At 45.0% G+C, this 144,179-nt stretch overlaps 3 protein-coding genes and 1 pseudogene across 6 annotated transcripts; 3 read left to right on the top strand and 1 right to left on the bottom strand.

Moving 5' to 3' along the window:
- The first annotated feature begins 49,622 nt into the window (after positions 1-49,622).
- LOC308564935 (U3 small nucleolar RNA-associated protein 4 homolog pseudogene) lies at positions 49,623-51,577 on the top strand (annotated as a pseudogene). The gene has a single exon. The product of its transcript is annotated as a U3 small nucleolar RNA-associated protein 4 homolog pseudogene (transcript).
- Positions 51,578-64,000: 12,423 nt separating this feature from the next.
- On the bottom strand, positions 64,001-81,072 carry BTG4 (BTG anti-proliferation factor 4; the record flags this gene model as incomplete). The annotated part of the gene is made up of 5 exons (XM_081153656.1): positions 81,028-81,072; positions 67,346-67,547; positions 66,814-66,948; positions 66,029-66,227; positions 64,001-64,237 (listed from the first exon to the last, which is right to left on the bottom strand). Exons 2-5 carry the CDS (start codon positions 67,516-67,518, stop codon positions 64,001-64,003), a joined length of 744 nt encoding a protein of 247 aa, XP_081009782.1. The 5' UTR covers positions 67,519-67,547; positions 81,028-81,072.
- A 2,068-nt stretch (positions 81,073-83,140) lies between these two features.
- Positions 83,141-117,271, top strand: HOATZ (HOATZ cilia and flagella associated protein). The gene is made up of 7 exons (XM_081153832.1): positions 83,141-83,291; positions 83,511-83,673; positions 84,601-84,639; positions 85,146-85,207; positions 114,021-114,080; positions 114,676-114,728; positions 116,799-117,271. The coding sequence occupies exons 1-7, from the start codon at positions 83,151-83,153 to the stop codon at positions 116,854-116,856; spliced, it is 576 nt and encodes a 191-aa protein (XP_081009958.1). The 5' UTR covers positions 83,141-83,150; the 3' UTR covers positions 116,857-117,271.
- A 4,950-nt stretch (positions 117,272-122,221) lies between these two features.
- Positions 122,222-141,495, top strand: LAYN (layilin; the record flags this gene model as incomplete). Of its 3 annotated transcripts, XM_081153215.1 has the most annotated exons (7): positions 122,322-122,406; positions 123,015-123,038; positions 125,295-125,592; positions 130,782-130,939; positions 134,929-135,012; positions 137,251-137,353; positions 139,167-141,495. In XM_081153215.1, 7 exons carry the CDS (start codon positions 122,322-122,324, stop codon positions 139,528-139,530), a joined length of 1,116 nt encoding a protein of 371 aa, XP_081009341.1. In that variant the 3' UTR covers positions 139,531-141,495. The 3 variants fall into 3 exon arrangements, with proteins under 3 accessions (XP_081009343.1, XP_081009341.1, XP_081009342.1); XM_081153217.1 differs by lacking the exons at positions 123,015-123,038; positions 134,929-135,012 and having other exon boundaries at positions 122,222-122,406; positions 139,167-139,479; positions 139,885-141,495; XM_081153216.1 differs by lacking the exon at positions 134,929-135,012.
- Positions 141,496-144,179: the final 2,684 nt, after the last annotated feature.

Raw genomic sequence — 144,179 nt, 5'->3', positions numbered from 1 at the left:
GATGGTCGGTGGTGGGCAAGGAGATCACCACCACGCCGGGCACTGCCCGCAGCCCAGATATCAGCCTCTGCTCACAGCTCGCCCAGTGCTCATACCTCACCCGGGCGATACATGACTGACTCCACATAAAAGGACAGAGGAATAAAAAAGGATTTTTTCTAATAAATATTCTTTTGCAGCTAATCCACCTTTTGTAACTGTCGGGCTTCATGGAGCTGGCAACGAGCCCATCAGATAACAATGCAGCTGTGACCTGAGAAACGTGAGAAGAAGAACAGATTAATAAAGATGAAAAACATGTTTGGAAACTGTGTCTGGGGGGAGGTCCAAAGGGAGCCCTCAGAGGGATACCCTGGCAGCTCAAGGACCCCCAAACCAATGCCACCCAGAAGCAGTGGCTACCGCACAGGGTGGGGGTCAGATGTGTGGGCACTGAAAGCAGGTAGCTGGTTTCCCTTACTTTTCACACAGGCGTTTGCTCCCTGAGCCTTCCTGAGTTGGCTCAGTGGAAAATAGCAACAAAATGACAGAGTTGTCACATCACAAACTATGCATACTTTTGGGGTTCCCTCGCCCCCAGCATTAGGCCGGGAACACACGCTGTGCAGGGAGGCTGCCCAAGGCCGTAGCTCCCCGCGGCTCCCTGACAGTTCCCCCGAAAGCAGCCCCATCTAAAGATGAAGCTGTAGGGAGAGGGATCTGAGTAATGACCACACCTCCCTCGCCAGGACTGAGGACACGTGGCCCGACGAATGCGTGGCTGAAAGGAAGGTTCCAGGACAGAAAACTTCTGGGTTAGGGCTGTCCGGAAAGCCCTGGGCTCTGTGTGAAGGACAGAGTATAGAATGGAAATACTGGATTCTAGACTAAGTGATATGACAAGGACTGTTACATCCGTGAAGGAAGAAGAAAAATATGAAGGAATTGAGTTTCTTGTTTATCTCTCTACAGTCTTCTCAAGCTTCCCTCCCTCCATCATCGTTTATGATTGTATCTTAAAGAAAGATCTCCCCAAACCAGGCCCCTGGATTTCTTCAAACCCTACCACGGGTTTCTTCAAACCCTGCTTTTCTTTGCAGCCGGTCCTGTGAGCCTCTGCAGGCCCTGCTGACCTACAGAGCTGCTCAGAGCCTCCGACTGGAGAGCCTCCTGCTCCCCCCAGAAGGAACTGGAAACTGCCGGCTTGGGCTCCACGGTGACTGCATGGGGACAACAATGGAGAGACCTGGGAGAATCTTCAGGCATCAACAGTGCTGCTCATTATTCAGTTAAACTTTGGCCCAGGGGCCCAGAGCCCTGGGACACAAAGCCCAACCTTAAATCTTTTTTTTTTTAAATCCCCTCTGCTATCCAGCTATTCTTTCCTATGCAGAGTTACTCCTACCCCTGGTCGTCAGCTGTTGGGCCAACTCAGGAGAGGTGAGAGTACAGGCATTCACTCAGCTCCCTGAGGACCCAGCCTGAGAGGCACCAGCAGGAGAGAGGAGGAGCTCCAGGGCAGCCAGGCTCTGCTAACAGCAAGACAGTGTGAGCGTCTTGGTAGGTCGAGGCACAATAGGTCCAGGGATAGACCACTAAATAATTAAGCAAAATTATAATCACTGTATTATTAGACTACTTGCTATGCAAGCACTGTTCTAAGATTTTCCATTCACAACTTCATCCCATCTTCACAACAACCTATTTTTTTTTATTGAGGTGACATTACATAAAATTTATCATTTCATTGTATTTTAATATTCAAGTATAATTGGTATACATTATATTAGTTATATTAGTTTCAGGTGCACAGTATAGTGATTCAACAATTTTTCACCTTACAATGTGACCACCCCACTAATTCTGGTAATCATCTGTCACCATGGAAGCATCACAGTATTATTGACTATGTTCCCCTGACCTTTTTCACTCACCCCCCATCCCTTTCCCCTCTGGCAACCACCCCTTTGGTCTCTGTTTCTATGAGTCCACTTCTGTTTTGTTTATTCATTTGTTTGCTTATTTTAGATTCCACATATAAGTGAAACCATATGATATTTGTCATTCTCTGTTTGATTTATTTCACTTATATAATACCTTCTAGGTTCATCCATGTTGTCACAAATGGCAAGATGTGGTTCTTTTTCATTGCTGCGTAATATTCTTGTGTGTGTGTGTGTGTGTGTGTGTGTGTGTGTGTGTGTGTGTGTGTGTTCCCTCGCTCGTGCACACCACTTCTTCTTTATCCATTCATCTATCAATGGACTCTTAGGTTGCTTTCATATCTTGGTTACTGTAAATAATGCTGCAATAAAAATAGGAGTGCATATATCTTTTCAAAATAGTGTTATTTTCTTCAGATAAATACCCAGAGCTGAAACTTCTGGTTTGTATGGCAGATCTGTTTATAGTTTCTTGAGGAATCTCCATACTATTTCCACAGTGACTGCACTAATTTGCTGTCCCACCAACAGTACACAAGTGTTCCCTTTCTCCACATCCTCGCCAACACATTATTTATTGACTTTTTGATAGTAGCCATTCTGACTAATGTGAGATGGTGTCTTATTGTAATTTTGATTTGAATCTCCCTGATGATCAGTGATGTTGAGTATCTTTTTATATGTCTGTTGGCCATCTGTATGTCTTCTGTGGAGGAATGTATTTTCATGCCCACAGCTTAATTTTTTATTGAATTACTTTTTTGTTATTGAGTTGTGTGGTTTCCTTATATATTTTGAATATTAACTCCTTATAGAATATATCCTTTGTGAATATATTTTCCCAATAAGTATGTTGCCTTTTTGTTTTGTCAAAGGTTTCCCTTGCTGTGCAGGAGATTTTCATTTGATGAAGCCCATTTGTTTATTTTCATTTTTATTTCCCTTGCCCTGGGGGCCATATCCAAAAAGATACTATTCAGACTGATGTCAAATAGTTTACTACCTATGTTTTCTTCTAGAGGTTTTATGTTTTCAGGCCTTACATGTCAGTCTATAATCCATTTTGAGTTTATTTTTGTATATGGTGTAAGAGAGTGGTCTAGTTTCATTTTTTTGCATGTATCTATCCAGTTTTCCCATCACCATGTATTGAGCAGACATTGTATATTCCTGCCTCCTTTCTCATAGATTAGCTGGCCATATAAGCTTAGGTTTATTTCTGGGCTCTCTACTCTGTTCTATTATTCTGTATGTCTGTTTTTATGCTGGTGCCATGCTGTTTTGATTACTATAGCCTTGTAGTATAGTTTGAAATCAGGGAATGTGAAACCTCAAACTCTGCTTTCCTTTCCCAAGATGGTTTTGGCTATCTGGAGTCTTTTGCGATTCAATATGAATTTTAGGATCATTTGTTCTAGTTCTGAGAAGAATGTCATTGGCATTTTGATAGGAATTGCATTGAATCTATAGATTGCTTTGGGTAGTATGGTCATTTTAATAATTAAAAAATCACCATTTTAAACATAAGTGTACAATTTTGTAACTTCCAGGACATTCATGATGTTGTGCAACCATTACCCTATTTAATTCCAGAACATTTTTATCAGCCCCCAAAACAAACCCATGCCTTTAGGCAGTTGCAAGAACCTGCTTTTGGGGTAACACCCCCTCGTGACAAAGCTTAACATTATGTTTGCTAGAGGGAGAAATGCTTCGAGACCAGTCAGTGTTTCAGAGCAGCTACTGGAAGGTGAACTTGGAGCTAAAGGCACTAAATGGATAACTGGCATGTTACTCTAATTTTGCACATGAGGAAATAGAACATGGGAGATTAAATAACTTGCTCCAGGTCATAAGGTAACTGGTGCAGTCAGTCTGTCTGACTCCAGAAAGGGGCAGATACTTCTGTCTGGAAGATAAAGGCTAGGAAAAAAGATGCTTTCTATCTTAATGATAAACAGTACAGATAAGGTTTCCATGAATTTTCTGACCAAATCTGAAGATCTTAGGGGAAAATGCCCACTTATGGAGCTTTGGACCATATAGTTTTAGGAAACCATTGTGTTAAAGGGCTTCTCCACTGATCTGGCCATCACAGTGTAGCCCTTCATCACATGGAGGGAGAACTGATTCTTGTACCTTGATCCGGAGAATGAAGGACTATCATTTCAGTAATGTACTCGTTAAGAGATTAGGTTCTGGAATCACAAAGACCAGATTTTAATCTTGCTTCTGTCACTAGTGCTTATGTGACTTTAAGTAAGTTTTTTCGACCTCTCTAGGTCTCAGTTTCCTCATCTGGTTTCTTTTTTGAGAATTAAATGAGGTCATGCACTGAAAAGTGCTTAGCACAGTGCTCGACACATAGCAAAGGCTCCCTGAGTGTTAACTACTATATTATTATGTGTTTTCTGAATTCAGAAAAAAGAGCTCACTGAGGCCTGAGCTAATCAGAAGGGATAGGATTTAGATAAATGAAGAAGAGGAGAGAATGCACTGAAGATGGGAAACAAACAAGAGTGTAGAGCCAAGAAATGTTTAATGATAGTAGGCTGTATATCAGCACCTAAATAGGGAGCAATCTGGGAATAGGAGAAATTAAGTGAGAGCAGCTGAAGGAGAAGTGAAGTGGGGGTGGGTAAGTGCAGCACAAGAGCTACACATTGCTTTGTGGCTAGCCCAGGCCTCCAGGTTCAGGATTAATGTCAACCTAATAATAATAATAACTCCCATTTTTCAAGCCCCTGATATGTGGTAGGCCCTGTACTAAGTACTGAATTTACATACCTCATGAGTCCACATACCAAACCTACAAGGTAGTTACTGCTATTATCACTGCTTTATGGGTGAGGAAATCAAGACTCAGAGAAGTAAGTTTCCTAAAAGTTCCTAGCTACAAAATAGTAGTGTTAGAATTTGAACTCAGGGCTTTCAGATTCCAAAATCAAAGAGGGGGGAAAGACCCCCAAAACCTATTTAGGAAACAGCCAAGTTTAAATATTAAATATCTTCATATTATCAAATATTTACTACTTAGAAAAAGATGTTAATTGATTCATTTAAGATATGGCCACTGTTGTCAAGAGGCTTACAATTTAAGTAAGAGGACAGATGAAGGGCAAGAGGCAGAATGCAGACCAACCACCAGGGCTGGACAACAACGAAACAGGCTGCTTTGTGAGAGAGCTGATCAGAGTAGAGTAAAAGCACGGGAAGTTTAGGGGATCTAATTAAATGACTTCTAAGTTTCCTCCCAACGCTAATATTCTGTAATTTCGTTGATTGCCCAACAGTGAACAAGAGATATAAAAGTTAGTTCTAGCAAAGTTCAGAGCTGAGGACACATACTCATAGCCATCAGCGCGAAAGCAATAGATGCTGTCACAGAGTGGCTGGGTTCCCCATGGAGGACACAGAAAGGGACTGGAGCAGAAGCCAGAGGCCTGAATATCAAGGTCATGGAGAGTGGAGCCAACGAGGCTTGGTCAGAGGGTGGCAGCAAATCAGTGAGCACTCAGGAATCTTACTCTTCATGCCTTTGACATTCTAGTCATTCAACGAATTCACTGAGTATTACTCTGTGCCGGGCTCTGTTACCTGGAGCCAGAGAGAGAGACAGATCGGTGAACACACAGGTAAAGCTCTCAGGGCACTGACACTCTTAGGGAATGCTTATGCGCAAGACATTTCATTGTGGGGTGACATAAAGAATGTAGACCATGATCCCTACGCCCAAATCACTCAGCTCTGAGCTATGGATACTAAACAAACACATGGCAAGCTAAATAGCAATCCAATATTTAAGTAAGATGTAAAGAAAAATAACAGGAGAGAATAAAGTTTTGTCCTGCCAGGTGGAAGAGATACAAACATTTTTGAAGGCAGGAAGAGCACTAGCCAAATTTAATTATAGACTACCTTACGGTGTTTAAAAAATTAAACTTTCATATTCCCCAGAGACTGAATTTCATCAAGTAATAGATCTGTCCCTCCTAGGAGTTGTTCTAGCAGCCCTGTCATTTCAGCTGGGCCAAGCCAGGCAGACTTCCCGGGAGGTGAGGCAAGAAGGAGATGGTGCCCAGAATTCATTCACAAACCAGAATTTATTGTTTGCGCTGGGCCAGGGATATAAAATGGTCATAAAATGTACACCAAAGATAGAAGGCAACTTAAAGACGACCCAGTCTGATTTCTTTATATTACAAATGATGAAAGTTAGGCACGGGATATTAAATAGACTCCAATCCAAATATCCTAGCAATCCCTTTTCCTCTAGCTAGAAACAAGACCATCGATCCACGAGGGGTTAGGGAGGCAAGGAATAGTTGAGGTCCTCTCAGCCCAAGTCCTGGACAATATCTTTAGTGACCTCTTGCTCTCCCTGCCTAATTCTTATTCCATCAGCCCTTCTGATTCTGGCTGCAGAATAAGAAATCTCACCTGGTCCTGGGAGTCTCCAGAGAGACGCAACTGAGAAAGGCTGGTGCTGGCTTCCCCAGGCTGCCTAGTTCTGACCGGAACTCTGAAGTGTAGCCGTACATGCCCTGGAGGATCCAAAACCTGTCTCAAGTTCTCAAAGCAAACAGAAGCGAGGGCACCAGGCCACAGGCAATGGCAAAAGACCTCTTTGGTGGTTCTCTCGGCTGGAATGCACCAGCACCAGCACCAGCACCACCCAGGGCTGGGACAGAAACCCAGCCACCCAGGCCCTGTCTCCACTGGGCCAAGGGAAGCTCCAAGGCCTACTCTGTTCTCAAAGGCTGAGTCTTGGGATGAGGGAAATATTCTCGGGTCATGTTGGAGAACATTGGGCCTCTTGGGCATGGGTAGGGACTGGAGGAGACCCCACTGCCACCCCACAAATGGGCTCTTGTTTCCCTGGAGCCTGCACCCTGCCCTGGGGAGAGCAGCTCCCCAGAAATGGCACTTGAGGACCTGGCTTGGGGCCATGGGAGCATATATCTCAGGGTTTAATTTCCTCTTCATAAATGGAGGCAAGCGAGGAAAGGAATTTTGGGGCTGAGTAACACAATACCTCTAGGTCCAGCCCACCAGGCTTGGCCCTGGGAAGAGCAAACAAGCTGCCCTGTCCCAACAGGTTTGTGGACACTGGCCGCCAACTGTCACTCACTGCTGAGGTGTGGATGTGGGGAAAGGGGTAGGAAGCCAGTCCCCAGAGAGCAGCAAGCACGGATGCTGGGGAAGATCTCTAGTCCAGCCTCAATCCCCAGAGCAAGGCTATCAGATGTAATTCTGTACCCTGCCCACATCCCACACCATCTCAGTTCCCACTTTCCTCACTGACCCAGGCCCCAGAACCAGCTAGAGTCCAGGATTTCCCCCCCCCCCCCCCCGCAAACCCCATGCAGCCACAGAGGGTGGGCCTCCCCCACTGATGTGTTCTGTATGTCGCAAGCTAGGAGCAAGCACCTGCGACCCAAATGGTCACCCACAGAAGTAAAATGCTAATAACCAGCACTCCTGCAGTATTCTGCAATTTACAAAGTACTTTTGTAAATTTTCCATCCTCTTAACAACCTTCTAAGTTAGGCATTAACACCTCCCCATTTTACAAATACAAAACGAGAGACTTAAAGAGGCAAAGTCAGGTCTTGACTCCGAGCTACCTAGCTGTACATCTCACACTGGATCCTGGTTGCAAACCCAGCTGATGCGCAGAGGGAGTTGGAACTCTGGCTTTGCTACCCTGGGCTTTCCAAACCTGGCAGTGAGTGAATGAGAGGCTCTCACCGGGGAGCCTGAGGGGGCCAGCGGACGTGGATACAGACCTCACTGAGCCCTGCAGCCCAGGCCACTGAGTACAGCAGAGTCCCTGCCCCCTGCAGGCCCTCACCTCTCCCTGGGCCTGCCGGGCCAGCCGCTCTCAGGGCCTGCGCCCTCCCCTCTGCGCTGTTTGTTTTGCTGAGAGTTTCCGTTGGCTCGCGTGTGGGTGTTTGTTGTATTTCTCCTGCAGATGGCAGACAGCTTGCCCTCCCCGCCATCTCCCCTCCCCAGGGCTGTGTGGAAAGCAGTCGCTGGAGGGCAGAACAAAGGCCTAGCAGGTGAACAGCCCCATCTGCCAGCGTCTTTAATCCAACCCAAGCCCAGACAATATCTTTACAAAATTCCTTTCAACTCCCCCATCATCTGGGGCTCTTCCTGCCTGGCTCTCACCCCACTGGATCCCCCAACATTCCCCAACCCTCACAGAAACATCTGCTCCTCACACTGGGCAAAGGACACGCAGTTCCAAAGAGCAAAGTGGTTTGTTTGGGGGGGAGGGGTGTTTTGGTTTGGTTTTTGGCTTTCATCTATTACAGCCCCTCAGAACTCAGAGACCCCATGTTCACAGAAACTTCCCGCAAAAAGAGAGGAGTGCATTGATCTGTGGAAGGTAGAAGATAATCGTCCTTCATGCTCAGAGCTCCCCCAGCAGCAGGGTCCACAGTGCCCCTCCACTTTCTACTGCCCCTAAAGGACCCCAGGTGCTCCTCTAGGGCCAAGGCTGGAGGAGTGGTGGGGAAGGATGAATTTTCTCTGTTGTTAAAGCAAATGTTATTCTTTCCCAAATCTCAGTGCTCCCATCTGGCCCTAAGAGCTGTGCTTAACTTGAGGACTGGTGTCTCTCCCCCTGGAAATACGTTGGGCCAACCCCAGAGACCCACCTACGGTGGTGTACCCATGCCTGGGCAGGAGGTTGAATGGAGAACTCTGTGACCCACCCCCTGCACCCACCGCTATCAGGTGATCAGGAAACAGGGCTACACAGCCCAGTTTCACCCTGTACTCTCTTACCTGCTTCTACCACTCTGCCCAGTTTCTCAGCTTGATGGCATGGCTACCAAGCCCTCCTGGGGTTTCCTTTCAGCCTGGTCAAGTCTGCGGCGACCTCCATCAGCAATACCTCTTATAAGCCAAAGGCCCCTCTCATTCCACCCTCATGCTCAGCTCAGATCTGGTAGGACCCCAGACTGGCCCAGAGTCTCCCAGGAGGGGGAACTGATGGCTGTGGATCTTGACCCCTGCTGGACAATATTGTAGGCCTCCGTGGAAGTAGGGCCAAGCTGACTCTTAGAAGCAGCTGAAGATCCTGTTCAGGGGAAGCACGCCAGGGCACCCACAGAACCGTTGGCAGGCAGGACACTGAGGTCTCCGGGGCCACCCTTGACACCCCTGGCAGTTAAGCACATGCTGACCCAGGGCCCCGGACTCCCTAGGTTATACTCCCTAGTTCCTGGGTTCAACTGCTCACTCCAATTTGTGCAGGCCAAATTCAAGCACAGAAAGTAAACTTGGGCCCTGGTCTGCAGAAGCTATTTTTCCCAGTCCCCAGAGACACAGTGTGACCCAGTGTGACCCAGTGCACATGGCCAGCCTGCACCCTGTGTTTTCCACCATGAACCCCTGGGTTCATGCAGTCCCCACCCCTCGCCTATTCTGGCCTCTGGACCTTCAAGGCTCAGCCCCTTCCTAATTGAGGCCAAGCGCCCTCTCAAGGCATTTCTTCCATTGTTTACCAAATTCCACTGGATATTTTACTTATCTGGGTACACATCTTATCTGTAAAGGCCTGAACAACAGAGCTAACTCATTCATCTCTGTTCTCACTGCTGACCTCCCGCTGCCCCCCTCCCCCTCCAGTACCTAGCACTGTACCTTCCAAAGAGTAGACATTAAACATTTTCTGGATCAATAAATCCAGGATAATCCCCCAGGTCCCTTCTGATTGGCCACTAGGGATCCTGGCTAATGGTTGAGGGGGGAGGGGGGTGGACCAAGAAAACCAAAACATGTCCTTATTTCCTTGGCAACCACATATATTACTCAAAGTTTCAAAAGAGAGAATGCTGGAGAATGTCTTGGGTGGTGTGCGCAGAGTCCTTGGATGTAGGAACCTTTCTCATCCTCACTGGACCCTGTCCTGAATTCCCAGTTGTGCTTCCCTGTGGCACTTCTGTCCCCACACTTCTACTGGTCCATCAGAAACCTCTGTTTAACGTAGTCAACACTTTTTTAAACCCCAGTTTCCTGAACTTGAGAAAACACAGGCTTCCCTCACCTGGGGCGCTGGGTGCTGCTTGGCCAGAGCAGGCGGCTGCCCCTCTCCCAAGCACCCACCCCAGCAGGCAGCTAAGCCTCTGTGATCAGGACCCAGGGAGGCCCCCGGTGATTTGCATATAATCACGTACAATGCTGGGCACAACAAAGCCACTGCACACAGCAGAGCCTTCTCAGCTGAGTTTAAGGTTTAATCTCCTTAATACAAAAGTTTCTGCTTTGCTTTGGACCGGCTCTGGGATTCTTGCTAATGATGCTAAACAAATATTCGCCCTTTATCCGCTCCAGGATCTTTGCCCCTCACATTGTGGCCACACAGGCTGGGGTTGTTGTGGTTTACGGGCCAGGCCTGCACCTGCACTGTTTGTGTGACATCACCCGGCACCCACAGAGCTCTTTAAAGGGAGCTAAGCACAGTGGCGGAGGGGAGAGGCGGAAGGGAGAAGGCACCAGCCCAGGGGCTGCTTGAGCCAGATCAGCCAGACATCAACTCTAGGCTTCCCGCACCCCCACACCCTTCTGTTCTCCCCCCACCACCCACCATCCCACGTCACTTGCCCCCAAACCCTCCCCAAAAACGCAGCTCCTTCTTTACTGGCCTTCCAAGCTGAGCCTCTTTCTCTTCCAGACAGCTTTCAGCCCCTCCTGCTTCCCCTCCCAGACTCACTCAGCCTCTCCACTTAGGCATCGCATAGGTCAGTTTTTCTGTCTACTTTAGCACTTCACCCCAGCACCCATAAGGTTTGCCCAAGCAGAGAGCCTCTAGGATACAATTTCAAAGACATGCTTTAGCCTGGTCTCCAGCCCTCTGCCAGGTCATTTTGAGAATGCACCATGATCCCCTGTCTTATATTGATACAGGATATGGAAGTTGATCATCAGACAAGTGGCTTAGTCATGAGGGTACCCCGGCTGTCTCAGTTATCTATTGCTGTGTAACAAACAAGCCCAAAACCTAGAAGTATAAAACGACAATCATTTTACTATATCTCACAATGCTATCCTGCAGAGATTTTTCCCCAGCAGCTCTCTGTGTGGCATCAGTGGGCGTGACTCTGTGGTATTCAGCTGGTAAATGGGCTGATCTGGGGGTCTAAGGTGGTTTCACTTTCAAGTTTTATGCCTTGGTAGGTATGGCTGGAAGGCTTGCCTCATCTGGGACTGTTGACCAAGGGGTCTACATGCAGTCGCACCAGCTTGGCAGTCTCAGGATAATGAGATTCCTTACACAGCAGAACAAGGCTGCCAGATAGAATGTTCCAAAAACTACTGGGCAGGAGTCTCAAGGCTTCTTACAACGGAAGCTCAGAAATCCCAGAATCCCACTTTTGCAGGCTCAAGAGGAATGAATTTGCAGACATCTTTATCTACCACAACAGCTAAATGGTCTCGTCAGGAGCCACCAGCCCTTATAACCTGTACAGGAGCAACGTCCTGGGCCCAAGGGCTGAATATTCCAGCTTTACAAACAGAACATTACAGTCACCAGCCTGCATCACTAGGTGATGGCATCACTCTCACTCTGTCCCCCAGATTCAAACAAACATTCTACCCTGCCCTAGGGCAGCATTCCTAGTTGACCCACTGCTTGGCCTGAGGGCAGGATCTTTGGGTTTTTTTCATCTGCTGCCAGAGCTAGAGCCGCCCTTTTCAAGTTTTTGTCCGCAGATGGCTTTAGATGGGAGATAAGGAAGGTTGAGTCCATTTTTGCAGAGGCAAAGATGCTGCCACAAGATAGGGGAGTTAATGCTCCAACTCTAAATCTCATCCCAGCCCTTTCAGAATTGTTCCAGCAATATGTCCCTGTTAAGGGAAAAGTTTGTCACTATGTCATGTTCTAAGGCCCTCTGGGAGTCAGAAGTGTGCCTTGAGGACAAGGGGGGCAAGGAAAACAGGGGTGGGGTATAAGTTTCTATCTCCTACACCACTTAGGTATTGAGTAACAACCATACCAAGCAATGCTGGTCAGACAGGCTCCAGCAGACCCATCTGGCCCAAACCAGCTGCATTTTTCCTGGCTCCAGGCTGGGAGCGGCAGGCCTTCTTCTCTCCAGTAGCAAGGCTGCAGGGTCATGTAAGTCAGGGCAATGTACAGGTCTTTTTTACTTTCTTCATTAATATGTCTCAAATTTTATTATGAAATATTTAAGCCATAGGAAAAGGAATGATGGATGCAAAAGCAAACATCCACACACCTGCCCTGTAACTTTAGAAATAAACTGTAAGCAACACTGTTGAAGTTCCCTGTGCCACATGTCTTTGCAGGGCCCTAGAGAGATGGGGAGAAAGGGGGGTCTGCTCATTTCCACCCAGGAGGGGAAGAATATTGATGGGAAGAGGGAAGCTAACCTCAGCATCAGCAATCGCTGCTCCATCCGGAGAGGGACCGCTTATAAGAGTGGGAACAGACTATAAGAAATGTGGAACATTCCTTCCTTCAACTCCCAGCTCAGAGACTTCCCAGACCCCACAGTCTGAATTAATCGCTAGTTCCTTAGGGATTCCTTAGAGATTAACTTTTAGGTTTCCATGTCCATCTATCCCCCACACTTGGCCATAAACTTTATGATGGTGCATTATCCATGTTTGATCTCTTGCCAAGTTCTTGTGCAGAGTCAGGACTCTTTGTTGCTGGTTTGAATGTGTGATTAATTTTTGGGAAACCCCCATGGTCAATGGGCAAGGAACAGGAAACTTTACATAAAGGGAAAGAAACAGTGGGTTGAAAAATAAGTGACCAGAGCACAGTTAGCACCCAGAACTTGGTTTCTAATACCATTCTCACTTTAAAGGAACCAGGACTCCTTGGAGAAATGACGTATTCTAAGACTGGGGCAGGAAATATACAAGTTGAGCATAGGGCATCTTCTAGTGCCAGAAAGTAAGGAAATGCTAAAAATAATTTTTTTTAAGCCCACAATGATGGGTTATGTCAAAGGACCATGAGCCAACTGAAAGCTCCCAGTGGATCTTTTTTTTTTTTTTTTTAATATATCTTTATTGATTTCAGAGAGAGGAAAGGAGAGGGAGAGAGAGAGATAGAAACATTAATGATAAGAGAGTCATTGATCTGCTGCCTCCTGCACGCCCCCAATGGGGATCAAGCCCGCAACCCGGGCATGTGCCCTGACCGGGAATCGAATCCCTGGATCCTAGGTCGACGCTCAACTGCTGAGCCACGCCCGGCCGGGCTCCCAGTGTATCATTTTGAGAGAAAAAAAAAAAGGAAAGAAAAGAGAAAGAAAGAAAGGCAACCCAAAGTATGAAACCAATATTTATGAGTTCATAATATATAAATAAATAACCGAATAAATAGGGAAAAGAGACAAATCTCTCATGCAGAAGAATTCCATGGACTCGGTGTAGGTCCTCTGTCCTCAGGGAGGTGGCGCTATGCACTCCCCTTCTTAAGCGCGGGCTGTACATAGTGACTTTCTTCTAAGGAGTAGGAAAGGAGAGAAAAGGAGAGAAATAAAAGATTAATGCCAGGGGGGAAATCTGACAAACACCATCTCAGCCAGGTGGTCAAGGTCAGCGTCAGCAGCGATACCTCATGGACCCTTGATGCCAAGCGATGAAAACAACACTTTCTCTGTGGTCTCCCTCCCCAAAACCCACAATTCTAGCCTAATCATTAGAAAAACATCAGACAAATCCCAGTGGAGGGATATACCTCACCAGTACTCCTCAAAACTGCCAGGGTCATCAAAAACAAGAGACATCTGAAAAAATGCCACAAACAAGAGGAGCCTAAGGAGACATAATAACTCTATGTAATACGGGATCCTGGCCCAGAAAAGGACACTACCGGGTAAAAACTAAAGCAATCTGAACAAAGTATGGACTTGAGTTAATAATAATGTATTGATTCCTTAATTACAACAAGCGCACCATATTAATATAAGATGTTACTTTTAGGGGAAGTCGGGTGTGAGGTATATGGGAACTCTGTATTGTCTTTGCAATTTTTTCTCAATCTAAAACTATTTTTTGTAAAGGTTTATCCAAGATAAAAATCAGCTTGTTCCAGGAAAAACTTAAATAGAACTAAAAACAGAGAGAAAAAAATAAGAGACTGAGGGGACTTCAGAGTCATGGAAGTTAAGAAGTCCCCAGCCTGTCAGAACCAGTTGAAATCAGAGCTGGAAGATCTAAACCAGCCAGCGGGCACCACCAGGGCCTTGGAGAGGGCACCGCCAGGGCCTTGGTGAATGCGGAAGGCAGAGAGCTAGGGGAGACAGCGCAATAACTGGAAGCAACAAATGCAGACAGACCCGGAGGAAGTGTCATCTTTAGGGGTAGGGGATGAAGCAGCCAGCCTCGGTGAGAAGCCTCGAACTAGATGCTGCTGAGCGGCGGGTGAGTCTTTCTCACAGTGCCGAGGGAAGGGTCAGAAGCAAGATGAGGCCCCCAACAACCTTTGCATACACTGTAAAGTGCCTGTGCGTAAACAATACTCAGTTTGCAACAACACTCACAAACGCATTAAATGCATTACAATGATTGTCTATGGGGATATGGAAATGAGAAAAAATGGGAAAAATAAATGGATCCAATCAGAAAGGGTTCCTGCCCAGAACAGCAATGAAAATGTGCCATTGAGCTGAGTGTGAGTAAATCAAACCTCTACAGGTGGGGGGGGGGGGTAGGGGGGAGAGGGGAGGGAGTTAGGAGAGCCTTGTTTTCAAGGAGTAACAGAATCAGATTTTCTTCAAAACTGGAGGAAAGGCAGGAGAGGAGGAAACAGTGGAAAGGGAGAGGCTGTTGATGCCAGAGGCTGAAGGCAGGAGAGCAGAGCGTGGAAAGCCAAGTGGGGATTTCTTTGTGGGGGCGTTGAGGGGGGAGGGGGACATACCAAAGTAAACCGTCAACCCAGGAAGAGTGTTTTGAAAGCACAACCTTCCCTGTCAAGCAGGGCATTCTGGTACAAGCTTTAAGGAACAGAAAAATAAATAAATATGGTGCTGGGGAAAAGAGGAGAGACTGAGAGCTCCAAGGGAAACCTAAGGTTCCAATCATGGTATTGTGAGAAAACCACCGGCAGGAGTTCGGGCGCCCCATTCCACCATCACCCAGCTATGTGTGGGGCCTGGTGAAAATCCCTCACCTCTCTCAGCCTCAGTTTCCTCATCTTTAAAACGAGGGGTTGGAGCCAATGCCTACGCTCCCTTCTCCGATTCCACCAGTTAATGCACTTTGCGAGTTGACGCAGGAAGGAAGCGCAGGAAGGGTGGCTGGTGTCTCAGCAGGGCCTTTGTCATTTACTCTCCTGCTCCCGTCACTTATTATGCCAACGAAGTCCAGGACCGCCCTCTCCCTGCGTCCTTTCAGCAGGTAAAGTCATTCCCGCGCCGGAGCACCTTCCCCGTCTTTCACAGGGCCTGGGGGGCAGCTCCTGTTCACTTCTTGCGCTCAGTCTATATTCCCAATAAATAACAATTAGAACTAGATTTTTCCCCCCAACTTTGATCCGAAGAGCAACCTGAACTCCTTTTTTTCTCTTCTCCAGTTTGTTCTTTCTAGAAATCCAATCCAGTGCCTGACCTTACGGGAATTTTCCATCTTGTCCTGTGTTGACCTGAGACAAGGCCTCAGATGCCTCATCTGCAAAATAAGGAGGTTGAACGGCATAACCCCGAGGGTCCCTTTCAGCTGGAATATTCTGTACCCACCGGAGTCATCAGATTCTGTTCAGACCCTCAGGGCTCTCCTGGCGGCCAATAGGGCCTCACAGTCCCTTTCACTAGGAAGAACTGATGGCCGAGGATGAGGAGGGTTCCCGCCGTAACTGCGAGAAGCGCGAGAGGGAAGCGCGCAAAAGGCCACAGAGCTTCCCTTAAGGTCTCGGAGCAAGAAGCTCACGCACAGCCCTGGCCGGGGGGCTCTGTGTGTTGGAGCGTCGTCCTGCACACCAAAAGGTTGTGGGTTCGATTCCCAGTCAGGGCTTCTACCTGGGTTGCAGGTTCGATCCCTGATCAGGGCATGTATGGGAGGCAACTGATCGATGTTTCTCTCTCACATCAATGTTTCTCTCTCTCCCTTCCTCTCTCTCTAAAAATATCAATAAAAACATATCCTAGGATGAAGATTAAAGTGGAAAAAAAAGTTCACCTATCTTCTCACAGAGGAAGGATGGTTGATGGGATAGAGCCACATTATACCACCTGGGAAATTTATGTAATTGATGCGGAAAGGACGTGCTTGGGAGCCAGAATACCTGGGTCTATCCCTGACCTCACTTCCTATTAGCAGTATGATCTTAGGCAAGTAACTCGGCCTCACTGAGCCTCTATTTCTTACCTGATAAGATGGGGTCAACTGCAATGTCTGTCACACAAGATCATTGTATCAAAAAGGATGGTGCAGAACTTCGCTACATAAAATATGGTGATCAAGGCTTTATCTGAGAGCTTGTTAGAAAAGTAGAATCTCGGACCCCACCCTAAATTACCTTTAGTACTGAATCAGAATCTCCCTTTTAGGAACTCAAGCATCAATAGCAAGAAAACAGATAACCCAATTTTAAAACAGGCAAAGGGCTTGAATAGACAATTCTCAAAAGAAGACATACAAATTGCCAACAAATATATGAAAAGATGCTCAATATCACTAATCATCGAGGAAGTGCAAATCAAAACCACAGTGAGCTATCATCTCATACCTGTCAGAATAGGTATCATTAAAAAGACAAAAGGTGACAAGTGTTGGCAAGGATGTGGAGAAAAGGGAACCCTTGTGCACTCTTGGTGGAAATTGGCACAGGCATTATGGAAAACAGTATGGAAGATCCTCAAAAAATTAAAAATAGAACTATCATGGGTATTTATCAAAAGGAAATGGAATCAATATGTTAAAGAGACATCTGCAAGGCTGATCGTGGCTCAGAGGTTGAGCATCCACCTAGGATCCAGGAGATCATGGTTTGATTCCCGGTCAGGGCACATGCCCGGGTTGTGGGCTCCATCCCCAGTAGGGGGCATGCAGGAGGCAGCCAATCAATGACTCTCTCATCATTGATGTTTCTCTCTTTCTCTTTCCCTCTTCCTTCCTCTCTCTGAGATCAATAAAGATATATTTTTTAAAAAGAGAGAGAGCCCAGCTGGGCTTGGCTCAGCTGTTGAGCATCGACCTAGGATCCAGGCGATCGGGGTTCGATTCCTGGTCAGGGCACATGCCTGGGTTGCAGGCTAGCTGATCAGTGACTCTCATCATTGATGTTTCTATCTCTGTCTCTCCCTCTCCTTTCCTCTCTCTGAAATCAATAAAGATATATTTAAAAATAAAATAAAATAAAATAAAAAGAGAGAGACATCTATACTCCCATGTTCATTGCAGCATCATTCACAATAGCCAACTTATAGAAACAACCCAAATGTCCATCAACAGATGAATGAATAAAAGAAGATATAGGATATATATGATGGAATATTATTCAGCCATGAGAAAGAATGAAATCCTGCCATTTGTGACAACATGGATGAAACTGGAGGACATTAAGCTAAGTGAAATAAACCAGACAGCTAAGACAAATACTGTATCACTTACATGTGGAACCCAAAAAGAAAAAAAAAGGGAGTCAAACTTATAGAAGCTGAGAGTAGAATGATGTTTATCAGTGTCTGCGGGGCTGGGAAAAATAGGGAGATGTTTGTCAAAAGGAACAAAGTTTCAGTTATGCAGGATGAATAAGTCTAGAGAGCTAATGTACAGCATGATTAAATACTGGAAATACGCTAAGAGTACATTTCAGGCACTCTCATCACCAAAAAAAGGTAACTGCAGAAATATGTCAATTAGCTTGACTATAGTAATCATTTCACTGTAATGTGCATACCAAATCATCATGCTCTACACCCTAAATATACACAATTTTATCTTTAAAAATACATAAATAAAAAAGAAAACATAAAATTTAAATTAAAAAATGAAAGATCTTCAGGTGATTGGTAGGGACAGTACATTTTTAGGAGAACTGTTATAAAACATTACACAGATGTTAACCTTAATTTTCACCCAAATAATTAAGGTCATGATACTAACTTACATCACACATACACAGGCACACACACTCCCCCTTGCAACTACATTTCCCCCTCTCCCTCCATCAGAACCACCCCCACCACCATTTCCTGCAAGCTCACAGTGCCACCTTCTGGAAAGACAAGAGCTGGACAACCAAGCCACTCAGCAAAGCAGACAACAGAGGGATGTGTGGGGCAGGGGGGCACTCACAGGCCTAGAGGAGCCTGCAGAGAAGTGACTTTGCTGGAAGCTGACACTGTGCTGTGCAACATGGTAATCACTAGCCACATAGGGCTGCTGAGCACTGGAAATGTGGCTAGTCCGAACTGAGATGAGTTGTAAGTATAAAATGGATTTCAAAGACTTGAGATTAAAAAAGAATGTCAAATATCATTTAATTCATTTTTATATTGATAACATGTTGAAGTAATATTTTAGATACATTGGGTTAAATAAAAAATTATTAAAATTAATTCCACTTGTTTCTTTTTACATTTATAATGTAGCTACTAGAAAATTTTAAATTACAAGTGACTCACATTGCATTTGTATTGGACAGCACGGATGCAAGCTTCATTTTTTCAGAGTAAAGGTTCCCAAGGACCTTAATTTCTTCCCCCTCAAAAATGTCCCTACAGGGAGCCCTTACTTCTGCACCCCAATAATTCTCCTTCCAGATTCAGCTTCACAAACAGCTTCCAACAACCCTGCAGGGCTTGTGGCACATTCTTGTAGGTCTCGCCTGTCCCAGAAGAGAGCTTCATGCATAGTAAGTGCACAATAAATATCTGTAGAGTGAATGAATGAGTGAGTGAATGAAGTGCTCTCAAGTAGAAGGGCATCTTGTGAATGGGTGAGTCTCCTTTTAAAAGCAACCAAGTCTAAGTCATTCAGAGGAGAAAAATTTGGAGAATGACATGGGACCAATCAAATCAGATACACCGTTTACTATTTTCAAAACCGAGGCCTGAGTATAGTCATACAACCCAGTACTATTCAAACTTGGAGCCAGAGGCCTCATTAACAAGTTCATAGTTTGCTTACAAGCTGAGTGGCCCTGAAAGTCCCAGTGCCTCAGGTCCTTTCCTTTGCAGCCACACCTCATTGATTAGCACTTACTTCTGTTAGCACACTATGGCTTTCCAAGTACTATCTCACCCCTTGATGGATTTTTACAACTGCTGTGAAGAAAGCCAAGTAGTATTATTTATTATCACCTTTTTACAAGTGATAAGTCAACTGATTAATCAGTTTCCAAAAACAAATTAACAAGGCCAAGGACACACCCTTTCCTCTCCACCTGCTGCAGGCTTTACCATCGCATCACGTGGCTCTTCCAAGGGCCCACTGGCTGTGCTACCAGGCATTCCAGGTGTGCATATTCATTTTGCTTTTTGTTTTAAAAAATATCCACACTTGAGGATATTTTTTCCACTGATTTTTTTAAGAGAGGGTGGAAAGGAGGAAGTGAGTGGGGGAGAGAGAGAGAGAGAAGCATCGATGTGAGAGACACATCAATTGTCACCTCCCGCATGGGCCCCAGGGCAATTTTTTTTAAGAAATTTTTTTTTATCTTCACCCAACAACATGATTTTATTGATTTTTAGAGAGAGAGGATGGGGCGAGGGGGAGAGAGAGAGAAGAAACATTGATGTGAAAGAGAAATATGGATTGGTCGCCTCCTATACACGCCTAGACTGGGGATCGAGCTCAGGACCTAGATATGTGCCCTAACCCGGGACCAAGCCCACAGCCTATTGGTGTACAGGATGACACTCCAACCAACCGAGCCACCCGGCCAGGGCTCATGTGTGCATTTGACTGATTATGTGACTTTGTAAAACTTTCCATCATTCTGGTCTCAGTGTTCTTGTCTATAAATTGGGAAGATAGAACTAAATGACCTCTAAGGTTCTTTCTAATGCTGAAATCATACAGGTCTCAGAAACTTGGCTGAATGTGCTCCAAAGCCAGAAGCCTATGTTTCAATTCCTTTGCACCTCTCTTGCAGGATTCTGCACATGCAGGGTGCTTAAATGAGGTTGACTGGCTTTGCCTTGCAAAGGAGGGAGCTGGAACGTCCCTTGCCACCAGAGTCCAGTCCTGCGCTGCACACACACACACACACACACACACAAACACACCCCGCAGGTGCTCTAAGAAAGAAAAGGTGTATGGAGAGAGAAAAGGGTAGGTGGGAGGGCAATATTTAAGTAGTGTGAGCCAAAGCGGCCCAGAGGATCCATATCTCAGATTTCATCTTCATGCAATATTCATTGAGTGTTTCCTGGAGCTCCTGTGAGTGGCAGAGGCCAGCCTACCTGGGCATTCCTCTCTGCACACAGACCTCCGGCTCAGACCTCCCTGCACCTCTCCCATCCCGATCTTGTCTCCCCCTGGTGTTGCTCTGTCACTGTGTCTTTTGTCTTCCTCTCCTCTCCCTCCATCTGCGCCCCATAGGTGCCCAGAGGTCTTTCTCGGTGTCTCCTCCCCCCAGCTTCATGTCTGCCTCTCTCCCTTCCACTGTCGCCTCTGCCCAGAAGGTGAGGATTTTCCCCTTTGGGACATGGGCCTGTGTAGCTATCTTCTGCTTTGCCCTCCAGAGCTCCACGTGCCTGAACAGGGGGAATCCTCGGGTCTGTGGGGATGAGATGCCCTGTGCAGAAGAAGAGTTGGACCAGCAGGGGTGTCCAGAGGGTAAGGGCTAGGCTGAATTTGCCCTAAAGGAGTTGGGGGTAAACTTGAGGAGTGGGGAGAGAAAAACAGCTTTGAGGGGAGATGCTGAGGAGACAGCAGGGCTGTCAGAAGGCTCTAGTGGGGGAAGAGAGCAGGCAGGGATCCACTTAGGAATGATCTGGGGACCCACAGCTCCCGGGAGCTTAGCGTTAGACCTAATTACTCTGCACTGTCACTCCACAGGTAGGCTCTGTCCTGGTCCACCACCTGTTCCCTGTCCCCCTGGAACTTTCCTCTCCAGAGTGAGTCCCCACAACACCTCCCTCTGCCACCTCTGCCCCCGGGGATTCTTCAACCCCTGGCCTGGCCAGGATGCCTGTTTTCCCTGTGGCTCCGAAGCCACCCAGCCAGAAGAGGGCAAGGACACATGCATCTGCTCAGGGCCTGGCCGAGTGTTCCAGGTATGTCCTCTGGCAGTGGGACCCAAGGACAGGCTGCATTTCCAAGACTGTTTTGGTCTCTAGTCATGTTCAGCTCAGGTTGAACTTGACCAGGACTGGCTCAGGTTTCCAAGTGATTTGGGGGTAAGGTTGCCATATAAAAGAGTGTACCCAGCTAAACGTGAACTTCAGATAAATTATGGATAAGTTGTTAGTATAAGTATGTCTCAAATATTGAATGGGACATACTTATACTAAGAAATTATTCATTACTTATCTGAAATTCAATTTAACTGTATTTTTACTTGCTAAATCTGGCAACCTTGCTCGGAGGAAAGGGCAGAATTTCATTGTTCTCTTCTGTGACCACTCCCAAAACACATGCTGGCCCAATGCCTTCCAACTAACTTTTCCTATAAGCCAACATAGACGCCTGTGAATCCCTCTTTTCCTGTAATCCCCAAGGCTTTTCTGACTGAAATGGACCTTAACCAGCATGTGCCAGGAACCCTCCCCTCTGGTTTGACTCCTGTCCAGCTCTGTGGATCTCTCACTTCCCTTCCCCTGCCCTATCTTCTGTCCCATCTTAGGCAGGGTCACAGCCAAGGGATTGTGTGTGGTTCCCTGCAACCATCCGAATCTGCATTTCCTTCCTCCCCAACCCTAGCCCAGTGATGGGCAATGCCCCTGTCTCCCGGGCTACCATGATGCTGGAGGGCCAAGGGGCTGTGTCCAGCGGGAACACAAGAACTGCAAGGCTGGAGCCACCTGGAACCAGGAGGGGCTATGTTTGACCAAGGATCAATGGAATGACCACTGCACCCACGAGGTAGGAGGCAGCTGGTATATTGCACCCCTTGTGGAGGGAGCCCACTAACCCTCTCTGGAAATGCAGAGACCTGCTCTCTACACTCTGAAGCTGGGGAGAACTGGGGGGAACCTCCTCTAGGGAGGTGTACCCAAGAAGCCAGAGTCTTTGTGCAGGTATGTGTTACCCCAGGAGATGCCCGTGGCTATGACCCAGGCTTGGGGCTCTGTTTGTGTTGGGGGCAACACTCAAGTGCGATGTGTGGCCCCCTGTGCCCAGAGGAACAGAGACATGTCCTACAGCTCAGCTGCTCTGAAGGTGTTCCACAGATTTCCACTCTTGAAGACGCCAAGAGCCAGGTACAGTGTGCCCTGAGGTCCAGCCCCTGCTGAGCTGGGCCATTGCTGACAGCGCAGACCCAGCACCTTCTGCCTCTGCCTCCTAAGGGGAGCGTGTGGGAGACTCATGAGCAATGGGCCCAGGTCCTGCTCACTGACCCACATCATTGGCACAATCTCTGGTACCAGAGAAGCAGCCCCATTGTCAGTTTAATTCCATCCTATAGAACTCCCTGAAAAGGTAATTGTGATCATTAGAGGGGGGAACTGTCATGGAAATCTTCCCACATGAGCAAAAGACATACCCAGAGTCGTGACTGCAGATTGCCCCTGCGCCATGGAGCTCTCAGACCTATTCCCCAGCACCTCCCTCCAACAGGACACTCAGGGCTGGAGGAAGCCCTGTGCTCTCCTCACTCCCTGCTGACCAGTGTGTTCCTCAAAGTGTCCTAAGGGAAAGGCTGACGCTGGACTTCCCTGTTTCCAGGAATTTTACCTTCTGGACAAGCCTTCCTCACCACGTGCGGTGGGCCATCCCTGCAACTTGGACCAAAGGCAGAAGCCTGTCCCTCTGTATGTGGTCAAGATGGATGGTGAGAGAGCTGGACAAAGGGAAGCCCCAGGGAGGCCCATGGCTCAGGCCCAGTGTGGGCAAGCCTAGTCAATGCCTGGTGTAAACGTTGCCCTTCCAAGCAGATGCTGGGGTGATGGGTGACACCTCCCCCAAGAGAGGTCCAGGAAGTCCATGTGGATTCTCACCCCTTAGTGCTTTAGAAAGTTGAATCCTTCCATGTGCAGATCAGGGATGGACAGTGTCAGCTGTATCCAGGCAACAGGAAAACTCTCTGCTAAGGCCCTGCAGGTTCAGAAGAGCCCTGTCTTGTTCTAGGGACTGGTTTTCTGGGCCTGACCAGAGCAGGTCGTAAACTGCTGCTCGCCCTCGGCCTGCCCCTCAGGGAGCCCAGGCCCCCAGGCCAGGATGCAGGTGAGCATCCCCCAAGACACTTGCTGCCTCTCCTCTCCCTCTCCACCCCTCCCAGGTCCCGCATGAACCCATCTGAAGAGCGGCTGCTCTTCCTCATGTTCTGAATCTTGCCCAGGAAAGTCAGGGGAAGGACACCTGAGCCCTCCTTCGTCCCTGAGCCTCAACTCCACACGCCTTGATGATCTGTCGCCCCCAGAGTCGGGCATCCAAAACCCCACAGTCTGCCTCAAAATCAATGATACACTGGCCTTCCTGGTGACCCGTGAGCATTACCCCGAGTATGACCTGTGAGTGTCCAGAGGACCTGCCGAGCCACCATCGAGGCCTTGGAGGGAAGTGTTCTCGCAGCCACCTCCGGGAAACAACACAGTCTCCTCTCTCTGTCCCCAGGGGCCACTTCTATAACACTGTGGGGGAGTTTGACTGGGGGCGCTTCCGGGCCCTGGCGGAGGGGGCCCGGCTCCGTGATCAAGGCCCCTTCCTCTTCCTTCAGCAGTTCCTGCAGCCCGGAGTCTATGTCTTTCGTCTGAGCAGCAACTGGCACCGCAAGATGGTCTGTCTATGGTGGTTTGCTTCATTTAAGACATTATCCCACCACCTCTTCTCTCTTTAAAAAATACTGCCTCGTAACCATCCCAGACAGATCTCCAGAGAAGGAGATGCCCCCCCAAGTTTCAACCCTAACAGATAATTCTGGGGATGCCAAGAGGTGGAGCCACAGCAGCCCAACCTGTGATGCATGAGGGGGCGAGTGTGAGGCTAAAAATACACTGCGCACCTGCGCAGATCAGAAAGCCTGTCCCTCTCTCGCAGCCCTCCGCCTCATTTCCTGTCCCCACCCTCTTTCATCCTGAAGGCGTAAACCCCAGGCCCATCTGCACAGGCTTTCACCGAGTGACCTGCTCACAATGCCACCACCGATCCAGGTGCTCTGTCCTGGTCACACACAAGATTTAGTATCTCAACCTGTCAACACAACTTCCAGAGGTTGTGCTGACCAGCCTGGGGCCATGCAGACAGCTCTCCAGACAGACAGTTATCTGACATGAATTCGTTTCCCAGGGAAAATACAGCTCCTGCTTCCCCCAGGTTTGCACAAGGACCTGGACCATTCAGCTAGTGTTGACAGGCCAGGGCGCCCACTTTGTCCCCTGGCCAGTCTCTGGCAGACATGGGACAAAGGCTGAACAGACCTCTTTCCACACAGTACCTCCGTACCCTCCCACCAGGGGGCCAGTGCTTTGGGGAAGGGCCCTTTGCCTCCACGACCCCCAGTTATCTCTCCCAAACTGGCATCGCCAGGATCCCTGGGCCCCTGAAGAGGTCTGACTGGCCAGGAGTCCTGGGAGAGATCGCCCTGCTCTTGGGGCTCTGCCTGCTCCTGTTGGTGAGTAGATCTGGACACGTGCCCCTCCCATCCCGTGTAAATGGCTCTTCTGGTGCCCTTTTGCAGTAGGCACTGTAATAGTTGCTAAAATGCCAAAGTTAGGAAGGTGTAGCCTCCAAGGGCAAAGTTTAGTAGTGAGCATTAGACAAGAAAACAAACAGGTCAGCAAGTGTCACGGAGCAATGGTGACAGTGTGTCCAGAGCAACCCGGCTGCACAAAGGAGGGAGTTGACTGTTCTCCCTGGGGGGTCAGGACAGACTTTTCCAAAGAGGTGATCCCTGAAGGAGGCTTGAAATACGAGACTGTAAGAATGCAGTCCCTGCACTAACAGGCGCTGGTGAGTGGGAGGTGGGGGGTAGTGCACTTGGGAGCCAGAAGCGTGACTCAGCAGTCACCTGCTCCGGGAACCAAACGTGGTCCCCAGACTGCGGCTTAGGGCGCTAGGACTGGCATGGGGTTGGAACTGGGAGAGAGACCCAGTTGTGGATGGTCTCGTGGGCAAGGCTAAGAAGTTTGGACTTTGGCCTCTAGGCTAGAGTCTAGGCACTGAGCATCCATTAAGAATTTTGAGCAATGAAAAAACCCTGGTAAGACTTTTATTTTTACTCTAGCAATAAAATGACTCAGATAAATTAGAGAGGAGAAAGCCACAAGGAGATGTATTGGTTGTTAGAATGATCCAAACAAGAGAAGGTGAGGCGCTCCCTAACCGCAGCTGAGCGGGGATCTTCCTCTTCTCAGAGTCTTCAAAAGGATGCTTCTCCCTCACTCCCCGTTTCCTTCACGTTGCCCCATTATATGCCCTGTAGATTCAGTGTCACAGCCTGAGCTGGGCCCGAAAGGCCGCTCCCCACCCCACCTTCAGGATGCATCAGCAAGGCTACAACCTGGATGCCTACGCTTCTCCAAGAACTGGGGTGGTATCAGTGAGGAGAGGCCAACCACACCGAGACGCTGATACCCCCAGGGTTGAGAGAGGTCACGGTGAGTGAGAAACCTGGGCTAGAGTGCCAGAGGGACCTCCAAATCCAAAGCCAGCTCCTGCTTCCTTTGTTCACCCTCCTAGATTACTTACTGCTCCATTCCTCTCGGGAAAGGACCTGTGCTAAAGGAGCGAATTGCGGAAGGCATTATGTGTCGTGCTGAGGTGTTTCACCCGTTACCCTTGCTGCTCAAAGTATGGTCCTTAGACAGCAGCCCTGAAATTCATTTGTTTGTCTCAAACTTCAGAGCGATTATGAATTCCCCGGGGATCTTCTGCTGCAATAGGTCTGGATGGGGCCTGGAATTCTGCATTCTAAGGAGTTCCACAGCAAAGTCAAAGCTGCTCATCCAAGGACGGCTTTTAGTAGCAAGACTCTGTCTAGACCACTGAGGACCTGTAGGGAAGTTCATATTTGCCTTTCAGGAGGATAACCCTGCTTCCCATCCCTGCATAGGTGGGAGCTGGGAGGCCGAGGAGCAGGTGGACCTGGAGTGGTTTGACACAGAAACCTTTTTTGGGATCCTGCTCAGGCAGTCGCTGTCAGTGACAACCAAACTCAGCCAGACCAAGGAAGAGGTAAGTGCAGAAGCTCGACAAGCAGGTGCCACTGGAAACAGATTCACCTCTGGGAATCTGGGACACAGAACCTAAAGAAATCCTCTATCAACAAGGAATCAGAAAAAAAGGGAGAATATACGAGAAGGGAGATAGAAGACTTCAGGTTAAATTTAAGATGGAGCTTATGAGACTTAGGGCCTCAGATCAATCCTGCTTCTGGAGTCTCTTTTAGATGCCCATTCCTGGTCCTCAGTAACCCATCTGGGTGAACAAATTCAGGCAGTAGGTGATAGACGTTGGGAACAAAAAGAACACACTGGAAGTTTAAGTATGGAAATTGGGCCAGGGGTTCCCCAGGCAGAATGTGCAAGCTGGAACTTGCGGGGACCTGCCTCAGCTAGCTGTTCTCCAGCCAGGCCTTCCAAGTGTCTTATGCATTCTGTCCTCTGGAGTCCCTCCACGGACTGCCAGCAGGGGGCGGTGCAACCACAGCAGCGAACGTGGCTGGGTGGCTGCAGGAGTTCACAGGATACTCCACCCTCTCACAGCTCAAACTCCTCTGCCTCAGACTTGTGAGTGAAGCCCGTTCCCTCCAGCAGCTGTGGGGTGCTGAGCGCAGCATCCCAGTCTCCACTGACCAGCTTCTGGGGAGCCCTGAGAGAAAACATCAACAGGTTGGGCTGTGTTCACGCCTTCCCAACTGGTCCCTGCGCCCAAACGTGACTCTCCCCTTTCACTGAGGCCCAGGCTTTCCCCTGAGCACCTCTCCTACCAGTTTCAGTTCCCAGGCCCCAGGGTTTTTAGCTCCATGCCCACCCCTGGGGGTTTCTCTCCCCCTTTCCATTGCTGCCATGCCTACTCAGAATGCTCTGGAATTCCCAGGAGAAGCTGGGTGTCCAGTCCCCATGGCTGCTGTCTCTGGCAGCTGTAGCCCCTACAGATAAGCCTATTGGTTGTCCCTGACCCCAGGCTGCTGAAGCAGCTGCCAGGGCTGCAGAGGAGGAGGCCAGGCGAAGGAGGCACTTGGCAGGAGAGTATGCAGCAAGCCTTAGTCACCAACTGAAGCTCCTGCGCCAAGACCTCCGTGCCAGGCAGGAGCAGTGGGCTTCTTTCTGCTCAGCACTGCTGGCGGCTCAGCGGCTGCTGAAGGCACAGACAGACTCTTGGCCCGAGAGGTCCTCCCGTGCTGGGCAGAACCCAGAAGGGTGTGTACCTGGTGAATGTGAGTCAGACTTAGTGAGACTTGCACCAGGGGAGGAAAGAGTGTGGTTTTACAGGGTCCTGGAACTGACCACACCAGAGTGTCCTTACGCATGAGGAATTGCCCCTCCCCCTGATCAGCCCTTCCCCATTTCACTGCAGGGAAATCCCCCAGTTGGACGCTGTGCTGGGCCACTTGTCCTGGGCCCTGCTGCAAGAGGGCCACCGCCTGAAGGCCTGGGGTGTCCTGGGCACAGGCACAGGGGCCGAGCTGCTGCGGCCAGGTGAGCCTGCTCAGCCTCAGGCAGGGCCCCCAGGAAACCTGGCCCTGCCTTCAGGGTGACAAGCCCTGCAAAACTCCAGTCCCACACCCGACGCACTGCAGGGGAGGAAGGGAGGAGGAAACCCCCAGTGTCGGGAGGGGCTTCCTGAGCAGCCCTGGGGCCAGTGTCTGTGCTGCAGAGGAGGGAGCCTCAGAAATGGGAGGAACGTAGAAGGAAACAAACAAAACCACCACGAAGCATAGCTTTGCGTATAAGGTAACACTTCCAGGGAGCAAAAGCCTGAAGGATGAGTGTAAAGGGCCACATCTGGAAAATGCTGGATGTGCCTGGAAAGGAAAAGAGGGAGAAGGACCCCTTTGGGAGCCTATGGGCATGCTGAGTTCAGGCAGTCCTCCAATCCTGTCTGTCACCACCATCTTCCAGGGCTTTTCCAGCTACTGCCAGCCTACAGTATGATGTCACAGGGTCACGTTTTGAATGTGGAGTCCCTAAGACGAGGTCTCCTGCCCTCAGGGAGCACCTGCTGTGGGGGTTGTGGTGGGCTTCCTGCCAGCTCCTCCCAGTCGCCAGCCACGGGAGCCTCTGGCCTGCTTCACTGGCCTCAGACTGAGGCTGAGCAGGCCTTTGCTTTCCTGCAGCTTCAGCAGGCCCTGAACAGGGCGCTGATGACATCAGTGCGAATCCCATCACCAACCTGATGGTCCCTGGCCCCAGCTGCGCAATGCTTCCAGCCAGTGGCCACGCAGGGCCCATACCCCATGACTACTTCATCCACCCTGGCACGGGGCGGGTACTGCCCCAGGCTGGAAATCTGGGATACGATCTGCAGGCAGCCACGCTGGTGCCCACCACTGACTTCAGTTCTGGTGAGCCCCTGACGGTTAAGTAGCCCCAGCGCAGCAGCCTTGGGCTCCCTGGGACCCTCCGGAATGAATCCCTAGGCGCCCAGCACAGGAAACGGGGCTCTCCTTGCACAGTGGGACGCCGTGACCAACAGAGCAGCAAACGCCTTCTCCCCTTCTTTACTTTAACGTCCTTCCTGCAGAGGGCTCCATGTTAGGGGAGCTGCTAGATGACAGAACGCGGGTGCCTAAGGCCACTCTCTGCCCCTACTCTGCAAGGGAGGCAAGGGAGGAAGGCTGGCATGTGACAGGTATCAAGCCTCCCTGTCTCCCTGTCTCCCTGTCTCCCTGTCTCCCTGTCTCCCTGTCTCCCTGTCTCCCTGTCTCCCTGTCTCCCTGTCTCCCTGTCCAGGTGGCGTCCGAAGGTCAGAAGCTCCCGTCCTCCCCTATGTGCCCTATCCAACTTGTCCAGCCACAGGCTCCCCTCCAGCCACCCGCCTGCCTGTCCTGCAGCCCAGAAGGACCTCTCAGCTGGGTGCCCTGATGACAGACCCCGTTACTGGCATCGAGGTGCCCGTGCTGGCTGTGACTCTGCACCCCCAAACAAGGCAGTGGCTCACTCTTGGGGGGACATACTGCAACCCCCTCACCAAGACCTTGGCCCCTCTAGAGTTGGGGGGCCCCATGGAGGACCCAGTCACAGGAGGCATCTCACCAATCCTAGGAGTCGGGCTGGATGAAAACACAGGTCTCCCGGCAGCCTTCGGTGCTGCCCTCCCACCCTCCTCCCTGCCTGGCCTGGCTTCCCAGGCCTCTCCTCTCAGCCTCCTCGACCAGGGCTGCAGACTCCATCCCTGGCCCCAACTTTCCACCCGCCATGCTCTCTCTGCCTCTTACCCCCACCTTCTCTCTCTCTCTCCCGGCTCTGCTCACCCCTTCCCCATCTCAGGCACAGTGCCCGAGGGAAGAAAAAGAGAACTGAGCTGGCTCTGCAGTAAAAGTAAATGGATGCTTTTAACCAAGGAGGGGCCTCATCCCCCCTCCTGCCACCACCCTGCACTCTCTCTGCTCTCTCTCCCCGCCTTACTCTCCCCATCTCTGTTGCTCACTCTGCCCTCGGCCCTGGTCTTCCTTCATGCCTCATTTGCCTGCATCTGTTGCACCCCCTTCCCACCTCAACTTCCTGGGTTCCCACTTTCAGGTCAGGTGCTGGCACTGGGAGGGCTGCGAGATGCCTCGGGGAACCTCATGATGCCTGGTGACAGCTTTGTGGAGCCACTAAGCAAGAAGACAGTCCGGCTCCAGGGGGCTTCCCGACAAGAAGGCTTGACACTGCCCCACGTGGGAGGGTCGCAGGCCCTGCTGGACGCCAATGTGCTGGTGGCCCAGAAGCTAGTGATTGCAGTGCTCCGGCAGTGCCAACAGAGGCCAGTATCGAGGGGACAGGGGCTTCTGGAGGCTGCCATCAAGGACATGAGACAGGCACTGGCCTTGAGTCTGCATCACATCCTGCAGCAGGCTCGGAGGCTGGAGAGACAGCTGGAGGCAGCACATGGCATCGAGGCCAGTGGCGGCAAAATAGGTACAGGTTGACCTTGGCCAAACGCTCTAGGGCCCTGAAATCCCAGGCCCAGAATTACCTGGTGATTCAGTGACCCTCAGCCTGTAAGCTCAGGGACAGGACTGCAGCCCTGCACACCCCGACCCACACAAGGGAAGAGAGAGGAATTCAATGACTTCATGCCCTGACCCCATGAGTGCTTGTCTATGTCCCTGTCATTTAATCTCTTGCCAGTCCCACTGGGTCTTGCACTTTATGTTTGTAAAGTGTATACATTCTCTTTTTTCGTAGGCTCCCCAAACACACAGGTGCTATGTTACTCATTTTACACTGAGGAATCTGAACTTTAAGGAGTTCGTGAGAGTTGCCCAATCATATTTAGTTGGCAGCAGAGCCAGGCCTGAATCCTGAGTCTCCTAAGTCCTCAACTCTCTCACTTTTATTCCTGCAACAGCCTTCAACTTCCCATCAACAAACTCAGGAAAGGAGCACACCCAGCTCCTCCAGCTCTGACACAGCACTAATGCAAGGAAGGCTAGGGAGTGAAAGTAGGAGTGGCATCTTCCCAGAGCTTATTTCACTCACTCTTTCTCGAAGCTCCCTTTTGCCCAGGGTGTGTCAGAAGTAACTTGAGTTTGAAGACCTGCCCCACTATCTATTAACTCTGACCTTGGGCACGTTACTAAACCTCATTCTGCCTCTAGTCTACCATCTTTAAAATGAGGATTAAAATAGTACATACTCCAGACATTTAGTTGTGGGACCAAAGAAAATATAATTTATAAGGAGTTCTTGGCTGAGGTGCTGGCACAGGGTAGGTACTCATGAATGTTTGCCCTCTTCTCTTCCACCTTTTCAGTGTGGCCTATAAATTGTTCTCAGCTTCCCCCAAATCCTGATGCCACTCAGTTCTTCCCTTCTGCATTTAAATTGCTAAGCTGAGCCCCCAAAGAAACAAATGCCATCTTTCCAGGAAGCCTTTCTGGTCAGGGATGTGGCTCTTTGAGCATGGACAGACCCTCCATGTGGCACTTAACCCTCAACTTCTCCTCCCCGTGTCCCTGCCCCCTGTGTTAGGAATGATGTGCTATCCCGGGACAGAGCTGTGGGTCCCAGTCCTGTATGGGATGGAGATTCCAGATCCTGAGGGCTCAGGGCTCATGGTTCCTGTCCTGGGCATGGAACGTGATGGAAATGCTACTGATGCCACACCCTTGGCAGGTTCAATGGAAGATGCCAACGGCAAAGGTAGGAGGAAACTTGAGGCCTCTGAAAGCCCTAGGAATATGACTTAGCCCTGGGAGAGAAAGCCCAGTAAACCTCGGGAGGGGTACATCCAGTCTATTCTCTCATGAGCCAGGGAATGGGGTCATTCTGATGCTTCTGCTAGGGCTGCTAAAACCCTAAATAAAGGTGCTCAGAAATTCCAGAACCCCAGAACCCCAGGACCCCAGGTCATTAATCCCCCACTGAGAAATTTGGTCCTTTTAAAGGCTTCAGAAACTTACCACCCACCTCCACCCTCAGGGTCTGCGACCACCAGGAAGCCCTCCCACCCAGCCCCTCAAAGGGTAGGGGGTTTTAAGAGCCTCTTTAACTCCCTTCCAGTCATGTCTCTTTCTTCCCATGACTGCCCCTTCCTCCTTTGCCCATCACTGTTACTGAAACCAGTGGTGGACTTGGCATCCACAGGTCTTGTCCCAATCTCGATTGGGGCCCAAGCCATAGACCCTTTGACTGGGGAACCTGGTCCTGTCATTGGTGCTCGAACGGACCCCTCTGCCAGAGTGGTGGTGCCAATCGTCCAGGTGCTGGAGGCCCTGCCCCGTGGAGCGAGAGACCCTGGATTGGTACGTAAGAGGAGTTTGTTCTAGTCACTTAGCAGCTACATACGGAGAACCTTCTATGTTCTGGCACTGTGTTAGGTGCTGAGGTGTAAAAACAGCTAGTCAGGGTTCAGACTGGCTGTTGGTTCCTTCTGTGATTGCGGCTTCCAGCAGTGTTAAGGTAGCGCAGATGAGGGCTATTTCGATCACGTGGAGGGGCATTCAAGGAAGGTGCCCTAAGGAGGCCACACCTGGGCTGACACTTGAAGAAGGCATCAGAGAAAGGCCTCAGGGGCCAGCAAGTGCCAAGGTCCAGGTGTGAGACCACAGGTTTCCGGGAGAATGAGGAAGGTATGGGGCAAAGGCAGCAGGTGGGCCAGTGAGGAGGCAGGAAACAAATCAGAAACAGCCTCGTGGCCTTGCCTGAGGCCAAGAGATATGACTCTTATCGTGAAAGCCATGGGGAGCTATTGAAGGATTCTAAGTAGACATGGGATATGATCAGATATGAATATTTCTAAGGCCTTTAAATTCAGAAAATATGAACAACACATAAAGAAAATAAATTACTCATAACCCTGCTACATTTTTTAAGTATGTAAATGGAGAAGCAAAAGCTCCCTCCTTGCCATTGCACACTCCCTCTGCCATCAGCTCCGCACATAGTGCTCCTGTCAGAACACTGCTCACCTCTCCTCATCTCTCCCACCAAATGCAGCCTCTATTAAAGGGCTGGAACACCTCCTCTCAGACTGACAGGTTCATGCTTATGCATGTGCATAAATAATAAACATTCTGGAAAGTTCCCTCTGGCAGCAGTGCAGAGGAGGGTGGGAGCAGGGCCAGACTGGAGCAGGAAGCCCCGTCAGGAGGTTGCTGCAGTAATTCGGCCCTTGGCAGATCTTCAGGAAATGAAATGGTTTAGGGTCCTCCCAGACACTCTCAGTCTGGTTGCAGCTTCAGAAGCAAAGATGAATATGTTGTAAAAGGCCTCATTAGAAGCCAAGAAATTCCAATTCTAGCCCCTGCTCAGTCTCGCAGATGAATATGAAGGGGTCATGTGAGGAGGCGAGAATAATTTCCCAGGCCCACGTGCTCATCTCCCCTGGCCTCCCAAGAAGAAGGTGGGAAGAGAGCAGGGGGACAGGGGACTCTGCAGAGTCCAGGTGTTAGAATGAAGGAGGAGGGGGGATTAGGAGCTTGAAGAAGGAGCATGGTTATTATTTTCCTATTTACAAACAAGTCCACTGCCTCACTAAGCTTAGTCATGGAGCCCAGGGGTGGGGAGGCCCACGTCTTGAGCAGCTTTGGGCGTCTTCAGCCAGACCACATGGGGCTGTGAGAAGGGGCTTACAGGCACTAAACAAGCTGCATGTGCTAGCTGGACACCCTGGAGAGGGAGCTGAGAGCCCGGGAGCAGTACTGGCGCCACCAGGAACACGAAGAGCTACAGCTAGCGGAACACCTGGGGGACCTGAGCCAGGAGCTTCTCTCTGCTCCAGGCAAAGATGCCCAGCAGCAGGTGAGGCCCAGAAGCACCACCTCAGGGTCCCCACCCACCTGTCAGCCCAGACTGCCCACGTTTCCCTTGGAGGAGTCCTGACCACAGGAATGGAACCCATCTCAGGACAGACAAGGCCCAAGGTTCCCCAGCTCCAGGTCTTAGATTTCAGTCACCTAAGTCTCTCAGCAGGATGGAGGAGCGGGGAGGGGCCAACCTGAGATGACCCAGCCAACCCAGGGTTCCTGCTTTCGCTCCCATGGCCCCTTCCTTTGCGCTTCCTGTCCTGTGCAGCTGAGGGCTGTCGAGAACGCCTGCGTAGCCCTGGAGTCCCACTGCCTGCAGGAGACCGAGAGGAGAGCCAGAGCCCTGAGCACGCAGAACAGCCCAGAGCGGGGCCTCCTCTCCCAAGGTGCCAAAGCTTCCCCTGAGCCCAGATCCCCAAAGCAGAAAGCTTCTGGGAGGGGTGCTGGCATCCACAGCTGCCCAGTGAGGAGTCCTTCCTACCCTCCGAGTGTGCGCATCTCCCCGGCTCCCAGCCAGGCCCTGGCTCTGACCTGGCAGGTTCCCCCGGCTCCAATAAACTACTGTCTTCTCTTCTCCTCCCTACCCCCCAAGGTGGCTGCTACCATGCAGCCCTTTTTTCTGTCCCTTGCAGCAGACAGAGAGGAGTGGGAACAGGAGGCACAGGTGGCTCTGGGCCTGCAGAAAGTCCTTCAGAGTTTAGGACAGGCAGCGGAAAAGCTCAGACAAGCCGCTGGCCGGCTGCAGGGCCAGGAGAAGGAAATGTGGCTACAGCAGAGCCCACAGATCTGGAACCGTCCCAGGAAGGTGCGCTCAGAGGCTAACAAGAGCACCCATGTGGGAAGAGCACATCCTCCCGCGTCATCGGGGTGGCTCTCAGGGGCAATGTAATACTCAGGGATAGGTGGGCCCAAGGAGCGGTGGGTGGGCTGGGAGGGGAACAGGAGGGAAGAGAAAGAGGCTCCGCTGTCATTTGGGCATGTTTCCTGAGTCCTAGGTGGTTCGGCGGCTCTCTGATGAGTTCCAGGCGGCGGTGAGGGAGAGGCAGAGCTTCCTGGACAGGGCTCTCGGTCAGCTGCAGTACCAGCGGGAGCTGAGCCGCCTCCAGCTCTTGCACACCCAGGTACTGACCTCTGCACACGCTAAGGAGATCCGTGCATTCCTCTCTCACGGGGGCATCAGAGAGACGTTCCTAAAGAAGCCACTTGGGACAGGTCAAACCCAGCACAGAACTAGATCCTATTTCATCCTAGATTGTGGCCTCAGGAGCCCCTGTGTGTTTGGAGAATTACCCTGGAAACAGATTTTATGGAACAGTCACCACCACTTCTCTCAGGGACCAGGCTGTTTCCTGCCCGCTGTTGATCCCGTTCCTGAAGAGCCTCACCGCAGCACTAGCGGGAGCTCAAGGCCCAGGGCTAGGACTGGAGGATCGGGGGCCAGGGCCAGGTAAGGCTGCTCACTCGTCCCTCGTTCCCTTCTGCTGCCAATCTTGGTCATGTTTTGATAAGTTCTAATACTACAGTTAGGGCTTCAGGCGCTGTAGGAGTGTGGCCAAGGTAGGTTCTCTAGGAGGAACAGAGAGAAACCCAATGTATTAGTTACACATTGCTGCATAACAAATTAATCCAAAATTCTGTGGCTTAAAACAGCCAACATTTATTACCTCTCAGTTTCCAAGAATCTGGGTGCAGCTTAGCAGTGACCTCTGGCTCAGGGTCTCACACAGGCTACATCAAGGTGTTGGCCAGGGCTGCAATCATCTCCAGGTTTAACTGGGGAGTCCAACTTCACTCTTTTGGCTGTTGGCAGGCCTCAAGTCCTCACTGGCTGCTGGCCAGAGACTTCAATTTCTTGCCATGTGGACTTCACAGGGCAGCTCCCAACATGGCAGCTGGCTGCTTTCGGAGCAAGTGAGAGAGGGTGAAGGAAAAAAAAACAGAAGCCGCAGTCTTGTAGCATACTGATCTTATCACCTTTACTCTGTTCATTAGAAATGGATCACTAGATCCGACCCACACTCAAGGGGAAGGGATCACACAGGGGCGTGGATGCACATGGGGGCTTCAGGGGCTATCTTAGAGGCTGTCACACCCGATGCTCCGCTGGCACTTTTTGACTTTGGCCACAGTTCTATGCCCTTACTTCAACAATTACTTCTTCCCCTCTGTTCAGATGCAGATGAAGTTGACATGTGGACCTTACCACTGTTTTCCATCCTGAAGAAACTAGGCATCCAGCCCCAAGCCTACAAGAAGGGAGCTGAACTGCAAGGACAATCACATCACAAACGGGGTAACCACCTTTCCCTGGTCGCCCCTGTTTGGAGGTATCATGGTGCACTGAAGGTATTCAATGGTGTAGCCCCAGGGACTAGGAATGTCAGAATCCTGCCTTGCCAATAATCCCTTCTCCCCATGCCACCCTCAGCTTCCCAAGGGATTTTCCATATAAAGAATAAAAAATAGGAATCCAAGTCCCACTGTAATAATATCTTGGACAATTCCCCAAGGGAATTCCCAAAGGCCCTTTACAGCCCACTAAACACTGAATCTGAATCTTGGGATTTTATCCTATATGAGCTAGCCACATGTCATAAGGAATTAATGTAAAAAAAATGTGAGACACAGGAAGACAGACAGAGGAGACAAAGAGAGAAGGCCTTGCCTCCCAAAAGGGACCCCAGATCACATTACCAATAGTACTGCTTAGAAGTGAGTCAAAACAGAAGGTGGCTGGCCTGCCCTGAAGAGTGAGGTCTGTTTCAACTTACCCATCCCCCAAGTGAAAGAGGGGTAATGAAAGTAAGCACAGCTCCGTGGATGTCTTTGAACTTGGCCAGTGGTCAGCAAACTGACCCACAGGCCACTTCCAGATTGCTATCTGTTTTTGTATGACCCATAAGCCAAAACTGGTTTTACATTTGTAAATAGTTGCAAAAAGAAACTGTCAGAATAACATCTCTGTGGAGTGCTGTACAGTATGCCATGTGCTAATCTAAATCTTTAGATATGTTAGCACATGTAATCTTTACAACAATCTGGTGAACTAGGTACTATTACCCATTTTATAGATCAGGAAAATGAAGCTTCTGAATAGGTCGAGTAAGTAGTCAAAATTGTATTGCTAATGAGAACTTCAGCTGGAATTCAATCCCCGGGAGTCTTACCCCAGGGCCTGTGCTCCCAGCCTGCTTCCCCATATGAAGAATTATCCAACCCCATAAAGGCAGTGCCAACAGGGAGATGTGGGCACCATATGCTGGTGAGTTCCCAGGAGGGCAGGTCACTGTGTATGAGAAGCAAGGAAAGGTTTTGTAAGGGAATGAGGTCACATGATGACCGGGAGAAATAAAGTTAAACCCTGACTTTGCCTCTTGGCTGGCACAGCCTAATATATTTACTCTCTGGCCCATTACAGGAAAAGTTTGCTGACCTCAGAACTTGACCAGTCTTAGTATTAATTCTGCCTACCTTTAGGGGAAAACTAAGCAGAGGATGGGCAGAGAGGTAGACCCTCCTTTGAGAGCTCCCACCACTACTTCAACCTTCTTTGTCTTACAATGACATTGACTTTATAATGTTGAAAACAATTTTAAATGCACTGTCTTGTTTACACTCTGAAGCCTTGTAAGACAGTGGAAGAATATTAACATATTTTTATATAGATGAGAGAGCTGATGCTCAAAGAAGTTAAGTGGCTTTCCTGGGGTCTTACAGAACCTGGACCAAAACTCAAGCCTTCTGACTGTTCATCATTCTTTCCTACACCATGCTACCCAAGCCTTTTGTCATTGCCCTCTCAAGAACAAAACGACATTAGAAAATGTTTAAAGAGTCAAGGCCCATTAGTGACAATTTTGTGGGGCAGACTGCCAATACAGCTGACATTTACTGAGTGCTTACTGTGCACCAAACACTGTTCTGAACACAATACATGTAATGCCCCAAACCGCCCAATGAAATAGAAGAAAACCTGTTGCCATTTTTTTGGGACCCTCCTTCTATTGTTCTGGCTCCTCTTTTCCTGTTGACTGGGACTCAACCCCTTTTCCATGAAGATGGGCAGGCGAGCCTGGGGCACAGTGCATATATAGCACAGGGTGATGGATGGGTGGGTAGATGGATGGATGGATATACACTTTTTCCAAGCTGAATTGTATTGTTTTTAATATGTGATTACTGCATAAAAAAGTCAGTGAAATCTTTACTGGTTTCTCTTCATCTCTGTAGCCCCAAAAAGCCCTTCTCAGGATCTCCCCAAACCTCAGATAATGCAGAAGGAAGAGCTAATAACTGTGCAACCCACAGAGCTTTCTGCCAGAGAGTTTGTGGTTTACCAGTATGGTCTCTCCATCCTGCACCTCCTCACCCCCCAGCTTCAAGTAAGTGTGCTTTCTGGCTTCTCTGTGGAGCAGTCATCCTTGAAGTCAACAAGGTCAGGTGATCAGGAAGGAGGCTTTGAGGTGGTGGCTCTTCCTTAGGTTTATGCCCGGAGAGTGGGGAACTTTCTATCCCTCCTTTAAGGAGACTGACAGGAATCATCTTACCAATCTTAAGTCTGCTCTCTCAAATGATATTCATAATAGATAGAATGCATTAAGCACTTTGAACATGCCAGAAAATGCTCTAATGATTTGCATGAATTACCTCTTTTAATCTTCACAACTCCTTTGTATAGATACTGTTTGGGGGGGGTTTTTTGTTTGTTTTTTTCATTTTAAAACTGAGGGGGAAAGACACAGAGTGGTTGAGTAAACCTCCCTAAGATCACACAACCAAAAGGTTAGAGCCACATTGGAATCCAAGGCATCCTGGTTTGGGAGCCCTGGTGCCGCTCCAACCCACCTCTATTTAGAAAAGTTGTGAATTAATTCTCGTAGTTAGCATAAATGTCAACATAGCTAAATATTCTTCCCACTTCCCTATAGAGTGTACTGAATCTCCACCCTGTTACAATTTAAATTGATGTTCCAGTGCATTTACGTCCCACTAATTTGTTGGTGTTATATAGTTGGGTGGCAAGAGAAGTTTTTAGCAAAAGGATGGATTTTATTTTTGTTTCGTCTTTTATTCTTTCCAGGCTCCAGCAATCGCCCTGCAGATTGCTTCCTGTCTTCCTGCCATGGAAGCCTCAGGCAATGCCTTCCAAGGTTCCTTCTTCTATCAGGTGCTGCAAATTGAGTCCCAGATGTGGGGTTACAGAATCCTAGGGTATAGTAAAGATCAAAGCAAAAAACAAAACATTTTTCCCTCTCAAGTCCTGACATATTACATTCCCCCTCAGTCATTTGGCTGAGGTATAATAAATGTCGCCATGTAAGAGCTTTCTCTAATCAGGGAAATGAATATGTCCTGGCTTATGCCCAGTGAATCCTAATGGCTTCATGCCTAATAATAAATCTCTGTCATTGTCAAAGCTGGTGGTTCCAGACTCGTGTTTCTCCTAAGAGTCATGGTTCCAGCTTCAGGAAATCCTATGCAATCAGCATCTTTCTACAGAAAAGGATCTAAGTTGTTCCCATTCTGGTAGATCCTCAAATATGTAGACTGGTGGTTCCTTGGTGGAAACTCTAAGCCAGTGTATATAGACTTTAACACTGATGACAGTACTTTGGTAGACAAGGATTGTGAGAGAGGAACTGCTAATCAATGTTAGAAGACTAGGAAATGATTTATACTTGACTAGTAGGTTGGTAGGAGACTTAGTAAGACCAAAAATTATTCATATATGGTCCTCTCCAGGCACTATTTCACGTGATCCTCAAAGCAATCTATGAAGTGGGCAAGGCTTTAATCCCATTTTACTGATGGGATTCACTGAGTGCCGGGTGCCATGCACTTGGCCACGTGCCTGCATGCATTACCTCATTTACAACTTACAGCAACCCTAAGGGGTGGGTACTCTTGTTATCTACATTTTATGAATTAGGAAACTGAGACCCAGAACTTGTCCAAGATCACAGTGTCGACAAGAGTTGAAACTTAAGTCCAGGCGTATTTGACCCAAACTCGTTTTTTAACCACTAGCCTGTGCTGCCACCCACAGCTGATTCCAGGGACAGATCTCAGACTGATTCCAAATCACCTAAGGCTTTTCCACGCCAACCCACTGCCTCTTAAGAGAATGAATTATTTCAAATCAATTAGGCAAGACTGGAGATCTGAGGACCTGATGGCGATGGGGGCATGAAAGACAAAGAGAGACTGAGAGCCCTCTAAGACAGTGGTTCTCAAACTCTGGTCCTTGCACCTCCTGCATCAACCACTTGGGGACCTTGGTGAAATGGAAATGCTGAGACCTACCTAGCACAGAACCAGAAATACTGGGATGGGCCCAAGAAATAGATTCCTAGTCACACTGAAGTTTGGGAACCACTGCATAAGGAGACAGTGACTAGAGGACACTGACAAAAGAACAGATACTTGAGTAATTTTGCTCTGAATTTCCAATAGTTTGTTTTCTGTAAGGTGGGGTTAAGTAGCAGAAAATTTAGGAGACAGTGAAGAAAATGATTCATTCAGAGAGTTGAACTCACAGAATCATTTTCCCTTTGTCTTCTCAATTTTCAATTCAGTAAATTTCCATTAAGCCCAGGGAATCTCTGCCTTTATGATTTCAAAAGTTATTTTAGACTCTATAAAACTAGAAAAACATCAAGGTAATGGAACTGCTCCCTGAGCTCTCCGTGTCTGGGTATTTTCTCCACTCAGAGTGCTGAAAACACACTGTTTATTGGGAGAGAGTGTTTGGCATCTGTGGGGAGCTTCATTCTGCTGTTGATCCACTGCCTGGCCCACATCACTGCCCAGGACTTCCACCAGGACTCCAGCCCCGCCTTTCTGAGGTCATTTTACAAGGTATTTACAACATGCACAGGGCTGTTTGCTTCTCTCTGTGACTCAGACCCCATTTCCCAGGGTCATAAATGCTATAAGCTTTGCAACATTTCAAGTCAACTGAAGTCCTATTGGTAGCCTTTGGTTCCTACTGCCAGGCCAGAAAGAAGACTGTCCTGATCAAATTTCCTGTGGCAGCGAATGACAAAACGCACGCACCTCTCTGTAAGAATTCTGGAGAGAAGTGGTCTTCCTATGAGAACTGCTTCCCGTGGCCATTTCTTTGTCAACACATAAGCCTCACCATAATTGCAAATGACAGTAGTAACCCATGGTGAGGACAAGTAAAGATGATAAATTGCAAGCCCCATTTTTCTTTCAACTATTATTTTAAAGCTCGAATAGCAATGGCCTAGAAGTGGTACTGAACTGCCCCTCACCATTTCCTTGACCAGGGGTTGGAGGCCTATTTCAGGGAAGCATTCTCTATCACACTACAAATGTCAGCAGTTTCCCAGGGTGGCAAGCTGGACCAAAGCCTAAGTGCTCTCCTGCTGGGAGAGCAGCCCATCTCTGAAAGAGGAAGAGATATTCTCTCTAAACTCATCGAAAGGAAGCTGGAGTCTCACCTGGAGCCAGAGGCATCAGAGGAGGTAACTAACTTTAACTTGTGTAGCACATGGTCTTGATTAAAGTTGACTTCATCACAGAGAAAATGCCTCGGTGCATGACCTTTTCACATATTTCAGGCCTCCCCAGGTGGTACACTGTTTGACACTCAGCCTGCTTCTCAAACCACAGCTGACAATATTTTTTAAATTCTATATTCTACACAGAAGACTGTGAGTATCTGGCTCTTTGAATCACGTATAGGGATTCATGGCAAATGTGGCTCCAGTTACTTAACTCCATGTCCCACTAACACATTATCAATAAGTAAGCAGAATTCCACCTGTTCAACTCACTGTGACTCAGACTAAATTCAAATGCCCAAGTGTAGCCTTTCACCCAAACTTACAGCGTGCTGTTTCCTCTGCAAGCTAGACAATGGTATTCTTAATACTGCATTATTTAAAGGACTTTCATGACAATATTATCATCTCCCCTCAGCTTTTTAGCTATTAAAAATAAAATATCATAAAATTTAAATCTATGATCTTAAAAAAGGTCATCTTCCATTAAAGGTCAATTCACTCTTGACTTATGAACAAGAGCACATCTTTATTCATTATTTATATAAAACTTTACAAATTCAAGGCACTTTTACATATATTGTCTCATTTGATCCAACCAGCATTCCCAGAAAATAGGTCACATACTTATTTTTAGTCACATTTTGTGACTAAAGCAGAGAGCAAGCAATTTGCCCCAAATCATGAAGCTGGTAGATGGAAGACTGAATTCTAGGTTTCCTGACTCCGGAGCAAATGTTCAATATACATTTCTCTGTAGCCAAGTCTCCATTAGTTACTGAGTCAGAGATCTGTTTCGTGGTGGATGATGACGGCGACGTTGATCCGGATCGCAGAATTCTGTTACCCTAACTCCCACAGCCAGAGAGCCGTCCGTCTCTGTCCCCATCTGACAACAGCACTTGGCCCATCTGATCCCTTTGTCCTGCTACAGTTTCCTCACCGGGCGGCCTCTGGTTTCCTCCTACTTCTCTGGCTGTCCCTCCTCCTCTCCTCCCTGACGTCTCAATGTTGAAGGGCCAGGACTAAGCCCCGTCCTCTCCTCTTCTCTGTCTATATTCACTCCTCTTGGGGATCTCATCCAGCCTTCCACTTTAAATCCCATCCATAGGTCAATGACTCTTGAATTTTTATTTCCAGTCCAATCAGCTCTCTCACTCCACTCATGTATCCAAATGATTACTAGCCATCTGCACGTGGATGGCTATAAATATCTCAAACCCAGCACACCCCTAATTTATTTCTAAACCTGCTCCACACAAAACCTGCCTCATCTGTTAACAGCAACTCTTTTCTTCTGTTTTTTCAGGCCAAAATCTTCCTTAAAACCTCTCTCTGTGTTACATACACCCCACAACCAATCCATCAGGAGGCCCTGTTGCTCTGCCTTCAGAGTACATCCAGAATCCGACCACTTCTCATCACTTACACTGTTACCAGCCTGGTGCAGGCCACCATCATCTCTTGCCTGGATTACGATAATACTACCTGGTGTCCCTGAGTCCAACTTTGCCTCTTCTGTCTATTCTTAACACAGTAGTCAGAGTTATTCTTTTAAAATGAGAATCAGGCCCTGGCCAGGTAGCTCAGTTGCTTGGAGCATTGTCCTGTACACCAGAAAGGTTGCAGGTCCAATTCCTAGTCAAGGTGCATGCAGGACGGGGGGACAACTGATCAATGTTTCTCTCTCACATCGATGTTTCTCTCTCTCTGCCCCTTCTGTCTCTGTCTCTCTCTTAAAATTTAAAAAACATATCTTTGGGTGAGAATTTAAAAAAAAGAAAATCAGGTTTACTCAAAATCCTGCAGTCGCTCCCCATTTCACTTAAAGCCAACAAAAAGCCCAGTCCCCTTGTCTCCCACCCTCACCTACTGCTCTTCCTTCATTCACTCAACTGCAATCGCACTTTCTCCTTGTTGTTCTTCAGACACACCAGGCACGCTCAGTTTCCTCTTAAGGGTTTTCTCTGCCTGCAGCACTCTTTCCTTTCAGGTGGTTGTCCTCAACCAGCAACAATGCTTTCCCCACAGGACATCTGGCAATGTCTGGAGACACCTGGATTGTCCTAACTCAGGAGAGGGAGCTGCTACTGTCAACTAGTGGGTAGAGGTCCTGGATACTGCTGCAATGCAGGGGATAGCCCCCCCAACAAAAAATCATCCATCGCAAAATGTCAACAGTGTTAAGGTCAAGAAACCCTGGTCTAAGGCATTGAAGCATGCCAGAGCCCCTTACCTCCGTCACATCTTTGTTCAAGTGTCACCTCCTCCATGAGGCCTGCCTTAATTTGAAACCCCCTTTATCCCTTGTCCACCAGCTCTCCCTTACTCCGCTCTACTTTCCTTTTCTATATCACTTCCTAACATGCTACATAATTTACTTACTTATGCTTGTGGTTTATTACTTTTCTTCCCCTGCTAGAATGTAAGTTCCGTAAGGGCAGAGATGTTTGCTCTGTCTCCTGATACAGCCCCTGATACCAGGCGCAGAGTAGGCTTTTTATATATTTATAATGTTAGTGAATAAATAGGTTTATTGGGATCCTGATGCTAAATATTCAAAAATTCCAATCTACCAGAGCTAACTCCAACCAACTGAGCCACTGGCAACGGCCCTGGTTTATTTTGAAAGCAGAATTATGTATAGTGCTCTGAGACCCACATTCTGGCTAAGAAGCTCCAAAAGTACTTAAAAGAAATAGGAGCAAAGGTATCAGCTCTGTCCCCCCCACTCTCTACAGTATATTAAGAAAAACCAAGATCTTCTCCTCTTCACCAATATGGAACATTTTCTGAGAAGCATCCTTGCTGCACAGCAACAAACCCCAAGAAAACCAAGAGATCAATTTGGGGGTGAAGACAAGGTAAGGTGCCCTACGATTTATAGTATTAAGAGTGTACTCTGCTACGTACATTGAAACTTTTTATTGTGTTTGGGGCCATCTTTATAATTGAACATGTAAGCAGAGCAGAGGATTGGAAATTCATGGTGGCGTGAATAAGTTGGATCACCAGCACTCTAGTTAAGAGCTTTCCGAGTACCAACAGATGGTGCATCTTAGATCTAGGAGTTAGAAAGGACCCAAGCAATCACAGAATGTATCCCTCTGCCCTCAGGCAGGTGCGGTATTGATCCCAGAGAACAGAACTGAGACTCACACTTGCCCCAGTTCACCCAGCTGGAAGGGGACAGAAGTAATTAGAACTTGGGCCCACCATCCTGTTCTTCAGGGTTTCTTCTGTTTACCATAATGATGCCTACTGCTGTTTTACAAAAGGTGGTTTGCTTTTAATCATAAACGTTTAAAATGTAATATCTTTAAAGAACAACAAATATTGGAGATGTTCAACTTTAGCAGATACTACAGATCAGACTTCCAAAGTAACTGTATAAATTTATACTGCCACCAGCAATGGATAGGAGTCCTGGTCATTCTCATCTTTACCAGCACTTAGTATTTTCCATCTTTTTAAGTTTTACCCATTCTTCTGGGTATGTGATTTTAATTTGCACTTTCCTGCTGGCCAGTGAAACTGAGCATCTTTCATAAGTTTGTACACCATTTAAATATCCTCTATTGAGAAATGCCTATTTAAGTATTTTGCCCATTTTCCATTGGATCACCTATTTAATTGATTTGTAGGAATTCTTTATTCTGAAACAATATTTCTTCATTTTGTGGATTGCTTTTTTATAAAAATAACTCCATGTTTCTTTTTGTTTTATTTTTTAGATCTAGAAAGAAAATGGTGATCTCATTTCAGTCTGCATGATTGAAAGTATTAAATATGTCAATACAACATCCGATGAAGCTGATAAAAGAATTGTTTTAAAATATCTATAACATTCATGTATGAATCACATAAATGTATATTATAATCATGGGGGATATATAGCATAACAGGGGCTAATATTTGGCACAGAAGATAAAGAACATACTGACACTTTCACTATTACTAAAAGATCATTAGATCACATATCTTATTAAAATATTCATTAATTAAAAATACTGACTGGGCCTGCTGCACATGGCTCAGTGGTGAAGCATCGACCTATGATCCAGGGGCTTGAGGTTCAATTCCCGGTCAGGGCACATGCCCGGGTTGCAGGCTCTATCCCCGGTAGGGGGTGTGCAGGAGGCAGCCGATCAATGACTCTCATCATTGATGTTTCTATCTCTCTCTCTCCCTCTCCCTTCCTCTCTCTGAAATTAATAAAGATATATTTAAAATATATATATATTGACTGAACTTCTTTCTATGTAAAAGTTATATATTATCATTTGTCCGAATGACTAACTTATCTAAAATTGTCAGTTACCAAGTCACACAAAGTAGTTAGGTATAGTTGCACAATATTTGGTGATCAGAAATAAGAATACATAAAATATAGTCCATGAGGCATACACAAAATTCACTTTGGAGCCCTAGTTGGAACACCTCAAAGAGATGAGCAGTCATTTGCAATTATAGTTTCAGGGTGGATTTGAGTGCTGATCAAGAGACACACAACCATCACATGAAGCAATGGAAGCCAAAAAAGTTTTCAAACACACAGCCCAAATCAGAAGCTGCTCAAATTACAGATCCAATGCCAGCAATTCAAGCTGCTCCTCACAAGGATAATTCTCTTTATTGTGCTCCGAGATGATTCTCATTCAGGATTTTATATTATTTTAAAAGGATTTTTTTTTTTTTACTAATATAACAATTGTTGTTGAGTCTCTTGAGCAATGCAAGGAAGACAGGCTAGTAAAGAAACACCCTGTGGGTAGATAATGAATAGTAACTAATTAGTGACTGCTGTATCCAGTTCATACCCAACAGTATTCAGCCCTGCAGGTCTTGTCATAATTAAGAAATGTCCACACATGGCTGAAGATTTAACTCCAAATCCAACCAAAATGAGTTAAAATAGAAAACACTATGAGACAACATAACAAGAAGACTTGCAATTAAGTTTATCAAAAAGTTTTACATCAAGCCACAGGAATATCTGCTCAGAATCAACTCACTACATCTAATTCCTCCATTTCTACCATGTTACACTGACCTTCAGTTCTCATTTCTTTGCTATTAGAGGTTGCTCACTAGTCATCTTAAGTAGCCATTCAGGTTAAATTATTAGATTCTTACATGAGCACACCCCTGCAATCAGTGCATAACTTTATAATATTAAAGACTTCTCTAGCACTTTGAGATGACGTGATAAATATTGCAAGTGTACACTCAAGAACCTTATTGAGCTATTTACATAAATTATTAAATGAATTTCCCAGCGAGTAAAGTGAAGATTAATTATGCCAGACATAAAAGGCTACTTAGGATAGTTAGGCCAAAAGTCCAGGGCCTCTAAGAGAGATGGCAAAGAAGATGCCATGCAGGAATTAAAGATTTTTCTTTTTATTCTTGGCTCGGCAAGGCACCTACCAAAACATGATCCGCCTTCCTGGTTTCTTGGGCCCTCTACCAGGTTCCGTTAACACGTTAACAGCTGTAAGCTTTTAATAAGCACGTGCTTTTTAATGGAGATGTCACCGATTACAAGGCAGGGGCCATGTTCTCCTTCCCGTGTATTTATTGCTGAATCAAATCAATAGCAATTTCTTTTTTAAAGTTTTGAGATTCGAGTTCTTTAAGGAATTAGTTTGCATGCACACAAACATTCACACACAATAATAGCCCACTGACGAGAAAAAGGGTAAAAAAAACTTAATAGCTATAGGAGACATATTTCAGCAACTATTAACAAAAAGAATCCTTTCCCAAAAATATGAAACTTAATTGTTCTAAGAAGATTTGGTTTTCAGTTTCAAAAGTGGTAAATAGACTTGTTTCCAGGAAGATGGAATAGGTATACTTTTCCCTACTCCTCCCACCAAATACAACTAAAATTCCTGGAAATTATGTATAAAAACAAACAAAAAGATTCTGAAAGATATAGAAAAGAAAACAGAAGAGCCAGGGACGTCAGAATCCAAGGCAGGATATGCTGGTAAACTCTGATTCTCTTTTTCCCTCATGTATTCCAGACTTAGAAACTAAAAAACCCCAGCAACCCATAAACACCAATGAGCACAGACCAAAAGAGCTCCTCAAAAGCCTGCTCTCTCCAGCCAGAAAACAGAAAGGGGCAGCCTAGCAAGACAGAAAACTTTCAGACAATGACCGCTTTACTCCAGCCAAACATCAGAGCCAAAAACAGAAAACAAAACCTGTCTCCACCCACACCAGCAAATGTTGGGTGGGGAGTCTACACTTTCCCCGTTGTCAGCCCAACCCCCTCCTGTGGTGATGCCAGAAAAGACCAAGCGGAGAGCGGGACATCATCTTTCATCTCCACAGAGAAGTTACAAGCCCCCCTCCACCCCATGATGTCAGTGGAGGCCACATGGGAAATCTAGATGTCGCCCAGCATATGGTAGTAAAGAGTCCCCTCACCGCCGCCTTCCTGCTGGAGCGGCATCAGTAGAGGCCAAGTGAAGAGCCAGAGCTCTTAGCATTGCCCACTGGAAACAGGGCCACCCTCACCACAGGATTAGCGGAAGCCACGTGGGGAGCTGGACCCCCCACACTGTCCAGCAGGTATGAGGAATCCCTTCCGAAGGTGTTAGTGGAGGCCAAGTGGGGGACCGGGACTTTCATCTCCCACTAGGCAATAACGAGGCAGCACGCTCTGGTCCCCCCAAGTGCCGCACTGGAATGGTGTCGAAGGAAATCAGCTAACACTAAGCTTAAATAAGATTTATAACATAGAATCAAAAATGTAGATATTTCAATCAAAACTTCTTATCATACTAAGAACCAGAAAGAAAATGTGTGAAAAAAGACACAGATGCCCACACAAAGATGACAAAGATATTAGAATTATATGACAAGAAGCTATCATAAGAATGCTTCAACAAATGATTACGAACATGCTCAAAACAAATGGAAAAAAAAATAGAAAGTCTCAGCAAGAAACTATAAAACCACAAGCACAGTCCTGACTGAGGTGGCTCAGCCGGTAGGAGTGCCGTCCTGTGCACTCAGAGGTCCTGGGTTCAAATCCGGGTCAGGGCACATGCCTAGGTTGTGGGTTCGATCCCCCACCCCAGCTGGGGTGAGTGCGGGAGGCAACCAATTGATGTTTCTTTCTCTCTCCCCCTTCTGCTCTCTCTAAAAATCAATGAAAAATGTCCTCAGGTGAGGATTTAAAAAAACAACAAAAACCCCCAAGCAAAGAAAAAGAAGACAAGAAGGATCAAGTGGAAATTTTAAATTTGAAAGATACAGAAACCAAACTGAAAGACTTACTGGATAAGCTTTGCAGTAAAATGGAAGCATCAGCGGGGAAGCCAGAGGAGCTTTAGGAGAACAGGAGAAACTGCCCAGCAGAGCAAGAGAGAGAGAAGGCTGGCCCGGAGCGCACGGGGCCTCGGGCTGCGGCCCTGAGCCGGGGCGGCCTCCCGGCCACGCAGTCTCGGGAGAGGGGGCGCGCAGGCGGCAGAAGGCCCAGAGAAACAGCGGCTGCAACTACTAACCTCTGGGCAAAGACGCAAACCAGAGATTCAGAGAGCCGAGTGAATTCCAAACGGGGTCGGCCAGAAGAAATCCACACCAAGATGCATCATAATTAAACTTCTCAAAACTAAAAACAGAGGAACAAGTCTTGAAAACAGCCAGAGAAAAATGACACCTCACTGTAGACAAAAACTCTGAATGACAGATTTCTCATTAGAAACCATACAAGCCGGGAAGCAGCAGCACATTTTTCTAGCACTGAAAGAAAGGACCCATCAGTCCAGAATTCTACATCGAGTGAAAATATTCTTCAGGAGTGAAGAGAAAAATCAATTCATCCACAGGGAAAAGAAAACTAAGATTGTGTCACAAGTCGATCTAATCTAAGAGGAAGGCTAAAAGAAATTCTTTTTAAAGAAAGGAAATGAAAGAAACTTGGAACTCCCGGAAGGAAAAACATGGCAGGAAAAACATGGCAAGTTATGACATACTGCAATACCTATTTATAAGGATGAATACAATAGACTTTCTAAGTTATGTTTGACAGTTGAAGTAAAAATTATAATACTGCTGCCCTGGCCAGTGTGGCTCAGTGGTAGATCATCGTTGGCCTGCATACCAAAGGGTCATAGGTTTGATTCCTGGGCACATACCTGGGTTGCAGGTTGATCTCAGGCCCAGGAGGGGCACATGTGGGAGGCAACAGGTCCATGTGTCTCTCTCACTTGGATGTTTCTCTCCCCCCCCCCCCCACCTCTCAACAACAAAAAAAATCAATGGAAAAAATATCCTTGGGTGAGGATTAACAGAAACAAAATTATAATACTGCTGATGTGGTTCTAAATATATGTAGAGGAAATAGTTAATATAATTATAAAGGGAGGAGGGCAATAAGATATAAAGGGAAGTCAGGTTTCTATACTTCCCAGGAACTGATGAATGACTATACTATAGACCATGACAAATTCTGTACACAATGCAATACCGAAAGCAACAACTAAAAAAGCTATACAAAGAGATACACTCAAAAACCCGTTCTAAAAAAGATACTATAGATAGGCACCGTGAGCACCTCTGGGAAGACCAGGGCCAGGGTGGAAAGAAGAGAACAGCCACCCACAGGAATGGATGAATTTATCGCCCATTGAGTTTCTTTAATTATGTTCCATCATGGATGGGCTGTGTGGCTTACGATACCCAAATGGATTGGCTTCAAGAACAGATGGCACTGTGGACATTTATAACTTGTCAGCAAACTACCTGCAGGAGAAATTTTTCACAGCTCACGAGTCTCCAGCTACAGAAGCTCTGTGTTGGGCCAAAGACAGACGACTCATTAGTGCCGGACTCAACGGAGAGATTACCAAGTATGATTTGCAGACATTAAACCTCAAGTATTCTTTGGATGCCTTTGGAGGACCACTTGGAGCATAACTGCCAGCCCCAGGGGCTCTCAACTTTTGGTTGTGTGCGAAGACGGATCTGTGAAACTATTTCAAATCATCCCAGACAAAATCCAGTTTGAAAGAACTTTTGCTAGAAAAGTGGCATCCTGAGTCTCAGCTGGTGTCCCTCTGGTACCCACAGTGCAGCTGGATCCGTGGACTGCTTCAGTGCGTTTGATGTCAAACCAGGTCGCGCTCTTCATGAGATGCTGATGGACAGGCCACATATGGGTGTGTCGAGGCAGAAGTTATCACAGGGGCCTGGCCTTCTTGTCGGATGGCACTGCTGGGAAGGTGCAGTTCTGGGGCTCGGCTGCCTGGACACTTGTGAAGAACCATCCCATCGCAAATGCTGATGTTCAGTCCATTGCGGTGTCTGATCAAAAATAATTTCACGGTGAGCACAGCTGAGAGGACAGTACTCCGGTCTCAGCTGGTCTCCGACTCCCAACAGCAGTGAGCAGCAGTGGGTGCGAACAATCCATTCCAGCATCATACCCGCGACGTGCGGCCCGCAGCACTGATACCTGGAGGCACTGACGCCCACTTCGCCCTTCGTCCTCTCATGGAGAAAGTGGAGGTAAAGAATTATGAAGCTGCTCTGAAATATCACTTTTCCCCATCCACATCTCTCCTGTTCAAAAGAGGCAGCTTCTTCTCTTCCAGGTTTCTCATCGCTTGCATCGTTGGCGACTGGGATCTACAGTTGCAACAGGAAAGCACGGGGATACCCTTCCACTCTCTAAAGATGCAGAGCATTTACTGTTCCTCAAGACAAGGGGTCCCGAGAACATTATTTGCAGCTGTGTCTCCCCATGTGGAAGTTGGCTAGCCTATTCTGCAGCTTACTCTACAGCTTCTCGGTTTTTCTCTATCAGTTGAATTATGAACGTGACAACATAAGCCTCCAAGGGGTTCCCAAAATGCCAATGTTCCTTCCCTCTGCCCTTCAGATTTTGTTTTCTACAGATTCAACAAAGCTTTCTGTGGCATCGAAACAAGCGTCTCCACCTATCATTCGCTGCTGGGATGAAGCTTCAAGCACCTGCGCGCTTGCCAACCTCACTCAGGGACGGTGGAGCCCACGTGTCCTTTGGCAGCCAGTGCAGATGGGAACTGGCCAGCTGCCTCAGGTGACAGTGCTGGAGTCCACGCGTGCATGTAAAACATCTAACGCTTCACTGTACGGGGCCTGCTTACAGTTGCCCTGCGACCGCTCTGGCTATCGCCCCAAAACCAACAGCTTTGTCAGTGCTCGTTCTGACCAGCAGATATTTGAATAGAGCATCCCAGACAAACCGTACACAGAGTGGAGCCAAACCATCCAGAAGCAGGTGTTTCATCGCCCTTGGCTCCAAAGGCAAATCCCTCCACACACATCAGTTTTCATCCCAAGAGACCAATGCACACTCTTCTCCGTGGTGCCTACATGTTCTGCATCATCAACAAGTCATTGCCTCTTCCAATGACAAAACCTACTGAACAATCCACTTCCTCCCACGAATGAACAGATGTCATGAGGAGGCGCACAGCCCATGCCTTTAAAATTACTAAGATATATAAGCTTCTACTCTTCACAGATCTTTGGGATGAAAGAACACTGGTGGCAGTAGAACGGCCTCTGGATGACATCAGTGCTCAGCTCCTACACCCATCAGAAAAGGGAAATTTGGGACCTAAAACAGGGCACTGTCTGTGTACTTCCTTGAACTGTTCTACCCTGTTTGTCTTTACAAATCATGATAATAAAACAAAGTTATTCTTTAGGAAAAAATATTATAGAGAAGCCAAAATGGAATTCTAACAAATGTTCAAGTAGCCCACCGGAAGGCAAGGAAAAGAAAACAAATGAAAAACAGAGAGAACAAACAGAAAACAAAAATTAAGTGGCAAACTTAAGATCTAACATATCTATAATAAATATAAATATTCTAAATACATCAATTGAAAGACAAGGTTTGGCAGAAAATATGACTCAACTATATGCTGTTTACAAGAAACTCACTTCAAATATAACAATATAAGCTGATTGAAAGTAAAAGGAGGGAAAACATATACCATGTGCTCATTAAAAAAAAAAGAAAGCAGGAGTGGCTATATTAATATCAGATAAAGGGACATCAGGGCAAAGTAAGTTACCAGAGACAGAGAGGGACATTAATGATAAAAGGGTTACTCTGCCAAGGAGATATAGCAGTCCTAAATGTGTATACATAAAACAACAGAGCTGTAACATATGTAAAACAAAATCTGATAGACTTGAAAGAAGAAATAGACTTATCACAATTATAGTTGGAGACTTCAGCACCACCCCCACCCCCAACAATTTATAGAACTAGACAGAAAATCATCATCGATATAGAAGAACTCGATACCATCTATCAATCCATAGTACTAATTAACATTTATGGAACACTGTCCTAAAACAACAGCAGAATACATTCTTTTCACATGCCCAATGAACCTGTACCAAGATAAACCACATCCTGGGGTGTAGAACAAATTTGAAAAAACTGAAGACATACAGAGTATATTTTCCAACCAGGATGGAATCAAGTTAGAAATCACTAATAGAAAAATAACAAGTAAGTCTCAAAACACTTAGAAACTACACAATACACTTCTAAATAATCCAAGGGTCAAAGAAGATGTCAAAAAATTTTTTCAAAATACATTGAACTGAATGACAATGAAAAGTGAACATGTCAAAGTCTGAGGGACACAGCTAAGCAGTGCTGAGAGGGAAATTTATAGCACTAATTTATAGCATATACATTAGAAAACAGGAAAAGTCTCAAATCAATAACCTAAGCTCTTACCTCAAGAACCTAGAAAAAGAAGAGCAAAGTAAATCCAAAGCAAATGGAACAAAGAAAATAATAAAGAGCAGAAATCAATGTAATTGAAAACAGAAAAACAATAGAAAAAAATCAATAAAGTGAAGAAAGGTCAATAAAATTGAAAAACATCTGGCAAGACTGACAATGGAAAAGAGAGAGAAAACACAAATCACCAGTAGAAATGTCACTAGACATCAAAAGGGTAATAAGGCAACAAACAAACTCTACCAAAAATAAATTTATCAGATACAATGGACCAATTCCTCAAAAAACACAAACTACCACAACTCATACAATACAAAATAAATTGTTTGAATGGCCTTAAAACTATTAAGGAAATTGAACTCACAGTTTTAAAATTCCCAAAGAAGAAATCCCCAAGCCCAGGTGGCTTCACCATATAATTCTACCAAACATTTAAAAACAGAATTAACACTGATTTTACACAATCTCTTCCAGAATACAGAGGAGGGATCACTTCCCAAGTTTTTTTTTTTAATGTATCTTTATTGTTGAAAATATTACAAATGTCCCTTTTTTCCCCTTTGACCCCATTCCACCCCACACCAACTCCCCACCCCAGGCCTTTACCACACTATTGTCTGTGTCCGTGGGTTATGCATATAAACATATAAGTTCTTCTGTTAATCTCTCCCCACCCACCCTCCCACCCCCTCCTTCCCTCTGAGATCCCTCAGTCTGTTCCATGCTTCTAGGTCACTGAATCTATTTTGTTCATCAGTTTATTTTGTTCATTAGATTCCACATATGAGTGAGATCATGTGATATTTGTCTTTCTCTGACTGGCTTATTTCACTTAGCATAATATTGTCCAGGTCCATCCATGCTGTCCCAAAGGGTACAAGATCCCTCTTCTTTATGGCTGCATAGTATTCTATGGTGTAAGTGTCCCACAGATTTTTATCCACTCATCTACTGATGGGCACTTGGGCTGTTTCCAAGTTATTTTATGAAGTGTTTATAATGTATGTATATATTATATTTATATATATTTATAGCATACTTATATTATTACCCTGATACCAAAACCAAACACAATACAAAAAAGAAAACTACAGACCAATATTATTCATAAGTGTAGATGCAAAAATCCTTAAAATATTAGCAAATAAAATTCAGCAATACATAAAAATAATTATTACACTATAATCAAGTGGGCTTTATTGTATAGATGCTAAGTTGGTTCAATATTTAAAAAAAAAAAAATGTAATTCACATATCAACAGGCCAAAGCAGAAAAATCATAAGGTTATAACAATGGATGCAGAGAAAGCATTTGACAACAGTTGATCTGTTGATGATTGCAACTGTCAGAAAAATAGGAGTAGAGGGGAACTTCCTCAATTTGATATGAGAACATCTACAAAAATGAAAAGTATCTACTTAATGGTGAAAGACAGACTGCTTTCCCCAAGATCAGAATGAGGTAAGGATGTCTGTTCTCACTACTCATTCAATATAGTGTTGGAAGCTCTAGTCACAACAACAAGGCAAGAAAAGGAAATAAAAGGCATCTGGATTGAGAAGGAAGAAATAAACTGTCCCTATATGCAGATAATATTATTTACATAGAAAATCCCAAGGAACCTACAAAAAGTTATAAAAATAAAAAATTTTTAAACGAATGAGTTCATCAAGGTCACAGGAAAAAAAAAGCCACATACAAAAGTCAAATGTATTTATATATATATTACCAGTGCACACATGGAGAGTGCCAAATTTTAAAATACAGCACCACTTATAACTACTCAAAAAACGAAATTCTTGGTGTAAATCTCAAGTACATACATAGGATTTGTATGCTAACAACTACAAAATGCTGATGAAAGAAATCAAAGGTAATCTAAATAAATGGAGAGACATATCATGTTCTTGGGTTGAAAGACTCGACCTCATAGAGATGTTGATTTTCCCCAAATTGATATACAGGTTTAAAGCATTTCCTTTAAAATCTCAGTAAGATTGTTTATAGATGTAGACAAAACTTTATTCTAAGGTTTTTATGGAAAGTCAAAGGAACTAGAAGAGCTAAAACAATTTTTTAAAAGAAGAATAAAGTGAGAAGAATCAATCTACCCAGTTTCAAAACCTATACAGGCACTGTAATCAAGACTGGGGTATCGGCAGGAGAACACACACAGATCGATGGACCAGAATAAAGACAGAAAAAGACCCACACGTGTGTGCCTAACTCAATTTTCACAGGCGCAAAAACAATGCAATGGAGGAAAGATAACCTTGTCAGCAAACGGGGCTGGAGCAAGTGGACATTCACAGAAAAAAAAGAAAAGAAAATGAACTTCAATGGAAGTCTCACCACTGATACAAAATTTAATTCAAAATGGATCATGGACTTAAATGTAAAACTATAAGACTTTTAGGGGAAAACGTAAAAGAAAATATTCAGGATCTAGGGCTGGTCAGAGATGTCAGACTTGACATCAAAGCACAATTCATAAAAGGGAAAACCAATGAGTTAGACATAAAATTTAAAATTTTTGCTCTGCAAAAGACCCTAGTGAACAGATAAAAAGATAAGCTACAAACTGAAAGAAAATATTTTTTCAAACCACATATCTGAAAAAGGACCAGTATCTGGACTATGTAAAGAATTCTCAAAACTCAATGATTGAAAATAAAAGAACGAACAATCTAATTTTAAAAAGGCCAGAAGACATGCACAGACATTTCACCAAAGAGGACATACAGATGGTAAAGAAGTACATGGAAAGATGTTCGACATCACTAGCCATCAGGGAAACGTAAACTAAAAGTACAAGTACGTGACACTATTTTTTTTAATTTAAGCCACTCTGGTGTGAAGTGATAAAACCAAAGGCAAGCACCGACCCGGAGGAACGAGCTCACGCACACATTGCTGGTGGGACTGTAAAGTGGTACGGCCACCGAGTGAAACAGTCTGGCACTGTCTTAAAATCGAGACATACAACTACCATCTGACCCAGAATTGTACTCTTAGGCACTTATCCCAGAGAAACAAAAACTTGTGTTCCCCCTCTATGTGCACGAATGTTCACAGCAGTTTTATTCATAATGCCCAAAACTAGAAAGCAACCCAGTTATCAGCCTTCAACGGGTAAATGGTTGAACAAACCCTGGCATATCCATACCATGAAATAGGGTAAGGGACGAACTGCTAATACATGCAGCAGCCTGGTGACTCTCCAGAGAACCCTGCTTAGTGAAAAAGCCAGTCCCAAAAGGCTACCCGCGTGCGATTCCATCTATAACATTCTTTATATGGATATAATCTCTATTGATTTCAGAGAGAGGAAGGGAGAGAGGCAGAAACATCAGTGATGAGAGAGTCATTGATCGGCTGCCTCCTGCACGCCCCCGGCTGGGGATCGAGCCCGCAACCCGGGCACGTGTCCAGACTGGGACGGAGCCTCCATCTCCTGGATCATAGGTTGATGCTCAACCCCTGAGCCACACCGGCCGGGCTATAACATTCTTCAGGTGATGAAATAATAGAAATGGGGAACAGATTAGTAGTTGCCAAGGGGGTTAAGGCAGGGATGAGGGCTGGAGGGAAGTGGGTGCGACTATAACGGGGCAGCAAGAGGGATGCTTGTGGGTGTCAGATATGTCCTGTCCCTGGGTGTGATAGTTTCACACAATGTTACCACTGCTGGACACTGGGTAAAGGGTACAGGGGATCTCTCTGTTTTTTAACTGCACATGAGTTTAAAATTCTCTCAAAAAGTTTTATTTTTTAAAAAGAAGAGCTGCTAAACAATAAAATCCAACTAAGCAAAGATGAATCAAAATAGATTTCACATAGAGAAAAGTTTTTCGAGAGTGGGGAGGGAGCAGCCCCAAGGGGGAAAGAGCAGCCCCGATGCGGAAGGAGCTGCCCCGAGGTGGAAGGAGCTGCCCCCAGGGGGAAGGAGCTGCCCCGAGGGGGAAGGAGCTGCCAGGAGGGGGAAGGAGCTTCCCAATGGGGGGAAGGAGCTGCCAGGAGGGGCAGGAGCTGCCAGGAGGGCAAAGGAGCAGCCCTGAGTGGGGAAGGAGCAGCCTGAGTGGGGAAGGAGCTTCCCCAAGTGGGGAAGGAGCTGCCCCGAGGGGGAAGGAGCTGCCAGGAGAGGGAAGGAGCTGCCTGAGTGGGGAAGGAGCTGCCTGGAGGGGGAAGGAGCTGCCCCAAGGGGGGAAGGAGCTGCCTGGAGGGGGAAGGAGCTGCTCCAAGGGGGAAGGAGCTGCTCCAAGGGGGAAGGAGCTGCCAGGAGGGAAAGGAGCTGCCAGGAGGGAAAGGAGCTGTCGAGTGGGGAAGGAGCTGCCCCAAGGGGGGAAGGAGCAGCCAGGAGGGGGAAGGAGCTGCCCCGAGGGGGAAGGAGCTGCTCCAAGGGGGAAGGAGCTGCTCCAAGGGGGAAGGAGCTGCCAGGAGGGGGAAGGAGCTGCCAGGAGGGAAAGGAGCTGCCGAGTGGGGAAGGAGCTGCCTGAGTGGGGAAGGAGCTGCCCCAAGGGGGAAGGAGCTGCCCCGAGGGGAAGGAGCTGCCCTGAGTGGGGAAGGAGCTGCCAGGAGGGGAAGGAGCAGCCGAGTGGGCAAGGAGCAGCCCTGAGTGGGGAAGGAACTGCCTGAGTGGGGAAGGAGCTGCCAAGTGGGGAAGGAGCTGTCCTGAGTGGGGAAGGAGCTGCTCCAAGGGGGGGAGGAGCTGCCAGGAGGGGGAAGGAGCTCCTGAGTGGGGAAGGAGCTGTCCTGAGTGAGGAAGGAGCTGCCCCAAAGCGGGAAGGAGCTGCCAGGAGGGGGAAGGAACTGCCCCGAGGGGGAAGAAGCAGCCCCCAGGGGGAAGGAGATGCCCTGAGGGGGAAGGAGCTGCTGAGTGGGGAAGGAGCTGCGAGGAGGGGGAATGAGCTGCCAGGAGGGGGAAGGAGCTCCCAGGAGGGCAAAGGAGCTGCCCAGTGGGCAAGGAGCAGCCCTGAGTGGGGAAGGAGCTGCCAAGTGGGGAAGGAGCTGCCAGGAGGGGAAAGGAGCTGCCCTGAGGGGGAAGGAGCTGCCCGGAGGGAGAAGGAGCTGCCTGAGTGGGGAAGGAGCTGCCCCAAGGGGGGAAGGAGCTGCCCCAAGGGGGGAAGGAGCTGCCCCGAGGGGGAAGGAGCTGCCAGGAGGGTGAAGGAGCTGCCGAGTGGGGAAGGAACTGCCTGAGTGGGGAAGGAGCTGCCCCAAGGGGGGAAGGAGCAGCCAGGGGGGGGAAGGAGCTGCCCCAAGGGGGATGGAGCTGCCTCCAGGGGGAAGGAGCTGCCCTGAGTGGGGAAGGAGCTGCCAAGTGGTGAAGGAGCTGCCCTGAGTGGGGAAGAAGTGCCTGAGTGGGGAAGGAGGTGCCCCAAGGGGAGAAGGAGCTGCCAGGAGGGGTAAGGAGTTGCCAGGAGGGGAAGGAGCTGCCAAGTGGGGAAGGAGCCGCCCCAAGGAGGGAAGGAGCTGCCAGGAGGGGGAAGGAGCTGCCCCGAGGGAAAAGGACCTGCCTGGAGGGGGAAGGAGCTGCCAGGAGGGCAAAGGAGCTGCCGAGTGGGCAAGGAGCAGCCCTGAGTGGGGAAGGAGCTGCCAAGTGGGGAAGGAGATGCCCCAAGGGGGGAAGGAGCTGCCAGAGGGGGAAGATGCCCCAAGGGGGGAAGGAGCTGCCTGGAGGGGGAAAGAGCTGCTCCAAGGGGGAAGGAGCTGCTCCAAGGGGAAGGAGCTGCCAGGAGGGAAAGGAGCTGCCCTGAGTGGGGAAGGAGCTGCCTGGAGGGGGAAGGAGCTTCCCCAAGTGGGGAAGGAGCTGCCCCGAGGGGGAAGGAGCTGCCAGGAGAGGGAAGGAGCTGCCTGAGTGGGGAAGGAGCTGCCTGGAGGGGGAAGGAGCTGCCCCAAGGGGGGAAGGAGCTGCCTGGAGGGGGAAGGAGCTGCTCCAAGGGGGAAGGAGCTGCTCCAAGGGGGAAGGAGCTGCCAGGAGGGAAAGGAGCTGCCAGGAGGGAAAGGAGCTGTCGAGTGGGGAAGGAGCTGCCCCAAGGGGGGAAGGAGCAGCCAGGAGGGGGAAGGAGCTGCCCCGAGGGGGAAGGAGCTGCTCCAAGGGGGAAGGAGCTGCCTGAGTGGGGAAGGAGCTGCCTGGAGGGGGAAGGAGCTGCCTGGAGGGGGAAGGAGCTGCCTGGAGGGGGGGAAGGAGCTGCCCTGAGTGGGGAAGGAGCTGCCCCAAAGGGGGAAGGAGCAGCCAGGAGGGGAAGGAGCTTCCCCAAGGGGGGAAGGAGCTGCCCCGATGGAGAAGGAGCTGCCTGAGTGGGGAAGGAGCTGCCAAGTAGGGAAGGAGCTGCCTCAAAGGGGGAAAGAGCTGCCCCAAAGGGGGAAGGAGCTGCCAGGAGGGGGAAGGAGCTGCCCTGAGTGGGGAAGGAGCTGCCTGAGTGGGGAAGGAGCTGCCCCAAAGGGGTAGGAGCTGCCCCAAGGGGGGAAGGAGTTGCCCTGAATGGGGAAGGAGCTGCCCAGAGGGGGAAGGAGCTGCTAGAGGGGGAAGGAGCTGCCTGGAGGGGGAAGGAGCTGCTCCAAGGGGGAAGGAGTTGCTCCAAGGGGGAAGGAGCTGCCTGGAGGGGGAAGGAGCTGCCAGGAGGGGGAAGGAGCTGCCAGGAGGGAAAGGAGCTGCCCTGAATGGGGAAGGAGCTGCCCAGAGGGGGAAGGAGCTGCTAGAGGGGGAAGGAGCTGCCTGGAGGGGGAAGGAGCTGCTCCAAGGGGGACGGAGCTGCTTCAAGGGGGCAAGGAGCTGCCAGAAGGGGGAAGGAGCTGCCGTGTGGGGAAGGAGCTGCCCAGAGGGGGAAGGAGCTGCTAGAGGGGGAAGGAGCTGCCTGGAGGGGGAAGGAGCTGCTCCAAGGGGGAAGGAGCTGCCTGGAGGGGGAAGGAGCTGCCAGGAGGGGGAAGGAGCTGCCGAGTGGGGAAGGAACTGCCTGAGTGGGGAAGGAGCTGCCCCAAGGGGGGAAGGAGCAGCCAGGGGGGGGAAGGAGCTGCCCCAAGGGGGATGGAGCTGCCTCCAGGGGGAAGGAGCTGCCCTGAGTGGGGAAGGAGCTGCCAAGTGGTGAAGGAGCTGCCCTGAGTGGGGAAGAAGTGCCTGAGTGGGGAAGGAGGTGCCCCAAGGGGAGAAGGAGCTGCCAGGAGGGGTAAGGAGTTGCCAGGAGGGGAAGGAGCTGCCAAGTGGGGAAGGAGCCGCCCCAAGGAGGGAAGGAGCTGCCAGGAGGGGGAAGGAGCTGCCCCGAGGGAAAAGGACCTGCCTGGAGGGGGAAGGAGCTGCCAGGAGGGCAAAGGAGCTGCCGAGTGGGCAAGGAGCAGCCCTGAGTGGGGAAGGAGCTGCCAAGTGGGGAAGGAGATGCCCCAAGGGGGGAAGGAGCTGCCAGAGGGGGAAGATGCCCCAAGGGGGGAAGGAGCTGCCTGGAGGGGGAAAGAGCTGCTCCAAGGGGGAAGGAGCTGCTCCAAGGGGAAGGAGCTGCCAGGAGGGAAAGGAGCTGCCCTGAGTGGGGAAGGAGCTGCCTGGAGGGGGAAGGAGCTTCCCCAAGTGGGGAAGGAGCTGCCCCGAGGGGGAAGGAGCTGCCAGGAGAGGGAAGGAGCTGCCTGAGTGGGGAAGGAGCTGCCTGGAGGGGGAAGGAGCTGCCCCAAGGGGGGAAGGAGCTGCCTGGAGGGGGAAGGAGCTGCTCCAAGGGGGAAGGAGCTGCTCCAAGGGGGAAGGAGCTGCCAGGAGGGAAAGGAGCTGCCAGGAGGGAAAGGAGCTGTCGAGTGGGGAAGGAGCTGCCCCAAGGGGGGAAGGAGCAGCCAGGAGGGGGAAGGAGCTGCCCCGAGGGGGAAGGAGCTGCTCCAAGGGGGAAGGAGCTGCCTGAGTGGGGAAGGAGCTGCCTGGAGGGGGAAGGAGCTGCCTGGAGGGGGAAGGAGCTGCCTGGAGGGGGGGAAGGAGCTGCCCTGAGTGGGGAAGGAGCTGCCCCAAAGGGGGAAGGAGCAGCCAGGAGGGGAAGGAGCTTCCCCAAGGGGGGAAGGAGCTGCCCCGATGGAGAAGGAGCTGCCTGAGTGGGGAAGGAGCTGCCAAGTAGGGAAGGAGCTGCCTCAAAGGGGGAAAGAGCTGCCCCAAAGGGGGAAGGAGCTGCCAGGAGGGGGAAGGAGCTGCCCTGAGTGGGGAAGGAGCTGCCTGAGTGGGGAAGGAGCTGCCCCAAAGGGGTAGGAGCTGCCCCAAGGGGGGAAGGAGTTGCCCTGAATGGGGAAGGAGCTGCCCAGAGGGGGAAGGAGCTGCTAGAGGGGGAAGGAGCTGCCTGGAGGGGGAAGGAGCTGCTCCAAGGGGGAAGGAGTTGCTCCAAGGGGGAAGGAGCTGCCTGGAGGGGGAAGGAGCTGCCTGGAGGGGGAAGGAGCTGCCAGGAGGGAAAGGAGCTGCCCTGAATGGGGAAGGAGCTGCCCAGAGGGGGAAGGAGCTGCTAGAGGGGGAAGGAGCTGCCTGGAGGGGGAAGGAGCTGCTCCAAGGGGGACGGAGCTGCTTCAAGGGGGCAAGGAGCTGCCAGAAGGGGGAAGGAGCTGCCGTGTGGGGAAGGAGCTGCCCAGAGGGGGAAGGAGCTGCTAGAGGGGGAAGGAGCTGCCTGGAGGGGGAAGGAGCTGCTCCAAGGGGGAAGGAGCTGCCTGGAGGGGGAAGGAGCTGCCAGGAGGGGGAAGGAGCTGCCAGGAGGGAAAGGAGCTGCCAAGTGGGCAAGGAGCTGCCCTGAGTGGGGAAGGAGCTGCCTGAGTGGGGAAGGAGCTGCTCCAAGGGGGAAGGAGCTGCCAGGAGGGGGAAGGAGCTGCCCCAAGGGGGAAGGAGCTGCCCAGTGGGGAAGGAGCTGCCCTGAGGGGAAAGGGCCTGCCTGGAGGGTGAAGGAGTTGCCAGGAGGGGGAAGGAGATGCTCCGAGGGGAGAAGGAGCTGCCAGGAGGGGGAAGGAGCTGCCAGGAGGGGAAGGAGCTGCCCCGAGGGGGAAGGAGCTGCCCTGAGGGGAAAGGGCCTGCCTGGAGGGTGAAGGAGCTGCCAGGAGGGGGAAGAAGATGCTCCGAGGGGAGAAGGAGCTGCCAGGAGCGGGGAGGAGCTGCCAGGAGGGGGAAGGAGCTGCCCTGAGTGGGGAAGGAGCTGCCCCGAGGGGGAAGGAGCTTCTCCATGGGGGGAAGGAGCTGCCCTGAGGGGCATGGAGCTGCCAGGAGAGGGAAGGAGCTGCCCTGAGGATAAGGAGCTGCCCCAAGGGAGGAAGGAGCTGCCAGGAGGGGGAAGAAGATGCTCTGAGGGGAGAAGGAGCTGCCAGGAGGGGGGAGGAGCTGCCAGGAGGGGGAAGGAGCTGCCCTGAGTGGGGAAGGAGCTTCTCCATGGGGGGAAGGAGCTGCCCTGAGGGGGATGGAGCTGCCAGGAGAGGGAAGGAGCTGCCCTGAGGGGAAGGAGCTGCCCCAAGGGAGGAAGGAGCTGCCAGGAGGGGAAAGGAGCTGCCCCGATGGGGAAGGAGCAGCCCCGAGGGGGAAGGAGCAGCCAGGAGGGGGAAGGAGCTGCCTGAGTGGGGAAGGAGCAGCCCCGAGGGGGAAGGAGCTTCTCCATGGGGGGCAGGAGCTGCCCTGAGGGGGATGGAGCTGCCAGGAGAGGGAAGGAGCTGCCCTGAGTGGGGAAGGAGCTGCCCTGAGGGGAAGGAGCTGCCCTGAGTGGGGAAGGAGCTGCCCTGAGGGGAAGGAGCTGCCCTGAGGGGGAAGGAGCTGCCCAAAGTGGGGAAGGAGTTGCCAGGAGGGGAAAGGAGCTGCCCCGATGGGGAAGGAGGAACCAGGAGGGGGAAGGAGCTGCTCCAAGGGGGGAAGGAGCTGCCCCGAGGGGGAAGGAGCTGCCAGGAGGGCAAAGGAGCTGCCAGGAGGGCAAAGGAGCTGCCAGGAGGGCAAAGGAGCTGCCCCGAGTGGGGAAGGAGCTGCCCCGAGTGGGGAAGGAGCTGCCCCGAGTGGGGAAGGAGCTGCCCCGAGTGGGGAAGGAGCTGCCCCGAGGGGGGAAGAGAGAAGAAAAAAAAAAAAAGAAAGGAAGAAAAGAGAAATTTTTTGATAAACATTGAATTAGTTTAAACATTAGAACTAAGGGGTGGAAAGTATAGGAATAATTGTTTCAGGACAGAACATAAATATTAAACCTTGATATTAAAAGGTCCCATATTTGCGAGTTGCCAAGAGAGTAAATCTTAAAAGTTCTCATCACAAGAAAAACATTTTTTGTAACTATGTATGGTGGTGAGTGTTAACTAGCCTTACTGTGGTAATCTTTTCCCAGGGTATACAAATATCCAAATCACTTTGTATACTTGAAAATAACGTTATCTGTCAGTTACACCTCAGTTATTTAAAATTGGCAGTAACGGATGGAGGAAAAAATAAGAGTGCTAATTTCTGCAGTTTACATAGCAACAAATAATCAATACTTAATTTAAAAATTTAAGTTTTAAAAGATTGTCCCCAGCCTCCTGGTGTTTTTCTTTTTTAAAAAAAATCATGAAGAAGCCTTTCAGGAAATAAAAGACTTTGTGACAGAAAGCTGATGAGTATTTCAACAAGTCTTTGTTTCCCTTTAGGTTTCTTTGTTTTGCTGAGATCAAGTGAATTAAATCTAAATATTTAACAAGTAGCTCCTGTGGTATGGTTTTCTTATTAAATTATCTGTCTCTAGATTCATACATCTGTATATAGAAGAGGGTGACTGGGAAGACAGTCACCATTTAAAGTTAATAGTGGCCACTTCTGGCTGGATGTGATCGATTTTTATTTTCTTGGTGCTGTGTTTTTCCTGCTGAGCTTGAATTCTTCATGATGAGCATGTATCACTCTTATAAAATAAGTCATAATTATTAAGTCTATTAAGCAATTTTTTAAAAAGGGAATTAAGAGCTTCCAAACAAGCTCTCACCGGCCTTATGAAATACAAGGGACGGCAGGTAATACAGTGGGACCAGAAAACTATATTCTGAGGTCACTCTGCCCTAAATGAAGACATTACCATTTTTTTAATGGCTAACGAAGCAGCAAAAACTTACAAAATTTTCTTGCAACAGACTGAATAAGGAATATATTAAAAACGACGCGTTTATTTAAACTTCCTTTTCACAATGCATTCAGTGTTATCACAGGTTCACACCTTCGGTGTACCACCTTAGTGAGTACGTTCCTTGGTGTTCCATAAAACCTCACATGAAATCAAATAAGAATTAAAAGTACAGCTAAGAACAGGCGGCGATTGCGTGGCAGGGCGAGCGCAGCCCTCGGGCTCACCCGGCGGGACCCGTCCCCGCGGCGCCCTCACCCGGCGGGACCCGTCCCCGCGGCGCCCGCACCCAGTGGAACCTGTCCCCGCGCCGCGCGCCCGCCGGCCCGGGGCCCCTGCGGGTCCTGCCGAGCGCCCCGCAAGCGCAAGCGCCGCCCAGGAGGCCCAGCCGGCCGCACGCCGGGTGCTTTTTGGGGAGAATTTGGAGCCAAGACGGAAAGGGCCGGTTCAAGTTTTCAATCTGGAAAAAAGAAAGAAAAGAAATAGGTAAAAACGGGTGGAATAGAACGTGGATAATCCTCCCCGGAGAGTGGGCTGGCATTTTCGGGGATACACAGTCGACTTCGTACCTTTTAACAAAATTAATGTTTTAATTCAACTAAAACTTTTCGAAACACGTTTATGCGACTTTATATATTGTCCCCTACGCCTCCCCACCTCACGGGCCGGACCCGAAACTGCCCGAGCGTGGTCTCGGGGCGGAGGCCTAGAAACATCCGTCTCAACACCCGAGGCCGGAGCAGACGTCTACGGGCTGCGCCTTCGCAGAACGAGGCTCCAGAACAGGGCAGCCGACCGTCGGGCTGACCCCCAGGTGGGACAGGCCCTTTCCGCGCAGAGAAGGGGAATGAAGGGCAAATACTTCACTATCATTTTAAACTTTTATACATATAGAACTATATGTAAATTATATATATATAGTTTATATTTCTAGATCTAGATCTAGATCTATAGTTTAGAGAACTAAACAAGCTAGGGAAACATATTTTCCAGTAATACGACAAGGAGTTAAAATACTCCTAAAGTTTGAAGAGCCCATGACAATACATTCGGACCTCAAATGATAAGTGGATGAAGAACAGAAAATTCATAGGACAGTGAAGGCCTGGGGGGTGGGGAGGGTAATGGGGGGGGGGCAAAAGAACATATCTGTAATACTTTCAACAATAAAGAAATTTTAAAAGATGAGATAGTAAATACCTAAAACATTTGGGGGCATGGAAATTTTTTAATTTTTTAATTTAATTAATAATATCTGTAATAGTATTGTTATCAAACTTTTTAAGTGAGAATATCACATTTTAGGGAAAATGGTGAACACTTTCACATAAAGCTGGTTAGTCTACAAATAAATACAGCTTTCTAGAAGATACTTTGGCCATTCACTGAGAATTAGTAAACTGTCCATACCCAATGGCCCAGTAATTCCATGCCTGAGAATCACGTCTCCAGAAATAGTTTAAAATTCAGACAGTTCTGTGCAAGTTACCAGCTTTTTTAGATCACAACATTGTGGAAATAATAGATTAACTGAGTAAATTACTAGGAAAGCAAATGTATGTTAACATTTTAAATATTCAAATTGCTTTAATATGTTAATACAGAAGTGATTATTCTAAGAAAACATACCAACAAGTATACACATACCAAGTGTCAACACAGATCCCTCTAGATCAGTGTTTTTCAAACTATGGGTGGCGACCATTAGTGAGTCATGAAATCAATTTAGGTAGTTGAAATCAATTTAATTTAATTCAAAGTGTTGGGAGCATTGTACCTAATAAGGATAAGAATTGTATTATGAAACCTATTTCTAATATATAGCTGTGCATATCTTTGTATGGGTTGTGGTAAAAAAAAAAAAAAATAGCAAAATTGCTCTGGTGGTAGGAATGCAGACCTTTGATTATTTCTTAATATTCCAAATTACCTATGAGTGGTATGTTTTCTGTTGTCAAAAAGCCCACTAATTTTAATATTAACTCTGAAGAAATTTAGGTGAAGGGAAGCTTATGTTCACTAGATGGAACAATGGGACTGAAAAGACAGTATAGATTCTGAGCACTTAGCCAAGTAGAGGAACAGAAGAAGAAAAAAACAGAAAATACAGTTTTCCAGGACATTACTATTGTGATTTTAATCTTTGTTTTTTCCATTTTCCAATTGTTGCTTCTTTGCTTTACAGGGAGCGTATTCTTTTTAGAGTTAGAATAGGAATGAAAGCACATAGAAGAACTGGAACACACTTTACCTGATAAACACTCCTTGGGTTGCTGACTTTAGGAATTATCCGAGGTGCTCTGCTATAACTTTCTTCATCGGAGGAAATACCAGAGGAGTAGTCTAGTGAGGCTCTACTGACAACATCATGGATTTGTCGGGAGAGCTCCCACTCCTCCCATCTGCCTTTGAAAGAAGCAACTGTGAATGGATGGTTTTTCTCACCATACCTAGGTAGGAAAGGAAAGGGAAGTGTTGGTGTGGGATTCAGTGTTTCACAGCTTCATCTCTAATCTTTCCTGGAAACAACTCACTAACTTACAAAAAGAGTTATTTTGAAAAATAAATTGAAATGACATGACAGCAAAGCAAGTTGAGAGACATGACCTTTAACTACTACACTGTGGTCATTAGTGGGAGCTTTCCATAAGAGCTATCTTGGTTAACTGCTCAGAAAAGACAAAGTCTAGTTTCTCTTTATTGAACTAATGGACCGAATTGCCCCTGGTAGATAATTCCTCTCCCCCCCGATACTACCTATAATACTTAGATATTATAACCTACTGTTGGCAATAGGATACAGAGATTAAAATCAAATTTCAAATATTATGCAAAATCTTTGTATTTCCCACTCCTACTGGAAGTCTTTGTCGTCTAATAAAGTTTGCATCTAAAATCTTAACCATCCATTGCCCTCACTGATGACCCAGGGCTTTGGAACAGCATCATTCACAAAGGCACAGAACAGACTAAATAACCTTAGGTTTCCATGTGTCGGAGAGAACACAAGCTCTCACTTCCAACGAGATTACTCACCTACAGCAAACTTCAAAGGGATCTACCCATATGGTCATCTCCTTCGGAAGTCCCAGGTGAGAAAAATCCACATTGCTTTCAGCACAAGCCCTCTGTAGAATGGGATCTTTATTCTGATTGTTTATCCTGATACACCTTTAAAAACATGGAAAGGGAAACAAAGGCACGGTGACAGGTGCTTTAGCAGGAGAATCACTTGGTAGGCATATTGCTGCCATACACACAGCTCCCCCCTCACCCTCCAGTCTTACAAAGAAATATCAGCTTTTCTCACAGCAGCTCAGAATGCGAGTTGCATCACCAAGTCACAGAATTAATTCACCAAATGTTCACTGTGTATCTTCCATGGTAAACACAAGTTAGAAAATGCTTAATCCACCTCACATAAGAGGGTTTGTGCCGTGATATTCAACTGCACTATCACCCATGCACTATCTTTCTTTCAAGCCCACGTTCAAACGAATCAATTTGCCAGCAAAATCCTTGCTGATCCTTGTTCCCCCCCTTTCCCACGCCTCGTACTAGCTCTCACCTGAAGGCCTGCCCTTTAGAAGGGCAGTCAGAGTGCCAGTGGCTTCTGTATGTTTCAAACAAGACAGTCATCAGCTTTTCTGCGAAGTTTTCTATTTGTTGTTTACTCAGTTTATCATGCTTTTTCACCAGCCTCGTGACAAAGAAAACTGTTGTTGCAATTTCATCTCTCATGATTTAAGGAAAAAAATCTATGAGGAGGTCTGCAACCATTAAAAGAAAGCAAGAAGAAAGTAAGTAAAAGCAAGGGCCTAACTTACCAACATGCAGTTGCTATTTGGAAATTTTATATACCTTAAATATAAAACAGAAATTCTTTGCTAGTTCTTAATGAACTAAATAAGCACACTAATACTATCAATCAACAAAACAGCCAAAAGTACCACTTCCTCAACTAGCCAGTTTTTAATGAGTTTCAAAGGAAAAATGTCTTTTTTAAACTCTAATACACTTAAGAAACAAATAAAGCATTATGCAACTTAAGTAACAGAGAAAGTCTTGATATCAGACAGTAATTACACCAAGCCCCACTTTTAAAAAACATATTTACAGAGAGCAAAAACATTTCAGGATACAGTATAGATTTAAAATGTGGCTCTCAGGTTGCACACTTTACATAGAAGTCAAGATTAATCAAATATATTATACTTGCCAGCAAAAATTCTTCAGCCCCAACAAAAAGTGGGCGAGAGTTAGAAGACCAGCTATGCTTTAAGTTTCTAACTCTCACTCAGACTTTTGTTAGCTTTAGGCTGAAACTTATATAAGCCCGGGACCCCAAAGCCTGCTAGGTGTTTAACCTTACACAGGTGCTGCTCATTTAGGGTTATCAGCTTTTTCTCGGTCCCCATGAAATTGCTCCTTGTCATATGTAGACTGGGTTCTTTTTAAAGTGTTTAAAGGTTTTCAAACTGCATTTGTATCTTCCGTTTCACTTCTGAAGTCTTATCTTTTTGACAGATTGAGAATCAAGCCTTCTCTTTCCATATCCTAATATGCTACACTCCAATAATTCCATCTCTAATTGTAACCTTCGACATAGCAAAGAATTTTGTCTTGACTCTTTTATAAAACTTACAACTTTCTCTGAACAGTCCTATGTTGACTACACGCGTTATTTACTAAAATGTTTACTTGCAAAATAAGTGGGCGAGATCTCAGAATTTATCAGCCTCACTAGTTTTCAATGTGTGGTCACTGACCACCTGGTTTGGATCCACCAGGCTGCTTGTTAAAAAGGCCGATCCTTGGACCTTATCTAATGATCTACAGAGTCAATACTTCTAAAAGTGAGGCATGGAAATAAGTATTTTACCAGTTCCCCCAGGTGAGTGGTATACCCACTAACATTTAAGAACTACTACACCTGACATATAAGTCTAACACCCGCAGTAAGTGCTCATTCAGGTTGTTGTCAGCGAAAAAGAACTCACTCTCTTACAAGGAAGCCCATTTCATTTCTAACCACCTCCAAACACCAGACAGTCATCCTTCCTCCCCGTAAGGAGCCAAGTCCACCTCTTTGATTTTCTATATGGGCAACCTAGCTTTTTCCCTCTGGGTTGGCTTTCATCTTCCACCACATGAAGACACTTTAAATACTAGCTATTCAGCCTTGGAGCCACCTGTCCTCTTTGGGGGCTACTCTCAGCTTTTTAACAGTTCTTCCTTTAAGCACATTACTAAGAGCCTTCACTCTGCACTCACCTCTGGCTGGGCGTCGGGTAGGTCAGTGCTCCAGGCGCACTCTGCCATTGCAGAGCAGGGGGGGACTGTGGCCTCCCTTGCTCTGAACACTCTTTCTACAAGGCAGCTTCAGGTTGCATTTTCCTTGGGGGCAGTAGCTCCACACCACTGCCTCACATTGAACTTGCAAGCAGTCTTTTTTACTAATGCCATTGCTTTGTCATGCCTCTATCTTCTGGCACCGTGTGATGTTTAAGAATATGGGCCTTGGAGTCAGACCTGGGTGTGAACTGCAGCTTTACCACTCATTATGTGTAACCTTGAGCACCTTGCTTAACCTCCTGAGCTTTCATTTCCTGTCTGTGAAAAAGCAACCTCCTAGGGTCGTTATCAAGATTGCGACCAATAATATGTTAAAGTACCTGATCTAACTACTAGTGACTTCGTAGTTTTACAAGAAGGCAGCACAGCAGAGCAGTTAAGAAATCAGCTGTAAAGTCAAGCGCCATGGGATTGAATTCCAGTCCTTAGATTACTAGAAATTTGGGGAAGTTTCCCAACCTCTCTAATTTTCAGAATCTCATCTGTAAAAGGGGGAAGAATACCTACTGCCTTGAAATCAGACTGCCAGATTTGGATCCTAGCTCAATTTACTGTGTGACCTGCACAAGTTATTTAACTTCTCTGTGCCTCAATTCCCTAATCTATATCAAGGAAATAACGATAGTACCCAATTTGTAGGGTTGTTGTGAGAATTAAGTGTAAACTGCCTAAAACAAAGCCTGGTACACAAGAAATGCTCTGTAAATGTTATATAATTTTTATACTACTGCTATTGCCTTATGAGGTTCTTGTCAAGATTTAATTTAAAAATTATGTCAAGATTAAATTTAAAAATTATGTGAAGCAGAGTGCCTGGCATATAGTATGTGCTCAAAAAGTGGTAGCCTTTCTTATTAATAAATTTAAGTTTATAAAAGTCTTTTCTAATGCTTTGTGGATTAAGTGGAGTATAAAACAACTGCCTAATTGCAGCTATACCTACCATATTTCATTGTACTAAATTTAGACCATCACTATAAAGAATGGAGATTATTTGTGACCCTGGTTTTTGTCTTCTAATAGATTCTCTTATCTTTTTGGCTACCTGTTATCTGTAAATTTGACAAGAGTGTATCCTGTTACAAGTAATGAATTAAAAGGTTGAAGAGGGTTAGAACTAAGCAGAGTGCCTTCATAAAACCTAGTGACTCTAAAACACATTAGAGCCCTGGCCGCGCAGCTCAGTTAGGTGAGTATAGCCCATGCACTGAAAGGTCACCGGTTTGACTCCAAATCAGGGCACATACCTGAATTTCGGGTTTGTTCCCTGGTCAAGGTGCATTCGTGAGGCAACTGATCGATGTTTCTCTCTCTCCCTCTCCCTCTCCATCTCTCTTTAAAATCAATAAAAACATATTTTTTAAAAATAAAATAAAACACATTGGAACATATCCTAGAGAGAGCTGCAAGGATATATTTAAAAGTTAATTTGTAGCCTAATTGTTTACAGCAACAGTAGTATTACTATTTGAAATGTACATGGGGGAGAAAGGAGAATACAAATATTTAGAGTTATAAACTAAGATTTTTAATGTAAGAAAAAGGAGATAAAAGTGTAAAATCAAAGAAATTAAGTAAAAGTCCTATAATGTTAAATTTGAAATGGCAATATTAATATGAACTTGTGATTCATTTTCTTTTAAAATATATACTTTTCAATTCTGTCCATTGAAAAGGCCTAGAATTAATAAACAATCCTAACACTCATTTTGTGGTCTCTAAATACCTCTTTTATTTTATTTTTTAAAATATGTTTTTATTGATTTTAGAGAGAAAGGGAGAGGGATTGAGAGAAGCATTGATGAGAGACATTGATTGGCTGCCTCCTGCACACCTCCTACTTGGGGTTTAGCCCCAAACCCAGGCATGTGCCCTGACTGGGAATCAAACTGGTGACCTCCGGGCTCATGGGTCAGCCACTGGGCCACACCGCTGGGCTCAAAATACCTCTTTTTAAAAAATCCTTGGAAAAATGACTGATTCCAGTTCTAGTTCAGGTAATATACTAAAAGATCCTGTAATTTTTATACCAGAAAGCAAGGAGGCACTACAAAACCAGTGGGTCATTTCAAAAAACACAAGAGCCCACACAAAGCATTCCCATTGGCCAAAGATAAGTCATTTTGAACTTTGTAATAGATACTGTGGTCCTTCAACCAGTTCCCCTCTTCAGGGTCAACACAATCGTCCTCCAGCTGATGGAACTATCAGATACCGTTGGCTTACAGCTGCATCTCTCATTACGAATTGCTCTGAGAAACTGCCTCAGAGTAAAGTTAACCCTCCCACAAGGGGTAACCTGCAGCTGTTGACCAGCTAATGGAGGAATACAAAAACCTGGCCCTCTTGCCTCAATTTGCAACATCTCTGAAGGGCCACCCAGCTCCAGAGCTCCTCATGAAATAAGCTGAGGCCTCAACTGCAACCATCTCATTGGTCCATCTCTCCCTCTCCCCATTCCTACTCTCATTCCCTTACGGGTATGTCTCTCAAGAGGACTCCCCAGTAAACCTTCTGCAGGCAACTCCCATCTCAGAGTCTGTTTCTAAGAAACCCACTCTGATGCAGTTTGTACCAGGAATGCTTTAAGGAAGCTGACTCTGAAATGGGATTTTGGAGATGGATTGCTCACCTACTGGCTAGAATAAAAACCTCATTGCTAGTGGGAGTAGAACAGGGATATGGATGGCTCCTGGCACGATGGATTGGTGTAACTGTTAAAACTCTCATCAGTGATGAAGATAAAGCACAGATATTAGGGCATGCATTGGCTAGTGTAATATCTTTCATGCTTAAGAGGTATGAAAATGATAATATAAGGACTATGGAAATGGATGGCTGGGTCATCTAATAATGATGTGATTTAATAAGGCTAGTTCAATTCAGTAAGTATTTAAATATCTACTGTATACCCAGAACATACAAAAAGAAAATAAAGGTGTGACTAGGACCTTGATGATCTCCCAGTTTCACAGTATCTTATTTATTTCAACCTTCCATGATATATTTCTTATTGCTCTTCCTTAATTGCATGGGTTCCAAAGTTGCGACAACTTGGAATTACTTGAATATCTTTCTAAAACACTGATGCCTGAGTCCTACCCCCAGACAACCTGATTTCATTGGGGTGGAGCACAACCTGGGCATCAGGATTTTAAAAGCTCCCCAAGAAATTCTAATGTGCAGCAAAGGTAGAAGATCATTAAGAGAGATCTCTCCTAGCTGTCAAAGAAATTGAAATTTATTTTACACTCTTGATTGCTTAGTAATGCCTTAAGCTTAAAGATTATTATGACAAATTTTTATTCTTTTTATTCTCATCTTTTCTAGCCTTTGCTGGGATAACTTTTGCAAAGATTACTTTTTAAATTTACATTGGAAATAATAAAATTGAAAGTCAGAACAACCACTCACATATTGCTGAAATAAAATTTGCTTCCAAACTAAAGGCAACACATGCATTAGTACATACTCAAGTTTTTCCTTTACAAATGATTAGTGTCCGCACTTATAATATTAAAATGGTGTCAGGTATTTAACAATTCTTTTATGATTTCGCCTCCCTGGATGGCATACTGTTTGCACTTTGAGTTAGTGAATCACTTTGGCTGATAAGGCTTTGAACCCTCTGCTAGCAGTATTTGCTGTAACAGGCCCAGGCAGGCCTTGGAAGTATGAATAGAGCAGTAGGATGCCAGTGTACTTAGATTTCAGGAAAGAGCAGTCACATAGAAACTAAGCATCATGCAAAACTTCCTTCAGTTACTGGTTTATGATGATTTTAAACACCTATTTAAATCACTTCCTACACATTAATGACGACTTTACCTTCTGTTAGCATTAACATTCACTCTGTGAGCATTTATTGACCATCTACTGTACATTAGACACCGCTAAGTGCCATGGAGTTGAAAAAGAAAAGCCTGCCTTTTAGGAGGTTCATAATCTAGAGAAGGAAATCCGATATGTACACAAGTTGCTATTTGGATATAGAGTTTGAGAAATAAGATACTCAAAAATTACTCCAAGTTTCAAGCATTAGTAACCAAGACAACAGTGTCATCATTGAAATCATCGAATTCAGAATAAGAGCCAGTACAAAAGAAATAATGGTTGGTTGGGTTAAGGTATACTGAGATGTCGGTGGCAATGAAACACCAAGGTAGTGATATCCATTGAAAGGATATTAGAATTTAGCAGAAGATCTAGTCTGGGTCTGCCCAAGCCAGCCTCATACTTAAGTAGAATAGAAAATGGCTGCTGAAATTTGAAGACAAAAAACACCTCTTCAACTGTTTTTATGTGATGTCTAAAATTCCCATTATAAGACATTGTCTTTCTAGGGTTTCCTTTTGAAAATGTCAAATGACTGATCCATAGTAGAACAAAAGGATCGTGCTGTTTCTGGAGACATTTGGAAGAGGGGAGGAATCTGGGGGAGGCACCACAGAAAGAGAGAAATAGGAGGTTTCTGATCTTTAGGAACCAGGATGAAGAACAGAATGAAGCGGCGCATAAAGACGTTTTACCTTCTGTAACAGAAAATCAAATGGCATAAAACATGAAAATCACCAAAATGACCTTGTACAAGTAACAGTTTTCAGAATTGCATTTCTTCATTTTAACATGAATTCAATGCAATTGCTAAAGTATCTTCAGGCCTGACAGGTTCTACTGTAAAGGTAAACCTTGAAAACCTCATTCTAGCCCTGGCTTGTGTGGCTCAGTGGTTAGAACGTCAGCCAGAGCACCGAAGGATCACAGGCTCGATTCCTGGTCAAGGGCACGTACCTGGGTTGCAGGTTCAATCTGGGGCCAGGGTGTGTGCAGGAGGCAACCAATATGTATGATGTTTCTCATTCTCTCTCTCTCCCCCACCCCTTCTTTTTCCCCTCCCCTCCCTTCCACTCTCTCTAAAAATCAATGGAAAAAATATCCTCGGGTGAGTATTAATAAAAAAACAGAAAATCTCATTCTACATTTGTCTTCTTGATTTTATCTAAACTTCAGCTATAAAATAAAAATATTTTTGCACATAACAGTTTAAAAATAGACAAAATAATTTTAAGTATCATTTAAATCGAACATTAAATTGACTGGTCTTTCAATGCCATAGCCAATTTTATAAACAGACCTATTTGACTTCATTAGCTTCCCTTCCTTAAGTTGCAAATTACATCCCTAGGCTCATTCATCCCTTTGCAAGTTCATGTCATTGCTAATGAGGAAAAAAATACAGATGTTTTAGCAAAAATACCACTTCTGACAGAAAGTGTATTTTTTTTTTTTATAAAAGCAAGTAAATACCACCATTTTATAATGATAAACTACTCTCCAACCCATGCATGAACTCAGTCCTGTTAGGTTCAAACCACATATTAAGGCAGTTACATTAATTATTGAAACAAAATTCATACGTCAAATGTTACCTAGTAAAATTGTGAAGTCGTGCAATGTTGATTTGGACCCAAAAGAAATTAAGTTTAGATCTGCCTAATATAAGTAAAACTAATTTACTGATAAAATAAATGAACCCTAAACTATATGATGGTTCTTTTTCATAAAGAAGTATTTTATTTATGACAAGCAATTTTCTGACTTTGTTCTTTTTTTTCTTTTTGTTTTTTTTTTCTTGGGGAGGGGAGACACATATATTTTTTTTCTATGTTATTTCTAAAGTGTAATTCTCTTAAAATAATACTTTATTAAATTTATAAAATGTAAATTTTGGACATTCAAAAGTGCAACAGTTAATGTGCCTAGGGGGAATATCACAGTTTAAAAATATATAAACAAAGACAGTGATACAGCTTGTCATAAATGTTTTGGCAGCATTCTCCAAGTCTATATGGAAATACATATATACATATTGATGTATAACATCATTTTCTCTTATGTCCCTCTCCACAAAAGTAGGACCATTTTGTTACAGATTGGCAGACAACATTTTAAGGACATCATTGGTCATTTCAAAAGTCACAAACTGTGTTTCTCAGGCCAGCTTTGATTGTTTTCATAAAAATAGAAAGTAGGAAGGATTGGCAAATTTTCATCTGGGGTCTTTGCAGGAGACCATAAAGGAAATGAATCTATGATACACTGAAAACACTGTTTGGTTTTTTTAAAATAAATGCAGTTACACACAAACTCAGGTGAGAGCATTCATTAGGACTGGAACCCATGAATTATTGTGCACTCATAATGTAAGTGGTACTGTGCTAGAGAGTATAAATTTGTATATATACACACACACATATACAACTCGTATATATATTTATATACATATATGTATATATACACAAACATAAATTTGTGTGTGTGTGTTTATACATATATATACAACTTGATGGATTATAGATTTTATATATATATATATATATATATATATATATATATATATATATATATGGCACCAAGTTGAAAACTGAGGTTGCCTACTAAAAATAATTCAGGGTATAAGAAAATGCAAATACAATGCTCTGTGCTAATATAATAAATGTGTTAATATGCCAGCACACCCTACTATTATAATAAAACGCTTTTTTCCAAAATGCAGTTAGATACTGGAGACTAATGCTCAGTTACTAATGGAAGACACTAACAGTAGAGTGAATTGACTAAGTGCAAAAGAAGCTAGAGAAGGGAAAAATCGAGATGAGCTAAAGGCACCAAGGAAAATTTTACCCAAAAAAGTAGGATTTGAGCTTGAGATGAAAACAAGCTGTAGATGAGCTAAGAGAGGGAAGACAATGGGAACTTAATAAATGTAATCAGGATGAAATTCTTAAGATATAGTCTATGGATATAGAGGAAATGAGAGCTATGTCATTTTTTAAAACTAAAAAGTATAAATCCACCAGGAAAGTAAGGATTAAATGCCAAATAGGGGAGTGAAAATAAGGACAAGAATAAATACACCAAGAGTGATGTTGAAAGAACAGCATAAAGTATTCTCATTCCTGCAAATTAATGAATTAACAAGATCATCAGTCATTTTCCTCCCTTTGGCCTCTCAGAATCACAGGCACATGGCAGAGCTCTTACAGGTGCTTTCTGCACCTGGACTACTTCTTGGCTCTACTGAAGCCATGAAATTCCCTCTTGTAAGCCTTGAAAAGCTAGCCAAGGTGGGTTTTTGCGAGGGGACAGAGGCTCATCAGCGGTGGGACGTGGCCTGGACGGCTAATCCCTAGCCGCCCAGAGCAGTTTATGGACCCTTGCCTGGCTGGCGGCATAAGGCGCTGAGCCAGCGTCAGGCAGGGCCAGCGCGGTCGCCAGCGCCCCGTGGCTGACCCACTGACCGCACCTCCTGACCTGGCGGTGCCAGGCGGCAGTGCCTCTTGGGCCCCTATGTGCACATGACCCTGCCTGCAAGAGCGTGGCTTCTGTGAGGGTCCTCGCTTCTGCGGCTCCTTGTGGGCTGACCCTTCTCAAGACCTGCCTCCGGGTGCCAGCCCTAAGGAGGGGGGTGCCCTCCAGGTGGGCCCTGGCTCGCCCTATTCCGTGCCCCGAGAGTACACGGGGCGGGGAGGCGCCTTCCTGAGCTGGGTCAACCACGGCAGGTTGGCCGATCCATAAAAATAAGGGCGCAGCGCTCCTGGAGATCTCACCCATCCTCACAGCTTCAGCCCTCACAGCTTCAGGAAACTACGAAACCTCTTTTCAGTTCTGGTCTCCTTCCAGGGTTCCAGCTCCATGTACCTAAATCCACCGCAGTGCCCTTTCGTTACCTAAAACTAGACATGCCTAAAGCTAAACACACCACAATTGAGTGCCATCTTGGTACTTAGTGTAATTATATGTAATATAAATATACAAATATATAAATTATTATACTGTATATATTTATATAATTAATATACAGTCAGCCCTCCAAATCCGTGGGTTCTGCACCCTCAGATTCACACACCATGGATCAAAAATATTTTTTTTAAATGTTACACTGCTGTGCACTTAGGATGGTTGTATCTATACTGAACATTCAGACTTCTTTTTATCTTGTCATTGTCCCCTAAACAATACAGTATTACAATGTTACACAGCATTTCCCTTGTATTCGGTATTATAAGTAATTTAGAGATGACTTAGAGTATATGGGAGGAAGTATGTAGGTTATATACAAATACTGCACCATTTTATATAGGGACCTTGACCATCTGCAGATTTGGGTATCTGTCAGGGGTCCTGGAACCAGTCCCCCAGGGATACCAAGGGATGACTGTACTTTATCTCAATTATCTATATACAGGGGTGGGCAGAAGTAGGCTTACACCAAACACAGAGTTTATTCTTGTATTAGTTAGTTAGTTATTGTTAATCCTCACCAGAGGATATTTTTTCCATTGCTTTTCAGAGAGTGGAAGGAAGGGAGGAAGGGAGGGAGGGAGGGGGGGGAGGGAGGGGGGAGGGAGGGGGGAGGGAGGGAGAGAGGGAGGGAGAGAGAGAAACTTCGATGTGAGATTGCACGTCCACTGGTTGCCTCCCCAGTGCTCCTGACCTGGGGCAAGGAGTGAACCCACAACCCAGCTACGTGCCCTTGACCAGGAATCAAACCCATGACCCTTCAGTGTGCGGGCCGACACTCTAACCACTGAGCCACACCGGCCAGGACTATATTATTATTTATTATTGTATTTTCCATATGAACAACTGTAAGCCTACTTTTGGTCACCCCTGTATAGAAATTGTGTAGCTGTCCAGCTAGACCATAAATCCCTAGACTGTGTTCTCCGAAGATGATAAATATGCAACGTGTTTACTCCTACTGCTAAGAGCTCAAACAACTTTAATGACAAAGCCTATTTTTAGATTGTTTCAGGCTTACTAGAAGATTAATTTAACATTTTCATATTGAAAGCAACATTATTGATTAATCAATAAATATATACAAGAAGCTAATTGTACTAATGGGAGTACAATAAAATGGGAGCAGAAATACAAAATTATAAAAACTGCTGGCAGTTCATTTTAGCTGGAAAGAAAATCACTCTTAATTAAACAGATTCATTGCTGTTTAGTTCTGCAAAGGCACTGAGCTGACTTCAGTCTTGTCTTGCTCCAACACATAAACTAGTTCCTAAATGTAGTGTCATGAGTGTTAATAAGATAACCTGACATTTACTGATATATATATATATATATAAATAAAAACACGGTTTTATATTTCCTAAGAGAAAATATGCATTTTAAAAAGCAGGTTTAAAAATGCAACTGATAAATTCCAGCAATTTCTAATCAGCCTAACTTTCCACTTCTCTCTCCCTAGCACGCTGCAAATGCTGTGGAAAATAGAAAAGGTTCCGACGGTGCTTGTGTATGTTGAACGGAGAGAACAAGTTGTCTCCTATCTTTTGTAGCTCCCAACCCCCACCACTTCGCAGTCCTTTAGGTAGGAGTGGTAAATGTAGCCAATATAGACTTGCCAAGCTACAGCAGAAGACCTTTGTTTTTTGTGCTCTTCTTGGGTTCCTTCTGATGGCTCACCTCGCCTCCTTTCTTTCAGGGCTCCCTCCCCATCTCCTTATTCACCAAACGCTCAGAAAGTAAATAAAACAGTAAATAAGTCCCCTGAAAGGTGCCTTCCTGGTACTGTCTAAAACAAACACAATCTTCTGTTTGGGCATTTTAACACCACAAGCATTCTTACTTAGATTAAATCATGGGTCTCCCTGGTCCCCAGGCATGCCCAGACATGAACCATAAAGGGAATGAGATCCTTGGAGTTTCTCTAGTAACTGCAGGCAAATCAACAGCAACCCTAAGAACAAGCATTCTAAAAACAAAACACAAAACAAAAAAAACCCCCACAGAACTAGGCCACACACATTTTTTTTCTTCTTTAGTTGTACTGTCTACAAGACAAACTGCATTTTAAAAATTTATTTCAGTAGGCAATGCATCTTGATGACTTTCATATATGTTTTCTTTATTTTTTTTATTATATTTGAATAAAAGTTTTAAGAATCTAAATTTCAAGGCATCTACTGCAACCAATGCCTTGGATGACAGCAATCCAGCTCAGGTAAGACGTGCAAGATGCAACTAATAATCATAAAATATAAATCAGGAAGAGGCAGTAAATCTTGTATTGGGTAAAAATGACCAACAATTTGAAAGAACAGATTTGTTTTTGCAACTATGCCCTAATCAAGACTTAAAAGTCGGCATATTGCTAATGGAATGAAGGGTATTTTGCTCCTGATTTTATTTATATATGTATATTTAACTATAAAATACAAAATTGGCTCTACAGTGATCTCTAGAGATCTCAGAGGTTAATTAGCTCTGATTTCAGCGTGTTACCTGGTATGGCTTGGTTTATTGTACATTTTAAAGGAACATAAGGGATTCATGCAATGTGCTCTACAGTACTGTGCCTCTCCCCAAAATAAGATGAATACAAATTATAGTTAGTTGTAAGTGACCTGTCTTTTGCAATTTAACTTTACAGGTCAATCTTTACATTAACGTTTTCTGTACTGTACATTTTATGCTTCACTTCGGTTTCTTATACTTCACTTTGGTGTTCACAGAACAAATAATGAATTTGGCAAAAAAAAAAAAAAATGCTTTTATATTCAAAGCTAATGCTGTAACTTAAACTTATCCTTGGGAAGCTCTGGTGTAATGGTGGGAGTTTGGAATTTGTGTTGACAAATTTCACAGGACTTGCACCGAGCCCTCAGTTTCCATGTTACTCGGGGCACCTCTGAGACCATTTGCTGGGTTTAGGGAATCAGTCGATAGCTTTCTTTTGTGGAAAATAATTTAGAACTAAGCTTTCAGGGTCAATAATGAGTGCACTATACTAGGTTCACAAAGACTATATTGGGGGTGGGGGACTACTTCCAACTGCATCCCCACGAAGTGTATAATCAGAGAATATTCTTTACCATCTTCTGATTCATTCATTGGAGGCAAAGGGGGGAAGGAGTAGCTGAAGGAAACAATTGTTAGTGGAGGTCTCCCAGAAAGCCTCTGCAACTGTCCTCTCTGCCCAGTCGACTCGAAATACGCACACATAAACACATCTCCATCGGCAAATGTGAAATCGTGAGAATAAGAAAATGGAACTGGTCACAAGACCTTGTTTCTCTGGCCTGCACAGCCCTCACCCTGAATGTCCAAATGTCCTCTGCTTCAAGGAGCCACTCAGGTGTCGCCTGCTCCAGGAACCTTCCCTGACCAGCTACAATTCTCAGTGCCCCACCCTACCCCCTTCAGTCTCTACCCAGTACAGTAATTTATTATGTACTGTCCCCAACCATAAGCAATGCGTTCACTTTTTGTTAGCACCTCCCTTACACACACAGAGGGTGGGATGAATGACCTTGGGGGCTAAACACATAGCTGATACCCAAATAAGTACATGCTGCAAGTAGGAATAGTTTTGCCTGAAGCGGATCTTGAGAGTATAAAACTGTGGCCTTGACCTCACGAGGACCATTCTTTGGCCTAACTAAGGAGCTGGCTGGCTCACTACTTGACTGGAAGATCCAGCGGCCATCCGAGAGCACAAGGGGGGCGCAAGGGTGCAGACGAAACTCAGGGAGGCCTCCTCAGGGCGCAGGGCACCCGGGCCTATCTCCGCTTGGGAAACTCATCCTAGTTTGGTACCCTGCAAGCTGTGCCAAGTGGGGATAGGCCTGGAGAGGGGGGCTGTGGGGCTGCTTGGGCAGGAGGAGGGGAGAAGGAGCTCTTAGTCCCTCCAGTCCCATCAGGTAGAGAAACTTTTTAAGAATCGGTGCCTGGGTCTCCTGGGCCTCTCACCTACAGGAGCCCGCACCCCGCCCCTCCTCGCAGCCTCCCCACCCCCTCCCCGCCCCTCCCCCACCAGCCCCAGCTCGTGCCCGCCCCGCCCCTCTGCCCGCGGGATTCCAAGGGCGGTTGGCTCACCGTGGCCACGGTCACTTGGCCGCTCGGAGCTGCGGGGCGCACGGGGTTGAGAGAGCCGGTTGTAGGGCAGGGAAGTAGCCTGGGGCCGCCGGCCCGGGCGTGAGGGAGGCGGGAGCCCAGCCGGGAAAGCGCAGGGCGAGGGGACGGGAAGGGAACCTGAGCCGCAGGGCCCTGGGCGGTGCGGGAGGCTGCGGGGCGGCGGAGACCGGAAGCCGGGGCTGGGCGGCAGAGGCGAAGCCAGCCTGCCGGGCGCTCCCGGGAGCCACCTGGGGTGGGCGGCCGGACCCCGGGGGCGCGGGTCCGCTCTGGAGCGCCGCCCGCTGGCCGCGCCACGCCGAGTGTGCGCGGCGAGCCCTGCGGGGACAGCGCAGCCTGCGGGCCGGACGAGGGTCCCCGGTGGGTCCGGAGGCGTCCTCCAGAGACCCTCGCGCCCAGGCTCTGCGGGCATCGTCCCGGTGAAGTGCAGGGTCGACACGGGTCCCGATTCCCGCCCGCCGGCTCGGGGACACGGCGTCGGCGCTGCGGACCGTCCGGGAGCTGCAGCCCGCGGGCGCCCGGTGCTCGGTTTGTAGGCAGTGTAATTAGCTGATTGTACTCTGGCGCTTGCAATCACTAACTCCACTGCCATCAAAACAAGGCACAGCCTCACCCACCGCCGCTGGAGGACGCCGCCCGGGTGGCGAGGGGCCCGCCCGAAGCGCGGGGAGGGGGAGAAAGCGGCGCCGCCGGGGCGGAGGCGTCGGGGCTCCGTGGGCCTCGCGCGCCTGGGCCAGCACGTTGCCCGCGCGCGAGGGAAGCCCCGCAAATCCCCGCGGCCTGCTGCTGCCAGACCCCCTTAGGCTGTCGCCCTCTCTCAGAGTAAAAGCAAGGTTGTGCAGGCCCTAAGGAAAGCGAAATTTGTGGGACTTAATGGCTTTAGTTGTGAGACAGGCTTTTAAACTGCGGGGAGGAGCCCGCCCTGTAACTATTAACGCTGCAGAGCTGTGGTTCCTGGAGCCTATTTTTCATTACCCAGCAGGGCATCCGCACATCCACCAGCCACAGTGAGCTACAGGGCAACCAGTGATGTCCCGGTCACCATGCGTGGGGGGGGGGGGGGGTCAACTGCAGCCTGCGATGAAAGGAAACTTTTTTTTCTGTGAGTCTAGTTACTAGGCAGTGTAGTTAGCTGATTGCTAATAGTACCAATCACTAACTACACGGCCAGGTAAAAAGATTTGGGAATTCGTCCAAATGAGCTGCCCCTGCTCATCAATGTGTTTGGAGGAGGCCAACTGGAACACGCGAATATTAATCATTGCCTATTTATCGATAGCTCAGCCAAGAGAGACCATTTTATCTGCTAAATATGCTGCGTTTGTAATATATATGGATTTTTATATACGATTTTTCAGTATTTCTTCAGGCTCTTCACCAGGAAAATTTCAGAGAGATTGACAGAGAGGGTTTTTTTTTTCCTTACCTGATAATGTGTCATTGCATAGACCTGTGATTATCAGCTTTCGAAGTATCTTTTCTATGGGACTGTATTAATATTTTGAAAGAATAAAGTGCCATAACGTCATAAATTGTGGTTATTAGCATGTATTCATTTCCTAAGTTGGCCTTTATGAGGATCATCTCGATTCCTGCCAGAGTAAATTGCAACGTTCCTATCGCTGAAATGGTTAAATTGTTCCTAGATTAACCAAAGTCTCCCGAGCACTTGTTAGTATTTTGATAAGACTACATTCACAAGCGTTTCCTTAATTTATTTTTCATGAAAGGACTGAGTCCACTCATGAGACATAAATTTAACTCATTTACACTGTTGCAGTCTAGGCAGCTTTTAGGATGACACGTCAGTAGATGAAGTTACCATCTAAATCCACTTCTGTCCTAAAATTCGTCTTAAAGGATGGGGGGGGGGGGTGTTAATAACAAAAACAATATCCGCCGGTACCAGCCAGCCCAGTTGAGACCCCTAGTTCCCACTGGAATGCCGAGGGCCCTGTTTAATGCTCCAACCAAAGGGGGGCCCAGGTGAGCTAGGGCAGTGCGGGGCGGGGGTGGGGTGGGGAACTGGGGCGGCGGGGCTAAGGAAAGCTTTGTCTAGATAGCCTTTGGGGGACGGAAGCTGGAGAATGGGGAGGCAGGTGGAAGGCTGGCCCAGGACTTCCCCGCCCACTCCCGCAGGACGAGGCACGCCCCAAGCTGCTGCTTTGACTCTCCTCTCTGGGCTCCCAGGCCTGAGACTGGTCCAGAAGCCTGTGATCACCGCAGAGGTGGGCTTCGGGGCGGGGGGGAGCACCAAAGCGCCCTGGAACCCAGCTTCCAGCGAGGAAACTCAGGGTTTCCGGGGCGGTTGCCGTCGGCCGGGCGGTTGTCCGAGAGGCGGGGCTGGGAGAGGCGCCGGCCTCGGAGGAGCGTCCTCAGTTGCCATGGAAGCGAGGCGCGGTGCTAGTCCCGGCGACCGCAGGGAGTCCCGCGAAATGTGTCCCCAGGGATTGCTGGTGTTCACCGGCTCTTCAGAAAAGGACGCGAACTTGGCCAAGCAGTTTTGGATCACGGCGTCCATGTACCCCCCTAACGAGTCCCAGCTGGTGCTGTCGGGGTGCAGCAGCCAGCGCCTGCCGGTGGCGGGGTCCTCCCGGAGCAGCGCGGCTGGTGCGTAGCTGTCCCTGGGGAAGGTACCAGGGCCCCTCCCAGGAGGGGCTGCTGAACATAATTCTTTTTTTTTTTTTCAATTATGGTTGACATTCAATATTGTATTAGCGTCACGTGTACAGCATCGTGATTAAGTATATAACTTAGGAAGTGAACCCCCCCCCCATAAGTCTAGTATGCTATATTCCCTATGCTTTACTTTTACGTCCTGGGACTATTTTTATAGCTGGCAATTTGTCATTTCCCTTCACCTTTTACATCCATTCCCTTAACATCCCTCCCGTCTGGCAATGAGTCCTCTGTATCTATGAGTCTGTTTCTGTTTTGTTTGTCCACTTATTTTGTGATTTAGATTCCACATGTAAGTGAAGTCATACGATATCTGTCTTTCTCTGTCTAATTCCTCTTAGCATAGTACACTCTAGGTCCATCCATGTTGTCGTAAATGGCAAGATTTCATTCTTTTTTATGGCTAACATGCCACATCTTTATCCATTTATCTATCAAATCTAATTAAAATAAGAATCTTTCCTTTGAAATGTCTAAAACCCAATACAAATAGTTCTTCAAACTTCTCCGCAGTTCTTCTACCCAAAGGGATCAGTGGTGTCTTTGTTACATCTTAAAGTATCCCTGAGGCTTTGGCATCTATTTGGCCAAAGGGTATAGAATCATCTGGAGAAATGTTATTATATCTTGGCTGAAAGGATATTAAGAATAGCTGTTTACATCACTGAGTTCAAACATAAAATCCCCAGAGAGAGTTGAAGGCAGAGTCAACATTAGGAACCAAGTTTCTGGCCTGCAAGACCTTAGTAAGGCCTAAAATGTGGAAACTGTTATTATGCCATTTTTATAGGTATAGAAAGCTTAAAGACCTTTAATGCTGTGGTTTTCCAATGATTTCTATTCTTTTTTAATTTTTAGAGAAAGGTTACTTGCAGTCTTTTTGTCCCAAGAAAAACAGTAAGTACCAAGTTTTATGCCTTTCAACATCCTGATTCCGAGATTCTTCAGAAAATGCATAGTAAGTACAAGGACCCAACTTTACACTTTAGCACAACTTTCTGAATTACGTACCAAAGCCCTGCCTCAGGAATCACCCTATTTATTGAGAGGAAAATGCCTCAATTGCTATAATTTTTTTTTCAATTCCTATAATATTTTGAATAGGAATGTGGAAATTGGAATGTCTAAAACCAAATATGTTCTCTTTAGAGACCTTTTCTTGTCTCCAGACTCAGATTTAGTGGTCTTCTAAAGAGATTAGAGGTCTCCTGCAGCCACAGCTAATTAATTCCATCTCCAATTATTTATGAATCTGGTTTATAAAGTTTTAAGACACAGTATGTATTTGTGTTTACCTTCCTACTCTATGTATTACCTTTCAATCCTTAAGCAATTTTATATCAATATTATTGTAAAATCATGATAAAATTATTTCAGATTGAATTTGACTTTATTTTCTTTAGAGGGTACAGATGCCATTGCTGAAACCCTACAGATTGAGGAGAAAAAAAAATATCTGGAAAAGGTAGGCCAACATTTCAGAAGGTCATCTGATTTTCATTAAGCTTTCTAAATAATCTCAGTTATTCTTTTTTAACATATGTGTATAAAAATTTTCTACTTCACCCAAGGGCACGTAGCTCGGTTGCAGGCTAGTCAGGGCACACTCGGGAGGCAACCAATCAATGTGTCTCTCTCACATCAATGTTTCTCGCTCTCTCTCTTTCCCTCCCACTCTCTCTGAACAGCAATGGAAAAAATATCCTTGCATGAGGATTTAAAAAAAACCTAAAAAAACATTTTTTTTTTCTACTTCTGGTATGTCTGCTTGAGCAAATGGAAAACTTCTGTTAGAATTTTAATTGAAAATTAAGAAATTCTATTAAACTGGCTAGTCTCAGTCTCCGCAAAAGCCAAGGGATGTATAGGAACAACGGGAAGTGGAGAGAAATGGATTCACATGCTTTCCATCCAATAAGGCCCCAAACCATATACAATGTTTTAAGAACAGACATGTTGAATGTAATTGACTGTCCTACTAGGTCAACATTAAATCATCAGAGGAATGAGTCTGTCATCTAGAACCATTTTCACTAAGGGCTGAAATTAAACACATTGGTGTTGTCAAATCAACTGAACACATCTCTTTTTGGCAATATCTTGTTTGTTCTTCATGATGCAGGCACAGCATTTAACTCAGCAATTAATGCTGTGATTTATAGAAATACTTTGGTTAATGGATAAATTCCATTCCCGTAACTGTTCCTGTACTATAAAGGCAAAGACTGAGGATTTGCTTTGGCCTGTCTTTAATCATTGCACATATTGGCAAACTCTGAAAGACTTATCGGGAATTGTGCATAAATTACAGAACAATGCATTTGAGTTTGCTGATCACATTAATTCACTTTGTGGATATTGGTGACTCCTCCAAACAAATTAGGTGATTAGAAATAGTCAGCACTTTCTTCTCTCTTGAGGATATTAGGTACTGTATACTTATACTAGGACTTAAAGGGAAGGAGGGAAGGAGCCTAATTTTCAGTGAGGCAAAAGTCATTAAAAATCAACCTCTTCAGCACTTTTGGAGTTAAAGTTTCATTTAATTTCATTTTGGATAGGATTAGAAATAAAAGGTTAAAGATACAATATTTTCAATTTTTTCATCTTTTGTCAAACAATTTAAGACAATATGGTATGAGTTATAGATGGATGTTCGGCTAATGGACTATTAATATCTTAGGACTGGTTTTCTTGCCCCAGGTCTTTCTATTAACTTATGAATTACTTAATTCCACAGATATTTATTGAGAACTTGCTCTGTGCCAAGTACTGTACTAGATGCTGGGAATGCAAACATAAGATGTGGTTCCTGATCTCAAGGAGTTCACAATCTAATGGGGGGAGATAGTCAATTAAAGTCAAGAATTATGATACATTATTATGATAGATGTATGCACATAATACTATGGGAATATATTGAAGGACGTTAAAATCAAGCTTAAAGAATCAAGAACTCTTCTTGAAGGAGTTGGGTTTCAAAGAATGTATGGAGTTGATCAAAGAATATGCAAAGAAACTCTCCCCGCAGCGAGGGTTATCTTCCTAAACCCCTAATCCAATTATGCTGCTCTCTTACTGCATTCGTCTGCTGGGGCTGCGATAACCAAACTCTACAGACTAAGTGGCTTAAACTGCAGAATTTTATCTCCTCATAGTTCTGGAGGCTAGAAGTCTGAGATTGAAGTGCCGTCAGAGTGGGTCTCTGATGAAGCCTCTCTGCCTGGCTTGTAGATGGCCACCTTCTCGTGGGTTCTCACCTGGCAGAGGGAAAGCTCTGGTGTCTCTTTCTCTTCTTATAAGCATACTGGTCCTATCACATTAGAGCCCCATCTTGATAACTTCATTTAACCTTATTACCTCCCTAAAGGCCTTATCTCTAAATACAGTTACACTGTGAGGTTAGGGCCTCAGCACAGAGATTTGGGGGGGATACAATTCAGCCCGTAAACCTACTGTCATTTTTTTCCGTGACTCTCCATATCTGCAGGATCAAGACCAAACCCTTCAATGTGGCATTCAAGTTCCTTTCCAATCTGACCATGACCTGACTGGGGGAGACCTCCTACCCCTCTCTTTCTTCCCTTATACCCCCACCCCCACCCCCAGTGTAACCTACTCTCTAGGTTCTCAACCCCCAGGCCAGGCCACATTGTGTACCCCTCCCCATGTGTGCTACCAGAGTGGTGAATGGGTAAAATATATTTTTGCTAAACCCAAACATACGCATTATGCTGTGATATTTGCCAAATTGTACATTAAGTCAAGTGGGTCGTGCAGTAGAGTGTACAAGAAGGTTGTGTTTTTGAGAAAAGAGGCCTTTCAAAACAACAAACCAGCAGAAAAGAGAATGCTGCTGAAACGGTGCCTCGCGAGTACACAGGAGAGTTTAGTCAACACTGCAAAGCACAGTACAATTCTCTTCCAACAATGCCATGGTTGCAAATCAACCAAGGGAATCTTGCAATAACCAAATGCTCTTATAGATATCCTCAGATCCTACTATGACGCAGTACCCTAACAGCCCATTTAGTGAGTCTGTGCCGTGTGCTAATACCCTACTATGCTAAGCAGTTTACATCTATCTACTCATATTCTCCTTCAAGCAGCCTCAGGATGCTTATCCCCATTTAATCAAACAAAGCTGAAATGATTTTCCGAAGTTCCCACAACTGGGAAGAGGCCGGGCCTAGAATCAAAGCCTGCATCCTAACTGCGGAGTCCATGAGACTCACTGTGCGGTAGTGACTGCTGGCCATGGCACTGTTGAGGTGTGCTGCCAAATATTCTAAAATTCCAAACTGTAGTATGAATACAAGTGTGAGAAGCATCTTTCCAAGCCCTGCGGCACTACAGGCTGTTTCTTCAAATTGCAGTGCACTTTTATGTCTCTGCCTACAATGCTCCTCCCCATTTGTCTTCAAGGCCAAGCTCAAATGCCCCCTTCTCTGTGAAGCCTTCCCAGAGGCGACCTCGAGACTAGCAGATGAGCAGCTTCCTTCTCCGCTCCCACAGCAAGTCCCATATCCCTCTCTCCTAGTATCTGTCACAGTCTCTTATCTGTGCTACAGGAAATTGTATATGTTTCTGTCTTTCCCACTAGATTACAAGCACCACAGTGTCGTGAGCTTTGGAGACAAAGTGGGTTTGGGAGTCTAACTCTGCCCTTACTATTCGTGCGATTTGAAGAAGCTATTAGACACCTGTGAGGCTCAGTGTCCTCTGATAGAAATGATACCCTCATAGAGCGGGTGTCGGATGTAAGGTGCCTGGCCACATTTGTCCTCAACGAATGGTAATTCCCTTCTCCTCCACGAGGGCAGAGGCCTTTTCTTATTTGCTTACCCGCCACGCCTTTCCAGTTGAATAAATAAACGCATAACTGAAGTAATGAATGAACGTAAGCTCTCTACAGGAATATTTCCATTTTGTTTGGCCTTTCCACATATATCCATCTGGCAGATTTTCTAGGCTGATAATTTTTGCAAGAATGCTCCCAAAAGTTAATCTGTTTGCTAATCTGCTTTAGGACCATTTTTAGCACATCACCTCTCTTCTCTGTTTTGCTTTTATCTCATGGGTCTATATATATGAGAGGAAAGGTGAACTCCCTGTAATTACTAAAACATAAGATCTATTTTGGGTGCCACTGTTTTTCTAAGTCTATTGTACTCTTTCTGCATTGCTACCACCACTGTTCTAGAATTTTTAGCTTGATGGCAGAAAATAAATGGAAGTAGAAGCTCTTTTGAACAAATAAAACATAATAATCTACTTAATTTAAGAGAATCTTCTACATGTTTTGAACCTCTATATGATAAGTAAATTCCTGGAATAATATTCATTTTAAAGTGGGAAATAATATTTTCCATAAATTCTCTTAAAGTGTTTTTTCTTCCACTATCTCCTTAAAATTAACGAAAATCTAAAAATGTGTTGTCCATCTCTCCTAAAAGCACATTTATGGCTTTCTCTCCTCAACTGATATTGATTTGTCAGTTGTTGAAAAATCAATGTTAACTTTAATGCCATCCTCCATTTTGGAATATTTTCCAGGTGTACATTATAAATGCTTTTGGTTAGTGGACAAAATGCTATTAATCACGACTTCTATTTCTGTGATGGATATCCATGGCAGGAAACCAAAAACAGTTGAGTCTGCCAAGATCAGATGGCTTACTCTGTCCATAAAGGAAACCTTATAGCACGATCCTGGACCATAGTCTTTCTTTGAGAGCTCTATAGTAGTCTGAAAACATTATAATAAATCAATAGTTAGCTCATTCTTTGAAATCATAAAGCTAATTTGCTTTCTAGTTTTGCCACCTTTCAGAAAGCTTTTTAATGATTATCTCTTTATGAAAAGAATTATAAATGATTCATTTACTAGGAGAAGGGAGAAGAAATCAGAGTGGTAATTTAAGGTGTATATATATACATATACATATACATATACATATACATATACATATACATATACATATACATATACATATACATATACATATACATACATACACACACACATATATATATATATATATATGGATGACATTTGGAAATGTCCACCTGGAATCAAAGTTTTAACATGAGTAAACATAAAATTTTTTTATAAGGAAATTATTCAATCTGTATGTCGTCGACATCTCAGATAAAGCCTTCATTGGGGGTGGGGTTTAATCTGTCCTATCACACAACCTATAACTACCAATACCAACCACAGTGTAAGTCTAAATCAAAAGTGAGTTTGCTATATGTCACTGCCATGAAAAACAGCAAGTTGTGCTATGATAGGGACGTTCTTGGAAGAAGAAGAATCTAAGAAGTTTCACAAGGTGGATTCTTAGCCACTGAAGCATGAAAGTGGAAATAACATTTTAATGTTATCCTTTGTTATCCTACACTTTCAAAGTCGGAAGAGGGAGACTCAGAATCACTAGAAGTCAGTGTCCTAGAGCCAAACCAAATACGTAGGGAATTCAGATAAAGAAAACCCTGTTTGGTGCCAAATTGGTTAGGACTGGCTTCCCAGGAAAGCTAAATTTTCTCAGTAACAGTGTTTGGTTTTAGTTTTGCTATCCTGCCCTGATGTGATACTAAGAGTTCCTTTTCACCCATAAAACCGATACCACTAGGAATGGTGGGTTTCTCTTTCCCCAACAAAATATACTTAGTCATTTAAACTATTGTTCCTAATTTATCAAAGAATTCAAGTGGAAGAATCATAAAAACAGGCTGTGCATTAACAATAACAAGCAAATGTTTTGGTAGCAAATGATAGTTAAAAGATTCTATGACCCTGGCCGGTTTTGCTCAGTGGTTAAAGCGTTGGCTTGTGGACTGAAGGGTCCTGGGTTCAACTGTGGCCAAGGACACATACCTCGGTTGCAGGCTTGATCCCTGGCCCATCAGGGTGCGTGTGGGAGGCAACCAGTCAATGTATCTCTCTCACATTGATGTTTCTCTCTCTCTCTCTCTCTCCCCTCCCCTCTACTCTCTTTTAAAATCCTTAGGTGAGAATTTTAAAAAAAGATTATATGAATATTAATTACTCTTTTATATCATCTACAGTACCACTTTGTTTTCAAACATTATTTAATCTTGGAGAACATGTTCAGTTGACAGATGAAGTTCCCCTCTTAATCTTTAATAATACTGACAGTTCATGAAAACATACTTGGGGAAAGGAGTGAGATTTGGGATCAAGTAGCTGAATTCATTGCCTCAGACAGAACCAGCCCCAGAATTGGGTAAAGCCGTGCCCCCAGGTGCATCCCTTCCTCTTTTTTCCAAAGGTCTGTATACTTTATCTTCTATACACATTTGCCTTAAGAACAAAATTAAAACCGTAAGGTACAATTGTACAGGGACCCATACTAATTATCTGTTTGTAATGATTGAATGAAACTATTAAATGCAGAGCGAAGCAAAAAAAAGGATCATGTATTTTTTTAAATAAATGCAGATCTATTTGATTTCAGCTACATGAAGCCTTATTGTTCAAATTAGTAAGTACCTTAAAAGCAGCAGGGAAAGTCAAATACAATTTATTAAAGAACTGGATTGTTCCATGGATCAGGTGACTCAGACAAGAATCATGACATAGCTGAAATCAAAAATAAAACTGCCTTTTCTCTTTGCCTCTACCAAAGACAAGATGAAAAATCATGGTGAGTTATATTGGAGCGGACAATAAAGTTAAACAATTTATGCATCTATATTTACATCACCATTTTGCCATTTCTCTCTGATAAGGTATGTTGGTCATGGGAAGTGTAATCAAGAATGCCCCCAGAGTCTGAGGTGACACAGTCATTCATCTCTTTGGCTCGAGATTTTACAGCTCCCCGAGCCACTGTGTTGGTAATATGTGCAAACTCACTTACTAGCTACAATTTATCTGAAGCTCCGAAATCAGTACTCCTGGTGCTTTCATGGTCATTGGTGGATGCCCACAGAACAGCAAAAATTTTGACTTGCCTAAACACAGATTTCTAGCTGAGGATGACTGAGGTGATGAGGCTCTGCCATCTCGTTTCAGCTCTTATACGATAAACAGGTTTCCTTTTTGCAGTTTATTTAGTGCTGCATTTTTAGCTTTTTTAAAAATGAGTGTGCTGTTTTAAAAAAAGCCTCCAAGCACTGAAGTGCTTCCTGGTGTTCCTAAGTGCAAGAAGTTGCCATGTGCCTTATGGGGAAAATGCATGTGTTAGATAAGCTTTGTTCAGGCATGAGTTATAAATAAGTGATGCTGGCCAGGAGTTCATTATTGAAGAATCAACAATGTACTTTAAATAGGGTGCACGCAAAGATAAACACACATAAAACAAAGTTATATATTGATCCATTGATGAAATGGGACCCAAGGCAGGCAGGAACCTAGGAGCAATGGTTCAGTAGTTGCTAATTCAGAGTTTCAGCAAGTTTATAAAATACAGCTCTGCGAATGAGAATTGACTTTACTGAAATTGGTTGAATTGTAGTTTAATATACAAAGTCTTTCACTATCTGCCTCCGGCCTCATTTACCACCATTCCCCTCTAAGTGCGATTTGCACTATGGCCATTTTGAACCACTTGTAGTTCCGAGAGCCCACCCAGGTGATTCATGCCTCTGTGACACTGAGCCTACCATTTCTTCTACCTGGAAATGCCTTTCTCCCAGTCTCCCATTTAGCTAATGCCTACTTTTACTTAAAAAGAGTCAATGGTCACATTCAAGTCTGTTCTTACTCTCACACACTCCTCTGCCTGATACAAATGCCCCCTCCTTTGTGCACCCCTAGGACTCTGTGCACAGTCCTGACACAGGGTACTGCGCTGTAGTTGATGTATTTCTCCTGCAGGCTCTACATTCCTTAAGGAAAGGGGTCATGACTTCTCTGACTTCATAATCACAGGGCCTGACAAATAGTAGATGAGCTCCTAACCTAGCAAATAAATGCTTACAAATTAATAAATGGATGGTCTAACTTGTCTGGATAACGATCCTGCATGGTAGCCCAGTTCCTTGAGCTACATGGATACGAGGCAATCATTTCATAGGACAGTGCAACATAGGGTTGACCAAGACGCGAAGGCCTCATACACTCATAAGTGCTGGACGGACGTGCAGTCAGTTGTGAGAAAGGCTGTGCAAGCAACAGGCACAGGTGAAAACACAGTCTGTAGGCCACAGAAGTAAGTCACAGCAGATGAGGACTGCATGTTCTTTGAAGGAAGTGATACCAGGAAAAGGCAACAGTTAGAAATTTAAAATCGTGGTGCCAAGTTTCAACAGCATGTAAGAGACACCTTGATGTGATAATTAAGATACAGGCTGAGGGGCAGAAAATAAGGCAGGACCACTGTCTCAGGGTAGCTGGGACACTAGATAAGGAGACAAGAGAGGAACTGAACACAGGAGACAAGACAGTCTTCCACATACCAGAACTTTGGTTCAAGTGAGAGGCTTGGCTACACAAAAGAAAGCCAGGTCCTAGGAGCATAAACTACAGTCACATTGCTGAACAGTTCTGTTATTTTCTGAAAACCACTTTGAGCCATCAGTATATAAGACAGACAAAATCACTTAACTATGGTAATTTGGGGTAGAGGAAGGAGCAAGCCAAAAAATACTGTTCAAAAATCAATGTATCGCCCTAGCCAGTTTTGCTCAGTGGTTAGAGCATCGGCCCGCAGACTGTAGGGTCCCAGGTTTGATTCCAGCCAAGGGCACGTACCTCAGTTGCAGGCTTGATCCCCAGTCCCTGTCGGGGTGCGTGTGGGGAGGCAGCCAGTCCGTGTGTGTCTCTCACATTGATGCTTCGCTCTCTCCTACTCTCTCTGTAAAGCAAAGGAAAAAAATATCCTCAGGTGAGGGTTAAAAAAAATCAACTTAAGAACAGTTGTTTCTATTATTGAAATAAACTCTGTTGTATAACTTTTTTTGAAAGGCATATTTTCATTGTAACAGTAATTCAATAATTTATTTTTAAAAACCTAGAAGTTATTTAGGACAGTAGAGTAGTCTCCCCCTTATCCACGGAAGATGTGTTCCAAGACCCCCAGTGGACACTGAAACTGCAGATAGTAGGCAGCCCTATCTATACTGTTTATTTCCTATACATGCATACCTATGATAAAGAGTAATTTATAAATTAGGCACAGTAACAGATTAATAGTAACTGTAACTATTAATAAAATAGAAGATTATAACAATATAACTGTAATAAAAGTTATAGTTATATGAATGTGGCCTCTCTCTTAAAATATCTTCTTTTTGCGGGGGGAGGGGCACTTGGGTCAAAACATTTTCTTGTACCGTCCTCACTCTGCTTCTTGTGATTTTGTGAGCTAATGCAATGCCTAAGTAATGAGATTATGTGAGGTAAATGACGTAGCACTGTGATGCTACAAGGCATCAGGCGTTAGGATATATAAGGGAGGCCTGAGCACAAGCACTGCAATACCATGACGGTCGATCTGATAACTGAGACAGCTAAGTAATTAATGGGTGGGCATCATGTACATTGTGAGGACGCTGGATAAAGGGATGATTCACATCCCAGATGGGACAGATTGGGAGGGCACAAGGTTTCATCACGCCACTCAAAACAGGGCACAATTTAAAACGTATGAGTTGTTTATTTCTGGGGTTTTCCATTTAATATTATCAGGTCAAGGTTGACCACAGGTAAACCTTGGGAAGCAAAACCTTGAATAAAGGGGGACGGGGGGCTACTGTATATCTAAACTCTGAAATTTTTATTATAAAGGCTAAATTTTTAGAACACTGAATAAGTAAAAACAGAAAGAAAACCTATTGTGCTAGGCACTGGAGCACAACAAGAAACAACAACAACAACAACAAAATATGTTTCAAGTATACAAACTCTGTCCTCAATTTAATCTGTGAGATATTTATGAAAGAATTATACATGGTGTTAGGAGGACGTTTAATAGGGCAGTATTGATCCAATCCAGGGAATCAGGGAGGATTTCTGCAAACTTTAAGCTGAGATTTGAAGGAAGAGTGAGTATTAATTAGGCCAGAAGGAGGGGGTGAAGGGAGCCTTGGGAGAGCATTCCAGGCTCAGAAACAACCATTGCAAAGACCCTGTGCTTTGAGAAGGCATAGAACTGAATGGCCAGTGTGGGAATGTGAGGGTTAGGCGGTAGGAAGGACAATAAGAGGCCATTGAAGGGTTTTAGGTGAGGGGGTGATAATATCAGATTTGTCTGAAAAAGTTCAGGAGGTATGATATGGAGAATGGGTTGAAAGTGGCCAGAACAGAAGGCGGGAAACCACAGTGGAGGTCATTGCAATCATCTAGTTGGCAGGCGACGGTAGCTTGGGTTAGGAAAAAGTAGATAGATTTGAAAGATATTTAGCAAGTAACATAACTAGGACTTCAGTTACATATTGCATATGGAAGGTGAGGCATCAAAGATATCAAAAGGTATCAAAGATAACTCATAGCTTTCTGGATTGCTTCACAGGGTGGATGGTACCCGTTTCTGAAACAAGGGACATTAAATGAAGGTCAGGCGGGGAGTATTTTGAGAGGAAGTGGTGAGGGGTTAAAAGTTCAGCTTAGACTTACTGAGTTTGCGGTACCTTTGAAATGAGCAAAGATAGACCAATTTGAGCTCTCAAATAAGCCTGTGAATGTATGGGCTAAAGGAGTATGGGCCAGAGATGAGATAGAGTCATCTGGAAGGTGAATCCCCCACCCTATCCTTCTTACATCTTTTTTTTTTATTATTTCAGAGAGAGGAAGGGAGAGAGAGAGGTAGAAACATCAATGATGAGAGAGAGTCATCGATCAGCTGCCTGCTGCATGCCCCCTACCTGGGATAGGGCCTGCAACCAGGGCATGTGCCCCAACCCGGAATCGAATTGTGACCTCCTGGTTCATGGGTTCATGCTCAACCACTGAGCCACACCTGCCGGGCCTCCTTCTTACATATTAAGGGCATGACAGGAAAGACATACCTGAAAGATAAAGTGGTTCCCATTCAGCCATTCATCATATGTCACCATCAACATGATGAAAACCCTAATTATTTGTTTGCTAAGGACAAGCTTTGTTAATTACTGCAGACTAAATCATCAATAGTATATAATTTAGTCATATATAGAAGTATCCTTAATTTATCTAGCTATAGTTTGTTGAATTTTAAAATGTAATGCTCATTTTATGTTCGTATTTTTCTCAACATTAAAATTCAAGTCTCAGATTGCTTTTTTAAAAAATAAGTGCCTTTTAAAGCAACATTAAAGCAGTTTTAAAAATCACTTAGTTTCATGCATTTGTTTTGTGTAAATATTTTAAAACAAAAGCTACATTCTTCAAGGAATTGTTATTGGTTTCCCATTAAGATATATATAACAGAACTAAGAAAAAATATGTAACAGAATCAAGAAATTATACATTTTTTCTTCTTCAAAACAGATGAATTCATATTTTATTGAAACCTACATTTAAGAAAAAAATGTTTCGACTCTCTTTTATGTAATGACTGACATTTTTTTCTCATTTTAGTAAGCTGTCATTTTTTAAAGGAAAATTATATATGTCAGAGCTGGGAAATGAACCCAGATCAAGTAATTTCCAGGAGTACAAAAAGGGGCTTCGATATGCATTTTTTCTGCAAGTCAGCATTCTTCCTCTCTCCAATTACTATTCCTCTAACATCTTTCATCCACTCCCTTAGATTACTGCGTTAGGTCTACCTTCTAAAAATCAGGGTAGTGCTAAGGAAAGCCTTTCCACTTATTATTCAGACCATCTTTTAAAGTGCATAGCAGATTATTTGAGGTCTAAAAGTTCTGTATCTTATTATAATAGACATAAATTTACTATATGGAAATTATAGAATGCACATAGCACATTTCAATGAAGAGACACAAGGAATGGTAGTAAATGCATACAGTATATTCATAGTTGAAGCATTCTATTATCAGGATCAACCAGCTAAGAGGTGCATACAGGCCTTTGGAATCAAGCCCAAAGTGATACTTTTTACTAATACATAGTTTTACTGTGAGCCAAGAAAAATTCTCACCTTCCTCAAGATTGCATTTGTAACATAGAATAGAACCCACTAAGAATTAAGACTGTGTAGAATAAAAACTAAAATCCCCTAGAGGTCTTATTAGACACTTAACTCCCAATCATTGGCATAGATTTAAAATTTAGATTCTGGAGCCTCAAGAAAAAAATATCAGATAATGTTCTCAACCTCTGTAAAACCATAGAACCTTGGTTCGGCTTAGGTAATTTTCTAAATTTAGAATGTAATTCTCATTTTAACTAACTGGTAATCAAAAATCCTATCAGAGACACTTAGTTTATATTAAATAAGATCTTAGCTCATCAGTTTATAAGTGAAAGGTTAAGGTTGGTGGTGTGCAGGCAGGCTAAATAGCCATCTCAGACAGCTGAATAAAGAAAAATTAAGTTTATTAAAAGGGGAAGGGATATCCAAAGGGTGGGGCTACACAGCACTGATGGCAGCAAAAATATCCTTGGGGCAGTGAAACAAGGAGGAGCACAGACGAAGTGACAGGAGAGCCTCACTGAGAAGTCAGAGAGAGAAAAGGGGGCCCTGGAGATATGTTCAGGGGGTTAGCCCAGGACGAGCTGCCGCTGCCCACTGCTCCCCTGTCTGCAAGTCTTGTGGGGTCCCCTCGGAGGGATGGAGGTAGCGCTGGTGTTCTCCTGATGGGTGCTTTGTCCTGAGCTTATTTATCTCTTTCTTGCAGGTGGGAATCTTAGAGGAGGTCTCAGGGGAGGGTCTTAGTAGAATACAGCTTCTCAGTTGTGCCCTCTCGGGGTCCTGGTCTCCACTGATGGGTCGGTGCCAGGGCAAGGGAGTCAGTCAGTGTATCTGGTCCTGAGGCAGCCAAGGTGCCACTTGTCTGGTTTTGCTGCTTTTCTGGACCTGGAGCTGAAATACCAGAGGCCTAGATGCTATCTTTAGGGAGGAACTCTCAGTGGGTCTAAACCACATGGTCGGCAATATGCTAGGGGAGGGGAGGTTACCCTGGGGACATTGTTCTTGTTTTCCCAGTTTTGTCCCTTGCTAGGTATCTGGGGCTTCCTGCCCTGGTGAGTTTCTGTACCTGAGTTTCTGTACCTGGCCCATCTAACAATAGTACCATTATAATTCAACTATTCTTTACCCATTTAAAATTTTTTTTATTTTTCAGTTACATTTGGCATTCAATATTATAATCACTTCAGGTATACAACATAATGATTAGACATTTATATAACTTATGAAGTGATTCACCAATAAGTACCAACCTCACACCATACATAGTTATTACAATTTGTAATTATTGACTATACTCCCTGTGCTGTATTTTACATCCCCATGACTATTTTGTAACTGCCAATCTGTACTTCTTAATCCCCTCACCCTTTTCACCAAGTCCCCCAAACCCCCTCCCATCTGGCAGCCATCAGTTTGTTCTCTGTATCTATGAATTTGTTTCTGTTTTGTTTGTTTATTTTGTTTCTTAGATTCCACATATAAGTGAAATTATATGGTATTTGTCTTTCTCTGTCTGATGTATTTCACTTAACATAATGCCCTCATCTATTGATGGGCACTTAGGTTGCTTCCCTGTCTTGGCTATTGTAAATAATGCTGCAGTGAACATAGGGATGCATGTAGCTTTTCAAATTAGTGTTTTGAATTTCTTAAGATAAATACCCAGAATTGGGATTGCTGGGTCATATGGTGGTTCTATTTTTAATTTTTGGAGGAACCTCCATACTGTTTTCCGTAGTGGCTGCACCGGTTTGCAATCTCCCAACAGTGCATGGTCACCAACACTTGTTTGTTCATTTAGTAATGGGAGTCATTCTGACTGACAGGTGATAGGTGATATTTCATTGTGGTTTTAATTTGCATTTCTCTGATGATTAGTGACTTTGAGCATCTTTTCATATGTATATCCTCTTTGAAGAAATGTCTATTCAGGACCTCTGCCTATTTTTAAATCAGATTGTGTTTTTTGTGTTAAGTTGTGTGAGTTCTTTATATATTTTGATTATTATCCCCTTATCAGATGTATCATTGGCAAATATCTTCTTTCATTCAGTAAATTGTCTTTTCATTTTGTTAATGGTTTCCTTTACTGTGCAAAAATGTTCTTAATTTGGAAGAGTCTCATTTGTTTATTATTAAGAGCAGTGTCAAACAGTTTACTGCCTGTGTTTTCTTCTAGGAATTTTATGGTTTAGAGTCTTACATTTAAATCTTTAATCCATTTTGAGTTTATTCTTTTATATAGTATAAGAAAGTGGTCAAGTTTCATTTTTTGCATGTATATATCCAATTTTTTCCAACACCATTTATTGAATAGACTGTCTTTACCCCTTTGTATGTTATTTCCTCCTTTGTCATAGATTAATTGACCATGTAGGCATGGGTTTATTTCTGGGCTCTCCATATTCTGTTCTTTTGATCTATGTGTCTGTTTCTATGCAGGTACCATGCTGTTTTAATTACTGGTCTTGTAGTACAGTTTGATATCAGGTAACATGATACCTCCAGCTCTGTTCTTCTTTCTCAAGATTGCTTTAACTATTCAGGATCTTTTGCAGTTCCATATAAATTTTAGAATTATTTATTCTAGTTCTGTGAAAAACGCCATTGGTATTTTGACAGGGATTACATTGAATCTATAAATTGTTTTTGGGTAGCATGAACATTTTAACAATGTTATTTCTTCCTATCCATGAGCACACTATATGCTTCCATTTATTTGTATCTTCTTCAGTTTTTTAATTTAATGTCTTGTTATTTTCTGAGTACAGGTCTTTTACCTCCTTGGTTAAATTTATTCTTGGGTATTTTTTAAAAAATATGTCTTTATGTCAGAGAGAGAAAGGAAGAGGGAGAGAGAGAGATAGAAACATCAATGATGAGTCATTAATTGGCTGCCTCCCCCCACTGGGGATTGAGCCTGCAACCCAGGCATGTGCCCTGATTGGGTATTGAACCTCAATCTCCTGGGTCCTAGGTCGATGCTCAACCACAGAGCCACGCTAGCCAGGCCCTAGGTATTTTTTTTATATGAGAGATAAACATCTATCGGTTGCCTTTTGTACATGCTCCGACTGGGGATCAAACCCACACAACCCACGCCTGTGCCCTGACTGGGTACATAGGATGACGCTCAACCAACTGAGCCACTCTGGCAGGGCCTATGCATTTATTAATGCACTTGTAAATGAGATTATTTCCTTAATTTCTCTTTCTGATAGTTTGTTACTAGTGTATAAAAATACAAGTGATATCTGAATATTAATTTTATATTGTGCTACTTTATTGAATTAACTTATCAGCTGTAATAGTTTTTTGTGGCATGTTTAGGGTTCTCTATATTTAGTATCACATCATCTGCAAATAAGGACAGTTTTACTTTTTCCTTTCCAATTTGGATGCCTTTTATTTTATTTTTTTTCTTATCTGATTTCTGTAGCTAGGACTTCAATACTATGTTGAATAGAAGTAGTGAAAGTCAACATCCTTGTCTTGTTCCTGATCTTAGGGAAAACACTTTTAGCTTTTCATCAGTAAGTATGATGTTAGCTGTGGGTTTGTCATATACAGCCTGTATTGTGTTGAGGTATGTTCCCATTGTTCCCACTTTTCTGAGTTTTTAATCATAAATGGACACTGGATTTTGTCAAATGCTTATTCTGTATCTATTGATATGATCATATGATATTTATTCTTCATTTTGTTTATTTGGTATAGCGCCTTAACTGATGTGGCTATTAAACCAACCTTGCATCCCAGGAGTAAATCCCACTTGATCATGGTGTATGATCTTTTTAATGTATTGCTGAATTCAGTTTGCTAATATTTTGTTGAGGATTGTTCTTTACCCTTTAAGCTATTTTTGCAAAGTGTTACATAAAACCATAAAATAAGTAAATTAACTTTGGTCCCAGCTGGCCCTAAACTGATTTAGCTATCCCTGCTGTGTATTCCCATAGCACACATTTTCTACTAGACTATACATTTTTCTGTGAGAGCAGAGACCCTATTTGTCTTCTTTACCATAGTTAATCCTAATTAATTCTACATTTTCAGGATAAAGAAACCATTCTGTCACTGTGTGTGTGTTAAGTGTAAGTGTACAAAATCTCTAGTATGTGTTTGAAGTAGAACAGCAAAAGGAGCATAGGATATGGAGTCAAACAGAACTGGGAAATCACTGGTTAATTAAGTGACCCTGAGGAAAGTCGTTAACTTTTATGTGGTTGAGTTCATTCTACCTGTAAAGAGGTAATAATAGTATCATCTACCTCACTGTGTGAGGATTAAATGACTAATTCTTCACATAGGCTTGATATCCAAGAGTTACTCAGTGAAACTTTGCTTTTATCTTCTCTGCTTTCTCAGTTGTTTTTTTCACCCATAGCTGAAAAATGAAATTTTAGCAGGTACAAAATAAGCTTTCGTGTTAAATGAAATGCTTTGACTAAAGTGGTAAATTTCAAAGGGTGATGAGTAGATTACCAAAGGCATAGTCAGCCAAGTAGCCACATCCTGATTAAAAGATACCATCGAGATTGGCTTGCTCGTACTGTTAAAGAGACTCTCCTGTTATTTTCCCTTAATCTTCATTTATCAACTGCAAAAAGAAAAGTTACCACTGGAGATATATTTTAAAATTTCAGCTATGGGTGAAAAATGTGTTGGCAAAGTTAATTTAACACTTGCAGATAAATAAAAGTAATTAAATGTATCATAATGCCTCTCTTTAGATTAAGAGGTGAACGTCATAATGATTCTGAAGGTCTGGATCAGTGGTTCTCAACAAGAACCCTATCAAAAATCAACTGGGAAAGGAATATTTACAACTATATAGACCCTTTGCAAGACTTCTTGAAAACTTAGAAAAAGACTCCAGTGTAGAAGCTAACTTACTGGAGCCAAAACACTATTAGAAGTGGTAAATAGTACAGCAAGTAGACCCAATTTCATCAAAAGCAAACTCAAGTGATGAGCCAAATGGTGACTAAAACTGAAATTATTAATATGGCCCTAATATACATAATACTATAAATCTGGTTTGCTTGTTAATTTTGTTTTTGTTGGAGTAAATGGGTGAGCCTATTTTTTAATTTCTTTGTTTTTTTAATAATTTTTTATTTTTTAATTACAGTTGACATGCAATACTGTATTAGTTTAGGTGTACATCTCAGTGACCCAACATCCATATTACCTATGAAGTGATCACCCCAATAAACCCAGGACCCATCTGGCACCATAGATAGACACCACAACTTTATTGACTGCATTACCTATGATATACTTTACATCCCTGTGACTATTTTGTAAATACCAATTTGTGCTTCTTAATCCCTTCATCTTCTTCACCCAGACCCCAAAGCCCCTTCCCTCTAGCAACTGTCAAAATGTTCTCTGTATCTATAAGTTTTGTTTCTTTGTTTTGGTTTGGTTTTTGTGTTTATTTTGTTCTTTAGATTCTGCAGATAAATGAAGTCATACAGTATTTGTCTTTCTCTGTTTAACTTATTCACTCAGCACTACACCCTCTAGGTCAATCCACGCTGTTACAAATGGAAAGATTTCATTCTTTTTTATGGTCAAGTAATATTCCATTGCAAATATGTACCACATTTTCTTTATCATTTGATCTATTGGTAGGAACTTAGGTTGTTTCCATATTTTGACTAGTATAAGTAATGCTGCAGTGAACATATGGATGCATATGTCTTTTTGAATTAGTGTTTTGGGTTTCTTCAGATAAATACCCAGAAATGGAATTGTTGAGTGCTTCTTTGTCTCTTGTTACAGGCTTTATTTTAAAGTCTATTTTGTCTAGTATAAATAAGTATTGCTTCACCAGCTTTTTTTTCTTTCATTATCATGAACTATCTTTTTCCATCCTTTTACTTTCTGTCTGTGTGTGTTTTTCAATCTGAAGTGAGTTCTTTGTAGACAACATATGTAAGGGTCTTGTTTTCCTATACATTCAGACATCCTGTGCCTTTTGATTGGAGCATTTAATCCATTTACATTTAATTGTTAATAGATATGTATTTATTGACATTTTATTATATTTTTATTTTTATTTATTTATTTTTATACTCACCCAAGGATATGTTTATTGATTTTAGAGAAAGGAGAGAGAAAGAGAAAGAGAGAGAGACATTGATGTGAGAAAGAAACATCAATTACCCACCACCCATATGTGCCCCAATGGGAATTGAAACTACATTCTAGGTATGTGCCCTGACTATGAATTGAAACCACAACCTTTTGGTGTACAGGATGACGCTCCAACCAACTGAGCCATCTAGTCAGGGCTTCAATTTTATTAAATGTTTGATCTTTGTTTTTCTCTTTCTTCTTAAAGAAGAACCTTTAACATTTCTTATAATACTGGTTTGGTGGTGGTGAACACCTTTAGCTTTTTCTTGTCTGGGAAGCTCTTTATCTGTCCTTTGATTCTTAAAATAGCCTTGCTGAATAGAGTAATCTTGGTTGTAGGTCCTTACTTTTAATCACTTTGAATATTTCTTGCCAGTTCCTTCTGGCCTGCAAAGTTTCTGTTGAGAAATCAGCTGACAGTCGTATGGGTGCTCCCTTGTAGGTAACTAATTGCTTTTCTCTTGCTGCTTTTAAGATTCTCTCTCTGTTTTTACTCTTTTGCATTTTAATTATGATATGTCTTGATGTTGGCCTCTTTGGGTTCATGTTGTTTTGGACTCTCTGCACTTCCTGGACTTGTATGCCTATTTCCTTCTCCATGTTAGGAAAGTTTTCTATCTTTTTTTAAAAAAATAGGTTTTCAATTCCTTGCTCTCTCTCTTTTCCTCCCGGCACCCCAATGATGCGAATTTTGTTATTCTTGAAGTTGTCACAGAAGCCCCTTAAACTATCCTCATTGTTTTTCATTCTTTTTTCTTATTGTTGGTATGATTGGGTGATTTCTGCTACCTCACCTTCCAAATTACTGATTCAATCCTCTGCCTTCTCTATCCTACTATTGATTTTTTTAGGTATTTTCATTTCAGTTATTATATTCTTTATTTCTGACTGGCCTATTTTATATTTCCTATCTCTTTGTTGAAGTTCTCACTGAGCTGATCTATTCTTCCCCTAAGTTCATTAAGCATCATTATAACTAGTATTTTGAACTCTGCATCTAGTAGATTGCTTGTCTCCATTTTGTTCAGTTCTTTTTCTGGAGTTTTGTTCTGTTCTTTCATTTGGGACATGTTTCTTTGTCTCCTTATTTTGGCTGCCTCCTGTATTTGTTTCTATGTATTAGGGAGAGGTGCTAGGTCTCCCAGTCTTGGTGGAGTGGCCTTATGCAGTAAGTGTCCTGTGGGGCCCAGTGGTACAACCTACCCTGTCACCCCAGCAGGGCTCTCCCAATGCACCCCCTCTCCCCTCCTCCCAGTGTGAGTTGTTTGTACCCTCCTGTTGTAGTTGATCCTTAATTATTATTGACATGCGGGAGGGATTGACCCCAGGCTGATCAGCTTCAAGGACCAGAAAAGACTACAGAGAAGAAGTTGCTATGTAAGGGCCCACCCCACAGAGCAGGATCAACTTCAGCAGGTCTCTGGTGCCTGCTGAATCTGCCCCTTGAGTGTGCCCCCAGAGAAGTGGCTGTGTAGCTCTTCAACATGGTCTGAAGCTGTCCGCTGGGTGGACTGGCTCTGTGACCTCTGTGAAGGTGCAGGCCAACGTCAACTGCTGCCTGTGTCCTGCCCTGAGCCACCCAGCATTAGCTACAAAGTGATCTGCAGATGATTGCTCCTTGTTTTGAGCTTGGATATGTCCAGAAGAGGCCAAGCTGCAAACCAAGGCCAACTTCTGCTTGTTTGGAGTTTGTGGACTTTTGAGAGATTTTAGGAAAGTCAACGGCATGAGCAAAGACAGGCCGTTTGTATGGAAAAGCCATTGGAAACAGCTTGAATGAGTCTGCAAGCTGAGTGCTGTGTGGTCTCATGGAATCACTAGGATGGGGAGAACAGTGTTAGCCAGGTTGATGGAGACTCAGATATGGTGCCTGCCTGGGTCTGCAGGAGGGAGGACTTAACAAAGGAATAATGGCCTCTGCCAGCACTTCAGTCTGGGAGAAAATAGCCCCTCCAGCCCTGGACCCAAAGCCAGACAATTCAGTTCCTCCTCATATTTCCCTGGTGTCTTCTGAGCTGCTGTTCTAGCACTGGAGCTCAAAGCAAGTAAGTTTGAGGAAGTCCACACAATGGGCCTTTTAAGAGGAATGCTTAGGATTCCAGCAGGCCTCCATCTCACTCAGCCACATTCCCCAGTGGTTTCCACAACCAGAAATTATGAGTGCTTCCCTTTGGGACACTAAAACCCTGGGTTAGGGAGCCTTGTGTGGGCCTAGGACACCTTGATCCTAGAGGGGACCTCTGCAGCCAAGCTATCCTTCCCAATTTTTATCCACCACACATGGGTGCAGGACCAGCCCATTCCATGTCTCCATTCCTCCTAAAGTCTCCATGTGGGGACTTCTCCATAGTTACAGGAGTTCTGTTCAGCTAGGCTTCAGGTGGTTGGTTCTTAATGATGGTTCTGTAGTTTAGTTGTAATTTTGATGTAGTCATAGTTGTAGTTTAGTTGTAATTTTGAGGTAGTCATGTAATTTTCATGTGAGCACCATGTTTATCTATTCTACAATCTTGATGGGAACTGTTTTTTCTTTCTTAAAATAGTTTGGTAAGCTATTTTTTTTCTAGAAATTTGTCCATTTCACCTACATTCTCAAGTTTATTGGCATAAAGCATTTATAGTGTTTTTAATCATCTTTTTCATCTCTGCTGTAGCTCTAGTTATTACCTCTTTTCATTTCTAATCATTTGTATCTTTTTCTTAAGTAATTATGCCAGTGGATTATCTATTTTAAAACTCTTCAAAAATATCAACACTTACTTTATTATCTTCCTTCATATTTTTGGTTTTTATATTAATAGTTATTGATTTCTATTACTTCTCCCTTCAATTTTGGGTTAGCTCTTAATTTCCTTCTAACTTTATTCCCTTTTCACTTGTTTCTTAATTTTATCTTTTTTCTAATATAATCACTAACAGCTATAAATATCTTTCAAAGTACTATTTTATTTGCATTTCATAAACTAGGTAGTATTTTTATTATTATTCCATTTTAAGTATTTTTAAATTTATATTTTGATTTATAATTTATTCTATGAATTATTTTTGAGTATGCTTTTTAATTTTAGAATTATGAAGGCTTCTTAAATTATCTGCTTTTTATTTCTAACTTAATTACATTGAAGTCAGAAGCATACTTCCTATCTTCTACTAAATTAAGAGCTATCTTTATCAAGGTCCTCAATATGATACCATTCAACTACCCTACCTTGTGTACTTCGATCCCAGTCAAGCCAGGCTTATCACAGTTTTAAGCATCTTTAAGCTCATTTCTACCTTCATGTGTCCAATTATTTTTAATTGGACTGCTATCTTCTTTTTATCACTGAGCATGCCTTTTGTATTATGATCATTAAACTAGCCCACTTCTTCCCTAGCCGCCTTTCTCCCTTTGATGCATTATTTTTAAATCCTTAGATTATTTATTTTGGAGCTTCTTTAAGGTTCTAAAATGTTCACGTTATAAAATTTTAAACTTATACTAAGATTCAGCAATGGATTTTTGTAAATATTACCTTCCTTTATGTGTTTTCTTCCACATTTTCTGATGTTTGTGCCATGGGCACATATTGCATTTATATTCAGTGGAAGGAATAAAGAATTTTTAAAATTTTCCATTTGAATTAATATATGTCCCTAGTGCTTCTTAGCCTATTTTTTCATGGTTTTGCTTTCAGACTGTCTGCTCCTCTCACTATATAATAGTAATAGCTTTGAGAACTAACTATATAGCATATACACTATAAGCCCTTTACTCACATTCTCATTTAATCCTCAGAAAAACTTTGTATGAGAAGTATTTAATTACCTCTCTCACAGTTAGGAAGCTGAAGCTGAAACATAAGTGGCTTTTTCAAGGTCATACATCTAAAATAGAGTGAAAATAGTTTGAACCTGGGTCCATCTGACAATAAAGCCTAGGTGCTTAACTGTTATATCATACTGGTTCCAAAAGTCTCCAGATTCTCTAAGTACTGGAATGGTTGCCAAGTAACTAAGCAAAGAGCTGATTTTGGAATCAATTCAATACTGCTCTAAAATATTTTAAGGTTAAATTCAGTAAATTAACTTTTATACTAAGGTAGTCAAAACTAATTTTTGGTAATTTAGATAGGTAATCAGAGAAATAAACACTATCATATACTATTTTTGTTGAATGTTTCGGTAAAAACAATGTCAACCATAATACAAGGAAGAAATGAGCTTTTCATATGAGAACAAGGTCTAAGAAGACAGGACCATTCTTATAAGGTCTTGTGTGTCTTAAGAGCTTTTTATACCTGAAGATTAACTGAGGAGAAAGTTTGTAATACACAGGAAAATCTGGACAGAGGAATTTTCACTACACAATTCAGGGCAATACTCTTAGATACCATTTCATGTTTCTCTTTTTTCCTTCCAACTCTGTTCACCAGTTCACCCACAGGTCAGGTTGAATCACCAGAAATCTTCCATCCTGTATAAAGAAGGTGGACAATCCATCCCTCTCTCTTTTTTCCCACATTTTGAAAGCATTGAAAGAAAAAATTTCTCTCACCACTATCATTACCACCATGATAGCTGCCATTTATTAACTACCCACCGCATGTCATACATTATGTTAAGCAATGATTGTATCATCTCCAGTTTTCACAACTTTCCTTATAGATGAAAAATTCAAGATTCAGAGAAATGGCTCTTTTATTTATCCAAGATCACAAACTTCTAACCCATGGTGATTACAGTTGGAGAGGAAAGGAGGAGCCAGGAGGGACAGTGAAAATGTTACTTAATCACACAGCAGAATTGGGATTCAAACTCAAATGTATTTGACTCCATTAACCTATGTTTCTGCCCAAGTTGTTTGGCTTTGAACAGCCAAAAATAAGGAACTAAGCAGTTCAATTCTGTAAGTGACACTAAAATTCATTATCCTTCTATGTGACATTAAATTTATAAATTATCATGTTCTAATTTCCTGGAATCAACTTTTATTAGATTATTTATTTTTTCAAGAATAACATATAAATATAAATAAAATATGTAATATAAGAAAATATCCAACATAAAAGTATCATAAGTATAAATTCTGGCCCGGCCGGGCGTGGCTCAGAGGTTGAGCATCGACCTAGGATCCAGGCAATCGGGGTTCGATTCCCGGGCAGGGCACATGCCTGGGTTGCGGGCTTGATCCCCAATGACTCTCTCATCATTGATGTTTCTGTCTGTCTGTCTGTCTCTCTCTTTTCCTCTCTCTGAAATCAATAAAGATATATTTTTTTAAAAAAATTCTGACCCCCTTTTAGTATTATCTTAAAAGTTAATACATTAAAATATCTTATAAAATTCCACTAATGGACACAACCAAGACACTATGATTAGAAATGAGAATCTTGTTGTGAAATTAACAAGTAAACTACTTATCCCTACAAATAAAGTACCTGGCAGGATTTGCTCTCACTGCTGTTTATTTGGTTATCCTGGCAGAGATTCCTTAGACTAGTCGGCAGTGTTCTTATTCTGACACATGTGCTTACCGTAGTTCTTTTTCATTCCCAGGAAGCATTCCAGGAAGCAGAAGTCCAATCATATTTGAAAGCTTTGTTTTTGGTGTATTACATTACATTATAAAACTTATTAGTCACTAAAATCCATTATAATAAAAAAGTACCTGAAACAAAAATTTGAAATGAATGGATTTTTTTTTATGTTAGCAAAACATTTTTCCCTTTATTTTACTTTATTACTTTTTTTCATCACCATTATGAATGAATTTTTTAATTTGTATTTTAGACTCCTGTAACTAAATATTTGTCTATTTTTATATTAGAAACATTATAACAGCATAACTTGCCTGTGACTACCCAATGCTACACAGAAAATAATCATGCAGTTTTGTCCAGAGGGGATTTTAAGAATGAAACTTGCTCCTTTCTAAAACTTTTTTTTTTTTTTTTTTGCTTAGACTAACAATTGTATATTAGACAGTGTAATGATTTCACTCATATACCATGACTCAATCAATTCTAATTCAATTCAACCGAAAATCACTGAATACAATATGCAAGACACTGCTAAGCTCTAAGGAGGAATGAAAAATGAGTAAGACTCTGAAAGAGACGCGGTAGCAACTGTGAGATAAAGCAGGGAAAGTAAGATCAATACCGTAATAAAGATATAAAGTGCTATGTAATCACTGTATGGGAGCAATTGATTCCAACTGAGTACATGTGCAATGGGAAAGTTGGAAATGAAACTAACATTGAATGCCTACATTGAAAATATCCCGGGTCTTTATCTGCAGACATTATTTTATTCAGTCCATAGCAAACTGATAGGTATTATGAAATTTAGCTTAGTTTTAAAAATACCCTGAATTTGTTTTCTTTCAATAACTGTGATATATGATGCCTAATATTCAAATGAAAGATAGAAATCTTGTCTCAAAATAAATAAAATAAAAAGTTTGTAGACTCATAAAAGATGAGATTAATAAGACTTGAGCAGAACGGTGCCAAAGCACCAGTGTTCCTGGTCCAGCTGCTGATTACCTCTTCCCCAGCACACGTTCCTCCTCTCATGTGTCTCAGAGCATGCCTGAGGGTGGCAGATCCTCTTGCAGGTATCGGGACTGAAGAATCACCTTGAGGAATCACTTAGCAATGCAGCAACTTCTGGGGTTTTGCACACCCTGTTTCCTCAAAAGCTTTCTTCTCATCTTGTCCCTATTATTATCTGGTGATTACCACTTTCAGGTCCAAGCTTGTACATCACCTCCTCTGGGACATCTTCTCTGAGTCCCCCTGACAGATACATACACACTTTAGTCTGAATTAAGGATCCTTCTTCAGTTCTCTAACTGCACTTGATATACTGACCCCATCATAGCACATTTGAAACTATTTGCTTTTTTCCTTTTGCTATTGTCTTTTTCTCCACAAATCTACAATCACTTTACAGGAAGGAATTGAGTTTTTGTTCAGCCCCTCACACAGTAATGCGACATCATAGGTGCTCATTATGGATTGAAATGTGCACCCCTCAAAAATCTGTGCGAAGTCCTAGCCCCTGGTACCTCAAAAAGTGACCTTATTTGGAAATAGTCATTGCAGATTATATTAGTTAAGAAATTAATACTGAAGTAGGGTTGGCTCGTAATCCTATATGATTGGTGTCCTTATCAGACAGCCATATGAAGACAGAAACACAGGAAGAAAACAATGTGACAATGAAGGCAGAGATTGGAGTTATAGAGCTGCAAGCCAAGGAATGCCAAAAATTGCCTGCAAACCACCAGAAGCTAGGAAGAGGCAGGGAAGGATTTCCCCACAGGTTTCGGTGGGAGCATAACCCTGTGGACACCTTGATTTTGCACTTCTAGCCTCCAGAACTGAGACAAAAATATGTTGTTTTAAGCCACCCAGTTTGATACTTTGTTACAGCCTCCCTGGGAAAATAGTGCAGTGCTCAATAAATTTGAATGGACCAATGGATGACTTAGAATTTTTACTTCGTGATGACAAATCTATGTCTGTGCTCAATTATGTATTGCTTCTAGTGTTGTTTTAAATCATTTTTAGTTTTCAGTTACAGTTGACATACAATATTATATTAGTTTCAGGTGTACAACCCAGTGATTAGACATTATATAACTTACTAAGTGATCATCCTGATAAATCTCGTATCCATCTGACACCATAATAGTTATTAAAATATTATTATATTCCCTAGGCTGTACTTTACATCCCCATGGCTATTCTGTAACAACCAGTTTGTACTTCTTAATCCCTTCACCTTTTCACCCAACCTCCCCAAGCCCCTTTCCTCTGTCAACCATTAAAATGTTCTCTGTATCTATGAGTCTGTTTCTGTTATGCTTGTTTATTTTGTTTTTTAGATTCAATTGATAGATATTTATTACCATTTTATTGTTCATACTTTTGGTCTATTTTTTTCTTCTTCTTCTTCTTAGAGAAGATCCTTTAATAATTCATTTAATACTGGTTTGGTGATGATGGGCTCTTTTAGCTTTTTTCTGTCTGGGAAGCTCTTTATCTGTCCTTTGATTTTAAGTGATAGATTTGCTGGGTAGGTCCGTATTTTTCATCACTTTGAGTATTTCTTGCCAATGCCTTTTGGCCTGAAATGTTTCTGTTGAGAAATCCGCTGACAGTCTTATGGGCACTCCCTTGTAGGTAACTAATTGCTTTTCTCTTGCTGCTTTTAACCTTTTGTATTTTAATTATGATGTGTCTTCATGTGGGTCACTTTTGGTTCTTCTTATTTGGAATTCTCTGTGTTTCCTGGACTTGTATGTCTATTTCCTTCACCAGGTTAGGGAAGTTTTCTGTCATTATTTTTTTACAATAGGTTTTCATGTCCTTGCTCTCTCTTTTCTCCTTCCAGCACCTCCATGATGTGAATGTTAGTACAACCGAAGTTGTCCCAGAGGCTCTTTACACTATCCTTGTTCTTTTAGATTCCTTTTGTTTGTTTGTTTTGCTGTTCTGATTGGGTATTTTTTGCTTCCTCATACGGTAAAATGACTGACCTGATTCTCAGCTTCATCTACTTTGCTGTTGATTCCTTGAAAATTCTTCATTTCACTTAGTGTATCCTTCATTTCTAACTGGTTCATTTTTATGGTTTCATGTCCCTTTTTATGCTGTTGATGTTCCCTCTAAGTTCATCTACTCTTCCCCTAAGTTCATTGAGCATCCTTATAACCAGTGTTTTGAACTCTGCATCTAGTAGATTGTTTGTCTCCATTTTGTTTAGTTCATTTTCTGGAGTTTTGTTCTGTTCTTTCATTTTGGACATGTTTCTTTGTCTTCTCATTTTGGCAGCCTCCTTGTGTTTATTTCTATGTATTAGGTAGAGCTGCTACTTCTCCCAGGCTTGGTAGAGTGGCCTAATGTAGTAGGTATCCTCTAGGGTCCAGTGGCACAGCCTTGCCATTCACTCAAGCTGGGCACTCCAGGTAAGCCCCACCATGTGGACTGTGTACACTCTCCTGTTGTAGTTGAGTCTTGATTGCTGTTGGCATGACAATGGGAGGGATGTACCCCCAGGCCAATTGGTTGCAAGGACTGGCTGCAACCACCATGGATGATCAATTGTGCAGGGGCCCACCTCATAGAGCAGGACTTATTTCAATGGGACTCTAGTGCCTGCTGTGTTCACCCTTTAAGTGGGTCACTTGTGGGGGTGGTTGGGGGGTGCTTTGGCATGGTCTGAAGCTGTCCACCAGGTGCACTAATTCTGGGGCTTCCCAGGAGGTCCAGCACCTTCTGCAATCTGCTTGGAGCCACCCAGCATGAGCTACAGAGTCATCTGCAGATAGCTGCTATTTGTGCTGAGCTTAGAGGTGCTCAGGAGAGGCCAAGCTGCTAACCAAGGCCATCTGTCACTAGTGCCAAGGCTGGGGCCATTTAGGCAAGAGGAGCAGGGCAATTTGAGGCCAGATGCTGCTTGTTTGAGAGATTTTAGGGAAGTCTGAAGCATGAAACAAGATAGGTCATTTGTATGGCAAAGCCACTGGAAAAAGCTTAGGTAGGCCTACAAGTTGGTGGGATGGGGTCTCAGGGAATCACCAAGTCTGGGCGAACAGTGATAGCCAGGTTGATGGAGACTCAGATATAGTGCCCTCTTGCTGGATCTGTGGGGAAAGGGCTCAGCAAAGGAACAATGGCTTCTGCCAGCACTTCTACCTGGGAAAAAGTTGTCCCTCCAGTTCTCACACTGATGCCAGACACTTTAGTTTCTCCCTATACGTTCCTGGTGCCTTTGGAACTTCTGTCCCAGCACTACAGCTCAGAGGGAGTGAGTCAAGTAAGTGTGTGTGCGGGCCCTTTAAGAGGAACTGCTGGGACTCCAACAGCCTCTGTCTCACTCAACATTAATTCCCCTGGTTTTTACAGCCAGAAATTAGGGGGACTTCTCTTCCTGGCACTGGAACCCTGGGCCGGGGGGCCTTGTGTGGGGCTGGGAACCCTCGATCCTCAAGGGGTCCTTTGCAGCTGAAATATTCCTCCTGATTTTTATCTACCACATGTGGGTGTGGGACCAGCCCGTTCCGGGTCTCTGCCCCTCCTGCCAGTCTTGGTGTGGCTTCCTCTTGGTATCTTTAGCTGTAGAACTTCCTTTCAGCTAAATTTCAGGTGGTTCTGATTGATGGTTGTTCTGCAGTTTAGTTATACTCTGATGTGGTCGTGGAAGCAAGCAAGCACCACATTTACCTTCACGGCCCTCTTGACCAGAATCCTCTTGCATTTAGTCTTGATCTAAACAGAGTTTCTTTCATTTTATTTGGCCATTTGAAGTTACAAGTTTTATTTGTCTGATTCTCAGGTTTTTATTTTCAAATACTTCAGATACAATTTTCTGTATGGCTATCTCCAAAACTGAGTATAAGTGGATTCTATGAAGAAAAAAAAAATTGTTCCTATATTTGCCTCTTTTTATATAGTCTGTGTCTTGATAAATCATTCCTGCCTTAAATTCGTTCTTTACACTTAGAAAAACTTGAGAATGTGCATGTCTCAATATCTAAGACAGAAGAAACGAGAGAATATACTGTTTCGTAGGCAAGCTACTAGAAAGAGCCCTGTTGTTGGACTTAGGTGGTGGCATGTGGTTTGAGCTTGCTGATTTTGTATCTTTCTGTTGCTTAATGGCAATTTAGTGTGATGGTCATTAGCTTCGAATCTGTTGTCAGTTACAGCTGGTATCAAATGCAGTTCTGCACTTAACAGCTTGGGTAAGCTACTTAACCTTAGTATTCTTCATCTATAAAATGGGATAATAGTCAAACTTATGAGTTATTATAAAAAAAATAATGACATAATGTATATAAAGCTCTTGGCATAGTTCATGTATTAAAGTCTTAATAAAAGTTAATCATTAGATGCACAAGAAAACCCCTTTTATTTGGGATCAAAATCAAATTATTTTTCAGAGCAGCATCCCCTGGAATAAAAACTGCATTGTGTTACCAATGAAAAATATAAATCTATCATGGGAAAATATATTGTTAATTCTGCCCCAGAAAGCAAGAAGAAAAATGTAATGGCTCAAAAGACTCTCCCACTTTTTTTCCTCTTTAAACAGGCTAAAAGGAGAGATGAGATTCTCCAACTCTTAAGAAAACAAAGAGAAGAAAGGATCTCGGTGAGACTCATAGTGAGGCATTTGGACAAATCTGTCTGGTTGAGGGGGTGGTGATAAACTATGGCAAATTCTCAGAGATTGACCCTTTAAATCTAGATACACATGGTCCTGCACCTTTCATATACTACAGGGTGGCAGGGTATAGACTTCAGATAATTTGGCAATCCTTGATAAACCAAAGATACCTCCAGAGTGTGCCAGCTCTGCTGCAGAGAAATGAGGCATTACTGTCAGTGAGCTTTTTATCATAGAGTATAAAGCTGTAGTATATTGACATGGGCTACTTCAGAGCTAGTATTTATTTTACAATGATTGATCTTATTTAGGTCGTGAAAAAGCAAAGGCTAAATAAGAGGGGGAAAAAACTTAATAAAAACAACAATAGCATCCTGTAAACTTATGAAGGTACAAACACAATCTCCTTTATGAACCCCAAGTTATCTAATCTGGAACATTTCTGACCCCACAGTCTCCAGATTTAAGAAGCCAGTTTGTATAAACTCTTTGATAATTTTACCTCAGATCTTTTTTTCAATTAAATTTCAATCAGTGCAAGAAGTAAAACATTTCCTTTTTGATTTTTTGTTTTGTTTAGAAAGAACTGGTCTCCCTTCCTTATAAACCAAAGAGCAAAGTCCACAAAGCAAAGTAAGTTTACTTCTGTCAAATATTCTTCCTCTTTTAGTTTCCCCATAAAGAAACACTTTTTTTTTCTTACTTTGCCCCCTCCACTCAAATCTTCTAAAAATTCACCCACTAATTTAGAGAAGTCTTGCCTTGAATAAATTTTCTCCCCCTGTACATTAAAGCCTGTGTGTCTGCATCCATCTGTGAAATATGCAAGTATAAGTTGGTGTAAACAGGAAAGTAAATCAACCTTGTATCTCTGTTCACATTTCCTTCCCCTCCTTTCTCAACCTGGGCTATTACATTCGCCTGCGAGCCCTCTCAGCTCCCCTCTCCCCTACCCACGCCTAGCCCCACCATCTTTAGCAAATCAACAGATTTTCTAGATTCTCAATGCTGATGTCACCAATGGCATACCTAAGGTTGCTGAATCTAAATTCATGTAGCAAGGGCTTTACCCTCACAGTTACCTGTTAATAGCCTTCTCCCTGGACTAATGTTAGAGCAGGACCATGCACAGGGTCCAGAAGAGTTTAAAGGAAACCAGCTACCACTAATTAAAGAACCCTTAATAAAAAATAAACTCTCATTTTTTGCATTATAACTGAAAACCAATGTGGCTAACTCAACATCAATTTGACAAGTATATATTTGCATACCACCGTCAGGGAAGAACAGTTAGAAAATAATAAAACTTTTATTCTTACCTCATTGGCATTGAGGCTGACTCCCTTTAATGTTATCAAATGTTATTAAAGAAAAATTAATATATCTGCACTAATTTTAAATACTTCTGGGGAAAAAATGGAAAGATTGTTCTATCACCTGGCTATATTGTCTACACAATGCTCAGCAGCTTAATTTCTTGCACTTTAGCCAGATGATTAGACTTAATTCTAAGGATGAAACAAAACTAGTCCAATCAGAAGATTCACTTACCTGAGTCAAATAATGGATGAAGACCACTAATCCAATAGCGTCAACAGACACCTGTGGCTGCCTTCGATTCCTATGCATATTTTTGCAGGAATGGTCAGAACATTCCTGCTACAACCCATGTCAACCCACCTAAGAGTAAAACATTATTTCATAGCTTGAACAGATAATTCCCTTAATAATTTAAATGCTTATTTAACTTCTTTTGTGTATCAGCTTGCTAATTCTCCCGCCTCTGTCTTGAAGCCTTGAATTTCATTCCATTTCACTGTGACATCTTCTTCCTCTGAGTTTCTTACACTGTTGCCATCTTTTGGCGGTTGATCAAGCACTACTTTGTGCCCATGCTTTATAATTATTCAACTCTTATTATGTCTTGAGTTGTTATTTAAGTTTTCACTTTTTATTTTAACTTCTCTGTAACTGTATTGTAAACTCCATTAGAAACTGGGTCACCCGAAGTGCCTAGCACACTGTCTACGTGTAGGAATTCTTTTTGAATTCTGAATATTTTTTATATTCAGAAATATGTGGTTCAGTATTAGCTAATTTGGAAAGGGATGTTTTTATACTGTAGAAACTTTTTTAAATTTTGAACTATTTTAGACACATTGTAAAATAACTCTGCCTTCTTTTTCTTCCCTCCATCCTTTCCTGTCTGCAACCTCCCCCCGAAACCAGGTATACAGATACATCCTCCCCATCCCTTCCCCAACAGACCTTAGGTGATACAAGTCACTTCCTGTCAGAAAGAAAAAACTAGGAAGTGTGCACAGAGTAAGATTTTAGTAGCAATATGTTTTATTACCCACCTCAGGAATATTTGCATTATAAAGAGGGCTGATTCGAAGGTACAAGGGATAATCCAAAGAAATCAATTACCAATGATGAAATAAATCTCCCAAGTTTGACTCTTGGGAGCAAAACCTAGTTAGGGTCAGGAGGTCTGCTCCCATGCCCTTCAAATCACACTTTACAGTCGAATAACTGCTTCTCCCACATATAACTTTATACTTGGTTGCAAAATCTAATGCATAGTCAGAATCCAAGGCACTAAATTTTTATTAGGGAGACTTTCAAAAGTTGTTTCCATGCTACTTTGTGTGCACAACTAGAGTTCTGTGCGTTGGAGCTGATTCGTGTTACTGCCAACAGGAAAGAGGCTCCAGAGTCCAACAAGGAGGACCAAGAAGAGGTCAGGGCCTTGAAGTAATTTCGCTGACACGTGGTACAGGACGGCTCGCTTGGACCCCCGCTTTTGAAACCACCTGCTCTTACATCTGGGTCATTGGGATCCTGAGTTAAGACAGGCAAAGAAATAAAAGTTAAGTATGTAGACTTCCAGGAATTTTACCAGTTATCGAATACTTGTGTCTCTTTTACTTACTGGATACTGCTGTACTTGACACCACACAGTAACCATCTCTCTCATCTTATACATTCTCAAGCTCCTATTTATCTTGTTTTCACTTGTTATTTCCAGAATTGCTATATTGGATCTGTATTATGAATATCAGATAAACAAGAAACAGTGCTTTATGTGTCTCAACTTGTAGACTGCCAATAAAAACAATAAGGAAAATTTTAAAGTCTTCTTGTTGTAAAAAAAGTAAATAAATCTGTTTTCCAAAATTTTATTTATTCTGTTTCTAGAACAGAAATGAATTGCTTCTAGGTCTGTGAATAGCTGGTTTAGCATTCCTATGTCTTACATACATGTACATCCCAGTGACAACCTCCCTCACTTTTTATATATATTTTTATTGATTTCAGAGAGAGAAAGGGAGAGAGAGAGCGAGAGAAACATCAATGATGAGAGTCATTGATCGGCTGCCCCCTGCACACCCCACACCGGGGACTGAGCCTGCAACCCCGGGCATGTGCCCTGATCGGGAATCGAACCTCGATCTCCTGGATCCTAGGTGGATGCTCAACCGCTGAGCCACGCCCGGCCAGGTAACCTCCCACACTTTTAAAAGGCATTCCCCTTGGCGTATATTGGAAAAGAGGTAAAGTATTTGTCCCCTCTGCATTGTCCAACTGGCCCATCTGCTCAGGGGTGTGCACTCTGCTCCAGCGTTCGCAGCTCTATTTATCACAACCACTTGCTTCTCTCGGCCTTCGCCTGCAACTCCTGGACATAACCTCCATCCGATGCAAATCCTACTCCACCGTGTCAGCAGAACTTATTCACAAGGACACCCCAAACTGCAAGGGAGGCCGGGAAATAGGCTTTAAATGGGAAGGGGGCGGGGCGGATATGCCTATTTAAAATTCAGGACTCTATCACGAACAGTAGAGAATGGATATTAGTAGAAAACTAGTAGTTTCTGCCACAGTACTATTTGAAGAAAAATGTTTTAAACAGAAGGAAGGTGGTCAGGGCTAGATAAAGAAGTTTAGAAAGCTGTAAAATGGGAATCTCATCTCAGCACTATTAAGAATAAAAGGTACCCTAACAGGGTGATGTGTTTGTCTGCCAGACAGACAGCTCTCTGTAGTGAAGATGGACACAGCAGGCTATCAAAGCTTAAACTTCCAAATCATGTAACTAATTCCCTTTGTGATGATTCCATGCTCAGTGAAAGGGTAACAGTGGTGCATGGGCAGGCTAACCAACCATCTCAGACAGTGAATAAAGAAGAATTAAATTTATTAAAAGGGGAAGGGATATCCAAAGGGAAGGACTACACAGCACTGAGCCAAAGGTATTGGGTCCAGGATGGCGGCAAAACTATAGTTGGGACAGTGAGACAAGGAAGGGCACAGAAGAAGCAACAGGGAAGCCTAGGCTGGGCTGCTTTGGCTCACTGAGGAGTCAAAGAGAGAAACGGGGGTCTTGGAGACAGGTTCAGGGGGGTAAGCGTGGGATGAGCTGCAGCTGCCCATTGTTCCCTTGGCTACAAGTCTCAAAGGGTCCGCTCAGAGGGATGGAGATGGCACTGGTGTGCTCCCCTGGTGGGGAGCGTGCCCTGGGTCCGTTATCCTGAGCATATTTATCTCTTTCTTGGAGGTGGGAATCTTAGAGGAGGTCTCAGGGGAGTGTCTCAATAGAAAATTCATCAGCTTTCTGGTCATTAGTCAATATACGAGGCATCCATGGTGCCACTTGTCTAGTTTCGCTGCTTTTCTGGGCTTGGAGCTGAAATACAGCTGAGGCCTAGATGCTATCTTTAGGGAGGAACATTCAGGGCGTCTAAACCACCTGACCAGCGATATGCTGGGGGAAGATAGGTTACCCTGGGGACAAGGTTCTTGTTTTCTCAGTTTTGCCCCTTGCTAGGCATCGGGGACTTCTTGCCCTGGTGAGTTTCTGTACCCTAGTTTCTGTACCTGGCCCATCTAACGCTCAGTGAGTAATCTTTTGCCCAGAGAGAGTATGTGCTCAACAGGCCAGTGCAAACGTCGGTTTACCTGACGATTATATTTCTCAAAGTGTAAATATATTAGTCTCTTAGATTGAGTTTGAGCTTGTCAAACTAAGGATTGGACACTGGACCAAGTTCATTTTACCAAGAAAAATTCCACTTTGTGAGCTTTCTTGGCAACCATCCTTCCCTGGTGAAGCCTCCCTGCATTACCAGGTGTAATAGTTAGGCATTCCCGCAACCCTACCGCATGACAAAGTGATCTGAAACAACACTCAGCCTTGCTCACACATCTGTAGGTCAGTGGGGCTGGCTGGTCTAAGCTTGGCTCAACAGCTGTGCTTCAGGCTACAGCACCTAAGGCCGGTCTGTTTTTCACTCCTCCTCCTTTGATTGAGGTAGCTCTGCCCCTCATGTCTTCTTGGGGATATACTGTACATGAACCAGTGGGATAGCTGAGCTATGTTCCTCTCAGGGAGTGGCAGAGAAGCAAGAGAACAAATAAAAACTGTTAGGTGGACCCAGTACAGAAACTTGGGTACAGAGACTCACCAGGGCAGTAAGCCCTGGATGCCTAACAAGGGACAAAACTAGGAAAACAAAAACTTTGTCCCCAGGGTAACCTATCCTCCCCCAGCATATCCTGGTCATGCGGCTTAAACCCCTTGAGTATTCCTCCCTAAAGATAACATCTAGGCCTCAGTTGTATTTCAGCTCTAAGCCCAGAAAACCAGCCAAACCAGACAAGTGGCTGCCTCAGGACCAGATAAATTGACTAATGACCCCTTGCCCTGGCACCAACCAATCAGTGGAGACCACAACCCTGAAAGAGCACACCTGGAAAGCCAATGAATATTCTATTGAGACCCTCCCTAGAGACCTCCCCTACCACTCCCGCCTGCAAGAAAGAGATAAATAAGCTCAGAACAAAAGACCCAGGGTGTGCTCCCCACCAGGGGAGAATGCCAGCACCATCTCCATCCCAATCCTTCCAAGGGGACCCCACTAGACTTGCAACCAGGAGAGTAACAGGCAGCGGCAGCTCGTCCAGGACTTACCCCTTGAACCTGTCTCCAAGGCCCCTTCTCTCTGACTTCTCAGTGAGCCAAAGCAGCCCAGCTTAGGTTGTCCTGTTGCTTCTTGTATGCTCTTCTTTGTTTCACTGTCCCAAGTACAGTTTTGCTGCCATCCTGGACCCAATACCCTTTGGCTCAGTGCTGTGTAGCCCTTCCCTCTGGAATAAATTTAATTTTTAATCAATTTAACTTCTCTTTTAATAAATTTAATTTTTCTTTATTCACCCGTATGAAATGGCCATTTAGCCTGCCCGTGCACCACCGACCATTAACCTCTCAAAAACATGTGAAGCCTTTTCCAGTCTAGGCTCAGAAACTTCTGGCTCATTCTGTTGGCCAAACAAGTCACATGGTCAAACACAAAGACAAGAGTTAGGGAAATATATTCTGCCCTTTTAGTAAGAGGAACTGCAGAGTTACGTAGTGAAAGGTGTGGATACAGGATGGTGTGAAGAATTAGGGTTGTTATTGCAATTTACTACATCAGGTTGGCCGCATGCTTTAACAAAGTCTACCTGGACCAAGGGCCAAAGTATCAAAGGGAGAACTCAGGGCACAGTTTAATTAATAGGACCAAGGTAACAGCTTCTCTAGGTTATAACAGATGTTGCAATATTGGAAATAAATCTTTTGTAATTGTCATTAAGTGCTCACCTATCCACACATTTGAATATCTGTTTGCCTTATCAACCCTTCACAAAACTCTTAAGGTAACTTTTAGTGATACCTATATTTAATTAAAACTTAGTAAAAAAAAAAAAAAATCAACAACTTCTCAAAGGCCACACAGGCATTAAGTAAAGAAAACAGGAATGGAAACAGTTTCAGACACCAAGTCAAGGGCTGATTTTCATTATAACACCTCTCTCTTTGATTGTTTGGATAATCAGGAATTTCTAGAAAGAATGTGTGTTGGATATGAGATATTCTAATTTGGACATAAAGACTGGCTGTAAATGAACTTGCCATAAGTTCCTGCTGATGCTACTGTTTTCTGCAGTTGGAGAAATTCCCCCGTGCTATCAGCCACTACTGGAAAGAGGCCTCTCCACACCTCACACACAAGCCCAAACCCCACCCCCAGCCTGTATTCAGGCCTGTTTGTCTAGAATTGCAGTGGTTTAAGCTGAGACCAAAACCCAGAAGTCAGCAGCCCAGATGGAGCTTCTGCTACCCTTCACAGAAGAGGAAAAGGCAAGGAGATCAGACTCCTCTTCTGCCACTTAGTACCTACATTTTGGGCCAGGAGCCTTATGTTATTGTCTGAATATATTGAAGACATTTTGCTTACTATCAGAAGCAAATGTAAACCACAACTACTACGGGAGTTTAGAAGGAGCACACACTGAGGTCTAGGTTGATGAGGAAAGCTTTCCCAGAGGAACTGGGGTCACTCTTTGGGGGGGGGGGGCGGTGAGGTCATCTCCTTTCTATCACAAGTCCAAGGCTGAACAATCACCCTCACCTCCCAACGTGTGCCCTGCAAAAAGCAGTCGAGTATTATTTCCTTGCTGAATTCAGTCCCCCTTTGGCCTCCAGTGGAGCTGTGCTCCTCTCGGCCAGAACTCCAACCTAGCCTCCCTCTAGGGACGCTATGCACACCGTCCCATAGCGCGCCTGGCCAGTGGCGCACTGCCTGCCTCAGCACCTGTTCCCCGCACCCACCGCTCCTTTCTCAGGAGCCGCCCTGGACGGCTGCACTGGCCCTGCCCAGCCCCGAGACGGTCTCCCGGCCTCGCCGCTCGCGTTGGCCTGTTCTGCAGAGCCGGGGGCGCAGAGCGAATCTGGCTGTGCTCCCAGGAGTGGGGGCGAGGTGACATCCTGCCTTTAGACACAGCGCTCCCCTCATCAGATTTCAGGGAAGCCAGACTGGGGTTTTCCCGGGCTCTGAGTCCTAGGCAAACGCGGGGTCTCCTGGGGAAGCTCCTAACGGGGCGGGGAGCTGGCTCCCCTCCTCCGCTGGCTTCCCTCCGGCGGGCTGGACGTCTGGCGCCGAGGGCGCTGGGGAAGGCAAGGGGGGCGGGCCAGCTGGCGGGGCTGCCCACCCCGCAGTGACGTCCCAGGGGGCGGAGGGGCGACTGGCTGGCTCCGCGCCCTCCCCGCGTCGTCCTGGTGCCCGGCCCGTCGGTGCCCCGGAGATGCTCCTGGCGCGGTCGCGGTCGTGCGCGCGGCTGAAGGTCCACCGGCTCCACCGCGGCAGCCCCGGGCATCCGAGGGCGCCCTAGAGCCGGGCCATGCGGCCGGGAGCGGCGCTGCTGGCCGCGCTGCTGGCCGCGCTGCTGGCGGGGCCCCGGGGCGAGACGCGCCGCCTGCCGAGCGGTGAGTGCGCGGGGCGGGGCTGCTCCCCGCGCGGCCGGGCTGGCGCCCCGCTGCGCCCCGCCGCTGCTGCCTTCGGGGCCGCCGCCTCTGCTCGCGTCCGCGGCTCGGGGCAGGGTGAGGGGCGGGGGCTGTGGCGCCTCAACCGTACTAGGGGACTCAGCCCCTCGGCGACCCTGTTTCGAGGGGAGCAAGAGCCCCGCGCGAGTTCCCTGCGTCTCCCGAATCGCTCGAAGTCCGCTCCCGGCCCAGGGTCACGGGAATTTGGGGGACGTGGGCTAGGTGGGGCTGTGAGCAAAGCGGTCCCAGTAGGCACAGACCCCGGGACCCTCACGCAGGTCGGACTCCCACACTCCCTCGTCCTGCCCCCCGGGAAGGACTCCTGACCCCAGAGACGCAGGGTACCTACAATAGGGGTCTGGGTCGATCGGCTGCGCCGTGGGTACCCAGCCTGCCCCTCCAGGTCTTGGGGGGGAAGGGGAGGGACGGCCGAATCCAGCGCTTGGATTCAGAGCGCTTGGAGATCGGAAAGAAGCCTGGTTTGCGCGGGACAAGCCCCGCCCGGCTCCGAGGAATGACTCTCCGCTTCCTTCCTCCCGGTGTCCCTGCAGCCCCGGACCTGGACCTCAGAGGAGGTACGGTGCTTCGGCTCCTTGCCGCTTCCTTTCGTTCTGCCTGTCGGGGGAGAAGGTCCGTGCTCCTTTCCTTTTCAGGTCCTCGCAGGTGACGGGCTGGCCAAGGGGACCAGGAGAATGGAAACCTGCCGTCCGTTCCGGGCTCGCACAGCTGGTTGAAAAAAACCTAAAGTTGGTTTCAGGATGGGGCGCAGGACGGGGCGGCAGGAGGGGAGGGTACCCTGAACCCGGCTGCTTGGGCCCCGTCATTGGTCGTGGGGAACAGAAGACCCCCCGCCCTTCCGCTTGCTGCAGGAAAGAAGGGGAAGCCGCTTCCCAAAGGCAGGGAAGCCAGATGCGCCCCTGGGCCGCCTTCCAGCGCTGGCGCTCTCGCCGGCGCTCGCCAGCCGAAGGGATGTGCGGCCAGGCTGGACCGTACAGGAAACTCCTTTCGCGTGTTATGTTTTCCCTGGATGCTCCAACAGTGCTGCGGGAACTACCAGTAAATTCAACGCTAACATGTTTTGCTGGTGACGGGGCTCGGGGGTGCTGGGGCTCATGCATTTGTCTTCTGCTGGCTCATGTGGAGCCACCTCTAAGGACTGGTAGAAGCTGGGATGGCCCAGCCTTCTCCCCAGGCAGCAGCCCAGCCCCGGCCTCTCTGGCCAGTGGCCCCAGTTTCTCTGGAATACCTCTTGAGTGAACATGTCCCATCTTTGAGGCCTCCTGTTTCTCTGCTGGGCCAGTCCTACTGGAGTTTATCCAGCGATAGCAAACTAACACGTAAAGGAAGAAGGTGCGAAGCTCTTATAGCTTGTTGCTTATTGGGAATTCCTTTACCAGAGCCATGAGAGGAGAAATAGAAAATAAGGGAGTGCGGGAGCTTTCTGGATTTCTCTGGATGTGCCCTGTTCCCATTCAGGACCGTATTCTGGACAGTATTGAGGATAGTGCATGCTAACTGGCTCCCTGCACAGCTGCAAAACAAGTGAGGGAAACGAGAACGTTCCATGAGGGCTGGGAAGGGGTTCCCAGACCAAAATCCTCTGTCCCTCACTTTGTGCAGCACTTCACGCCTGCAGCCCAGGATCTGGCTCTCCACTGTCAGGGATTCCCCTTGTTGAAATTTAGTTTCACTTTGTACATCTGGGTCCAGAAACATATGCTGTCAGCTCCCTTGGGCCAGGAACCGGCATTTGTTCCCACATTTCTAGCACTTACCACACTGCTAGGCACAGCCCACACACTGCAGGCATGTCGGTTAAACAGGCAGTGCGTCTCAGGGTCCAGGCACAGCAAGGCTCCGGGCAGCTAGGCACCAGCCGGGGTGGTGTGTACTGGTGAGCAGTTTGTCATTTGCTCCTCAGTAGGATCCCATCTATTTGTCTAAGATGGTCTTCCACCCTTCAGGTGTCAGTCAGATGAAACACATTCCATGGGCTCCCAGTGCATCCTTGAACCTGGGGTGGAGGGGGCCAGGTGGGCAAAATAGTTTACTGGTTACCCACGTGACTCTGTAATTAGACCTGGGCTCTGACTTAGGCAATGCCGCTGATAGCTGTGTGACCTTAGCCAGATTACTTAGTTTCCCTAAGCCTCAGTTTTCTCATCTGTAAAATGGGGCAAAAACGACATCTACATCAGGGGTTTACTGTGAGAGTTCAATGAGATAAATAATGTATGTAAATATAAAAAACCTTAGCATAGTTCATGACACATTGTGAGAATTCAGTTAACCTTAGTTGTCTTTAAGCAAGATCAGTAGCAGGAAACCACACGAATCTGATGCTCACACCATAGACTGGGTGAATTCTCAGTCCTGCCACAGGGCAGAGGCCTCTAGTGTAGAGAAGCCACACCCAATTTCAGAATTCCTTTCTCACCAGAAGGAAGCACCAAACAGAAATAACTCACTTAAAATCACACTATCCCCTGAGACTCCCTAAGGGCATTAAAGTGATTTTTGTGCCTTTTAACTGAAACCACAAGTTTTCATCTACCTCTCTTCTAGGGGATAGTCAAAAATGTCTGCTGTTCAGGAATCTGTAATGGAGCAAACAAAACATGGAGCCCTAGGCGATATAGTTTATTTCACTGCATCTCCATGCTGGAGGGCATATTAATGTGCTCTGAGAACCCTAACTGACATTACAACAGTCCACTGATGGGTAACTGGAATTCCTGCCCTGGGGACGGCTTCATTCACATGCCTGCAAGCATCCCTGCCCTGGTCTACTTTGGGGAACACTGAAATAGGCTGAATTCTTTTTCCTCTAGGCCAACCCGACTGCCGGAGAGGAACACAGAGGCCTTGTTATAAAGTCTTTTACTTCAGTGATGCTTCTCAGAGACTGAACTTTGAGGAAGCGAGAGAAGCCTGCGGGAGGGATGGGGGCCAGCTAGTCAGCATCGAGTCTGATGATGAACAGAGACTGATAGAAAAGTTCATTGAAAAGCTCCGGGCGTCGGATGGTGATTTCTGGATTGGGCTGCGGAGGCGTGAGGAGAAGCAAAACAACAGCATCGCCTGCCAGGACCTTTACACCTGGGTGGATGGTAGCCTCTCAACGTTCAGGTAAAGGTGCCTAAGCCACAGTGCTAACTCGCTTGACATCACTCAAAAGGAGGCAGGCTAGATCGACGGTGCCGGGTCAGAGGGGAGGAGGAGAGGGCCAACCCAGGCAAGGCCTCGAAGAGAGGGCAGCAGGAGAGGTGCTGATCGAGCAGTGCGGGGAGGTGGTGAGTCAGCCTTGTTCCGGGCCCAACTCCTATCCAAAGAGCTCTGTTCAGGAGGGTGTGGCCCAGAAGCATTGTTTCAGTGGCGGACAGTGCTTCAAGCCAGTGGCTCTGACTCCCTAAAATGCCAGTGAGATGAGGGTCTGTGGGGCTAAGACTTAAGATAGGGCTTCAGACCCCAGGGAATCATAACGAAGGGCAAGAAATCACAGCCAAGATCTAGTTCTATGGATTGGCCAAGAGAGGACTTAAGGAAGCCTGCAGTCCTGCAGTTTGTAGAACCCTCCTAAACCCACAACCTACCCTGGCACCATGGCATACCATCCCCCCCACCCTAAGAAATGCAGTGACATGAGCAAACATTAAAAAAGGTAAAATTAGAAGGCAGACATAAGACTGGAAAAATATTGTAGCAAATTTAACAAAGTTTTTATGAGTTTTTATGAGTTTATATAAAAGTCAATAAAGCACTTAAAGTTTACATAAGTTATTAAAACTCCAAAAGGTAAAGAGGCAAAGAACCTAAGCAGACATTTCAGAAAATACAAAATCTAACTGGTGAACAATCATAGAAAAAAAAGTTCAAACTCATTATCAATCAAAAAAATGAAGGTAAAAATATATTTTTTGCCTATTACATTTAAGATAGCATGTCAGCATCTATCAAACTCTACCCATTATGTTGATCAGATCTACATCTTCATCTGAGTTCCAGGAGTTCCTTCTTCAGGGTTCTCATGGGCCTCTCTTCTTGGGAGAAACTTAAAGAGGAAGGTTAATAAGATGACATCTTCATCTGAGTTCCAGGAATTCCTTCTTCAGGGTTCTCATGGGCCTCTCTTCTTGGGAGAAACTTAAAGAGGAAGGTTAATAAGATGACATCTTCATCTGCGTTCCAGGAGTTCCTTCTTCAGGGTTCTCATGGGCCTCTCTTCTTGGGAGAAACTTAAAGAAGAAGGTCAATAAGATGAACTACACTCCCCACCACTGCAGCTGGTCCCAGGGCCACATTCATCTCTGTCCTCTACTATCCAGTCCAGATTCGCCTCACCCTTCTGCTCGGGGACTGTGAGGCCCTAGTCACCTTGCACTTCTAAAGCTGAAGTGATTGCACTTTTCCATTTACTGTCAACCTTGGGCACATGAGTACCAACAGGTGCCCAAGTAGATAACCTGGGTGCCAAATATATTTCTCTCTGCCAATAATGTGGAACAGCAGCCATAATTCCTCCTCATGATTAGGGTCAGTTACCCCTGCCAAGATAGTAGTCCTCTTCTTGCCTGCTGGTCCCTGGACACAAGGATCCCAGAGTGCCCAAGTGGCAGGCATAGCGCATAGTTCAATAAGGCTCTTGCTGTATCTTCTAATGGGTAGCCTTTAAACTCACAGAGCCCAGCATTGCAGAGAAAGAAATATAAATTCTCCAACTGGGCCACTATCAGTGACAGTAATCAGGGTTACTCCTGTTTCCACCCCTAGGCTCCCAGACCCATGTATTCTTACTCTTGGGGACATAGGGCAATACAAAGGTCATTGATTCAAAGTGTACACTGCATCTTGGAGGATGATGCCTTTTTCTCACAAAGTATTGCCTCTAAGCTAGTGCATCAGCTGTGGTTTAAACAGCTCTTCCTTCACTCTGTCAGGCTGGTAGCTTCCGAATAGTGAATATATGATAGGACTAGCAAATCCCATGACCAGGTGTCCACTCCCACTCCTCCTGAACTACAAGTAGGTCCTGTGGTCTGATGACATGTTACTTGGGATCCTATGCCGATAGATCAAATACTGTGTATGTAAGCCTTTGGATGGTGGTGCTGACTAAGGTCCTGAGGCAAGAAAGGCAAAGCCATACCCAGATTGTGTGTCTATTCCTGTCAAAATGAGTCACTGGAAGGAGTCCAGTGTAGTCAACTTGCTACCAAGTGCCAGGCTGGCCTCCCAGTGTTGATGCTCTTTCAGGGACTCAGTGGTGGTCTCTATTGCTGGGCAGGTTGGATGTTTGGCAGTCACTAGATCATCCTTGGAGAGTGAGGACCGATACCATTGAGCCCATGCATGGCTTCCATCCCTGCCACCATGGCTACTCTAGTGTGTATTTATTACGCTAGCACTGGGGCAGCTGATAACAGGCTGGCTGGCATTTTGTTTCCCTTGTTGTTTAGGGCCTCTTCCATGCTAGACGCTTTCTGGGGGGCTCTAACATATGACAGAGTCTCATACTTTACACTTATTCCCATATGTCTATTCACATCACTCTATCTAATAGCACCTTGTCCCCCATCTTCTACCCTTTCTCCTTGGAAAAATATTTTTCCCCCCGATCAGCTGGCCAAGCTCTCTGCCCTACCCCTGAGTCCTTCTATATTCTAACCTCCAACAACCACCAACTAAGCTCCAGACATTGGGAGGATGTCTCCATAACACTTGACCTTTCAAGGCCATCCATGGGTGGGACTGTAGTGCAGCTGTTTTGGAGCTGTACTCCCATATTGGCTGACCTATCCACAAATCAAGCCCAGGCTGCCTCTATCAGCTAGTCGTAAGGGATTCCCTTACACAGCCATAGGTGTAGCCTGAGGAAGAGGCTCTGGCACAACAATGGTAGACGTCATGGCAGTCTGCTCTACCTACTCATACAGTGCTCTTTGGTCTACTCATATAATGTCCTTCAGTCTTATATATACATCTTCCATCTTATAATGGATTGACTCCAGGCCTACCTAACCTGTGACTATGTGTGTCTGATAGTACCTCACCCATGATGGGCAAGTTGGATTGAATGGTCTCTTGGAGCTCCTTGCGTAGTAGCAAGCCAGGTGTTTCTTTCTCAGCTATAGGTGACATGCCTTGCTACAGAATCCTAGGGGTCTGCATTGCAATTCTCTCATTGGAGTTTGTCACAAATTCTACATGGCATTATTTTTGCCATCACTGATACCTCTAATAATAGAGTCTACTTGATCATATGGCCCAAGTGGAAAGTCTATTTGCACCATAGCCTCTACCTGCGTCAGGGTCCTTTCCACCCTGGACCCCACTCAAAGCCAGCTGTCTTTTGTGTTAGCTGGTTTTGAGGCCAGAGCTGAATTCCCAGGTATGAACTTCTAGAACCCAAAGAGGCCTACTAGGTGCAATGCTTCCTTTCAAATTATTGCAAGATACTTCAAGTTACTGCATGGAATCCTTTCATTTGAAAGGGATATGCTGGCATTCTCTGGATCATTAGGCACCTACACATGTTTTTGAAGCGGCAGGCCCCTGAATCTTCATAGGCTTTATCTCCAACCCTTGGAACACATGAATCTTACTAAGGCTTCCCATATACTAGCCACTTCTTGCTCATCTACTTCAATTAGCATGAATGTCAGCAATATCGTGAAGAGGGTGGAGAAGACTGCAGTTGCAGAGGCTTCCACTTGACCTTCTCCACTATTATAGCTCTTACCTTATAGGCTTTCAATTTATATATTTGGGGCTTGGGTAATAACCACTAGATGGGTCCCACTGTGAGCTGGTCTTGGGCCAGGATTCCACTTGATACCTGCTTCAGTATGCACCCACTCTGATGGGCAGCCTTGATGACACGTCTTTGGGTATCAACTTCAACTTGCACTTTGTGTCAAACAGTCTTTATAATAGTTGGGTTTCCTCTTTTCCCAGTGCATGGTTACTTGAGTAAATGGGTGTAGGTCCCTTTTGCAAGAGGAAATTATTACCTCATGTGCCTGCCATGGTGTCGCAAGGTTCTTCCTCCTGGGAACCTAGCCTCTCCTTCTGTCAGTGAGCTCCCAGCCTAAAAGCTGGCTCCAGTCCAGAAATCTGGTGCCAGGTATAATAGTCCATCTAGTCTATCATCTGTGAAATGAAATAACATAAAGTGGGGCAGGGAACAAGCAAGTCGGTGTGGGAGGCCTACCCACAGAGCTGGAATATGGCCTGGAGGAAACTAATGGGGAGCAGAGCCCAGCCCCAGACAAGTGACCAGGCATCGTGTCCAGCAGTGTTGCAAGGTCAGCTGTTGTCCAGTCACATGAAACCCAGTGGGTAAGCAAAGGATCTTCCTTTGGGTGGATGCCAACACAGCACCCAAGCAGAACCATAATGGGGTGCTACTAGGAGACCTGTCTCTCAGCTGACTCTTAAGGAGGGGCTCTCACGAGAGTAGGCAGAGCAACAGGGCCCAGCTAAGAATCTGAGCATCAGGGCAAGATCTGAGTGCTGGAAGGAAACAGCTCAGGTGGGTATCCAGGCAACTAAAGCCCAGTCCTGGGTCAGTGCATGGGGTAGGTGCTCATAGCACTTACACTCTTTATGGAATCCAAAACCCGGCACCCACATATCCAACTGGGTGGCAGCACCATTTAATTCCAAGTACCACTGGGTAGTGGAGCAGAGGCTGCTAATGCATCCTATCCAGGAGCCAGTGAGACCAAGACAAGAAATCTAGCAGTGGAGGCTGACAGAGTGGCTCATCAGCTTGATGAACTGGAAACAACTAAAAAAGGCTACCTGGGCCTCCTGCTCCTGCCCCGCCCTCTCACCTACTTCAACAGCCTCTGCATTTTGGAAAGTCTTCCCAGGGCTGGGCAAGTCAGTTATGGCCAATTAAAAAGTGTGAGGACATGGGACCCGAGCAAGGGTGAAATAAGTCATACCTCTTCTAGGTGCATCTGATTTGTAAAAAAGAAAAGCCAACCCAGTTATCAGAAAGCAAGCAAGAAATAAGATCGCCCAGACTGTGCTGCCAGCTGCTTTTTCTCATAATTACTTTGTAGAAATCATATGGTAATATATCCCTTCCTTCCTGCAAAGGGGTTGTGGCCAGTGTCAGATGATTGATTGTGCTGTTCACATGCAGAAGCCTATGACTCTTCTTAATGGCGGTACCTCAGTTCCTCCCTCTCTCTGTATCCTTCTGAAGCAGAATCTTAAGTTTGTGGCTTGGTGGAATTTGATGGGAAAACAAAGGCTTTGAAGCCTGGTGGTATCCTCCAATTGCCTCCACTCTTGACTCTTTCCTACAGGAACTGGTATGTGGATGAGCCTTCCTGTGGCAGCGAGTTCTGCGTGGTCATGTACCATCAGCCATCAGCACCCACCGGCATCGGCGGCCCCTATAAGTTCCGGTGGAATGACGACCAATGCAGCGTGAAGAACAATTACATTTGCAAATACTCCCATGGTAATGAATCCTCTCTCAAGTTATGTGGCTCAATCTCAATCTCCTCTCTCATTTCATAAGCAGCTGCTAGTTCCAAGAATGTGTTATGTGGTCTCTGAGAAAGCTTGTTGCAAAGGCCAGCAGTGTTAAACATTGGGAATTCTTGGAAAGGGAAATGTAGTGAGCCTTCCTCACTGAGGTGTAATTCTAGCAAAGGAGAGGGGTATCAGATGCTAAGAGAGGGGACAAAGAAAAGAAAGGGTCGAATTTATGTGTAATCAAGTGAGAATTATGAGAACTTCAGCAAACAAAACCCCCTCTGAGTGGACAATAACAAATTCTTGTTGTTCCACCTGTGAGGTTGGCTGCAGGAGCTTGGAATAAAGAAGAAATATGAACAGCTGGCCATTATTCCTACACATCTTCTAACAGCCATGTGAGATTATTTTCTGAGGCTTTAAGGAAACAGAATAATGACCAGAGGTGGTAGATGATAAAACACACCAATTTCTCTGGCTTTGGGCAAAGAGCAGACACGTTGATGAGCTCAAACTCCCAGACCACCCTCTGTATGAACCTTGCAAATTCCACTGGCGTTTGCTTCTAGATCTCTCGAGGGTTTGGGCTCTGAGGCTGTAGTCTCACTCTGTTAGAGTTTCCCACACTCCTCCACTGTAGCTGACTTGAACCTAAACTTAAAGTGAGTCGATCTGTTCCTGAAGTTTCTCGCCTCGATGAAGCCAACTGCTCAGCTCCGATTCCCATCCTTTCCTAACAGGAGTAGAATGACTTGTTATATCTAGTTGGTTACTAAATAATTCCATCGTTTTTAAATTGTTTGAATTGGACTGTGCTTTTGCTGCAGTTTTGCTGCTAAAAGGTTTTTTTCCTTTCTCCAGAGGCCTGCCCCTCCCGCCCCACCCTACAGAGCTGCCTTAGGCAGCTGATTAGAGACCGAGGCTGTCTTAGCAGGTCACCTCTCAGAGCAGGGAAAGCGAGAGAGATTAAAGAGACTAAATAAATGAAATAATAATGAAATGGTAACATTTGGGTGGAGGATACATGGGAATTCTTTGTACTATTCTTGCAAATTTTCATAAATCTGAAATTACTTCAAAATGAGAAATTTAAAAATTAATTTCCTCTGGGAAGCCTTCCAGGGCCCCTCACACTAGGTTAGGTGATCCTGCCATGAGGACCTTAGCACCTCACACATGCAGCACTTTAACGGCCTGTTTACAAGCTTGCCCCCTTCACTACTTGGTTGGCACGAGGTCTGGGATCATACGCGTTTAACCACTTAATCCCTGCGTTGGATGGATTAGGGGAAGTTCGTCCAGCGTGGTTCCAGTAGGATGGCGCACCATCCAGGGTGCCAGAGTGCGGGGGGCCGACCCAATAACTTCTCAAACTACGTTTGACCTGTGACCACGTAGAGTAGGTGGCAGAGGAGCGGGATCTGAACACTTGATTACTTCTGGGCATGCTAAAGGCATAGACAGGTTCAGTGAAAATCAGAGACCGTTCGTCAGAGGGGATGCATTGCAGATGCGCTGCAAGACAGGAGGGAATGCTGCGTTAATATTGCAAAATTGATATTTACTAATATCGTTTTATATTTCCGTATTTTATGGCCAAACTGGAGAGTGTAAGAAACTTAGAGGGATGTGACCATTTCTCCTTTGCTGTTTTATTTCCATTACCTAGCACAGAGTTTGTCTCCTTGTGATTTTCATTTTCATTTGAATTTATTTGATTCAAATCCCAGTCCAGCTACAATTTAGTAGCTGAGAGATCTGGATGAGTTATTTAATCTCCCTGTATCTCGGTTTCCTCCTGTACAAAATCAGAATAATAGTAGCACCTACCTCATAAGACAGTTATCAGGAAAAATGTTTCTGTCATATGACGTGCACCACATAAATGTTTTTTAAACTAAATTATGGATTTGCATCCCCTCTACAACATCCTGGCCTTAGGACTGAATTTTAAAATCTTGCCCTTAAAGACCCCATCCCTATGAATCCGAGAGCATCTGATTAGCATAAGAGAGTGACTGCCAATAAGACAGGTTGACACACCCCAGACTAAAAGTAAAAGCATTTAATATAAGCTGTCTGTGCCACCTGACTTTCCTGAGGCTCTTCGAAATATTTAAAATGACTCAAGGTTCTGACCTGGCCGGGCGTGGCTCAGTGGTTAAGCATCGACCTAGGATCCAGGCAATCAGGGTTCGATTCCCGGTCAGGGCACATGTGCGGGTTGTGGGCTGCAGCTGATCAATGACTCTGTCGTCATTGATGTTTCTATCTCTCTCTCTCCCTCTCCTTTCCTCTCTCTGAAATCAATAAAGATATATTTTAAAAAATAAAAATAAATAAATAAAAATAAAATGACTCAAGGTTCTAGACCACCAGTCTCTGCTTAGGGGCTGGCCAGTGGTCTACTTAGTCCCCCAAATACTTCCACTGCTTGGAGATCAGTGTTTGTTGCTTTCTACAACATCCCAATAGGAATTGTTAAGATGTCTTGGATGGCTTCAAAATAACCCAGGCCTGACTGTAGTGGAGTAGGAGTAGGGCTCATTGTTGAAACTAGATTAGCCATATCTCGATAAGAGCTGCAGCTGAGCGATGGTACACAGAGGTTCATTATACCAGTCTTTGTGTTTTTGTGTATATTCCGAAATCCTCATATTTAAAAATTTCAAAATACTTTCTTTTTAAAATATATCTTTATTGATTTCAGAGAGAGGAAAGGAGAGGGAGAGAGAGAGAGGTAGAAACATCAGTGATGAAAGAATCATTGATCAGCTGCCTAGACGGCAACCCGGGCATGTGCCCTGACTGGGAATCGAACCCCAATCACCTGGATCCTAGGTCAACGCTCAACCACTGAGTTACGCCCAATTGTGCTCAAAATACTTTTTAAAAAAGAAAAACGTGCCCAAGCAAAGCTGGGGAGAGCTATCTTTGTGCAGGAGTGATCCTTTTGATTTACTAACATCATTCCTGGCATCTAGTAACACTAAGATAGTTTACTGATGGCTGGATGAGCTAGTAACTAGATGCCATGATCTGGATGCCAATTTCATTCTGATGGCATGGAAATTTAGTTATTTTTTTATTTTTGTTTCTTTCTGCTACAGAGGAACCAACAGCTCCTTCTGTGGGGCTGGGAGATAAGTCTGTCTTTTGAGATTTGGGTTAATTGGGCTATTTCACAGCCCTTCTTCATAGGTTTAGAACCATGTGATCTTTAGACCAGGTTATTATTCAACAGAAAGATCAAAACGGTGTTAACCCAGAACATTTAAGCAGGTATATGCCACATCCAGCAGTGACAGGTTGTTCATTAGTCTCTCTCTAGTGTTGTCTGTTTCTCTCCAAGCTGAAAGGGAACAGTTGCAAATTTGGTCTGAGATGTTACTTGTCATTACTGACAATATGAAAAGAATAACTGGATCTGTTTAAACAAGTGAGTCAAACTGATCATTGATGGTCCTAGAAGTGAGTCATTAGCCCTTCCCCTTAGCACCTCTTGTACTATATGGGCCTTGGTGCCACCTGCTGCTTGTTTCAGTACATGATTCTTGGCAGCAAGAGTCTCACCAGAAAAATAAAGACAATTAAATCTCTACATCAGCAAATTCTACCCTTTATTTTACTTTTCTTTTAAATCTATTTTTTATTGATTTCAGGGAGAGGGAGAGGGAGAGAGAGAGAATCATCAATGATGAGAGTCATTGATCGGCTGCCTCCTGCACGTCCCCTACTGGGGATAGAGCCTGAAACCCAGGCATGTGCCTTGACTGGGAATCAAACCGGGATCTCCTGTATCACAGGTCAATGCTCAACCACTGAGCCACGTTGGACTGGCCACCCTTACTTTTCTATGTTTATAAATGGCCCTGGTCAAATTGCTACTGCCTTTTGGCACCCCACCTTGAACCTGGTAGGACCTCAGAGAATATCTGGATTGTGATGCCAAATCCATGTGTCTGTCTCCAGGTGAAAGAACAGAGCCAACCATACCCATACTTCCAAAAGACACAGAGAGAGAAGATGACAAAGAAACACTTAAAGAAAACAAAGGTATAAACAGAACTCTACTGGGAAAAATAGATAATGGGACTCTCTTGATCACAAACGCCCCACAGTTACGTTTCCTGCTTTCACCATCCCACAACTACTCAACAATGGAACTAGACAGGGCATTTGTGACTTTGCAAAAGCTGCATTAAATGTTAGATTTCATCAGTAAAATACGCAAATGGAGCTATCTTAAGAGGATAGGAGAAATTAGACTACAGGGGATGAATAATCTGCATGAAATGGAGCCTCAGGAACCACCTAGAAGTCCTGGGGAGGGAATGGGGCAGAGACTGAGAGAATGGATGTAGGGAAATAAGAGCAGAAAGTCCCAGACCATGTTGCATAATATCTGTGATTAATATCATCTGTGAAAGAAATAGAGGAAATGGGCAAAAACATTTTAAAACTTAAATCATAAAAGACAAAAGGAAATGGGGTGATAAATTGGAGCTTTAATGAACTTTCAACCCCTACTCCACCTTGAGGTTTTCGTTGTTGCTTTTTAACCTCACCCTAGGATATGTTTATTGATTTGAGAGGGAGAGAGGGAGAGAGAAACATTGATGTGAGAGAGAAACACCAATGGATGGTCTGCCTCCTGTACTCACCTGGACTAGGGATAGAACTCCCAACCTTTTCGGTGCACAGGACGACCCTCCAACCAACTGAGCCACCTGGCTGGGGTTCCACCTTGAGTTTTAAGAAGGAGATCTGGGTTTTTGTCACTGGACACCTTTAAAAAACCACTTAATTTCTCTATGCTCCATTTACTCATTTGTATGATGGAGGCAATAATGTTTTTCTCACCTACCTGAGAAACTGTCCATAAAATAAATTGCAATAGTGCAATTCAATTCTGTCATGAGCCTTCCAAGTTAGCACAAACCCTATAGGTTAAGGGCTCAGACCCCAACAAGCCTGCCCTCACTTCAGACATCAGCCACAAGTTCTGGGGTCCCCAGGCCACCTGCACTTCTAATCAACTGGCTATAAATCCAGGGGGTGACCACAACCCCATCAGGTTCATTAATGTCATAGAACAACTCATAGAACTCAGGAAAATGATATACTTATGACTACATTTTATCATAAAGGATACGAATCAGGGCCAGCCAAATGAAAAACACATAAGGTGAGGTCAGGAAGGGTCCCAAATGGGGAACTTCTGTGTCTTCTCCCTATAGGATTAGGACAGCTTCTCATGCTCCTGACCCGTCAGTGTGTTCACCAACCAGGAAGCTGCACTGCACCTTGGGGTGGGAAGTTTTATCCAGTGTTCTTCATTAGCATAATTGATTTGATCACTGGCCACATAATTAAACTCAATCCCCAGGCCCCCTCCCTCCCCACCAGCCTCCATCCTGAGACATCTCTGTCAGCATAAATTCTGATGTGGTCTCAGGGGCTCATGAATAACAGTCACTCTTATTACCTGAGAAATTTCAAAGATTTAGAGCCTCCCCTCCCAGGAACCAGGGACAAAGGCCAAATTTGTTATCCTACCAAAGATAATGCATTGGTAAAAGTACGCAGTGCTCTGCAGAGACCAGTGGCATTTTTACTGCTCTTTGTTATCAGTGGTATTTAAAGTGGGCTTTATTTTGGGCCTGAGTGTGCTTGTGTGAGGTTTGCAGCCTCATGGAAAAACAAAGAAACAGCCTCTGGGTGGATGGTAATCTTGAACCAGTAGGACTAGGAAAGAGGACAGACCCAATCCTTGATTCCTCCCAAAGCTCCTTGAAAGAAAATTCTCTGGTTCTAAGACTTAAAGGGCAGCAGAGGTCAGGAAAGCAGACTTCGAAGCACCACCCACCCTCACTGCTCAGGGGCCCAGCTGGACCCCGTTGGTCTTAGTCAGGAGTGTCGGGGAGGCTCTGCCTCTGATTCCTGTGCTTCATGTGACCGTCTCTGTCCGGGTAATAACCGGAGACTCGGGCTCGCTTCTTTCTTTGCCCCTCGCTCCCCTCGCCCCACCTTGGAAACGACTATTTCTGTCTTTAGAGTCAAAAACATCAACACTGCCCAAGCAGCCCCTTCTTCATTAAGGGAGAGGAAGGACAATTTAAACTTCTTTTCTCTATTACCTAGGATAATAGGACAGGTAGAAAATGCTCATTTTTTGAACCGAGATGCTCTTTGGAATGCTCTGTGTCGATTGTGTGGATTCTGCTTCCTAAGCCGGTTTTGAAGCACATGCGACCATCGCCGACACAGATAACGTGCGTTTTTTCTTTTCAGAAGCCGCCTGGAACCTTGCCTACATCCTGGCCCCCAGCATCCCCCTTGCCCTCCTCCTGCTGGTCGCCACAGTTCTGTGTTGGATTTGGATCTGGAGGATGAGGCAAGTAAAACCTTTGTTGTGCAAACCTTTGTCTTCTGAGCTCCGAGATTTGGACTCTGCCCTGTTTACTTAACTAAAAGCCACCGCTGCAGATCCGAGAGTAAATTCCCTGCCGTGCTGCAGACATTCATTTGTGCTTAGCTGTGATTCAGTGATCTTGCAACTTTTCATTTTTTAAAATGACTTAGGGGGGGAAACTGTTTTACTCTGGATCCACTCATCACGCAGCCAAGTGCTCTCAGAAACGCACGCTCTCACTCCAAAATTTTTGTTGGATGAGTGAAGGAGTGACTAGTGAGCCACATGAAAAACATCTCTTCCAGAGCATCCTGGCAAACATCTGAAACTCAGTCGCTTTATTCAAAATGAAATAGCCAGATATTTTAATTGGCTTTTCTTTCTCCTGAATACGCAATTGTAGATTGCTACAAAACAGCTACACAAACAGCTTAGGGCAACTCCGTCGTAGGTGGATCATGTGCCATCGCTTTTGAGATGCCCAGAGCTTTCCAGCTAGCTACCTTTTTCTTCCCCGTGGTCACGTTCACATAGAAGAAGGCTGGCATGCCCACTTTACAACAGAAAAACTAACGTCTAGTTCCAGATTTGATGCCCTTTGATGATCTCTGTAAGATGAATTAGTAAGATTCCAGTGTAGAACCTACTGCATTTAATAACGACCTCCTTAGAGAATTATTAGAATTAAAGCAGTTAATACATGCAGAATGGGCATATAGTAAGCCCTCAAAAACGTTAGCTCTTACTGTGATCATTTTTATTAGTTAACTCCTTTTAACCTAAAAATTGAATTCAGTTCAAAAAAATTCCAAATATATTTTACAACTGCTCACTCTGGGGTTGGTTCTTGATTTCCCTTCCCTACTTCCTCTAGTCAGCATCTCACCGGGGTGTTGGAATTTTGACTGAAGCTGGGGTCTATTTCAGAGGTTTGTTGTTGTTGTTGCTGTTTCCAAATATGTTTTTGTGTTTTTATTGATTTTTAGAGAGAGAGGAAGGGAGAGGGATAGAGAGATAGAAATATTGATGAGAGAGAAACATGGATCGGCTGCCTCCAGCACGCCCCCTACTGGGGGTCGAGCCTGCAACCCAGGCTTGTGCCCTGACCAGGAATCGAACTGTGACATCTTGGTTCCTGGGTCGACGCTGAGCCATGCCAGCCAGGCTATTTCAGAGGTTTTTAACTGTTTTTGTGTCACAGACCCCTGTAGCAGTCTGGTGAAGCCTATCAACTTCTTCCCAGAACAGTACTTCTAAATGCATAAAATAAAATGCACTGGATTGCAAGGAAAGCAATTATACCAATATATAATTTAGCAAAGTATTTCCTTGAATGTGACAAATGTGTTTATTTATTCGTGGGTATCATTATAATTTTGAAGTAATTTAAAGCACGTGTTATAATTGTGATGTGATGTGAAAATATCTATGATTTCTGTTGTTGATCGAGTCAGAGATGTTACTAATTCCATTCCGGTTTATTGCCTACATTTAGAATTTCGGGACATTTTATTTTCCCGTAGAGAAGAGGGTTTTTTTACTGTGATGTGTGTCCCCACCCAGTTGTATCCAGGGCCCTCTGCGGGCTCTGAGGGCCCCGGGGTAAGCCCCTCTGTTCTGTGCTCCAGCAGCAGTGAGTGCTGGATACACAGTCGCTCTGAGCTTAACCCCCCTTTCCTGTTGTGTTCCCGCAGCCCCTCGGGGGGCCTGTGTGACTGCTCAGGAGCCCCCTCCCGCCAGGCCAGCAGCCCCGGCCCCCTTCTCTGAAACACTCAGCCCTCGGGTTCTCTCCTAGGAAACGGGAGCAGCTGGGCCCCGGCACGAAGGAGCAGTACCGCGTCTGGCCCCCTCCTCACCCAGGGGACAGCCCTGACCTCGAGGTTTACAGTGTCATCCGAAAACAAAGCCAGGCCGACTTAGCCGAGCCCCGGCCAGACCTGAAGAACATCTCGTTCCGAGGGTGTTCGGGGGATGCCACTCCCGACGACGTGTCTCGTGCCTATGATGACATGGCTGTGAACCCATCTGAGAGCGGGTTTGTCACTCTGGCGAGCATGGAGAGTGGCTTTGTGACCAATGACATTTACGAGCTGTCTCCGGACCGAGTGGTGAGAAGCAAAGAGTGCGGATGGGTGGAAAACGAAATATATGGTTATTAGGGCGCAGGAGAAACACTTAGGCCGACAAGGACCGGAAAGGACAGAGGCTTGGGGCCGCCCCATTCGCTCCAAGGAAGCCATGCAGAAGGCCTGTGAAAGCGCCCAGACCAGGCCTGGGGGTGAGCACGTGTCCCCGCCACCCCCACTGAGCCCCCAAGGTGTGGCTCTGTCCCTCCTCCAGCCTCCCACCCAGCTCTGTCCTGTGAGGAAGCCGCTTGCCCGGCAGGGTCTGGCCCAGAGTAGAAAGGAAATGGCAGCTGACCCACAAGGGACAGCTCTTTCGGTGGCAGGGATAAGGTGTGGCCATGGGACAGGGGACACCCATCTCTGGATTGCTTTTCTTCCTCTCGACAGCAGCTCATGTAATCACAACGAGACAGAAATGACGGAAGATTTCAGAGCCTCCCTGCGTTGGCGTTGGGCTGGCCCGAGCATCCTCAGCTTTCGTAGCTGGTTTCTCAGAGGCGCGAATCCATTAAAAGTCAGCCTGTGTCGCAGCCCTTCCTCTGCATGTGGCCTCGCAGGACTATTTTTTTCTTTCTCCCGACACCCAAACTTGGGAATATTTTGGAAACTAAAAATGAAATTCGAGCCTTGGCTCTAGGCTCCTTGGTGTCCCAGCCCCGACACTGCACGTTGTCCTGCTTGTGTGTTTGTCGCGATAGTGGTGCTTCCCTTTTGTTTTAGGACCCTGATAATATTATTTTTGACTAAAATCTAGAGAAAGGTTTCACGGCCAAACACCAGTCATTTACCATTTGATGATCTGAAGGCCATTATTTAAATCACCAGCAACCTCCCTCTGTCTGCTTACTGATGGCATTATTTGAGCCATTTCTCGTATAGATTATTCCTGAAGAGCTTGCCCTTCGTCCCGCATGTGGAGCCCACACTAGAGAAAGTTAACTAGTCTGCTCAGAGCCCCCCTGAGTGCAGGGGGTCATAAGGCAGCACGGGGGCCTGTCCAACAGCACTGGGGGGCAGGGTGGGCACAGAACCCGCCATTTACGCCTGCTGCGTGGAAGCGTATTCTGCGCAGTCACGGCATTTCAAGCTAAAAGAGCGGCCATGTGGCCTGAAGGACTAATTCGTTGCTCTAAAATACCCAAGTCCCCATTTTCCTTCTCACATCTTGGCTCTGAGATCTGCCCCTTTAATCCCCCTCTGTGCCCCTTAACTCTGGCCACTCTTAGTCTGCAAAGTCCACCAGACTAGGGTGGGGGCCTATCTGCCCTGTCAGCACTGTACCGCCTACACCCAGGACCAAACCCTGCTCGGGGCAGACAGTCAGTACTTGTTGAATGGATGAACAATTCATCCTTCAGGCTGATCTAAAATAGCCTGCATATTTCAGGAGTTTGTAGGGCCTGTTTTTCACACTCCACCTGGGTGGCGGAGGTAACTGAGTTGCTGTTTGAGTTTGAAAAGCACTGCCTAGGAAGAAGGAAGAATATAACAAGCAGAGGAAGCTGGTGGGCTGTGTTAAGGACTTGCTTTAATTATGTCACTAAAACTTGAGTTGAGGACCCATTCTCAAGGTCATAATCTGAGCAACCCCTTCAGCACCTTCCCTGTGCCATCCGTGTGTTATCTGCCCTGGGACCCACAGATTTCTTCCTTCTGGGTTTTCATGCAGCCAGTCTTACCCTGCATTTAAATTATTCCAGCTCTTTTCCTCCTCAGGTTTACTAGCCTCAATTTACCCAACTCCATTTCTATCTCTGACAATTGCGCTTCACTGATTTAACAAACTTTTATTAAGTGTTTATGTTCAAGTTGAACATTGAGTTTATTTATCTAGGTATTGCTTTAAAATGTAGTAAACCTGTTTCATCATTTAAGACCACAGTTCCCAGGATTTGTTTTTCCATGCTGAAACATACCACAGGTGAAATGCATATATCAAACAACTCCTCGGGTCTATCCACTTAAAAAGAATGTATTAAATGCCTACTGTGTGCCATACACTGTGCTGGATGTGACACGCAGGCCCAGGCTTGGGTAAGTTGGGTTGGAGGTTACTACGTTTCCCAACATGCTAGCTCTAAAGCTCTTTTTCTCATGTTGTTCACTCATTCATATATTCAAAAAGTTTAGTCATACCTACTTTGTGTCAGGAAACATGCTAAGTGTTGGGCGTGTGATGGTAAATCAGACACAGGCTCATCTCATGGAGCTTACAGTCTAGTAAGGAAAGAAAACAAGAACATGAGTGAAAGAGAATTTGCTACAATTTGTTTTTAATTGTCTGCAATTCTTTCTAATCTCCTTCCCCTTCCCCTTCCTTTCTGTTTCTGGACACTTCAGTCCCAAAGCCATTAGGTAGGTCAGAGAGACATAGGCATCCATGGCCAGGGAAGTGGGGGACTTGGTAGCTCATGATGGGGTGTCAGGCCCGAGCAGGGTAAGAAAAGTGTCCATGCAGAGGGCAGACCTGGCTCAGGTGTGGCCTGAGCGGGTGGAGGCCGTCCACACAGAGCGTGGGCCAGCAGCCACAGCTGGAGGTTGGTTGCATACGGGGGGATTAACGAAATAAGTAAGCTTCCTAAAGGTAAGAAGAGCCAGGTTTCTCACTGTCAGAGACGAGAGTCACAGATACCAAAAGGGAGAAAACTGGAGTGAAATCCATAGTATTAGATTAAAGTTAGAATTAAAATTAGAAATATTGGTGTGACCTCATGGTTTTCAATATAGAATACATAAATATATACATATATCTAAATCTAGCACTCAGGTCTTGGCTTCTGAGTAACATTCCCCATGAAAATAAACCAGAACTCCTTGAAAACAATGGCTGATTCCCTGGCTGGGACAGGAAAAATACTAGATTAGCTCAGGAAAATTTTTTAAGCAAGAAAGTTTTCAAGAATGATGGGAACGTGTCAATATATCAGAGGCCAGCTTACAGTGACCCACATTGGCCAAATGTGGGACAATTTGAGCATCAAAATAATTATAGTGATGGATTATAACCTGCCAGACAAACAGGACACCGTAAGTCCACGCTAATACAAAAGAATAAATTGGTATTTTGATGAGGTATGGAATATTTACAGAGTTTCAAGCTACTTTCCCACAAAAGGCTCATTCGTTACAAAGGTAACACTGCATGCAGACACGACCTTAAATCGAATGATCAGTGTGAACATCTTCAATAATAGGGCAAACTGAAATTCCATGCAACCTCATCAGGTACAATGACATGAACACAGCATTGTCACATTTGTAATATTTCTGCCAATGATGCATAATATGAATCTAATTATGAGAAGGCATCATACAAAAACATTCCATCAAATAACAGCAAACTTTAAGTGTCAAGGTAATAAAAGTAAAAAAAGACTGAGGAACTGCTCTACACTGAAAGACACTAAAGAAAGTTGACAACTAAAGTCACTGTTTCATTCTGAATGGATTCCTTTTGCTACTAAAGAAATTATTGGAGCATCTGGCAAAACTTGGGTGGGGTCTGAGGACTGGATAGCAGTAATGTATTGGTGTTAGTTTCCTGATCTTGATGGCTGTGTTGAGTTCATCTAAGAAAACATCCTTGCTTGTGGGAAATACACATTAGAGTATTAATGGGTGATGGGACATCAGGTTGGCAACTTAACTCTTAGATGGTTCTATGGGGGCAAAGTTCTTTGTACTGTACTTGCAACTTTTCTCTTAGTTTGAAATTGTTTGAGGGAAAGCCTTCACAAACGGTGGTACTACACTTATCAGTAACATATCACTGGCAGTATGCTGATGTGTGGTTGAAAGCATTTGATCCAAGACAAAAATGCAGCGTTGTTAAAGCTGTCAATCAGTATTCCCGCCCCAGGCCCAGGCTCAGTACCCACACCCCACGTTGGTCATGTCCTTGCGGGTTACAGGAAGTCATGATGAGCACTTTCTGATTACGACCATCACCTCCCAAAAGTCAATTCGGCCATCCCTCTCTTGCAAGATTTCCTACCAGTCCCCTGTGAAAACCCAAACAAATGGTGCGATCCACACTAGATAAGCTCTAAGGTGTCGTCCAGCTCTGAAAACAGGTGATTTCAATATGATTTTTTTCTAGCTTATTCTTCAGCATGGTATGTCACATTCCTTCTGAACTTGTGGTAGGATATACTGAATGGTGGAAGCAAGCTGTAGAGAGAGGTGCCAAATGAAGACCTAGGAAACTGCACATCCAGGGACGGAAAAGCAACAAAGCCAATTCTTCTGTACGGCCTCTCCTTTTCTTTCAAAAAGAGCAGTTAACAGTTAGTGATTGCTAATTAATCTTGAGTTAGTATTGAATCCTGAGTTTGAACAGCAGAAACAAATGGTGTCTGGAGTGAGTCATCAGAACGAGGGCATCGGCAGAAACCAGTTTTTCAAAACAGAATAAGGCTGGGTTAAGTTTCAAAAACATGTAGGTTTTGGAAATATAAAGCTGTTCAATGTATTATCACGAAATAGGTACTTGTGCTTTCTATGGTGAGTTACATATTTCAATCAGCAAAATTTAGATCCCTTCAGAACAGCTGAAACTCTGTGCTGTACTGTTCTTATGCTTTGTCATATGACTTGTGTTTGGTTCCAAGCAGGATCAAGCAGAATTCGTAATTGCTTGATTGTATTGGCGTAATTAGGGGAAAGCCCAGGGAACATTTCAT

This window comes from Miniopterus schreibersii (genome assembly GCF_964146895.1).
Source record: "Miniopterus schreibersii genome assembly, chromosome: 12".
NCBI classification, from domain to species: Eukaryota; Metazoa; Chordata; class Mammalia; order Chiroptera; family Miniopteridae; genus Miniopterus; species Miniopterus schreibersii.
This window is presented reverse-complemented; position numbering and strand designations above follow the sequence as displayed.

What these genes read in the sequence shown, in the direction of transcription:
- HOATZ (XM_081153832.1), top strand. Translation starts at nt 83,151, where the DNA reads ATGGGGAGGCAGGTGGAAGGCTGGCCCAGGACTTCCCCGCCCACTCCC. An exon ending in CTCCCGGAGCAGCGCGGCTG is followed by an intron (nt 83,674 to 84,600) that starts GTGCGTAGCTGT and finishes TTTAATTTTTAG; the next exon opens with AGAAAGGTTACTTGCAGTCT. An exon ending in AGCAAAGTCCACAAAGCAAA is followed by an intron (nt 114,729 to 116,798) that starts GTAAGTTTACTT and finishes TACTGCCAACAG; the next exon opens with GAAAGAGGCTCCAGAGTCCA.